Here is a 130,954-nt window from a genome sequence, read left to right as displayed (position 1 = left end):
ATCCTTATTTTTTTTTGAGTAAATTTAATAGAAGGACAAATGAAACTAATATATTTTCGGATAAACTACGCGTATTTTATTATTTTAAAACTACATAATCCCGACGTTTCGGTTGCTTTTCAGCAACCGAGATCACGGGCAGACGAGATGTGAATGTCTGTCAGTCGGTCCTAGTTATTTATCATCTACCGCCATCGATTTCTTAATTTTCTGGAGTACCGCTCTGGATTTTCGCGATAAAACTCGCGAAAGTCTTAGATCTCATTAATAGAAGTTTACAAAAATTCCAAAAAAAAAGTATTTCTTCGGATGATTTATGTTAAAATGTCTTTTCATTTTTATGACAGAAGATACTAGAAAAAAAATGTTGGTTATGCAAGCTGATAAAGACGTTGATGTACCTACTTATTGTTGATAATACATTTAACCATTTTTAACTAGCAAATTTATGTGTTATTTGTGGTGGATTTAAATACTGCTCGTTCTTTTAGTGATACAATTTTTTGATTTGAGCGGAGGACATATTCTACTCTCAAGTTACCCAAAACTAGTTGTTTGTCAAACTTAAAATAGCTATATTTCTTGCATAGACTGTTTGACTTAGAAAATAATTTATGAAAAAAATTTGTAATGCCTTTTTTTTTATCTTTATACTTATTAAAAAAACAGTTTAAAAAAATTCTGTCTCCGACGTTCGTGTGTCGTTAGGCAAAAGACCAAAAGACTATATTTATTAGTAGAATTAGATCTATTAGACCTGGTGGTAGGTATGCTTTGCAAGAAACCAAAATAAAAGAAATCCGGCCTCAAACATTTTAACATAGGTGCCAAAGAGTAAATTGACTTTTTTCAGAAAAGATAAATCTCAGAAAAAATGTGTGGATTAATTTATTCGACTGATTTGACCTAAAATTTTGACCTAAATTATTTTTATATTAAAACTAGCCAATTGGTGAAATTTTCTAAAAAATACATTATTGCGACTATCAAAAAAATAATAATCCGCTGTGAATCTATGAATAGATTAACTGCTATTTTGTACTAACTATGGAATCAATTTTATTCATAACAAGAATGTTTAACATCATAGATATAAACACTGAATTATATATATTAATTATAAATAAAGTTTTTCGACTACGCTATTCGTAAATTACATACATACATTTTAACGAATAATTTACCGATTGCGCTAATCGAATATTTTTAGATGTTATTCATTGGGTGTAAATACGCTTAAATTATATTGTAATGAGTAATGAAGCGCAGTTAACAGGATACATAAGTTGCTCCATATTTGAATTCCAGCAACAGATACGGCATAGATAATTTAAAAGCAATACACGGAACAGTTTATAATAAACAAGTATAAAAGTACAATCTATACTTTTGTACAGACTAAAAACACGTGAGAATTTTTAATAAATTAATTCTATGGGCATACTAAACATAATAATCCCTTTATGTCTCTTTATCCATAATTAAATTTAAATTCACATAGAAATTTTGGACGAGAAGTTTATTTACACGGCTTATGCACGATAGCTAGTTAGTAAAGCAACTAGAAATATATCAGACGTTCAAATCCTTCTCCAGTTATTTATGATTATATTTTTTCTATTTCAATATCAATTTAAGTGTTAATCTAATTTATTTTAATGTTAAAGAACATATTTATACGAATTGTTCGTATTTGTTTATTATAAAACCGATTAATAAGAAGTAGCATATTTTTTGATTGTACAAAAATAACTGTGTGTATCGAATTGAAAAACAAAGTAAGTACAGTTGAATTTAACAACTTTTGCGGGGGATTTTCTCAACTTCTAAACTGGAAGAGGCTTAGTGATAATGTTTCAGAGCGTTTTAAGGCTAAACCTTAATAGTGTATGTTGTAAGAATATATATTTTATTATTTCTAATTACTAATAATGGTTATATGTAAAGAAAAGAAATGTTATATATATATATACGGAATGGCTAGGTATAATTTAAAACAGGAGTCTCGCTCGAGCCGTTGCAGGGTACGGACGTCTGATATACATCGCTTTCGCTTGCTATTTCGCTGTGTTTTAGGTTGTTTTGAGGTGTGTTTTGGTTGTCTGAGGTGTGTGTGCTAGGATGAATGATAAGGAGGATGATGGTGGGGGGTTTGCCCGGGGGGGAAAGTCGGGCATTCTAACTGATGATTGTTTTGGTGTGGACGACTCGATGTCGTCTCGTCCTGAGTCGGAGTTGGGAGCCAAGCGCCTCTTTTCGGAGGTGTCTGGCTCCGATACCGAGACCGGGGGCGTGATGATTCGAGGGCTAGACCTGACGGGAAGACGAGGTCGAGGCAGAAACTTGACTAGAGCCCGTAAATTCTTGCGGCAGAGGGAGGAGGAGGAGTCGGAGGCTGCCTTCGACTCCTACCTGGAAAAGAGCCTTGGAAAGGTGAGGGACGGGGCAGGAAAGGCGAAGGGGAAGGGGAAGGAGGTCCCTGTGGAGTTGGGGGCGATGGGGGCGGAGGCTATCATGGCCGAGGCCGAAAAAAGCCTCAACCTCATTAGGGATCTCGTCGGGAAGAGTACCAACTTAAAAGGGGGGTACTCTTCCAAAATAATGAGGGCTTCGACCTTTTTGAGGGAGGCACTTGACACCCTTGTCTCACGCACCGAGGCAGAGGAGACCCACCGTCTCAGAGCCGATATAGGTCGGCTCCAAAGAGAGAACGCGGGCCTCAAGGAGGAGGTGCGCGCCCATCGCCTCCAGTTCGAGGAGATGAGGAAGGAAAGGACGGCGGCGGCCAAGGCGGCTTCAGACGGGCCGGTCTGTCAAGACCAGCTCCAGGTGCTCCAGGCCAACATCGCCAGGTTGGTTGGCAACCTGGTCGATGGGCGGCTTTCCGCACTGGAGTCCCGTCTCATGCGGGAAGAGGTCACCCGTCCCCCCCTGGCCGGTGACCATTCGGCCGTCGCCGTAGCGGCTAGGAGGGCGATTCGCCAGGCGGCCCTGCAGAGGGGGGCCAAGTCATCGGCCTCTTTACCGGCTCCGGTGGTAACTTCTGACGAGGAGTTCCCTTTCCTCCCTGCGCCTTCCAAAGGGAAAGGCAAGAGGTCGAAGGGAGGGAAGGAGGTGGCTTGGACCGCGTTCGGTCCATCCACGTCAGGCAGAGGGACCGGGGAAAAGGGACCCGGTAAAGTGGGGAATGGAGCCAATGCGGTGGAGTGGACGGAGGTGGTCCGCCGCAAGGCCCCCAAGAAAAAGGAGGCGGCGCCGGTACCCAAGAAACCGGCGTCGCAGCAAAAGAAGGCGGGCCCAAGAGAGGGCCCCAAGAAGGTGATGCTCCCGCGCTCCCAGGCCGTAATGATCAAGTTACGGCCTGAGGCAGCGGCCCGAGGGGCATCATATTTATCGGTCCTCCTCAAGGCTGAAAAAGAGGTGGACCGAAAGGAGCTGGGGATAGGGCCCCTGAAGATCCGTGCTACGGCAACGGGGGCCCGTATCATTGAGGTGCCCGGCTCCACCAGTGCGGAAAAGGCAGACGCTTTGGCCGCGAAGCTGAAGTCCGCACTGGCTCAGGAGGTGGAGGTTACGAGGCCCGTGAAGTACGCTGACCTGAGAGTCACGGGCCTCAACGACGCGACGACCGCGGACCGGCTAGTGGCCGCGGTCGCGCAGGAGGGGGGCTGCACCGAGGCCCAGGTCAGGGTGCGCAACGTGCGACCTGGGCCTCGCGGCACAGGCTCTGCTCTGCTGGAGGTACCGGCTGCGGCGGCCAAAAAGCTGCTGCAGTTGGGTAATATATCGGTGGGGTGGAGCCAGGTGCGGCTCTCATACATGGAGGCACGACCCAAGCACTGCTTCAAGTGCTTGGGAATGGGGCACGTTGCGGCCGCGTGCCCCAGCCCAAAAGACCGCAGCGGTCTGTGCTACCGCTGTGGCAAGGAGGGCCACAGGTCCGCCCAGTGCTCCGCGTCACCACGCTGCGCTGTGTGCGCGGACGCGAGCAAGCCGGCGGACCATGTGATGGGGGGTCATTCGTGCCGCCCCCCATCCACCCGTGGGAAACTTCCGGCCCAGCCAACAAGGGCTGGGGTTTCGAGGCAGGCGTCAGGAGCTGAGATGTCCGAGTAATGGCCGGACATCTCAGGTTCCTGCAGGCCAACGGCAACCACTCCGCCGGGGCTCAGGATCTCTTCCTGCAGTCCATGGTGGAGTGGGCCGTTGACGTGGCGGTCATGTCGGAGCCGTACTGTGTCCCTGCCCAACCTCATTGGGCGGGAGACATGGACGGTTCCGTCGTGATCGTCACGCGGCCGGGCGCGGTGCCCCCCCTCGCAGTCAAAGCGAGGGGCCACGGGTATGTGGCTGCGGTTCGCGGGGAGATTGCCATAGTCGGGGTATATTTCTCCCCGAACCGCGACCTGCCGGCCTTCGAGAGATTTCTCGACTCTCTCGGGCCGGTGGTAGGGCAGTTAGCGCCTCTCCAGGTGGTTGTTATGGGGGACCTCAACGCCAAGTCCACGGCGTGGGGAAACCCCCTCACAACACCCAGAGGGAGGGAACTGGAGGAATGGGCGCTAACTGCCGGGCTGTCCCTACTCAACACGGGGACAGTCCAGACGTGCGTGCGACGGTCGGGAGGTTCAGTGGTGGACGTCTCGTTCGCCACTCCGACCTTCGCACGCAGAGTGGAGGGATGGAGGGTTGAGGCAGGAGTGGAGACGCTTTCGGACCACCGCTACATACGGTTCGAAGTGTCTGCTTCTCCTGCCGGTCGCCGGAGTCCAGCGTCGAATTCCTCGTCGCCCCGGGAGAGAAGTCGGTTCCCGCGTTGGGCGCTGTCAAAACTCAACCGGGAACTGGCTGAAGAAGCGGCCGTTGTCGGCCGCTGGAGCCTCCCGGAGAGTGCGGAGTTGGGGGTGGATGAAGGGGCTAGTCGCTTTGAAGACGTTCTCCAAAACGTCTGCAGAGCGGCGATGCCCCCCGTAGGACGTCCCCCCCCGCGGGGAGCGGTGTACTGGTGGTCGGACAACATCTCCGACCTCCGGGTCGCCTGCAACGGGGCCAGGAGGGCATACACACGGAGCAGGCGACGCCGCCCCCAGGACGAGGAGCGAGATGGCCGGCTGTACAGGATCTACGTGGCGAAAAAGTTGATCCTGCAGCAGGCCATCTGCCGGGCCAAGGAGGCAGCCTGGCTGGAGCTGGTGAAGGGTCTCGACCGAGATCCTTGGGGCCGACCATACAAACGGGCGCGGAATAAAATCTGCGCCCAGTCGGCCCCCATCACGGAGGTGCTCCAGCCGGCTGCTCTGAGGGGGATCGTCGGGGAACTCTTCCCCGATGCTCCTGCGGGATTCACTCCCCCCAGAATGGCCCGGCCGACGCTGGAAGAGGGCGACCGCGTTCCGCCCACCGTCACGGAGTCTGAAATGGAGGCGATTCTGGCTCGCCTCCAGAGTAAGAAGAGCGCACCGGGTCCGGACGGGGTGCACGGGAGAGTTCTCGCTCTCTCCCTGGTGCACCTCGGGGGAGCCCTCAGGGAGCTGTTCGACCTCTGTCTGAGGTCCGGGCAGTTCCCGAGGGCCTGGAAGGAAGGCCGGCTTTGCCTACTCCCAAAAGGCAGCCGGCCTCCGGACTCGGCTTCGGCGGTGCGACCGGTGGTTGTGCTGAACGAGGCGGGGAAGGCCCTGGAGAAGATAATGGCCACCCGTCTCGTTCGGCACCTGGAGGAAGGCTCGGGCCCGGGACTGTCAGAGTCCCAGTTCGGGTTCCGAGCCCGCCGGTCGACCGTCGATGCCCTCAAACGCCTGAGGGTGGTGACGGAAGAGGCGGAACGCGGAGGAGAGGTAGTGTTGGCGGTGTCGTTGGACATCGCCAACGCCTTCAACAGCCTCCCACATAGCGCGATACAGGTGGCACTCGAGTACTTCGGAGTGCCCCTGTATCTGAGGAGGCTGATAGGCGACTACCTCTCCCAGAGGAGGGTGGCAATCGAGAACCGGAGTGGGTCCATAGAGTGGTGGACAGTCGAAAACGGCGTTCCACAGGGTTCGGTCTTGGGACCTGTCCTGTGGAATGTCGGATACGACTGGGTTCTGCGGAGTCGCCTCCTCCCCGGGATGGGTGTCATTTGCTATGCAGATGACACCCTCGTCTTATCCCGGGGACGGAGCTACAAGGAGGCGGCGCGGCTGGCCGAGGTCGGAACTGACCTCGTGATCAGCCGCATAGAGAGGTTGGGGCTTCGGGTCAGAATCAACAAAACCGAAGCCCTCCTCTTCCGCGGGACTGGGCGGAAAGGACCCCCGCCGGGTGCCACCCTCCTCATAGGAGGAGGGAGGGTCAGGGTGAGCCCGACCATGAAATACCTGGGGCTCACCCTTGACGGAGGGTGGACCTTCGTGCCCCATTTCAGGGAGTTGGGGCCGAAGGTCATGAGGACGGCAGGTGCGCTGGGGAAATTCCTCCCGAACCTCGGAGGACCCAGCGCAGCTTGCAGGCGGCTATACTCTGGGGTCTGTCGGAGTATAGCCACGTACGGTGCTCCCGTTTGGGCTGACCGCCCGATGAGCCGCGGGGTCAAGGCCCTACTGCGCTCGGCGCAAAGGGCACCCGCGGTGAGGGTGGTTAGGGGGTACCGTACGGTCTCCTGGGCCGCAGCGACGGCTCTTGCCGGCGATCCGCCTTGGGATCTTGTGGCGTCGGTTCTCGCCGAGGTGTTCTCCTACGTCTCGGGTAGGAGGGCTCTCGGAGAGAACCCTTCATCAGAGGAGATCCGGGCGGTTCGCCGGCAGGGGGAGTCACGTCTTATGCGGGAGTGGGGGGAGGACCTGGCGGGCCAGCCGTACGGTAAACGTACAACGGCAGCGCTCCGTCCGGTCCTAGAGCGTTGGATGAGGCGGAAACGCAAACCCCTCACTTTCCGTCTGACGCAGGTCTTCACCGGGCACGGGTGCTTTGGTGATTACTTGTGTCGGACGGCCAGGAGAGAGCCGGGGAGTGGCTGTCATGAGTGCGGAGCTGCGGTGGACTCGGCCCAGCACACCCTCGAGGTGTGCCCGAGATGGGCTGCGCAGCGCCAAGACCTTGTGGCGGCTCTCGGCGGAGTGGACTTGTCGCTTTCGAGTATCGCGGAGAAGATGCTTGAGAGTGACAGGTCCTGGCTGGCGGTGTCCTCCTTCTGTGAGACGGTCATGTCCACGAAGGAGGCATCTGAGCGGGAAAGGGAGGATGCGGCTGATGCACCCTCCCTCCGCAGACGACGGACGGGGGTGCGCCGGAGGCGATATTTGCAACGCCTCCAATAGCGCCCCTGCACTCCGGGCTGGGGTCGGGCTGGTAACCCGGCTCCTGTGAAAGCCCGGCGTCGTCGGGGCGATTCTAATTGCCGGGATCGCCCCCTTTCTCTGAGGGAGTAAGTCCGGTCTTTGCCAGGACCGGCCAGTCGCTGGTGTGCCCTGTTGCTGACAGATCCGGGGTGCACCAACATAGCGGCCGATGGCTTTCGCAGTGGTTTTAGTGAGTAGGGGCCTGCCCAGGCCGAGTCTCACACATCCTATCCGGCCCCACCAAGGCCGGTTAGACGGCTCGTAAAAAGAGTTTCCCTGCGTCATCAAAAAAAAAAAAAAAAAAAAAAAAGGTATAATTTAAAACAACCAGATTACCACTAAGAATGATTACATTGCTCTGAACTAAGACTTTGTCGTAATAATGTGCAAATGAATGAAACTTTCCTTTAGAATTGTTTGGTTAAATTGACGGGGAAAGTTAATTGATAGTTGAATTTACTTACGAGAATAAAGTATTTTTTTATATGGCGATATCACAAATGTTTTGTGTGGTTTAAAACAGGTGTTATATTTACGCAGTTATGCTTGAAAATTTAAATTTAGAATGTAGATTTAATTCATTAAAAAAAGTAAAAACTTCCAGTCAACCATATCAAATTATTAATTCCTTTTCTACCCAAATTAATCTGCCGACCAACCTTTATCATTATATAATAACCACATAGCGTATCCAAATGCAAGCATAATTTTTAGAAGATTTTGTATCTTTTTATTTAATTTTGAGTAAGCCCTTTCATTTAATACCAATATTGAAGAAGTGCGACAAAAACGAAGCCATGTTGGATTAGGGATAACGTCATAAGTTTGACCATGGATTGTCATTGAAATTCAGATTCCTTATAAAATTTCGTCCCGATCAATCAAGATATCTGTTTCAAAATTGAGTTACAAGACATTACACAAACAAATAACATACATACACACATTGGGAATTAAATAAAAACGTTGAGTATGAGACTATTAGGATTATTGATTAAAAAACTACAAAAAATAAGAAGTCGAATTTATAGTGTTTAAATAACGTTTTTCTGAATTTGTCAATAAAACTACCAACGTAATGTTCAGAGCGTACTAATGTTTGATGGTTTCAAACTTTCAACAATAGTTTAGTACACAGATACAATAAAGAAAAACAGTAAGTAACATAACTTAAACTAGATGGCATTACTAGTGCACGTGACGTTTGATCATTTTAATTATTATGAATTTTTAGTAAACAAATATTTTTAGACCGCTTCGACCTTTTTAGTCCACGGATAGTTCGATGGGATACATGATTAGGTTCAGTAGTATTTGATTACACTGTAATTACATCCATAGATAAAACCTAAGTACGTGTTCATGACTTAAAGTATCTAATTTTTAATATAAGTCTCAAAAGTTAGAAAATCTCTGAGTACATCAATGTATAATAATATAAATTTTATGTAAAACATAATTTTAATCACATCTGGTAACAAATACAAGACAAAATTGCGAATTCTAAATAAATTTTTGCTAATGGAATGAGAGAGATAAGTCAATAGTAGTATTTTAAATTACGGTTAGTGCATCACTCTACAAATGTAGCGCATTCAAGACTAGCTTCATCGGTATAAGAGAGAATATCTCTTATATATAGAGCTGTCTCTGACAGCTTTTAATTTAATTATTATTACATAATCTATTTTAAAATTAATATAAGTTATTCCTTTCAAAATTATCTACCTGCGAAACAAAAATTGTATCAAAATCGGTCCAGCCGTTCTAGTGTAATACTATCATATATGTGAATAAAGCTGTGAGTTTGAAATTACAAACAGACACTTAAATTTTCGCGATCATTATACATGTTTAATTATAGGTCTACATCCGACTAATAACATTGATACCAAAATATATTTTCATACTTAATATATTAGTATATATGATCCAGTATTACATTTCAGTAAAACTTATACACAGCATCTTATACTGGGATTATAGATATTAGCTTTTTCATAAACTGTATCCATCATAAGCCATAAATGTTTGATACAAAACCGAATCTTCTAAAAGCGGACTGTACATCCCAAATACTGCTTTTAGCTTCGTTTGATAGACGTTATCTAAGTACTGCGCTGTGTAATGTAGCGTGGTATTAGTAGGTCGGTATTGGTTAGTTTTGAAGAAAATTAATTATTTGCGAATTGAAAGTGTGATATACTAAAAATAAGCATTATATTTTGTTTTTTTTTTATGACTAAGGGGGCAAACCTGTAGACGGCCTATTTGATGGAGGTTTTGCCATCGTCCATGGACATCCTCAACATAGTTTTGCGGATGCCTTGTCACCATAATTTGCGGAAAAGTGAAAGGGTAATAAGGAAAAGAGTAACCGGCTCTCTCACTCATCGTACAAAACGCAGCCGCATAAAATTACTTCACGCCGATTTGCTGTGAGAAAGTTGTACTTCCATGGTCGAGCCAGCCCACGTTCGAGCTGCAGTAATTTGACTACAGCGATGAAGGCTTTACCATTTACCAAATTATTGCATAAACAAGATCACTTTAATATCAGACAGCAATTTCTTTTCATTTAATTCGACAAAACAGTGCCTAATCACAATACTACGTGATGTTATATGGCCATAATATAACGTATGAATGTACTATCTCCGTAAAAGCTTATTCGTTCTTTATTTTATCACATCCAAATAGCAAGTGGAATTAAATTCAAACGCAGGCAAACTATTCCTATACTTTGTTGTGAGTATGAGGACGAACGAAGCGTAATCCGATTGTTCGATGGTGAAAAGAGATGTAGGAATCCTATGCACAATTTTTAAAAAGTAGCATATATGTCGGATTTATTACCACTTCATCGTTTTAGAACCTTGACGTCAGCACTGAAGTCACGAATGCCTCGAATGCTTGTCTTCAGGCTCTCAAGCTATTGAAGGTGACCTTAGACGGTTTGATGAATTCTTTATATTGAAGAAGTGCGATCCCTGCAATGGCTCGAGTGAGAATGTTTTTAATCTAGTTTCGACTTGTTTGTACCTGTTAGCCCTATTGGCTTTTACAGCGTCACCGGGAGGGACATATATACTATCCCAAGGCCCCGGGGAGATTCGAACTCGCGATTTCCTGTTTAATAGACAGGCGCTTTAGCCAACTACGTCACAGCGCCGTTTATCGGAGGAAATATTTTTAATCTGTCCCCTTACCTCTATTTATACCTACCAACACTCCTTGTTGTGGCAGCGCTTGTTCAGGAGGATACGCAGGTGGTTATGCGGGTGACTCCTGATAATTTCAACTACCCTCAATTATTGATTATTCCAATAATAGGAATTGCGCTATATATAAAATTCCAATATCCAGTTTCTTCCAGTTTCAATTATATTCTTCTTTCGATCTCTTTTGTATATAATTATTTACAGGTAATTTGTTCTCCAGATGTAAAATGTATTTCGAATTTAAGGAATAAATATAAACTTCATATTGATAATGTAAGAACTAATTATGGTAAAAAAAACAATACTGAGGGAGTACAGCTGTTCAACAAACTACCAGAAGAAATAAAACTATGTGATAGTATAGGGATGTTTAAAGTCAAACTAAAAAATCATTTAATAACCTCGCTATAGTAAATAAAGAAAGCCTTTTATATCCAATGGCCCAGATGTTAAAATTATTTTTTTTGCAAATGTATAGAAATGTTCATTGTATCTCATTGTAAGTGAATGTAAATTCTTATGAGAAATAAAGTTCTTCTTTTATACCTAAAACGATTTCAAAAATCTGGTAATGGCATGCAACACAGATAGTCCAAATACAAATTTTTGGAACCTGTCTGTAATTTTTAAGCCAGATTATTAAAATCTTTAAGTGTTGCTTCTCAAATATAACAATTTATCGTGAGTTCGGTAGCACTTGAAGTTCAAACATTCCGCTTAACCAAATCTCCTTAGTTTTAAGGAATACATTTGTTTTTCTATGAGCTTAAAACCATTTTTCCAGATGTTTTAAAACATCAAAATCTTTATTTCACACTGCTTATATTATCAGGAATCTATTTATGAATAAATTGAGTATGAGGTACTCGAAACCCTTCTGCCGCATGCGTGTATACCTGAGAGAAAGGGAAACAAGACTGAGTGGCGTCGTTACGCGTTACGTTACGAATCGGTTTACCCTCCCATAGGAAGTTATCTGTAAAATGGAGATAAAGCACTTCAAGTACATTATAATAAAACAACTCTTACCTGATCTGTTCGAATCCATCTCAATCCTTGCGAAATATCAAGGAGACAATCCATAAATAATGGATATTTCATTTTGTTTACTGAGATCGTTAATCAGCACAAAGAATGTTTGCTAGGTAAAGGGGATAAACGCTAGCTACTAGTGGATGTCTCTATCTATTTTAGCCACTGTTGGTTGAGAAGCTTTTGTTTAAAAAAAAAATACTTATAGCCGGATAGTTTTAAATAATCGACGTACAAGTATGTGCAACGATCGATGTAATGGCCTCCAACCGGGAAAATGTAATATCAATGGTTACGTTAAATAATCATTACATTCTAGACCCAATTGCGCATTCTTGTTGAAATATATTTTAAAATTCTATATATATATATATATATATATATATATATATATATATACATATATGGTTACCTAAATAAAAGAAAATATATATTTTTTGTCTGGTTACTGAATGGGTATTAAACATTCACACATTTTTTTTAATTTGCTCTTATTATAGCATTGATACGTTTTATATGTTTAACCTTGCGTTATATATGACCCAGGAGTACACATGACACTATTTATTTGACAATACTTATTATAAGTTATGAATTTATTAAAATCTAACTAAAAGGTGTTTTTAATTTGTAAATATTTTTATACAACTCAAAATCCGATTTACGAGTATATTTGTGAAAATTTTATGTATAGATAATTCAAATTAAATAAAAATGTGGCTAGAAATACACTAATTCACTCCTAGGAAATGATAAATTTTATATTATATGAAGTTAGTTAGAAAATTATCAATTTTTATTTAATATTTTTGTCAACAGAATCAGATTTGATTCAGTTATTTTATTGAGACTTCAACATTATTCTTAAAAAAGTGTAATGAATTATCATAGAACATTAAGAAAATGAATTGATAACAGCCAGTCACACGTTTCAACTAAAATAATTAACAAAACTTAAGATGAAGCAATGAATTTCAAACTTCGTCTCGCTATCGGCCACACGCCAAATTCAAAGGAGGCGGTAGATTTATTTTATTTTGTGTAGAAATTTACGGTCCTTTGGTCATTCGCTGGAACAATCTAAGGGTTAACAACTGTTTGGAAAGTAACTATCAATTAATAATAATAATATATATTACGTAGCAATTGTAAATGTTATCAATTAATTGTTATTCTGTATGACAAAATATATAATATGATATATATAAAGATATAGTCATTTATTTGTAAATATTAAATATTATTGATATTTGTCAGAAAATATTAGTGTCCATAGTCTCATGTAAAATGGAAAATTTGTACGAAAATCTTAAAATTTTTCTTGAAATTATGATAATGTAAATCCGCTAGTTTTTCATTTTATTTTAAGAATATGTTTCATACACATAAAGTTATATTATGAATAAAACAATGAAATCAAAGCTACGACTTATTGTATACTAAATACGAGTTAATGTATCGTTGTATCGACAACTGTTTTGCAAATAAAATTTGAAGCTATTATTATGGATTCATTTTAATATCAACTTTGTTTAACAAAATTACATTTGTATCAAGAATAGTAAAAAACTGAAAACGAAGACGCCCTTACCAACAGTCATCTCAATGTGATGGCATTTCAATAAACACATTATACAGTGATTTGCATCAGACAGACAGACGAATTTACATTACAAAACCTCTTAACTTAGAGAACTGTACACCGGCGACGTCTGCTATGAGACTTGTCCCCTGTTTATATTAAACATTGGAATATTTAAAATTCTCTTTAATATCAAACGTATTAAACAACGAATAGAAGACTTGTTTTTCCGACGAAGGTTAAAACAATTAAAAAATAATTTCAAATTATAATTTCCTTCTCAAATAAAACGAGACATCAATACTGTGATAATTGAAAATATTGATATTATTTACTTTGAAAATATACTTTTTCTGTTTTAATGAACTACTTTTTTCAACAAAACTACGTATATAAAACAGACTTTGATATTGTACTATGCATCCAACGGCTTCCCAAACAATCTATTATTACATATCACAATATTTGTTTAAAAATTTATAATAAAATTATAATATATACAATTTTTATTCTCATAATAACATGTTTCTAACGTGTAAACATTAAGGAGGTTCAAGTAATTTGCTTGTTCCGTAATAGTATTAAATATGCAACACGCGTCGAATAAAGCACAGTTTTCAGAACTCTCAACTTTCAGTTAAATCTTCTTTCAATATAGAGGAAATTCTGTATTGTTATATATTTTAGAAAGTTCATTAATCCTATAATGGCTTCCTTCTTCCTAAAATGATCTTATTAAAAATACTGAGAAATAGTTTTTGCAAAAAACAAGGTGTTTTCAGATAATTACAGCACTTAAAATTTTTGTTGAGCAAAATCGGTCTTGGTCTTTTTCTTGAATTTTTGCAAGACCAAGACTGGATGTATAAGATTTATGAAAAGAACAAGACCAAGCCTGCGAGACTTGCGTCTTGCAGTTAGAACTGAGTGTCGTTTCAAGGAGTAAGTGTAGAGTTCGGGGTATACGCTTAGGGTCATTATGAGACGCCAAGAACAATTTTTTTTGTAAAATTTGACTTATGCGAATTACGAATACTAGGTACCATAAACAAACGTACATTGCAAATGAAAATATCCATTAAAAGAAAAAAGAGTGCATATGAGTACTGATATAATATAAATGGCTATCAGTGTGTTTTCGTTGAAGAAGGAATTGACGCAGTCAGAATAAGTAAATAAAAAATATTACATTAAATATAGTAAGTATGATACTTAATTAAAATATCTAAATAATAAAAACAAAAAATAAACTATATCGAATATACGTAATCAAATTATATGTAGTATGTTAATGAGAAAATGTATATCAAAAGTTATAGTTTCAAAGGTTTAATTGCTTCCAAATCGGTTTCGTAAGTGTTCTGTAATAAAAATTTAACATCTAAACTAACAAGTCTACTATTAGTATCACATATACACTATAAGTTGTGTTATTTATACCAAGTACAAATGAAATTGACGAGGTTTGCAAATAACTAACTTGATCCTCCCGCATGTCCAGCAAAGTTTGTCACAAAATAAACGAAAGTGTTCATTTGGACCTATTCGTTAAACCATAGCTCGGGCAGGAACTAACTTAATAGATCATTGACTAACTAACTTAATAGAACATTCAACTAATTAAACCATTTACAAAACATGATAAGAATACGTTCAAATACATGTATACACACCCTTTGTCTTTCGGGAAAATTATAATTTATTATAACTAAAGATATATTAATAACTTAGTCATGCTCGGCAGTGTTTTCATTAGATTTTTTTTGCGAATTAATAGACTGAAATTCAAAAACAATATGAAGCTACAATACCCAATATCGGTCCCAATAAATCCTTAATACAACTTTTACTCAAACGCTTGACAGACGTTATCGAAGCAGTCCACTGTGGGAAAACGTCGTGTCATTTTAAAACGAATTTACCCCTGCCACAGTTAGTAAATGTGTTTAGATGGATTGACTTATCATATAAGGCGGTAAATATGTTTGTTTATATACAAGTTGACTTGAACATTATGATTGATTAATATATATCGCAGCTCGTTTAAAGCAAGATCGAGAAACAAGCCGATGTTGGAAAATTTATTAAGAAAATTTACTTTTCATTTTTAAATTTTCACTTTTAAACGTATAAATGTATGAATATATATTTTTTTATAGCTAAACTTATCAAAATATATTGTTATATGTTACAAGATACTTTTGAAAAATGTGCAGAATTAAGTTTAGTTTCAAACACTATATATCTGATTTTAAAATTGTTTTTGTATTTAATTTAAAAAATAAAATCGCATGCAAAACGCTTCTTTCATTATTATGATTCTCTATACTACATTTTTTTATATAGCCATATCTAAAATGGGTGGCTGAATCCCGATGTAAATAGTTCTGTGTCCTCCAAATGGAAATAGACAAACCCCACTCATGTAAATGTTTGAATAATCCGTTCATTGTTATTCTGATTTAATTAGTATTCCGTTGGTGATATTCCCCTTCATATTTTTTACTGTTTTAATAAAACTATTATAGGTAACATATAAACATTGATTTAATGTCGTTTTACATACATAGTAGCAATCAAAATTTATGGATTTACTCAAATAATCAAGAAGGTTATATATGAACATAACAATATAAATTTAATTATAACCTCTTTAATATCTTACTTAGTCAAAAAAAAATTACGTGAAAATTTATTTGATCGGGGCTATTTTGATCAAATTGAAAATCACGCAGTTATCATACCTATAAGAACGTTAACTAGAATGAACAGCAATTTTTTTATGGAATAAAACATCACGTTATAATAATTTTTTTAACTTTCTTGTGAATTTTTTAAGATGAATAAATCTATTTTATTGAAAGACATTAAAACGAATTGATATATTATCAACGAATGAGTTCATAATGAAAATTATTATTGCTTAGTGAACAAGTTCTATTAGAAAATTATTTAAACATTCTTTAAAATAAAAACAAAAAGCGACGAGTTATATTTAAATATGATAACTATTAAGTAAATAATAGCAATAATAACGTAACCATTAAGAAATTATAAATAAAAGAAACTGTAAAAAAAATTAATCTTACTACAGTTAATAAGATCTTGTTATTAAGTTTTTTATATTTCAAATATAATAGTTTTAATTCAATTGCATTATTATATTTGTTTATTCCTATTTATTACTTCAAAAATTTCATTAATGCAAAAGTTTTTTTCTAACATTTCAAGTCTCATTTCAATGTTTCACAAAGTTTTCAATATATCTACTACGTAAAATACGCTTTTAAAAGTAGAATTGCGGTTGTCGATGCCGATACTAATAGTAATTAATTTTCGCTCAGAATTTCAAAACGCAAAAATGTTTTAAAGAAACAATGTCTCTTACTCGCAGCTGTAATTTATTTATTTTTATTAAATATCTTTCCACAAGATTTCAAAAATAGTTATCTATCCGAATAGTATCTTTAACATGTATGATATCAAAAACAATTTTAAATATTCCAATGTTTAGTATATTATCTATAGAACCATATATAGTACATAATTACATCTCGTTTTATTTGGGAAGGAAATTATAATTTGAAATTATTTTTTAATTGTTTTAACCTTCGTCGGAAAAACAAGTCTTCTATTCGTTCTTTAATACGTTTGATATTAAAGACAATTTTAAATATTCCAATGTTTAATATATACAGGGGACAAGTCTCATAGCAGACGTCGCCGGTGTACAGTTCTCTAAGTTAAGAGGTTTTGTAATGTAAATTCGTCTGTCCGTCTCATGCAAATCACTGTATAATGTGTTTATTGAAATGCCATCACAATGAGATGACTGTTGGCGAGGGCGTCTTCGTTTTCAGTTTTTATTTATGAATATAAACAGGATATTTGTTTAATAATTTTTGTTATAAGATATATAATGATTATGATATGATTTTTATAATAATTTACTACCCTTGATAAAACAAAGAATAGGTTTTTTGATTATTATTTAAACATACCCAACAATGCAAGATTCTTATTTAGGTAAATATTATATCGTTAATTTATTTACTTCACAGTATAAGGTTTGAATGCCGGACGCTGTAACGTGATTTTTGGTTATGTAGGAAGAAACGGTTATATTTTTTGCATGTCTTGAGAGTTTTTGTGAAATGGGATTAGTTAATAGTGGTTTGTGTTCAGCTTTGGAACGATTCAATATAAAAAGCTTTGGTTGCTGACTACGCTTTGTGAGTACGGTGTTTGATAATCGGAGGGAAGTATTATATTACGTTATATTATAAAATAGTAAATTATTATGAATTAAAATCAAATACAACTCTTCTTTCAAACTAGTTATTTCTAAAAAAATCTTGATTAAATATTATTTTAATAGTATAATGAAAGGGCAGTAAACATTATTTGTCTTTAAGAATATTACTTTTATTAAACCTAATCGTAAACCAATTGAAGTACTATAAAAAAATATTGATCAGATCTTAACCGTTAATTCAGTTTACTTTAAATGAGTAGAACATGATTCTCTTGGTAAGTAATTATGTATATAAGTAATTTTTTTTCTTTGCCATTTGATATTTCGTTCTGAGCTGTATCTATTTGATATATTTCAGTGCAATCTCTCACTACCAATAGTTCCGTACGTATGAACCATGATATCTCATTACCTTAACATAATAAGTAACGTAAAAAAGATTATATCTTTTTATTTCTGTACAATAGCAGTGTAGTTTTTATAGTTATAAAATTTTCATCGGGACATTTCAAATACGTCCTAAATAGTCCTTTACTTCCAGCTGTTTGACAAACATTATCAGAGTGTACCGCTGGGGAAAGTGTCATATTGGAGTCCACTATTACGTTGCAATCGAATTTTGATACTTACTACATAATTAACTATTACGTGTCGGTAAATTTATGACCGTAAAATCATTTTAGTTTAAAGATCTAATTTTAAAATTCTATAGAATTAGTTTTGTACTGAAATTCTTTATATTGTTTTTAAATAAAATGTATATCTTTTTATATATAATGTGTTTGTATATTTTTTCTTTATTATATTTATTTCTTATTACCTTTAAATGATCTTAAATGCTTGAGATGTTGAAACAAGAATAATTAACTGAGTTTCATTTATACTGGAAATGGTCCTAAAATCTGGCGTCTACCGTGTCGGTACAAGTTTAGAGGTTTTCAAGAGGCCAATAGTCTCGCCCCACTGATGTTAATGTCAATGTTTCCTCACTGTTAGACCGCCTCAATGAATTAAGTGTTTTTGATATCTGCTTCGTGTAGTTGTGATGCTGTTTGTAAGGGAAAGTTGATGTGACGATTTATACCGTTATTTCGTGTACTGACCTCTCGTAATCTTTTGGTACTTGAAAAAAGTTACTTTTATAGTCCAAACTATAACATGCGTAAATAGAAGGTTGGCGACATCTTTATCGATATAAATATTTTGTAAACGATTTTTGTAATGTGTAAGAAAAGTTCGTGGGTATTAGTTGTTATTTTAAATTTTCCGTGACTCTATCGCATTTTTTTGGCAGTAATTTAAATTAATAATTTCAGTAATTACAAGTAACATTAAATATCAATAAAAGAGAAACAGTTTTTCAAACAGATGTACATACATAAAAATCCAGTATTTAGTTTAAATGATAAAATTACTTTAAAATTTTATGGAGTCTTATTCGTTTAAGAACAACTACACAAAACCTTGTCACATGTAATTCTTAATAAAATAAAATTTTTGTGCAATGTGTAGTGTAACGGGCAGACCTTTACAATATGGAGTTATAAATTAAAAATGCACAGGTAATTAATTATTATTAATGTAATTTGTAAAATATTTATCGGATTAATTTTTTAATTATTAATTATATGGAATAAAGGAAAAAGGTAAGTTACGGTATTTTACCCAATGTAAATAGGTACCCAATTTTAACCATACTTTTTAATTGGTACTGAAAATAAAATGTGTATTACAAAGATAAAAAAAGTTAATTTTACTTTCAATATCAAGTAATAAATACATACATTTTTCCGTATTATATATATATTTGTATAACAAAGTCAGTGAGTATAAGCCTCTATCGTTTAACTTTGTGAAGCACGAATGAGCACTTTATAACTCCTCATTTAGTTAATAGGTTTAGTTAGATACTTGAAGTCGTAGCGAGTGACCCCCCATACTTTTATAGACTTGCAAAACGTCTCTAGAATTTCGATGAAAATTTTTGATTAACCAAAACACATGTTATGATACACAATGTTAATAGATATTGTTACGTAATATACCCTGATATAGAGTCCCAAATGGTTTGACTATTGTGCTAGGTACATGTATGTAGCGAAAATCACTCAGCATGACAAACAGAATTATAGTGACATGCTTTTAAGATACACTTGCGAGGAATGATAGAGCAATTTGGTGACATATATTGTAATTTACTTAGTTTAAACCGATTTTTTTCTTTCAGTCATTCAGATTTCACATCTCGTCTGCCCGTAACGGTTACTGCAAAGTAGCCGAAACGTCGGTAGTATGTAGTTTTTGAAAATAATAAAATATATTTAGTCATTTTAAAAATATTAATTTCTTAATTTTTAAAAAGAGATACATTTTTTTTCTTAATAGTCATAGTTTTTTGTCGGTATCTATGATATTTTTAAATGATATTTTATTAAATAATCTAAATATCCTTGTATTTTTTTTATATTTTGTAATACATCAATATTATACATAAATATTATATTACGAATAACTTATATTTAATGTTGAAAGATTTTAAAGTCGAAGCTTTTAAAATTCTTAAAGTTCTGTGGGAGATTTCCGTCTTTTATACTCGTCGAGGCTTAGCAGAACTTGGAAATTGTTCTAGGAAGTAACCTTAGTATTCAGAGAAACATTTTCTAAGGTAATATACAAATAATTTTTTGTTCAGTAACCAAATGTTTAATAAATAGTTAAGCTTGTAAAGTTACTTGGTAGAATTTGTAAGGCTAGAAATTTTTTAATCCTTTTACGTCTATAAAAATTAAAAAAATATTATTTTTGTTACATTAATAATTATGGCACATGTCAAATTTCGTTTTAATACATTAACACTTATCAATACACTATAAACGACTTTGGATAATTTAAGACAGTAATAATAGTTTTTGAGTTACAGTGCTCTTCTACAGGCGTCTGATATCTATAATTGTCTCTACATTTTTCAGATATTCTGTAGAAACTCTATGAGTGATTGACTCTTTTTATTATCCAGAGATAGTGAAGATATGTAAGTTACTAAGGATTTGGCAATGGCAGAATACATGCAGCAATGATAAGTTTTTTGGACAAGGAGGGAAGTATCAGTAATTTATAGAGTTTTTCTGATTCCTACCACGGAATTAAATGTTAAAGATTATTTTAACTCAAGCATTTTCATTCTAATACTAATGTGTATTACAAAATGTACTCTACTACTTTTTAAAACTATCTTTACAAATTATTTACCGCTAAATCACAACTTCTATTGAATCTATTTATGTCAAAATCACTGCATATTCTTATCTACGTATTCAATCATCCTTCCTACGCTATGTGCTGACAATTTGATGGTATTAAATAGGCTGCTATTGAAATACCACGGACATGGTGAACTACAAGATAAAGCACATCTTGACTATAGAGGGACAATAGTGTTTGTCGATGGGTGCAATTACAATAATTCAGGGTACAACGCCTGACCTGTCTCTGTGAATCCATTAGCTATTACTCCTTTAGGGTTTGCAATCAAACAGACAGAAATTGCCATTTTAAAATATTTAATTTGAAATTTTTCACACCATTCAATATTTTCAATTGCGGTCTTATTTTTTTTTTATAATTTTATATATATTATAATATAACCAGCTATATAAAAAGTTAAATATTAAGTGTGTATGATTACACAATGTTTATTTTAATTAAATGCATAACGTAATTTGTTAAATTTATTTTAGTGTAGCAACCCTATTTTCTATCCTACCGTCCTGTAGAGTGACGAATGTGAGTCGAATACAGTTTACTGATTGTTTATCAAACAGCGATACTCATTAATTACTAGCGACGAGGAATACGTGTTTTAAATTCGTTTAGGAACACGGTTAACGGAACCGTTAAATTCGACTTCGTTTATACGGAATTATGTTTATCTTTTTCATTTTATACATATTAAAAGATTAATTGATCTTAGATATTTATGTAAATTCTTAATTTAGTGTCCATTATTTTGTTATTTTTGTGTTATTGATACTAAAAAAATTTAAATTTAAAAATAAAAGGATGTTATATTTTTTCGATGGCCCATTTATTCTGTACTTAAGTGCCTTTCATTCAAATATCAATTGATTTATTGCTTTCGATGCATAGTTTACGGTGATGTATTTTTAAAATTCAGTGTTATTATTATTTAGTTTTATGTATTATAAGATAAAAAAATAAAAAGATGGTGGCAGGTTTGTAATTAAATAAAAAACATTGTTTATAATGAGCGATTGTATGAAAACAGAACATCTTAGAAACATGTCAAGAAAAACTCCAACAAATTTTCTGCCTCTCATATAGACCTTATATGAATAAAATGGAATGGAGCGTGATTTAAGAGACGTGTACTACAGAAATCACTTAGCATATGACAAATAGTGTGAGAGTGACGAGCCTTTAAGGTACACGACAGTACACTTGGGCGTATGGAAAGCAGAATAAATTTTGATTTATTTGATTGGCTCTATAAAAAAGATATAGCATATTTTGTATCTGTGGTAATAGAATTTTTGTTGAAGAAATGCTTTGTGGTATTTGTATTACCGATTTAATAAAGCATTAGGCTCAACTCTTAACAAGTTCTTTATCTGAGTGATAATAATAGTTATGTATTATACATATATTATTATTATTCCTTTTTTTATTATACTTTAATACTCATTTTATAGACTATAAATTTACATCAAATAAACGCCATTAACATTTTTAAGGTTAAGATGAAAAATAAGAATTTAAAACAACAAATTGAATAATTTTCAAAATATTTTTTTCTGTCCGAATAAAAGTTTAATAAAAATATACAACACTTTTCATTATTTTCTTTATATTATATACTTATATGTTACGAAAAACAAAATGCTCTTACGTATTGCATTTGTCCTATTTAAATAATAGGTAATTATATATAAAACTCAATAAATTTCACTTGTGATATTTTGGTTATTTTATGTGGATTTGATTTTATAAAACAAAGTAAGTAACTAATCATTGTAGTATAAAGATATTTTAAGGAGGATATTCAAATTAAATAGTCATATACGCGTGTGTCCTGGACATAACACAGGAAGGATCATTTTTTTACATATGCAACTAGCATTTTCTACGATGATGGGATTGCCGCGTAGCATGTCATTAAACATGTTCTTAGTTTGTCTATTTTTTGAAAATGGAATCATTTTGTTTTTTGCTTCTTTTTATTTATTCAAATAGGAAAGAAAATATATAACAAGATACAATACTTACTTCAGGTAGATAATACGCTGTAGATTTCCATCGAAATAAACGGTAATGTATTTATATCGGGAGTGTTAAATTTTATATAAGAAATTATAGGAATGTTATAACATTTCTATATCATTGTATAATACAGATTTACTATTAAAATAAGGTTTAATTTTCAACATTAATTTTAATTTGATAATAGTAGTTGGTTTTTATTCGGCCTTCCGAACGTGGTTATAGTAATTTACTCGTTAACGGATAAGCTTAAAGCAAATTTTTATATGGTGTATTAAATATTATATTTAGATTATAAAAGAATAAATAATTACCACTATGATAGAATAACAGTTAAATCTTTTTTTTGACGAAACGCAGTCAATCAGAGGCTACTCCACTCCGATCTTCTGTGAGAGGGTGTTACTTGTCCGGTCGAGCCAGCCCATGTTCGAGCTGTTGTAAAGCTACCTGCTAGGCTCTAACACCTAAGAATCTTCGTCGCAGTTCTCTCTACATAGGTTGTAAGATGAGGTATTAACCAACTCTTAAAAATTAGCATATAACAAACTGTCTAAAATAGTTAAATAAAATTTAAAAGGTGTTTTTAATTTTTTGTATGATACTATTAAGAAATTTTTCTATCGAAGAATGTGTTATTTATTACAAGTAACTTGATTATTAGGACTCAGTAACGAAATAATATAACGGGAACCTATAAGTACGATACCGCTCTATACCCTATTATCTGTCTGTTAACAGTCTTTAAATAATGGACTTAGGTAGTTAAACTGTCGAAATTATAAAAAATTTTCTATTATTATTCCCGATAAAACAGACTTAAATAAATATATAATAGTCTCTCATACAAGAGACGTAATATTTATGTTTTCATAGATAGTATTACTCTTACTGTGTGAATTCGATTCAAACCTCTTCAGGTTTTTAATACCTTATTGTGGTGTCAAAGCTATATAGAGCTTAAGGGTTGGATGCATAAGACATAGGCATGAGGTTTTGAGATGCTTGTTGAATAGTAATATCAAAAGCTTTGACTAACAATATGCTATGTATTTTTTTATCTATTAAAAAATTACCATATGACTGCTATAAAAATAAATTCTTAAGGATGAATCATAATAGAATATTGAATTTATATAATTTTGATAGATAAATCATTTATTTACTTTAACTAAGGCATTTTGTTCGTTAAACATCAGACACAAAGAGTTCTAAAATAAACATGAAACTAAGGCCAGTTCAAAAGTTAGTTGACTACCCTCATGACCTAAAGTGACAAAAAGTTTGTAACAAAAGAAAGCAAACGAATGTATTTACTTTAAATAAGTGTTTGTTAATGGATAAGAGGTTTCTAAATTAATTAAAAAAGATTTAGCAAGAACACTGTTAAAGAACAAGCTCACTTATGACACATATGTGTGTATGTGTGTATGTGTGTATGTGTATCACCAGGTTTCCTTCACTTATCAAACAAATATACATTTTATCTTAGGTTCGAAAAGAGTCCGTTGAATTATGTAACTTTGTAACCCCTTAGGTAGTTCTAAAGAAGATAACTAAAATATGTTTATAACATTAAAAGCTACGTATAAAATTTATTGTTCACGAAGAAATCTGCTCAATTTCCGAGAATTTAACAAATTATCCCAAATTATTAAAAAAAAAAAACTATTGTACACTATCATATCATGAATTGAATCTTCTTGTGTTGCTATGTCAAAAATAATTTAAATTCTTGTACAAACAGATAACAACACGAGCAGCGTTCATTATTATAATCTGTTTGATTATAACAGTCTCGTAGATTATTGCAGATTCGCATTGCAATTAGAAGTGCGAAGCTGCGCCAAACCAAGTTTTTGTATGCATTATGCTGAAATGAAGCAAGCCTTCTTAGAAAATCTCTTACAGAATTAATAAAATAATGTATTAGAAATTTTATTTTTATTATCCTTGTGGATATATTGAGTAAAAATTATGAACATGTCAGATTGATAAGTACTTTTTATTATGAAGTGGATTTGGAATTAATAATTCCATATGTGTAGTACATAAAAAAAATTATAATATATATTTTTTATAAGGTTATTTTATATATCGTTCCGATTTGTACATTCATAATAACGTTCATACGCAATTATCTCAACAAACTGAGATTATCCGGCGGCTCATAGGGCGGGAGATCTTCATTATACGCAGAATTTTAATTACAAAAGGTTGGGAGTTAGAATTTGCTTTGCTAATTAAGAACAATTATAAGTGAAACAGGAGCTATTATTATCCAAAATCGCGTTATTATCTTCTCCATAACTAATGATAAATTCAAATTATATAATGATTATATTAATTTGAATTTTTTTTTTAAAAGGTCATTGAGAATAGAATTAGTTGGTGTATTATTGAACCGTAAAAATTTACTCGACTTAAAAGCTACCATATCGCTAACGACCACAGGCAGGCAACAATTATAAATAATATTGTTTTATTTCGTCACTCTGTCGACGTGGTTCAGGCCAATATTTGCCAAATTTTTCTGTATAACGAAGTGTACAATAAAGCAAAGTAAAGTAAAGTAAAGCTCTAAAACATTTTTTAGTTTATTAATAACGTAATTGATTTACAAGCAAGATTGTTTTTGTTCTCCAAATACTTTTTCTAATCCACATTTCTGTCAATGTTCTTATATTCGAATAGTAAATTTTCTTTTTTATTCAACACATTAGTTTTCGTATGTTTTACTTTCCTGGTTTTTGTGGTACATGTATCATTGTCAACCAACACTAATTAATGATGAACGCTGAATCCAAGAAAATGAATGTACAAGATTCCATCGAAATAAAAAGAAAGATCATGTAAAGACATCTAAGATTTTTCTAAACTATGCATAATAATATAATAAACTAAGCATTCGGTTTCGGTTCCTTTACAGCAACCGTGATCACGGGCAGATGAGATGAGAAGATGAGATCACGGTCGCTGTAAGCGAACCTAAACGTAAGGATAATGTAGTTACAAAATAATAAAAACGAATCGTATAAAAATAGTGTCCGAAAAGTTAGTTTCATTTAAGATCATGAGAAAATTTCAGACAATATTCTTAATTGTGATCTAATGGATCAGTTGTTGTAAACTGTTTGGCGTGTGTATAATAGATTTTTTTTAACCATTGAAAGGCGATAGAGTATTAGGCGTTGTACTCGATAGGTAGCACGCTTTGTTTTGTATGGAAAAAGTATGCAGTATTTATGTGTCCAGTACTTTTAAGGTGCAAACTATATTATATATGATTTTGGTACTCCGCTCGAGTAAGCCTTGAAACACAGGTCAACTTTTATATCACGAAACTATAAATTTATTAGAACGTTTGTTGGTTGCTGCATAATACCATTCACAGTAGACTAAGCAAAGCATATTATGTTGCGTTAATGAGCCTCCTCGTAATATAATAGGTTTCAGTGAACATTGTCGTATGCAATGTGTTGTTAAAAACTGAAAAAGTATGTCTCTGTTTATAAATGTATAGTGAATGAGAACAATGCAATTTTTTTGTAGTGTTGAATTTTTGAACTAAATTTTTTAATCTTTTTATATATATATTTTTTTTAGATTTAATGTTGTCGAAAAATTTTTGTAAATGAAATATATAAAATGTTTAGTGAAATAGACGATACAAATTATTTAAGTATTATGTATGTCGTTATAAAAAAAAGGAAATAAAAGTTTTATTTATTATTTTTTTATTTGTGGATGGTATATTAATTTTTCTACAAATTGTCATATTTTTTTAACGTACTGTTTAGCCTGAGGATATATAAATATCTAAACCAGTAGATATTTTGTACAAAGAATAATGGTATATTTAATTTTTTATCACATTATATGTGTTTATCTTTCATGAAACAAAACATAGTTTTACAATAGTAATGTGTTCAAAGCATTAATTTCTAAATTATATACACCACAAGGATGAGACGTAGAATAATATTATTCATTAATTTTTATCTTTTTCCAAATATCTGGAACCTTGAACTGCCAGTTCCTTTGCCGGCCAAGTCCATGATGGTGTCAAACGCATTTTTTGTGTAAATAGCATTTTGGATGAATGGAGTTTTTTTCATCAGATCTAAACCAGGAATTCCATGACTGGCTGCTACAGCTGTTTTTCAAATAGAATTAAATTGTTTGCTAAATTATTTAGTTAAAAAAATATCGGTCAATTTGCATGTTGAGTTACACAATTAATATTCAGATTCAATGTGTGTTTATATTATTTTATACGAAGGTTTAACTACACATTACTTTAACGTTAAAAATCAATTTCATATATTCTATAATTATATTGAAAAGTTAAAAACCACTTTAAGAACGTTCTTTTGAAAACCCAATCGATGGCACCACCATCATCGCTTAGTCTTAATATGATAGTTAAATATATAGAGTGCTGAATAGAGTAAATCGAGCCAGGACACAGTGGCTTAGTGGTTAAAGTTACTGCAACTGCAATATTCCGGAGGTTGCACGTTTAAATCCTGCTCGCCTAAATGAATTATTATTCTTTATTTGAATTCAAGGTTATGAATAATTACTACTAGTCTTGCTCTTTTATTCTTATTTTTTAAAAATAGTTTTTTTTACTTACTTAATACTTTAAACGGCGTCAAACGTAATGCATTTGTAATGTGGTTTTCAAATCCATTTACTTTCCTTGTGTTTTCGAAAATCTTTGTATTTTCTTCGAAGGTACCTAATAAAGGTTATATACATATATATGTGTATTTTGTATAATAACTTTGAAACACTTTACAACTCAAAAAATACTATGATACGAAACCTCTTAGCAATCAATGGATTTATCGTGTGGGTGCCGGGTTCATCGCGTTGCAGGGAGAGGAGCTTCAATAGTGCCTGGTACTTGCGACCCAGGTGTAGGTTTAAGGAGCCCTATCTAACGCGGGTTTAAAGGCTCACCTCCACCGTCCAAGCTCCTCTCTCTACCTAACCAAATTTAAAAAGAACCTACTAGGGCTGCCTTCGAAGTACATTCCAAGAATGAACTGATATTAGTTCTGGACAGAACCAAGTCTTTTAGTAGGTTGTAGAGAGATTTTGCCGTTATACCTCTCGCTCCCACTTCTACCGCATACCAATCCACGACGAACCTATTTTAAGTGAGTTCGTTTGTGAGCTCGTAATATTTATTGACCTTGATGCCATAGTCTATGGGGATGTTGGTTTCCCAAGGAACCGCGAGCTCTAATATTACAACGCGCTTTAAAATTCGCAAATACATATATATATATATATATCTGGTCTGGAGGTTGACACAGAAATATACTCTGGGATTTTGTATTGTTTCTCATACGTATCCATCATTATAGTCTAATCCGAAGACGCTTTGAGGGTAGAGTAAGGCTTGAAGTTTGATTTTGTAGTCCTAGTGGCTTGTCTCACAAAACCTACTGATGGCTAGTTTGTGGTTAATCCCCTTTGCGCTCTGGCTACGAAAACACTAACCGCTTCACGTATGATTTTCAGAACCCTATCATGACGACGCGAGTATTGACCGCTATCCAGGAGTACCTTACATCACACCAGCAAAATCTTAACAGTTCCAACTGTCTTTCCACAGATATAGTAAGTTTTTTTGGTACCTTTACCCCATTTTACTAAATAACTCTGATCTGGTAGAGTCATTTGGAACGCAATGAGATAAAATTTTAGCAATGCTGGCGACCAATCACAAATTAAGGTGCGCCATTTTAGTGCTAATGAGATGCAAAAATCTTCTATGTCTAACCACACGTTTTGCATCTCTGAACTCATTGCATGGATCTTATATTTATCATTCTCATTTTGCCGAATAAAAGACTTCAATATATCCGTATCTTGGGCCTTCTTACTTGATCCTAACCCTACTCTTTTACTTCATGCTCCTATCATAAACTGCTTATGGAATTGAAGTCTTGACTTTAGCTCTCGGGCATCTTTGTCTTTTGGGAGCGATGTAACGATTTCATAATGGGATTTTCGCAGAATATATATCTTGGAAACTCTAAGGTGTTTATAGAGCTCCGATAGCCTTTTTAGACTTATCAGAAAACTATACTTATTGCGATCCCTGAATTAAGTTGATGAATCAGCCGTTAGCACGACCCCGAGCCACAACTTCAACATCTTTATGACGCCTGCATCTAATTTTGACAAAAGGATTTTATTAAAATCATAGACCAGGAAAGGCCAATTTAAACGTGAAGTTAGGTAATTATCGTAGATTCAAGTTTTTTTTTACGTTACTGCTCTGACCTCGTTAAAATCGCTCAAAAAGCTATCTACTATTCCTTCTAAAGATGGAGTACGACCTATATTATCAATCTTACGACTGAGAAATTTAAATGGTGCATTTTCCATGACCGTAGAAACGCATTGACGGCTTAACGGTAATCCCGGTTCGTATGAAGTTTATTTTGTATTCCGCCTACCGAGACACAGAAAAGTGACATTTATTTGGTTTTGTCCTCAATCAAACCGTCCACTCACAGAATTTATCCACTTCATCCAATAGCACCTGACAGTGTTTGGGGTTACGTGTCAGTATTGTAAGATCGTCAGCGAAGGCTAAAACGGATTCTGTGTATTTATTATTGAACTTGAACCGAAACCCCCTTTTTTTCTCATTTCTGATTATTTTATCTACTAATATATTAATTACAATATTAAATACTTTAGGAGATAAACAACAACCTTGAAACAGTCCTACATTGTTACTCAAAGTTTTTGAATGGCCTTCTTTAGTTATTATAGAAAACTTTAATTTTGAGTAATATGACGCGATCATATCACTAACTAGGGGTAGAGAGTTGTGCCATCTCAGCGCGAATAGTATTTATTCATATTCATTCATGTACACTATTACATCTTAATGTATGTAATGGCAAAAAAATGAAAAATCACTCGTCGGACCTAAAACTTTGCCTGTGACTGTAACCACTTAGGTAGAAAGTAATTTAAAGTAAGCACTTACCGTCTTTAGGATTCATCATTTCACCTCCATCAATATGTTCTGTTTCATTATTATTACTTCCCATTACATAGTGTACCTGTGAAATATATTATGATTACATAATTGTTTAGGTGAAAATGTCTTGCTGTTCGAATATATGGCAATTTTTTTTTCCATTATTTTAATATCGAGTGTTAGTTACAATTCAGCAAAAAGTATAAATAAAAGGGACAATATTATTTTTTATTTGGTTGGAAGACGCGTACACTTCTGTATACTCATTATTTATAATTCTTAGCTAAAATCTTACCAAAAGAAAACAAGTAAAAATTAGCATAGCAGCTAATGTATCGGCAAAATTTATAAACGATGTCGAAAAAGACTTTCCAGAAAGATTATAAACACAATACTAAAAATAATTTCATCCTTTATATAATGAAAATTTCGTGTTACAAAACGTTCCAGTCCATTAAACTTATTATATCAAGTAATATGAAATTATACACGGCAGAAAAATACCTAAAACAAATCTTATATTTTAAATCTCTCGGTCACATTCATGTTTCAGAAGGGTCAACATTTATTTTACTCAAAGACAGTTCGACAGCGGGATGTGACGTCGACTATTTTTCAACCAGGAAAACTTTTATATCAGAAGGTCGAATGAAAAATCTTGTTAATTCTTACTAAATTTCTATATACATTCAACAATTTAAATGTTTGTGCATCGAAAGTATAAAACACAATATGTAATTTATATAGCATGAATGGAGTTTTTTCCCTCGCGAAATGTAAATTAAATGATGAATAGATTTCCAGTCGAATGCGCTCGACGCGAAAACAAAATAAGCAACCGATAGCCCATTATTTTGTAATATATTTCGTTTTGGTTTTCTGTTGTTTTGTTATCTGTATTTCTTTTATTCTAGCCAAATGGTTGTTTTGACGGGATTTTTTACTCATATTTAACGTTCACTAACATTTACCTCTCATGTAGACATTTTTTAAAGATACTTTTTTATATTGTTTTTATTTAGACACCTCTGAGTAACGGTTAAGGAAAACATTTTGAGAGAACTAGGACTTGTAATTTAAAATTATAAGTTTGAAATCGCCAATCCGCCTTGAGCAAGCGTGGTGATTAATGCTCTAACACTCTCCATGTGAACAGAGGCCTTTGTTCAGCAGTGGGCTCCGACAGGCTTATAATGGTTATGACGATGTTTGTATGTTTCTATATCAGAATATATACTAGAAAATTCTCCAATGTACCCAATTGATTTATTTACTGACACCAAAAAAAAGCAATAACATATGATCTTGGAACTTTCAACTTCGCAACGAATGGAATTAATTATGCGAATCTTATTTCCCGATACAACATTATTATACAATGCCGTAAATATTATCGTAATATTAATATCAAAAACACGGTCGTTATTACAATAGCTGTTATAAGTTATATTTTATGGTATGCCCGGTAATAGGAATGCCGTCCGCACCCATATCAGTAGAAGTGTCAACGAAATATAATCCTTGAATAAGGTGTTTTTACTTTCGCACCTGGTACGGAGAATTATGTTAAATTTTACATCCTAATCTATTTAACTTTGTTCATGTTTTTCGATCTTAATCCAATGTATTTTGAACATTTACAATGAATTTATTTTGATTTCATTTGAAGTGAATCACCAAGATTTACTTCATTTATTATCATTAATTAAGGACTTACGTAGAGATATGAAAAAACATATATTCAATTATTAAATAAAAAATATAATTTAATCTCCTAATAGGAAAGTATATCAACGCTGTATAATAAAAACTCATATCATTTTAGAAACAATAAAACAGAGACAGTTGTACGTTTTATTACAGTGGGACATACTTAAAAGAGACAGGATATCTACTCGCAGAAAGAAAGACTGCCTGTTTGGAGACAACACGAAAGAGGCGTGCCGATGACTCGGTAAGTTTAGAGCAATTTATTTGTACTGAAAGCTAAAGAGAAGGTCTATAGTTTTGGTATGTGATAAAACGTTAAAAACGATCCACAAAAAAGGTATTTAACAATTCGATTTGTATGTATGTATGTATATATATACTTAAAGTTACAGCATAGTTGTCTGTTCTGGCTTATGAGAAGAATATAACTATTATTCAAGCTGTAAAATGTAAGATTTAAGAGAAGTAAAGAAACTTTAAACAGTTCATTGGTCTTGATATGAGAGTTTTATTTATGTCATATCATATTAATGGAAAATCAATTATTAGGATTGAAACCGTTGTATTAACTTATAAAAAATTGTCTGTGTAAACAGTATAATACATATATATGTATATATACATTGAATTTAATTCATCATCTTTACGAATACAAAAAATGTGGAAAAAAAAACCGACCTGCGGCTAACAAGCCCGGGGAAAATACAATGTTTTAGACTTAAATTAAATATTATATAAAGCTCTAGTTGGATGTAAAACTCTTAAACTGAATATAGTAAATTATTTAGTTATGAATATTGTCTGAACAAAATTGATATGACATTTTTATTATCTGATAATAATAACGCGTCTATTATATTTTTTTATATTGTTAATTAAAGACTGTAATATATGTTATATGCCTTATATATATTATATACCTCAAAAAATTAATTACATTTTTAGATATTCAGTTCATAAGTATGTTCAATTGTATCCAGAAATCGCAGTACGAGATAAACTATGTAGTGTAAGAGTTTCAGTGTACTGGGAAACTATTGTTCTTGAATATTGTTAATGCTTAATAGACTCCTAAGCTGTTTGGAAACTTGCTGCCAGCCGAGATAATCTGAGTGTGACTGTAGTTTTGTGCTATCATTACGTTTACATTTAGTAGACAGTAAATAAATCTATTAATAGAATATTGTCCATTTAGCTATATATGAGATGTATTAGATTATTTTAAATAAACATCACCATACATCCTACACTAATGCCAGATGTATTAGTGTTAATGGATTGTAATAAAAATCTCTGTGTAGTTTAATTATAGCTAGAAATGTTCACAACTGTTAATACTATAAGTTTCATGATATAGCTTCTTATCAGATTACTTGGAATGTTTGTACAGAGCACGGGCATTGGTAATGAATATTATTATGTATTATTAATATTTATATAATTACTACTGGTTTACATGTTAGTTATGTTATATCTGTACTTACATTATATGATTACTACAAAGTACATATACATTTATAAATATTATTATATTTTATATACAACACTTTTTTTATTCCAGAACATTATCGAAATGATGTTAGCAATTAGTATTTTCATTGATATATGTAAAAAACTTTTTGTTTTATATATTGTATATATATGAAAAATACAGAATTTTTTTTTTACAATTATAAGTCACTAATAAATTTATTATATTTGTGGATATTTAAAAAAGACAGTAAGTCTTCATACTGAGCGTACACTAGGAGAGGAAACGAAACTAATTAACAAGTTGGAACGGCCTGTAGAGAGATTTCGTTAGTCGAACAGCTATTTTTGCCAACTTTGTAGCAACTAGTTATTTATATAAGGGATCACGTGGCTACCATTAAGCTTATGGACTTCTGAAGAAGGAGTTTGGGCATCTCGAACTAATAGCTGTATGACGTCTGAACGTATGAATTAAATTTAAATACATAGTTATTGTTTTGAGATATGGCTTTAATAGATATATATAGTATAGATATTATCCATATCTATTCAAATTACTGTTCAAAACTTCTCAAAAACTTTTTTAACTCTATTACCAGACTATAGAACTGTATAAAACGAATACATATTTAATTATCATAAGACCTATCAAAAGGCTCAGTGATAATTAAAAATTAACGTTAACAACCAAAATATTGAATCTAAACATTAAATAGTAAATATATTTGTGTAAATCTATATTATTTTAAATGAATCATAATGTAAAATATGTCCTGACTACAAAGGTTTCATATATTTAAGGGATACGTTCATAAAAGACTAAGGCTATATGATAGAAATTTAAAAAAAACTAAGACCCGAAATAAGAAATCGTTTTACCCACAACATTGGTAACATATCGCTATGTATCTATCAATAAGAAAAATATTAGTTTTTACCTTAAACACTTTATGTAATAATAGTAAGCTAGCTTCTATTCGAAGATTTCTGCCATTACAAACGTTAAGCTAGACGGCAGACGGAAAATTTTCATAACACCTATATATAATATATAATACTTTGGAGTTCTGTCGGTCTCGTACGCGTACAAGCGTTAAATGAATCAACTTTTATAAGTTAAGGTTCCGTAGACGCGATTTAATAACGACTTTGAGGTTTGCGAGTGATGAACAACGTCCTTACTTTTAATGACTTTCCGCTAATATTCAGGTTTGCTTCAGAACCGAAAAAAGTTTCAAACTTAATTTTGAGCACTGATTAAGAATAAAGAAAACATATATTTTTAGTTAAAAATATGTTCATTAAGTACATTTTTAAGAGTGCACATAGAAAGGCTTTGTAAATGAAACTACCTAATTGAAAACATTTTTCGGACGTAAAACAATGCACACATAACAACAAGCACGTAAGAGGGCACCACTCATACTTTTAGTCATTTGCATATTACAAGAGTAACGAGTTAAAGGATGCCGGACAAAGAGATAATATATTTAATTTCACGTCTAGTATACGAGTACATGCATAGTTTGTTGTCGAACACGACAAAGCATATCAACATGCTGATTGTCATCCACGGTTGCATATCTCCAGTAATGTTTAAAAATGATTCAAGTCAATAAACAAAGTGATCAATTGTGTTTATAAACAAATGCTTAGCTATAACTTGGCGAGACGTTTACATTTATGTGTGGGCTATTGTATCATGTGTAGAACAGTCAAGGTCGTACTGGTAGGCATGTATTGCGCCTTATTTTTACACTGTTTAAATTATATTATACTTAATGAAAAACATGATATTGTAGACATACATTACATTGTAAGAACACCTGGTGCTTTGAAGAGGATGATGCGTGAAATTAAAAAACGCAAAAATAATACGACTATATTTTCCGTGAATTTTAAAAGACCTGTCAGATTTCCAACAGATTTGAAGTTCATACTTAAATGGAACGATGTGTTTTCTCATCCAAATGAAGAGTACAGTTACGGACAAAGGGCCTTCATTGATAACAACTGTTCGTACTACAATTGTTTTATCACTAATTCTCAACATTTTCTACTGGACATAAGACATTTCGATGCTATAATTTTTGACGTCGACAGTGAGTGGGATAAACATCCACATTTTAGATCACCGCATCAAACTTACATATTCACTGCTCTAGATCATGGGAATAATGGTGAAATTTGTCTATCACATAACTATGACAACTACTTTAACCTAACTTGGACATATAGGTTAAATTCAGACGTTATTAGAACGCCTTTCCAGATCATAGATAAATATGGTACCGTTATAGGCCCTAAGACAAATATGACTTGGATTGATCCAATGATGCCTACATCAGAAGATGTCAAAATGATAATTAAAAAAAAAAAGAAGGCAGTGGCCTGGTTTTTGACTGATTGTAACACAAAAAATTCTAAAACAATAGGAACGTTAGCTAGTTACGTAGAGACATTATTAAATAAACGGAATCTTACTTTGGACGTGTACGGCTGGTGCGGTAACTTGAGGTGTCCTAAGAACAGAATAGAGGAATGTCTTGTCCTGCTAAAAAAAGATTACTATTTTTACTTTGCGTTTGAGTTGGTATCGAAGGAGGATTATGTGACGGAAGAGATTCTGGAACCATTGCAGAATTACGCTGTTCCTATCGTGTACGGTGGTGCTAATTATTCCAGGTCTGAGATTATCAGTAGTATTATTGGCATCCTAGTAAAGTTTATTAAAGAAAAGACAAATTCCGCATATTGTTTCACAAATAAAAAAAAAATTAAATTAGGACTCAAATTACATTATTTTTTTGCATTATGATAATAAAATTACTAAATAAGTAAAACTCTAACTATTTGAGAATGTTATTAGATTGCATGTTTTCAGATTTTTGCCACCTGGATCCTATATCGATGCTGTTAAATTGTCTGGTGGTGAAGTTGTGTCATTAATAGAGCAAGCAATCAGATCACCAGAAATTTACCAAAATTATTTCAGGTAGTGTCCTATAGATAACAACAGTTCGTTTCGATTATTCCATAATTAAATATGGCAGAATATATATGGGCCTTCTTTTAATGTCACTTATTTTTCAGATGGCACAATCATTACACATATAGAAAAACACCGAAAGAAAATGGGATTTGTAGTGTGTGCGAAATATTGAATAATCCTTCTAGAAATCATTCTATGAAAAACTTTAGTCGGTGGTGGTATGCTGAGAATTATAAACTCTGCCAAAAGCCTCCCGCTCACACATAAGGCTAGATACAGTCTCGATTAATTTGAAATGGCCCGCTAAAGTTTAAAATAGGATGGATTACATATTAGAAAACCGTTGTTATAGATAAATATTTATTATAATTGTATTTTTTACTTTTAGACGAAACGAACTTAGTCGTTGGGGGAAATCACGTTACACTTTTTTTTTTTTAAATCATGATGTTTGTTCAAAGTAACGTATACAAAGTCACGAGTGCTACAAATAAAATCTGAAATATTCTAAGATATATTTACAGATAATTATTAATCAATTAAACCAACAAAATTTCTTAGAGAAATTAAATTTATTTCAAAATTTGTAAAGGATGTTAGAGAAGAAGTTATCGGCTGTGAATATTTGCAACTCACTTAAATTTCTCCAGCACTTTTGTTATATTATATACAAAATTTATTGAAATATAAATAAAATTATCTACCAATTAAAGAAAATGACTGAAACAATAAATGTTTTTCAATTTACAAATGTCATACCATGTGTATAAGTTTATCAAACCTCAATCGCCACCTACTTCAGAACCATTTGTATGCAGAGAATTCTAGTTAATTTCTTTTCATATTAAATGAAATAATGTGCAAGTCGACATTTAAACATCCAGAACTATGAAATGAATCATCAATTGATCAAGATACTATGTCCATGTTTTCTGTAGTGGTGTTCTGAAAGTCTTCGGAAACAGTAATAAAAATGTTGAAGCAAAGTATCAGTATTTGCGGTAAATGCACTAGGTTTATCCTGCGAATGACCTCGATCACGTCATCTGAAAGCATAACCGACGTAATTATTGTATGAAGGCCTACGTAAAATATGTACACACATACATGTATAAATCACAACATAATATTATAGAAATAATAATAACTATAATATTATAACGAAGGGTTAGAGTTGTGCCCTTCTTAATGACGTCGTTTTTCTATCTTGATTAAAATTTCAACTGACAAGTAAAATTTAAAACTTTGACGACTTGAGCGTAATCACGTTTTTGCTGACGTTTTATAAAAAGATATTTCTGTTCCTTTTTTCGTCTATGCATCGAAAAGATTTGTATTATTTTGTTCGTTATATAAGAGCTAGCTAGTGTTATTTTGTTTCAGTATTCTTCATACTGCGCTTAATGTATGCTTGAGTTTTGTTTATGAAGCATTCCTACATTGTAAGTACATTCTAAAAGTCAGTACTGTATTGATCCACTGTGTTTAAGTTGTCAAGTTTGCGAGCCTGGAAGTATAAAGTCGTCCGCTGCAACATACATCATTAGTTGTGAACACAGCAGACAGTTTATTTCGTTTTAATTTTGATTTTTTGCTACGAATGTTTTCAAATTTGTTAAAACATTCGTTATTGTATATTGTTTGAAACATTGCGTTAATAAATACTGAATGTCTTTCAAAATGACTCTCAATTAATAAAGAATAATAACTAAACTAATTGTTTTTTTTTCTTGTTTATTTTATATGAATATTTTTTTTAGAGTAATATTATTTATAATCAAAACGAGCTATTACTAGCATAATATGCTTTATAATTTCAGCTTTTGACTGTAAAGCTCTCATGCGGTGAATGTTATAATGAAATTTCTGGCACTTTTGAACTGGAATAGAACGGAGATGTATTTTAATATGCATTGTTTAATAAAACTTTTGTTTAATTAAATGATATGCTATTCATAGTGACGAGAATTATCTCAATATATATATATAAGTATATCAATACTATCTTATTACTAAGAATATTAGTTACGCTTTATATAAATGTATTGGTTTGTTAGCATTAAATAAAGTTAAAAGTAATTTAGGCTGAGAGTGTAGATTATTTTGTTCCAAAGAATCGTACATGAACACTGCTGCTTACTGGCTTCTTATGTATTAAACAGGTGATATCAGTCTTGTTTTTGGTTTTCGTGTGATAAAATTACGGTGAAAGTTTAATTTTATATCTATATCAATGAATCATTTTGAAACAGACACTGGTGCGCGTCTGATTTTAATACGCGGCTGATAAATGTGTGACTGAATCTTTTCGGAACAAAATAAAACGAATAAAATATGAATTCTTAATTTTTCTGAAGTTAAAACAGCACTTTGTAAGTCCAAAAAAATAACAATTATAATTTATAAGTTGGTATTAATCACAAAAGTCTCTAAAGGATTCTATTAAGCCGCCCTGTTACTGATCCGAAATCAATGAGCTATCGACCTAAGTTGAAATACAGTTGGGAGGGGCGAATTAAAATGTTTGAAAACTTAAAGGGTTACCATGATAATAACAGTGAAACCCCATTGAATACAAAATTTATCTGATTCAATTAAAATTTATACCGCAATACCAGAGGATTTATAATTCGGTTCGGCAAAAAATATTTCGGTAGTCACCTTTGTTTTTTTAATTTTTAAGGTACATAAATGATTTAAATATAAGTCTTGCCCTACAATGAAATAATATTTGTATTGAGATCACTGTTTGTGAATTGCAATTATGGGGAAAATCGTGGAGCATTGAAAAGGTTGTGTCATTACGTCTTCAATATAATTTCAAACGTTAATTAGTCTAGTCTTTATACCAATGTAAAAACATCTGACTGTTTTCTTCACGTTTTGCTTAGTGACAAACATATTTATAGCTCTAGACCTCTATCATTTTTAATTATTGTGTAACTAAGACGGTTACTTAATAATGGTGAATGTAAATATTCAAATATATAATATAAGTAAAATGACTAAAATAATATTTGATATTTATGTTAAATAAAACTATATATGACAATTATATAACACGCAGAGACGAAGACTTTGTGTGACATTGGAATTACTATTGTATATAAATTTCAAGATAATAAATATTAAGCAACCCCACCTGTATCTCTTGAAACGCTATTAGAGACTTAAGTCTGCTTTTTGTGACAGAAAACTCGTGATATTAGCAAAAAGTCGTTAAAACTAAGGAAGGTCTTCATCACACGGAGAAAACCTAAAAGTTGGTAAAAATCGGAGTGTTCTTAACTCATAAAAGTTGATTCATTTAACGCTTGCCTGAGTTTGTCCTAATTCACGTTGTTTTAAATTATAACTGCTCTAAAAATTCTTATATAATAGATTGTATTGTTGCATTGTTTGATTTTTTGATATTTTTATAATTGATTGTGTTTAATTTAGTCATATACTAATACACCACTATCATATACTACCTGATATATGTTTCTTATTTTATATATATGGAACAGCAAGTAGAAATTCATGTTGGCCTGGAGGGTAAAGGCCCGCCTCTCATACGCGAGGGCGCGGGTTCGAAACCTAGTCTTATAATTTCAAATTTTAAAACTGAAATCGCCAACCCGTCTTGAGCAAGCGTGGTGATTAATGCTCTAACCTTCTCCATGCGAGAAGAGGCTTATGCTCTGCAGTGGGCTCCGATAGGCTGTTGATGATGATGATGATGATGATGATGTAGAAATTGTTAGTAGCGAATAAAACTTGTCTCCAGTTAGAACAGCGTGTAAGAAGTCCGTTGCTATAATGCTTAGTTGTTTTAGATATTTGATCTTTAATTAATATAATTATAAAGTGATAAAAATAAAAAAAACTTGTATTTTCCTAAATAAAACTTACATACTTTATATTTTTGATTGTACACCTTAGACAGATACATCTTTCTATCTGATTTTATTTCGGACGATTCGATATTCCAGAATATATATATACAATTTTAATTGTTAAAAATCAAATACATTCTTCAAAGTGTTGAACCTTAACTAAATGTTTTTTTATAACAGTAAAATCGTTATAAATAAAAAAATTAAATAACAGCTTATGTTGCAGTGGAATGACCTAAATGTTTTACTCGTACTTTTTTCCTTAGTTTTAAATATTGTTAAAATTATATTTCAATGCTATCATGTAATGTGTTACATTATACATATTATATATAAATATTATGAGCAAAGTAGATAAAGGCATCTTTTATTTGACAAGAGATGACTTAATTGGCGCACAATTAACAAATTATTTTTGCCATAACCTCAGCGCCATTTCTCGATCTGTTGAAGAAAAAATGAATGACGTCAAAAAAAAAATAAGAAAAAAAAATCAGACGAAGTTAAAAATTTAATATTAAATATTTTTAACATTGAATGAGATAATTATGACATTCCTATCATATAAATATATAATATATTACTAATAACTTACCGGACATACTTTTATAATATATTTTGTCTTTTAAGATTTTCTTCCAACATGAATATATTTAACAGGATGTCAATAGATTATTTATATTCATAAATCTATCGACGTTTAAAAAAGTTCACTTTGATTATAAATGAAGATGTAACGTTTAATAAAACAGCCAAATATTCAAGCCGAAACTCAACTTGGAAGTCTTTAATTTGAACTTTTGTTTCCGTTGGTTTCCGAACCATCGGCTGGCTTTATCCTATTAGCGATAATTAAATCGAATGAATCAGTAATATCCAGTGCGAATTTCATTTTCGCGTTAAACCTTTAAGTTTTCAACATTTTAATCCGACCGTAATTCGGTTCGTAAATCCTACTTACGTCGATAACCTGTGATGTTGGATCGGCTATGATGAAGGCATTAAGTTAACTTTGTTTGATGATTTTTTTTGTTAATCGTAAGTATTGAGAGATGAATGTTGATAATGTTTAAGAAGCGCTACTTTATTCACGACCATTACGAGGCCCGTCGTTGAGCTCTCAATATAAAGTTATCACCTAGACGACGCGACGTCAGCGTTTTACTTAATTTTCATAAAAAAGAGAAATCACATTTTCAGTGTCTCGGATTGAGTATTCAGTCGATTTGAATTTTCCTGATTGCTTTTTTTGTTAAACATTCATTTTATTCCATGTGAATAGATTATAATTTTTATTTATTTTGTGTGATAGTTTTATTTAACAATGCATATCCAATTTTAACTCGGTGTTGTAGTTCAAAAGTGCCAGAAATTTCATTATTACATTCACTGGTCCGCTGAAAGCTAAAACATATGCTATACAAACTACGTATCAGCCGAACGTTTCCGAACATTCGATGGACGTAGTATTAAAATTATATTTTTGTTAAAATTAAAAATGTAACAAAGAGTAATATTAAATTCGGTAATTAATAACGAAATATAGTTGTTCAGTTTGGCTTTAATCCAATAAATTAATTGTAGATAGCGGCTCTAGAGTACGCGAGTAATTAGAGCAATCGGCTGGAAACACGTTTGGTTGTGTCGAGAGTTGAGAATAGTAGTGTCCTTGTCGAAAACGTTCATCTATATTTTTAGCGTACAATGTATTGACTTCCAAAGTTATAAAATGTTATAATATTGATGTTAGATATCGTTTTGTAGATCAAATGTATTTATATAAATAAAGTTTTTTAAGATACTTACATCAAAATGTAGACGGAATAAATATATTGAGATCGTTATGATATGTAAAATTTCAATGATTCTGCTCAAATAAAAAAATAATAATATTCAGGACAAACAGTAGAAGCGTGTGGCGATCGTAATTACTACAATCAGTAGGAAGCACGTACTATGACGTCACTTTTACCCAGTCACAACTTGGCTAGACTACAATTAGTCCTACAATTAGTAGTATGGGACATTTTCAATGGCAAATTCCTTTTCAATAGGCTGAGATGAAAGACGAACAATTTATACAACTAAAATAACTTTCTAAGAGTATTTAGACACCACTGAAAGACGGCAAAGGAATGCATCATGAGGAAACCTGAGCTTATATTTTCAAATTATAGGTTCAAAATCACCAATCCGCTTTGAGCAGGCATGGTGATTAATGCTATAAACTTCTCCATTGAGAAGAGGCCTTTTCACAGCAGTGGGCTCCAATAGGCTGCTGCTGATGATGATGATGATGATGATGATGATGATGAAAAAGCGGAGCATACGGATAATTGTAAAAGCCCAAAGACATGCTAAAATTTTTATCGTATTCGAGTCATATGGGAATCCTACACAACCACTTAGGTTATTTTCTAAACAGAGTTCAAAGTTATAAAAAATAATAACACATAATACGCTAACATTTATTTCGAAAAACAATTCTCTTTAAATATAAAAACGAATATATAACATAATAAAACAGTAATAACTGGAGATACAAAAACGTGTAACTTAACAATTCACTTAGGGCTGTGTTTAAATTTTATAGTAAAGTGATTACAATAATACAGCCGATTGCGTATAAAATTTCGTTGATAATCTTAGATCAGCTGATTACTACAACATATTACTGTATTACCAAAAAAAAAAAAAACTTAACAGAACGTCTTGCCAAATGCACAAATTAAAACCTCATACTTATTCTATTAAATCATTAATAAATAAAATATCACTTACGAAACGTATAAGAAAGGATGCGACGAATTGAATCGAATACATTTTTAAAGGATTTCACTCGTGTTGGAGGAAAGAGTACGTCCAACACACCCTTTTGCTTTTTCCATATTGGTATAACTTTGATTGGTTCTGGTTCTTCCGTTGAGATTGCTACGGTAACTTCGTCTTTCCTCTTCAAGTAAGAAGCGTTTAGGAGTAGTTTTGGGGAGGGTGTTATGCGAGAGATCTTCAGAACCTTCGGATGAAATTCCACGGTTTGAATGCCATTTAGGGTGAACTCGTCTTCACCTGGCGTTGATTCTTCATTTCTGTTGAATGTGTTCCTATATATGTCTTGGAAGTTTGTTGTTGAAGGAGCAAATGAATTGTATAGGTTACTATCGGAGTCATCCTCGGTCGATTCTAGGGCCAGAGTATTCATCTGAAATTAAATTAACAAGCTCATTATGTTAAATTTAATAAGATTAGTGATTCAATATTATATTAACACAACTACAAACTAAGGAATAAACTTATTTACGTATGTAACATCTCACTGAAAATTCAAATACGTTTAAGGTTATTTCAATCCACACTTCTGTAATTTAGGTTGGCGGGTTACGTATTTTAGAAATATTAACATGATGTTCACATTTGCTTTTGATCTTTACTCTCTAGATGCATATAAATATTCAAAATATTTATGCTCGTCTAGCTTTGAATGGAACCCGAAAACGTTTGATTTGATCACGTTAAAGCTATTTCAAATATGAGCAAACAGTAAATGATAAAATATTACAAAAGCCACTTTCAAACTATTAATAGAAATATAACATAAAAGTACACCAAAAGTATAGTTTTGAAAGATAAATATTACTTACAAAGATAACGGCTAGCGTAAAGATAACGAAGTACATTTTGAGTAGTTAATCTGGATGGTTCTAATCGAACACTGGGGCACAGATGCATTGTCCGTCCGTCAGTCACTAACTGTGAGAAATATTTAATTTGTATTGCAATACAATAGATAAACACTATTGTGTATATTGTTTTATTTAATAACTAATCGTATACAACAATGTTTTGTAAAGTGTTTTAAACATGTTCGATTTGTGGTTAGGAATTTCTCATTTTATATAACTAATATTATAACATACGAAATTTTATTAGTTTAATAACAAAAAATGATAAAATACCTTGTAAATTATTATAGTATTATTAATAATTAATCTATCGAGAAAGTAATTAAGTTTTTTTTTTCATTATAATAACCATAATCTATCGAGAAAGTTATAAAGTTTTTTTTCTTAATAATAACCAGGTTTTATTGACTGACGAAATTGAATGATGTAATAATTTAAAAAAGATACCATTTCTAGCGGAGGTTCCACACTCGGGACCCGAACCCACGTCCCACGAGTGCTGCACTTTAGTTCACAAAGCGAAGAATATACGACGGTGAAATCGTATTTGGTCTCAAATAAAAGGAAGCCGGGACAACCTAGAGGCTGCGTGTGCTATATGAGGTGAAAGTTTCCATTGTATCTGGACGACATTCCCATGGGATTGATGAAATATAAAAGTAGATTTCACTACACATATCCATTAGCGGATATTTTGAGAGAAATTTGTGATTTGATACTCCTTAGATGAGAGAGAGTATTTAAATATGAGTATGTATGTATATTATATATTATAAGGTTTAAGTATGGTTATGTACTACAATTGAATATTTATTTATCTTTAACTTTGTTAAGAAGTTAACCGAAAATTTTTTTTAATAATTCACAAAATTTTGCTACGATAATGATATTCATAATTTCAAAACTTAGGTGACGTTTTCAGGAAATCCTTGGATAGCGGAAACTGATAATTTTGTTTGAAGTTAAATATAGTAGTAATGGTAAATGTTATTAATTCTTCTTCATATAAACGTATAAAAATGTTCGTGTATTAATGGATCATGTCGCTGAACGGTACGGGAGTAAGGACGCTTATGATGTGGTGTTGCAGTTTATTTAATTTCCTCAAAGGCATTACGTGGAAAAAGCATGTTTTCAAGTGCCTTCCTACGAACCGGCGCCTTTTACTCGAAAAATATATTCAGCTTGGAGATATTTCATATTCTTAATGTATTTTTTACATTTGTGATGTTACATTACGTTACTGTTCTGTTGCGTTTATGTTAGAAAATATGTCTTATATTTAGCATGTATGTTTGTCTGTTACTATGCTATCTAATTATAAGTCAATAAATCTCGTTCTAAGTGTAGGTTTACGTGTAGACAAATCACTAGTTTTTAATGGAAGACAGTATTTTACTATAGTGAATTAATTTGTCATAAAGTCATTCATTTATCTGCAAACTTAAATAATAAAATTAAATGAATGTATACAACGAGGTATTGTTTGTTAGTTAGGTCATGAATCAAGGTATATCAGATCAACACAATCTTAAGACGTCTGTTGTAGAAATCTAGAACATTCGATTCTCCTAACAGTTGCAATGCATCAACTTGATAGCTCTCAGCTAATCCTAGATATATGCATGTGGTTGAGTTTGGTAGTCGACCTAATCAATCAGGAAGACAACACAGGGTTCGTTGCTAAAGGATTTTCAAATATAAGCCTAACTAAACATTTAATGGTTCCGAATTAATTAATTTTAATACTAATAAAGGACTATAATTAATTGATAAACTCATTATATTAAATATTTGCAAAAAAAAATGTTGCTCAGATGTTTAAATGAAATTAATTACTGTGAAAGTAATTAACGTTTCACGGCATTCGTTAAAAACTAAAGTCTTGCCGCGGCGGTTCAGGAATCGTGGAACGACTTCATTCGATATTTAAATTAGTGGAATAAAAAAATTCTTAAAAAAAAAATCCTGATGAATCAGTAGAACAATGTCACAAAAAAGGTTTTATTTAAATTTATGCCCAAAGGAAATTGAAAATAAAAGTAATATTTTTCCTTAGCAATTTCGTATTTCTAAAACTAACAGATAATAAATTATCACATCTTGGACCTAAGCATAAGTTGAATGTTTTAATATATAGTTCATAAAAAAACAAAGAATTATATCAGTACCGTGTGTTATATTTATTTCAGTATTGTTAATTATCTTTATTATAGTAATGCAGTTTTATTACATAAGGCTATCCGCGAAAGGCAACATCTTGTACTAATTGGTCTACTCGAGATCTTCAGACGATTTATAGCGTTCCACCTACACCTTCCATATTTGCTTTGTTATTTTATTATTTATATTAACTGTTTATAGTAAAAACTAGAAAGCAGTAGTTTAAACTATTAGATATAGTATTTGTAAATACGGTTTTTAAAAGTAAATTACACTTTTACTTTAGATGGCAACTTAGTTGATGGCTATTGACATAAATATGGGTGATAAAAAAAAATTCAAGCTGCAAAAGAAAAAAGATATGTGGGTTGGGAAATCAGTTTCTAAAACCCCAGGAGTTGAGGGGTTCCGACCCTCTAAATCATCGAGCCGAAACCCAGCTGTAATAACAATTTCACGCCAATACTTGAGAGCTTGGTCATGCTACCAAAAAGCCAAGTCCGTTTATTAAAGATAATAATAATTTAGAAATGGTATTGTGTAACTTTAAAGTCATTTCATTAAAAAAAAAAAACTAAAAACTATAAAAAAAAAAAATTTAGTTGCTAGGTTACAGAATTTTTATTCATCTGAAAATTTTCCGGAACTGAATATAATTATTATAATAAAATATTTCATATTATACACCTATCCTACAATCGTAATATTATACATGCTATTATTGCCTGCATGTGTTTATTAATCATGCAAAATTCGCCGAAGTAATGTCGTATGACCCACATATCTACAATGGAATTGGAATTACACAAAGGCTCTTTTTGTTCAATAAATCTCCGAAATTCGTGATAACAGAGCCATAGCTACAATTTATTCAGACCGGCTCTGTAGGACTTCAGTTTGAAAATAAAAAAAAACACAAAAATACAGCATCCAAATTACCCTACAAATTAGTTGTAAGTTAGAAGCTTGTTGGTTTAGTTAATAATTAATTGTTTGGCAAGTTTAAGTGAATTATTACATATAGAAAGTCCATATTTTAAGCAACTAAATGCAAATGCTATTTATTTTTCTTATAAACTTATGATTGGAGCAAAATCTCACTAGCGCGATCGCCAACTTTGCCTTATTATACCTCAGCACGATGTCGGGTTTTCCCTGTTCTGGTTGTCGACATAACGTGGAATAGATTAATAGAAATAATTCAATGAACTGAAATAATTTATTTTAATTTGTGCATCAACATATATCATCGTAATGTATAAATATATAACAAGTACATGGCTTGGTTGGAGTGGATTTTTTAAAATTAATCGTCACTAAGTGTTTAAACAAAACGAATGTTATTTGAATTTATTTAGCGATTGCATTTATATTATTATGAAGGTATGTCCACAATAATATTTACAAAGCAAGTTTCTCGTTGCCTCCTACTCGAGTCGCGTATGGAGGAAAATTAGACTTTTTAAACTTGTGGTAACTTCGATTTTACCTCATTTTGCCCGTTATTTCGTGGCCTCAGGTGGGATGCGTGCTTATTAGGTTTTAGTATCATAGACATATATCCAAATAATTACATTATAAAAAATCTTTTCATACTTCAATAAAATTAGGGTATTATGTACATATAAATTTTCACAAATTTCTTTAAACTGAATGTTATCAAACTGTTATCCGAGGCTTTAATTGACATTGTTATGTTCATAGCTTTATATTCCAAAAATATTTTATAGCTAATATATATTTAGTGTCATTACTGCATTTGTAAAGAATAGAAAATTTAATTTATTATTTCATTTGACATAGAGGTGTGTAAATATTGAATTCGTAGTAAAATATGATTATATTATATATTCTGATTCTCAATAATTACTTCCATATCAATAGATATTTTCGACTTGATAGTAATATATGACAAAGTTCCTATTTATCTATTGTAAAATCTTGCTACATTATATTCTTATAACTGATAATATCACGCATTAATTTTGATTACTCATCTTAATAGTTATTACAAACTGAATGTCATTTAAATGAAACTAGTATTATTCGGATATACTACGCGGGCACACCTCGTCTGCCCGTGATCACGGTTGCTGCAAAGTAACCGAAACGTCGGGATTATGTAGTTTTTAAATAATAAAATCCGCTAGTTTCATTTAAATGAATAAAACTCGCGAAAGTCTTAGATCTCATTAAACTGAATGTCTATACACTAGTAAAAAGTATTGTTAATGATCGCCAAGTTTTTCGTCCCATCAAAAATAGTACACTTAATAAACTTGTTACAAATACTGAAGTTGAAGTAATTAATTACGTCATCGCTTAAAAACTTAATCACATACAACTTTAAATTAATGTCGAGACCAATGAAGAATTAATAAAAACAATAAACAGTCCTTTGGTTTAAGTAGTGCTGTGAGTAGTAAGAAACCCTTGAAGTCTAGTAGTGTGATTGTGTCTATCAGATCGCCTTTACATATTAAGCAGACTCAGTTAAAATTAATTCGTCACTTATTTTATGAGGTTTTACTACAATAGTCACATTAATAAGTATATTAACATAAATTTAGACAAAAAATAGGAAATGTATTACTTAAAGGTAAACAGCAAAATTAAAGATAACAAAACCTTAAACAATTACAAAAAAAACGAGAATTATTTTTTATTAATATATGTATATACATATGTTATACTGAAAAATAATTTTTGGATTTGTAGTTGATTAAAAAATAGTTTTTGGATTAAAAGAAGTGCTAAGTCAGTAGCAAAATAAGTAGTGTAAATATTATTTCTGTTTTCCTTTAATTAAATTGCACGCCCCATAATCGCAGCGTTGCGGTCTACTTTAACTTCAAAATAAGTAATTTTATTTAAATAACGATATCGTTATCACCTACAAAGTAAAACGGCTATATTTTGGATATAACTTATCTACCAAAACATATAACATTTTAGAAAGATATAAAAAAATGTATTAAAGTTACGTCATACTTAAATAATAAATGCGAGAGTTTATGGGGATGTATGTAAGTATGTTTGTTATTCTTTAACTCAAAAACTACTGAATGGATTTCGATGAAACTTCTCAATAATATAGTTTATATATCATAATATGAGCTAGGCAGTAATTTATCCCAGAATTTTATGTAGTTACCGCGGGATCAAGGCCTAGCAGTTGTACTATGAATGGTGTCACCTGATACTGGGTTATAGGTGGCGCTGACAGTTGTTTATAATATGGTTGGTTATAATATAATTATAGTACAGTTGATGCAAAATTCAAAGAAATATAATTTTGACTATTAAAAATATGCTTTAGCAAAAATAGATAAATTTTTAAAGAGTTGATATTTTAATCTAGCGAATACTCGCAAAAGTCTTAGTTCTCATTGGTTAATATTGTAGGTTCCTTCCTAGAATATAATATTTTAAACGCTCATCTCCACTGTCCAAGCTCCTAGCTGTACCTAACCAGATGTGAAACGAACCTACAAGGGCTGCCTTCGACGCACGTTCCAAGAATGAACTAATGTTAGTTCTTGGCAGGACCTAGTCTTTTAGTAGGTTGGAGAGAGATTTGGCTGTTATACCTCTCGCTCCTACTTCTACCGCGTACAAATTTATAACGAAGATATTTTTAGTGATTTCGTTAGTGAGCTCGTAATACTTGTTGATCCTGCTGGCACGGTCTTTAGGGATGTTGGTTTCCCAAGGAAACGTGAGCTCTATTATAACCACGTGCTTTATAATTAGCGAATATAAAAATATGTCTGGTCTGGGCGCCGTCGCACAGATGTCCTCTGGGATTTTATATTGCCTCTCATACGTATCCATCATTATAGTCCAATCCGAAGCCCCTTTAATGATAGAGTAAGGCTTGACGTTTGATTTTGTAGCCCTACTACCTTCTCTCAAAAAACATATTGATCGCTGGTTTGTGGATATTTCTTTTTGCGCTCTTACTACCGAAAGAATAACTGCTTCACGTATGATTTCTTCAACCCTATCGTTACGACGCAAGTATTGACCGCTTTCCAGGAGTACTCTACATCCCACCAGCAAGTGCTTAGCAGTTCCAACTACCTCCCCGCGGATTTAGCAATTTTTACGGTACCTTTACCTCATCTTACTAAATTACTTTAATGTAGGAGAGTGATCGGAAACGCATTGACATAAAATTTTAGCAGTGCTGGCGACCAATCAGGAATTAAAGTGCGCCATTTTAGTACCAATCTAAAAATCTCCTATGTGCTCATTCTGCATTTTTAAGCTCTTTGCATGGGTCCTAACCCTACTCTGTTACTTTGTGCCCCTATCATAAACTGTTTATGGAATCGAAGTCTTTTTTCTATCTCTGGGGCATCTTTGTCTTTTGGGAGCGATGTACCGTCGTCATCATGGGATATTCTCAGGATATGTCTCTTGGAAACTCTTAGGTGTTTATAGAGCTCCGATTGCCTTTTTAGATTGATCTCAAAATTATTGCGATCTCTGAATAACGTTGACGAATCAGCAGATAACGCAAGCACAAGCCACAACTTCAACATCTTTATGACGCCTGCATCTAACTTTGACAAAAGGGTTTTATTAAAATCATAGACGAGGAAAGGCCAATTCAAACGTGATATTAGATAATTATCGTAGATCCATGCTTTATTAAAAATACTTATCGGTGCGTTATCGACCCTGTTAAGATCGTTCAAAAAGCTATCTTCTAAAGGAAGGAATATACGACCGATATTATCTATCTTAGGACCGAGAAATTTAAAAGCAGCATTTTCGGTAACCATAGAAACGCATATTAACGCATTTAATATATTATGTATATCTCATATTATTTCGTAATTATAATTTGGATATTGTTTTAGATTTATTGGAAATGCTTAAAATACAACATTAGTACGGGTACCTATTATATCAATTTTGAGAATTTCTAGGTACATTTATTAATATTTAGGTATAGATTAATAGACAATCCAATAATTCATGATATAACGGCTTATTTGAACATTGAACCATGGAATGTAGGAATGGCTGAATACCCTAAATATCTGTCGTCGGATGCCGAACTCTGCGGCCGGTTCAGAAATCCCGGTAATGTTATCTAGGTGCCTATTTAATTTGTTACGAGACTATACTATGTGTTACTTTATATCTACAACTATTTTTAAGAAAATATACATTTAGTATACCTATATTCCATTTTACAAGATATTTGAATTGCTTTATCAACGGATTAAATAAAGTGGAAAATTTGTGTCCCTCTGATTGGAAATTAAATACTATTATTAGGGTCAAAGAGAATTAGTGTTATATCATTTGCCGATAGAAATGGTTAGCATATCCTTATCGCTTTTATTATCTAAACGGTATTTACACTACTTTGCTAACGTAAAAGTGATAGGCACAATGAATTGTCATGACTCATACACAGAAAAAAAATTGTGCCTGGGGCATTACAAAGATTTGATTATCGTATCCAATTAATATATATATTTCATAGAAGTTGTGCGACCGGCGCCGATAATTTTATATATCGTTAAAAAATTAAAGTTAAAGTAAATAATCCTATAACGTAAATACAGTCAAATAGACCTCGTAGGTACAAGATATGACATTAACGTAAGAAATATATTATGAGAGGTAACATAACTTTTTAATTCTAAATTCTAGTAGTTTCTATTCAGCCTGTAATTCAGTTATAACTTATAATTGTTTTGACATCTGTTATCTTAAGTTAGGAACATATCCACCTGGATACTCCCAGGGCAGGTGTTCAAGCTAATTTTCTCATGAGTAATGAATTTCTCCATACAACTCGTCATATATCTATGGTTATGCAACATTACTATTAGAGGTAAGCCAATAATTTAAATTAGATGTAAAAGATTAATTTTAATAACCTCGTATATGAAAACTGGTTGGTACAAACAGTTATTTAACATATATAAATATTTTTTAATAAGCAACGCATAAAATATCAAATAAACTTATCTCACAATGCACTCGCCGGTTTTCAATTTTCGATGTTAAAGTGGGCATCATTTCAATTAAACGTCCAACACGCACTGTTGAATCGCTGAGGTGTTGTAGATATGCATTTGAATATACAAATTAATTCTATATTCAAGTATATTGTGTTTAAATAAAACCTTGTATTTGGCAGGTCGATTTGTTTTCCATTTATATAAAGCGCATTTTCTATTTGATAATTACGTTGGTATTCATTATATCTGATAATCGAATTTAGGTTTAATGTATGTTTTATTTTCACGTGTGAAATGTTTATATATATATATATATGTATTTTATTCTAAAGGATTCATTCCATTAGCATAAATCATATGTTGTAACAAATAACAACATAAGAAACTCCTCGTCACGTGCACCAAAGGGGTACATTTTTATGAAATACGTAATTCTGTTTGACTTCATACGCGTTGTCCATATTTGCCGAAGACTCTACGTCCTACATGCAAAGAGCGCGATTTGTTTCCATTACACATGTATATGTTTATTTTATAAGAAATTATACTTCAGTACAAGGAAAAGAAATTATTGCAATTATTTATGTGTCTCTCTTATTTATCGTTCAATTAATTTGTGGTTTCACAAATACATGTCATATATATTTTTGTGTTTGTCCTATAAAAAATTATCAATTTTAACAAAAAGTGTATAGCAAATTGTTAATCATAGATTTAGTATTATGAAAGATATTTTGTTTGGACACAATATGTAAAGAATGATATGTCAGATAAATTTAAAAAATGGAAACATTCACGTCTATAACGAAACAGTTCTTAGTAAATAGAGGGCGACATCGAGTGATAGAAAAATTTTCTCGAAAGCATTTCGTGAATGCGTGTAAAAGGACTGCTCTTTTGAGGTTTCACTTCATATATTTAATGTTCAAAGTCTGTTGCCATTTCATTTATACTGTAAATATTTTATCTATAATCAAATCATTGGTTAGTATCATTAATAATGGGTTGGTCCTAATGGTTAAATGGGAATAACAAATTATGGAGTGCTTTGCTCTATTGTCTTACGTTTTATAAATTTATTTATAAGTTCCAACGGAAATATTTGTTTATTTTGCATTCCTCGTGCACTCTCGTCATCTGCGACGCTTAACTTAATTGAAATTCAACCTTTTAATTAGTGCTCTTCTGTCAGTTCTAAAGATACTATCATGCATTTTGTTCTCAGATCAGAATCGGTAGCAAAGTTGTTCTTCCTAGTAAGTTGTAGTGGGCTTCTCATGTATGCTGTTCTAGCGTTTTATACTTTTCACACAGCTTATACGAATGTGAATAAATTGCAAAAACATCAAGAGAGCAATGGCCTACCGAACCCATACGAATATAAGTTCGGAAAATATAAGGGTCTTATGAAATATATTTTAATTTGGACAATGTTTAATGATACAGAAAATAAAATTGGTGAAGGACAAAAACCTTTTATCGATCGTGATTGCAGATACGTGAACTGTTATTTAACGACTAAGAAGGATTTCCTTAACAATGACGTCACCAATTTTAATGCAATAGTATTTGACATAAACAAGATCAAGATGTGGAAAAAGATGTTCTTTCCAAAGCTGAGGTCTTATGAGCAGAAATATATTTTCTACAGTGACGTTTCCTCTGACGATGTGCCTATATGTAATATCAATATGGATAATTATTTTAATTGGACTTGGACGTACAAAATTAATTCGGATATTGTAAGCCCTTTTATTGAAGTTAAAGACTTAAAAGGTAATGTTGTTGCTCCCAGACCAGTGGTGAATTGGAATTCTAATATGACAGTACTAGATGAAGATGAAATAAAGCATTTGAAGCAAAAGAAAAAGGCAATGGCTTGGGTAGTTACAAAATGTCACACCAGAAACAATAGATTATTGCTGGCTAGAAGATTGAGACGGGGTTTTGAACAGAACGATTTAATATTTGATATATATGGATGTGGTCATAAGAATTGTCCTAAAGGAGGATGTATGAAAGCAATTGAAAGAGAGTATTACTTCTACTTTGTCGCTGAAGCCAGCTTTGATGAAGATTATGTAACTGACGAGGTCCTGGCAGCCTACCATCATTATGCCGTTCCTGTTGTTTTGGGTGGAGCTAATTATCGCAGGTAAGGCTCAATTTTTATCCAAAAACTGTTAGTGTTATTAGAATAATGCACAAATTTGGTCTAAAACCTATTTAGAATCAGATTATTTTTAGTATTATATTTAGACATTCATAATATTAGTAAGTTTTACTGCTAAACTGTTATTTCAGATTCCTTCCCGAGGGCTCTTATATCAACGCAGAGTCCACATCCAGCGATAAGCTAATAGCACTTATTGAGTATATCATAAAAAATCCAAAGATCTACTACAGTTTCCATCGCTGGAGAAAGAATTATGTCATAAATTTAGTTGAAAAGTTCAGAGGAATCTGCCAAGTTTGCGAGTTTCTGAACAATAAATATAGGTTTGAGGTTTCGACCGTTTACAAAGATTTTAGAAGGTGGTGGTATTCGAGACCTCTGTACGAAAGGTGCTTTCCCAAAAGTCTTGAGAGTATGTCCGAGGTTTTGTCGTTTGTGAATATAACAAAACCTACCCATGAATTCACATAATTCAGTTTGGTTTAATAAATTAAAAAAAATAGTTAAAAAATTATATTACAAAATAGACTTGTAACAGAGTTAATCCTTATTAATTTTCATTTGGTTTTGATATTTTCCTGAAATATGTATATTTATTAACACTTTCAAAATTTATTTAATATTTACATATTAAACTTTCCTTTTTTATTACATTGGTGATATATGATGATGTAAAATTGTTTTAATACAATTTTTACATTTTCATATCTTAATTGTTAGTTCAATTTTACAAAACTATATAGCATATTTTTGCAATACATCCTTTGCTGAAGCTTTGTACTAAAAAAAACAAGGTCAAACAAACTTTTTGAAAGATTGGTTATTATTATTAATTTTAACGTGTATCTTAAATGTCACGACATTTAGCTAAGGTTCTTTTATAAATTTAACAAAAGAGAATGTAACGTTGACACCTTCTATATAATCTATTTTTTAAAAGGTTATCTAAGAGGCGACTTCAAGGCAGGTCTATTAACATAATGTTCATTATCTGGATGTGTATTTACTTATACATTTTTTTATAGTCTCCTTAAATGATGTCAAAATGGAATATTTAATCATCAATCTATCTAAAGCAATTAAAATTCCTAAGGCTCTATTACACTTAACTTTTACTTCCAAACTTGACCCAACTATCAATTCAAGAACGCTCCCGACTTCAACGCAATCGCCAATACAGAACTGCTTTGCATAGTGAAGGAGTCTGAAGTGGGGGCATGGACAAAGACTGCTGAATATGCGAGCAGACGTTATGCTAACTAGTTACTTGAAACCCCTGCCCCTGCCCTACTGTATTCTGATTTGTTATGCCCCACATTTCGCTGATACATAGAGATCGTAAAATTTTAATGACTGCATTTTAATTTCTAGTTCTATGTAGAAAAGAATTTGTAAACTTAGTAAATATGAAAGTCTTTTAAATAAAATAATAATTTTCGTATTTACTTCACGTATTTAATTAATTATTATACATTTAAACCTACTTCCTGACTACTTCACAGTGGTTAACCGCAATTAAGGGAAGGCACACAGACACTTTCATCTCCTTAAATTGTTTATATAAATTCGAAATTTAAATTTTCATTAAAATATATAGGTATTCGCGAAAGACTAAGTGTTCATAATGATATTTTTAAGATGTAGTCCAAACAAAATTAATATCTGTACGAAGGGTTCATAAATTATTTATTATTATTAAAAATAATAGGATTATTAAATAAAACTTAATAAAAATATGATTCTTCAAATGACAGTGTTCTGATTGAAGTTTGATAAATTTTTTAAATATTAGTCTATATAAAGCGTTAGTGGGTTCAGTTATTAAATTAAACTATGGAAGGAATCACAAGGAAGCAAAGGAGAGTAGACCATCGCTTTGTAATTTCAATTGGTGGGTATTATTTTAAACTAATTTTACCATATGTATTTAACGGGTTTTCTATGGTGTTTAACTTCCCCGGTTCTCCCGGTTCACATTAATTCTATTTACATCATTAGCATGTAATGAAGGCAGTTGATGAATATTCTTACTGGAGGGTAGTGGTAATTTGAATTATGCTTGGTCAGGCCACATGGCTCACCACTTAACTTCATGACACCAATCTAAGTATGGAATATTTCTCATCAAATTATGTATAAAACTGAACAATGAATATAAAATATATAATTCATGTTTAAATCTAGCTTCCGTTGAAAGTTTAAATCTCATATCGACGTAAATTAATGTAACACGGATTGCGTATCCAATAAACTACAATCAGGCCACAATTGGATTGGACTGTATGACGATATGTTAACGAACGCACACCTGCAATTGTATGAGACCCGTACTAAGATAATTGTATTTCATCCCACTGATATATTTAAAACGCATGTTTGGGATGCAACGCGTACAAATATTTTCTTATTAGCAATCGAATCACACAACAACTACTGAATTAATTCGAATAAAAGTTATTACATCTCCGTAGCTGCAGCAATAATATATTTCGAAGTTTTTGATTATTTAACTTCAAATAACATATTATTTTAAATAAATATTTCCTTTTTAATGATCACTTTGAAGCGAGCGTATATATTTTTTAAGTAACAAATGGTAGGGGCTATCATATACAGCTCCTACAAACCGATACGCACCTGGGACCTGTGTTTTGGTCCGACTTACTATTTGCATAATAGACGCTTTAATCTTCCTTAATGGACCATTTTATTTCAGTTTACAACGGTAATCTTGTATGTTTACTTGAAACTGCTTAAATTTTGCCTCACCAATACAAAATCGAATCCGATCGCACGTTTCGAACTACCCTCACTGTCCAGAGTCAATATCATAAAATATATGATGTAAAAATTACATTGAAATAAATATATTAATTTTTTTTATATAATAATAATAATGATAAATAATTTGTTAAGTAAATAGTAAACATAGCAATAAACGTAAGCCATGGCTGTATAAAATACAATTTAAAGTGAACACAATCCCATATTCGGGACGCCATCCATTATTTAAAGCCGTCAACGACGCCTCTCTGAAATATTTGTATTTTTAGCTAAATTTTATATATGTCATTTCTCAGATACTGATGAATGCGTTCAAAATATAACTATAAATAACGAAATGCTTTACAGGGCGAAACATACAATGCTTCAGCCGCGGATTTACTCGTTTTGAATTTACCCTCTTCGTAAGCAAATCTGTTTTTTTTTTATGGATATTCAGTATACTAATTTAATATAATTCTAGATCATGAACCAAAGTAATGCTTTTAAAGCTAGCATAAAAATTAATAACCAAATTTTTTTTGTAATAAATAATAACAAGATTAATTTTTAATTAAAGAATAAAAAAAAATTAATTTAAAATATAAATATGGAAGTATTTTAGGTAATTTAATAGAAAGTTTCGATTGTAATTCGAATTGTTGACTAGGGTAAATAATTGATAGCTCCCCAACGTGTGATATCGTCTGATAAAATCTAAAGGGACACCGTCACGGATGTTGATTGTATTATAAATTAATTACTGTTACTTACAATCAAATTTTATCTAAAATATACTTTTACAGTTAATTAATAGAAATACTACTGATTTCTGTTCGTAAATCGCTGTTTATTGATCAAAGAAAATAAAATTATCAGTAGCTAAGTACCCAAACATTCTCTTTATCTCGTTTTCGATGTCTATAATCGTAAAAATATTACGAACTTCAAACTTTAATCTAAATGTCAGATTTTGATTATAAGTGTAATTTGATAACTTTTGTGCTTATTAGCAAAAATAGCTACAATTTATTCCGCAATTAAGAAGGGTTATATTTGCTATACTTAATTCATAGTTTATCAAGACATTTCGCTAGTCAAGAATAAAGTTTGCTGTAATGTGTAGAGAACATTATCAATATATTTACCAAAAATTGTTTTAATATGTTTAATTTTAAATTCTAGTTTTCATTTTTTTTTATTAAACACTCATTCAGTACTTACATATTTATTTGAACTGAAATTGTCATGATTTTTGTAACCTGGTGAAATAAATATAAAAGTATAATATAAAATAGCGTAGAGAATAAAAACAGTAGGCTAGTAAGTTTGATGCGGATCAATAGAATTATAACGAATTTATAATAAATGTGAAAAATATTGTTCTATAGTTTGCATCACAGCGAGACCATGTCTATTTACAATCGGATTTTATCACTTCGATGTTGTATATTTTAATTTAGCACATTTTTTTTGTACGCAGTAATTAATTTTTTTTTTCTTTTTGGAAAGCGGGAGTTTTTTCTCTGTTTGCTTTTGAATAAATATTATTATCATTCGTATATTACCGATAGCATGAATATTAAGCCATAAAAAGTCAATATATACAACATACAAAAACAAATATAGCTCATATAAAATAATTTTGATAAAAGTTTCTAAAGAAGTAAAAGTTTTTTTTTCTCTTTTGAAGAAGATTGATATCATGTCAATGCATTGTCAGGTACGATATGAAAAAGTATTCAATAATAAATCTAAGGCAAACGTCTCTCACAGATGTTCCCGAAATAATATCAGTCTTAATACTCAGCTTTATAAAGAAAGTTTCGTATAAAGTGAAACAGCGTATTGTCATGGTTGTACGATAATAATATGTTTGTATTTATGTTCATTGTTTTATTTTCCTATTAAATTTTTATAAGTAATTCGTATTATGTGAAGGTGTTGCGGTATTTCAGCTGCTGACAAGTATCCCTGAAGTCCGGGTTCCACCATTTCCTAAACTCTGTATATACATTTGTGCCGTTCGCTCGGTTTAACTTCTCACAGACGTCGCAAAATCTCAGCCGTGGTCGAACCGTATAATAATAGTGATTCTTCCAATCAAAAAAATAGCTATATGTTGTTGGATATCGGATGAGGTAGTCGATGATGGCTCCCATTTTCTTCATATCATAGGACTGAGCGTTTATGTAGGAGCCTGGAGGTAAAAAGCTGAAAATACTTGCATTCCAGTTATAGTGTGATAGATTTTATGTAAGTTATTCTGCTTGCACTTTGTATTGACATTATGTAGAAGTTAGTTTAGGCTATTTTGAAAATTTTGTAATGTAATTGTTTTATTACGTTTCGTACTAAGTAAAATACTTGGATCGTAACATTCGTAATTAATATTTGAACTATTAGGTATCTTTTAAATAATTCTAAGAATATTTTTGTTTCAAATCTGTATTTTACTTCATGTATAATTATTTTAAATACTTTGAAGGATAACAATTATAATTTTATACGTAAGTAATTTCATTTTCTTATTCCTATGGTTAGTAAACCATGCTACTAACTAAATATCCTTACCTATTGTAATTTGAAGATCCTAAAATAATGGGAATAGTGACATGTGTCATCGCTTTAACCAATTTGGCTGTCACGTAATCCTCAGCATAGGAATCTTCTAGAATAAGTATAAAAAAATAATTCCTCTCTATCGTTGTGTAACAGTTTGTTTTTCTGGATTCCGGACATTTTTTGTTTCCGCAAGCACCAAAAATATCCAATGTGTGATTATAACCTTTTAACTCTTTTGCGAATTCTCTAAGGAAATCTTCATATTTGACTTTCGTTTTACATTTCGTCGACATCCATGCAACAGCATTCTTCTTTTCTTTAACTTTTCTCAACACTCTTTCGTTGTGGGTCATATTTATAATCCAATTCATGTTCCTCTTAGGGCCTACCAATGTGTTGTTTGCATCAAATATATTTAATAAAGGGTCTGGTATATCCGAATTCAATTTGTAGGTCCACGTATAATTGAAGAAGTTGTCATAAAATGAATTACATATAGGAAAGTTCTCAGAAGAATCCATGGAATGGAATATATATATTTGGTTCTGTGACCGGGTTAAATTTAGTTCGGGATATGTAATAACATCCCGCGCATTGAATATGACAGCATCTAAATATCTATGGTCTTCACTTAGAAAATGCTTGTCATATGTAATGTAACAATTGATATATTGGCACTTCTGTTTTATAAAAACGCTCTGACCTTGCGGCCATTTTGTTTTGTAAGGTTTATTCTGATGCTGTGGTGTCCAGAACAGCATGTACTTTAAATCCGATGGGAATCTCACAGGTCGGTGTTCTAATAAACTGCGGTTGATCAATAATTGCGGAATAAGACAAAATAAAATGGCTAGCAAAAAAATTGACGTATACATAGTCAGCTTAATCGTGATTTTCCTGCATGGACTAACAAACACCATTTCTTTCACATAGTACATTATAAAACTGTTACTTAAGATTGTTCTTATTTTCATAACAGCGTCCTAACACAGCTCCTATATCTTTCGATAGTTGAAAAGCATTGAACACTATGGTTATTTCTTGTAGGCTGTGAAAATATTTTCGGAATGTGTTTGTTTGAATTTAACTTCCCGTCAATTGTTTTCTTTGTTAAATGTCAAGCAGATATTGAACGAAAATCACCTATAAATTTCATCAGATATTGTGATATTTATGCAACTTCCGTTTGTAGCGTAAATTATTGAAGTTACTAACTTTTCATACATTTACATGGAATGCTAAATAAGGATTTGTTTATGAATTACAAACGTAGTTTCATAGCCGTGTCGCGTTTGTTATTTATGCGTTTCATTACGCAATTTAAAGTGGCGAATTTAACCAACTGTCCTATGAAAAACTCGTTATGTATCCAAAATTTAATTTATAGCTAAAATTTACTTGTTTTGCACTAAATACACTACGTATGCAATAATCTCCAGCCAAAATTATGGTGCATGTTAAACGATGGTATCTGTTACTGTGTTTATATTACAACGGTGTCGTTTTAACAAGGTATCTTTACAAAAAAAAACAGTCTTTGTAGAGTAAGATTACAGTCGTTAGTAATGTGGATTAAACATAGGGCCTTGCTTATTTTCATTGTTATGCCTGAAATTGTCGACACTTGAGTACGGATTACCTTCGTTACCCAGTCGCGGAGCAAACTTGGTAGTGATGGGAAATGTTTGTCATTTTCGTATATTAAAAACATCGATATCAAATTTTTTTTTTTTTTTAATGTTAAGTAATAATATTTTTTTTAATATTCCTATACTGTTTAATTATTATATTTTTTCATATAATTAATAGAAAATGTACAACGACATACTGGAAGTGTGAGTAAGATTACGATTAAATATGTATATTTTATGTAGCACTAGCTATAAATCATTTGCGTATTTAATCGAAACTAATGAGTGACAGCCCTATGTTTCCAAGTGGTCGCGCAAGGAGGCACGCGGAATAATGATTTCTTTGAATCCCCAGGTTTCAAGAGTTCGCCATTACTGGCTCTCAGATACGTTTGTTCAGTACTTAATACTACATCTCAATGTCGCTTCTAATTGTTCTCTTTACCTTTGTGAGGTGGATGTTGTCGTGTTTTCAAAAACAATTTAATAATATAGCCGTAATGACAATATTTGTACCAATAAGATTTGTAATCGCTTGTTATCATATTTATGGAATTTTGACTTTTAGAAATGAGGTAAGTAAGACTGTTTGAAAGTTTACTAAGTATGTATTTATTATTTATATCATTTTACAGAACAATTAAGATTCAAATTTATTGAAATATTTAATCAACTTAATGGGTTATTTAAAGAAAAATGTAACGTAAATTCTTTTTTAATATTTGTTATTTACGAAGTCTGTTTTTTTATGGTTGTATTTTTTTCTATCTATAGTTAATAGTTTCAAACCAACACAAAGGTCAACACAACTCAATCAATCTTCAAAGAATATAGTCAGAGATTTGATTACATTTTCGGGACAGTTGACGAAGCGTTTTAATAAAGAAGCGTTCGTGTTACAACCTTAAATTATTATATTTTAACTTTTTTATACTTTCAGAATAAAATAATAACAATAATGAGTATCGTCGTACACATTCAAAGGAATGTATATAAACATATGATTTATGTACTGAGCCATATGAAGGTTTTATATATACAAGCAAATATTTTGGGATTATTAGTTTCATTTACTAAATAACTAATACTCGCGAAAGCCTTAGATCTCATTTTAAACGCAATAGTTCATCAAAACAATTAAAACATTTTTTTTAATGTCCCATTGTGTGTCAAATAAAAGTATCCCACTGTTTAAATCTAAATATGTTTATACTCCAGGTGAACGAAGTGGAGATAAGGGCTAACGTCCGATTCAAGTACCGACCACCTGTAAATGAAAATAAAATGTTAGAGTGTTCTGATTAGCAGATCTGATTTATAGATAATTTTGTTATATGTAAAAAAATAAAAGTGTTACATTTCATTTAAATGTTATTTATATGATTTTTTTTTATATTCTCCAAAATAATATAATTCATATACTCGTTTATTGATATGACAATCGCTTAATACTTACAATTTTTATTTAAATATGAATTTCAAATTTCGTTTTTTTTTAATTTAAAATAAGGTCTTCTTAAAATAATCTTCGAAGGCACCCCTAGTAGGTTCTTTTCATATTTGGTTAGGTAGGGAGTGGAGCTTGGACAGTGGAGGTGAGCGTTTAACGCGCGTTAAATAGGGGCCCCTTAAATCTACACCTGGGTCGCAAGTCCCAGGCACTGTTGAAGGTCCTCACCCTGTAACGCGATGGACCCGGCACCCGCACGGTGAATCCATTGAATGCTAAAGGTTTCGCCTCTTACCTTTCTATTGTTACATAGGCAACTTTTATATCCGAAAAATCTTAATCATGTTCTGTCTGTTAAGATTTAAGTGTGACAAAAATACATTAACCAGAAAATCAGTCTTATAATCGTTTTCAATCGTATATTAGAAAATTTAGGATACTTACAAAACATCATGACTATTTTCATTCGATAAGTGCATAAGTGACCTTACTCCATAAGTGACACATAATTTGTGTTTTATAAAAGCGACGTGTTTGATTATTAACTTAAATTATTTGTTAATAAATCTGTCTCACCTACCTGTCATGCCTGAATCCACCAGTGGCGTGCACACTATAGACGCAAAGAAGCACTGCTTACCCTACCCATACAACAACTAAACCTACATTTTTTTATTCTTATTTACATACTTTAATCCTACATTACACAATTCTAATGTTTACAGACATTTAATATATCATTTGATTGATGATATGGTAAAATTGTTTAAAGTGCCATCTATCAATGTAAAAACTAATATTTTCGATCGGTCGCTGCTAGCGGCTAGCGCCGCTTCCCAGACACAGCGGCCGTAAGCACAACTAATCGTTGCATTCCATACAAATAATATCAAGGACGATCAAGAAATCTCTTGTTTTATGCACAAAATGTTTACCTGTGTGTGTAAAAAAACTATGCATGTGTTTGAGAGGCGGTGCTTCCTACCTACTCGTTTATAAAATCTTAGGAACTGAGGTGATTGTGAAATGAAATTTTATAAGGGACTTTTTAATTTTACCGTTCAAATATTTTTTTCGCCATTTTACTATTATTGTCTTACTAAGGGCAAGTGAATAAGTTTTAATTACCTTATTAGTGAATTTAGTAACAAATTATGGAAAATAATAGCTGATCTTTGTACTTTTGGTACGCGTTTAACGAAATTAATTACGAGTACATTTCCAATATCGTGTTTTGATAATAAAATTAAAATAATTAAGAATTAATAATAAAATTTAAATAATTACGGGAAGGTGTGTGACCAGTTTAGATTTAACTAAAAAAAAAGTAATGTTAGTTATTTTAATCAAAAGTATTATGATAGTAACAATAAGCTAGCAGCTTGTGTACACAAATAAGTTATTTTGTTTGAATTGTTTGTTGTTTTCAAATAATAATGATAAGATTGTTTGGATCTTCACTAGATATTCCGATTTAAATAACCATCATAAAGCGGTGATGAACAGATCTTAATTGTTTTAAGGTACTTTCATGGCTTAGAGGTAGTTGATAGATTTATAAAATATATAGATGTTAGTTCTGATCGGACTGCTGTGACTTTATGCGCGAATATTATCAATGTTTTAGAGGAGGAAATTATGATGAAATTATTTCTTTTTTCATACATATTCTGCCTACTCAATCCCAAATCTTTTTCCACACCCCTGTGATCCCCAGTATATTTTTTTTTATAATATATTTGATCACAGTATAAATAATACGTTGGACTTATCCACAGTATAAGAAAATTATAAAATTTAAAAACTAGATAGTACTGGAATAAAATAAATCATTTCAAATAGTGTAGTTACATTTAGGAGTGAGTGTTTGTAGTGATTTAAGGGGTGATTAGTGGTCTTCCGATGTGTTGTTGTGAAGATGCGATGCGGTGCTAAATAGGTTATAGAAATCGTTTATAGCCTTATCTTTAATTAAACTATCTAACACTGTACAATTAGGTATATATATAACAATTATTTTTAAATATTGACTTTGTTTTTATATTTGATAGCATTCAAATAGTAATAATGTGTAATAAATTTATCAAATTATAAAATAAATAAATATGCATATGTGAGGTGAGATAGTTAATTTTGTAAGCCAAAGAAATCACTTTTAGCTGTTGATTTTTTAAATAAAAAATACTGTTAATAATAACACAAATGTTTTTATTTAATACCAAAAAATTGCTCACTGACTACTAACCGACTGTGATACCTTCGTCTATGATTGGTTTTCCGAAAGCCAAGGCCATGAAGGTGTACCTTAACCAATAGCACTGACCGCAAAATAGGTATATATTTTTCAAATTTTGCTAGTAAAAGCTGTAAGAACATTAATAATTCAATTGAAAATAATTAAATCCTTTCACAATAGGTTTAAATTAAATATATATGTGAGAGTGCGGGGATCCTCGTGGAACCTTGGCCAAGACTCTAGTCCTTTAAAAGGCTTTCGAGTCTGGGCGGTAAGTACCGATGACGATGGACAGGCTTCCATTTTGAAGCAAAGATAGTCTTTACTCAAAATGATACTTGTTTATTGCTAACAAATTCTTACAATGAATGTCAAGAATTGTATAGCGGAGATTCTACCACTGTGGCTCCTAAGAGCGACCAATGTAGAATGAATTCAGTACGATTATGCTTTGACTTTTATATGGTAAATTCTATATTACAATTGTGGGTACTTGGAAAAAACTAATCACCTGATGTATTAATAAAGTTATTAACATCGGTGAAGTGGGCAATTTGAAAACAATTATAATGAACGAATACACGAAAAGGAATATTTTCGATACGAGAAGGCTGTCGGCGCGACATATATATAATGTTGTATTTGTTAAAAAATATTTAATGTCACCGTTTATTAAGAATTATCAAGAATTAAGTAACTTTCTCTTAAGTTACTATAAGTTAAGTTCGCTTCAACCAGTTCTTGCCCAATGCTACCGACTGTATATTAATTCTAGAGATGTCCACCAGATAACTAATAACATAAAATGTTAAGTGCTTTTTTAATTGTGAACACCATCAGTCAGTTTTATTTTATTCTCATAAATATAGACATATGCGTTAGTTGATTGAACAATTGCTATCAAATGTAATGATAATGTTTAAAAATCTCTCAAAATGATTCAGAGTAAACGTCTGGTATTCTTTATATAATCGAATAGTAAATTTAATTAAAAATAATCTTTATTATATTAAAGTTACTAAAATGGTACAATGAGAGAGAATAAAAGAAAAAAAGCTTAATTACGTTATTGTAATTTACGAAACTATTGAGTGTGGCTATGTCAAAGATCTTTCTGAGTGTTTCTGTGATGTTAAAATCAATAACTCCTTATAATAGAATATTTAATAGTGTTTTGAATATAACGTGAAATCTTTTAAATCATTATAAACAATGTATGCTAAAGCAATTAAATATTTATATAATACTATTCAGTAACGCATATTTAATGTTTGATCATTTCGATAAAGTAATTTTATATGTATTTATTACAGAAAAAATGACTTGAAACAAAAAGTCTTATACTATTTATTCAATACATATTAAAAAATATATATATTTTTTGTTTTATATACAATATCAATATTATTAAATATGATTGAGTTACCTCACTAAGTTGTGTGTCAGTGAGTGCTCTGTGCATTACGCTGTCAATAAATGATAACAAAGTTGGTCTATGTTGTGTACGGTGTGCAGAAAAAATATTTTTTTTTATTAAATTTTTGTTAAAATATACTTTGTGACATCGTTATCAAAAGTTTAGTAAATATAAAGGATACTTCATCATTACATTATTGTAATTCTGTCTGAATTATATGAGAAATAATATGATTTTATCTTTAAAAAATAAAATTTTAATTATCTCCTTATAAAATTCCTTTGAAGATTTTTATAGAATATGAAAAACTTAAAAAAACTCATAATTACACGTATTTTTACTTCAGTACAATTTTTTATTGTTTTGTTGTGACGCTACGTCAGGTTAAAAGCTTTTGTGAAAGACAAATTAATACGATTAGGACTATTTGTATTTTGTATTATTGATTTATAAGTTTTTGCGATGTTCGTGTGATTTGTACGTTTGTTTGTAATATCCTGAAATATTCCTCTTCAATATGCACATTGCATATGCTTTGCATGCTTGGTAATAAAATATTAAAACGTGTTACAGAGAAGCAGTTGAATCGTTTCATTTATTTATAATTTTAGTGATATATGTATGTCGGCTCGCGATTGGAGTATGGGCGAGCTATGTGGCTCTGAAGTCTCACGGTTGAGAGAATTATCCTCCATTTTATAGTACTTATTAAAATAAGTAGATGATTCAGGCGGATCCCTTGACCACAATTATGAGTTGTGAACAGGACGGCTGCCGAACCACCACTGGCTCATCGACGATTAGCCCTGCTTATATAGGAGCCGTCCCCTCCCTTCACAACTCACCTGATTCACTGATTGGTGGATGAAGTCTGAGTCGTTTTACTTCTAAATAAAACTCAAATTATTATTTACAATCAAAAGTTATTTAACGAAACCAACAAATCAATTGAGTAATAATTAGTATTATTTTAATTATTACATATTTATCATTAACGCCGACACGGCCATTCTGCACAAAGGTCGCCCTCGACCTATTAAAAATCTATTCAACAAAATTTGGAGGTTCTTCTGCTCAGCTGCTCAACTTTGCTTCTAAAATCTTGAAACCGGCTTTCCTCAGTAAAATTTATTTAAGTCATATTGTTGGAGGTCCCTGTCCTCAAAAAATCTATTTAACCCATAATTTTGGAGGCCCCTGTCCTCAACGAAATTTATACAACCCATGATTTTGGAGGCCCCTGTCCTCAACAAAATTTATACAACCCATGATTTAAATTTATACAACCCATGATTTTGGAGGCCCCTGTCCTCAACAAAATCTATACAAAACATTATTTTGGAGGCCCCTGTCCTCAACAAAATCTATACAAAACATTATTTTGGAGGCCCCTGTCCTCAACAAAATCTATACAACCCATTATTTTGGAGGCCCCTGTCCTCAACAAAATCTATACAACCCATTATTTTGGAGGCCCCTGTCCTCAACAAAATCTATACAACTCATGATTTTGGAGGACCCTGTCCTCAACAAAATTTAAAAGCGTAAAACTGCAAACTTTTAATCTTTTGATGAATTGATAGAATTAGTATTTTGTGAGAAACTTTGATCACCAACTTCTACGCAACTTCTACTCGAGTTAAGCTTGATCCAACAACTGACAAACCTTCCAACGCGGACACGGAAACCTGTAATTATCGCATTTTCATCTGGTATTGGAACCGCAGTTGTTCGTGAGAAACCCCTTTTCTATTCCAATTATCTCAATTTGATATCGATCGTGAGGCAATATATTTTTTTTTTTGATTTCATATGCATCAGGGTATTTAAGATTTAATCCAATTTCACCCTTTTCCAATCTTATAACTTTAACCTTTCCTTTACTTTAGCCTTTCCTTTGTCCAATCTTAATTTATCTTGAGTTCTCCTAACGTTAATTTTCTTCTTAATGTAATCATCGAGTTGACTTCAATTTGCTATCCTTTCATCTTCGTTTATTAACGTAAGTAGTTCTACAGGTACTGCGCACTGTCTTCCAGTTAAAGCTTTTATTGGACATACATTCGTAGTTTTGTGCTTAGTGCAATTAATTGCCAATTCGAGAGAATTCAAACCTTTCTTCCAATCCTTAGTTCCGTAGTTTCAATCCTTAGTTCCGTAGTTCCGTATAATCGTTAACCCATTTTTGATTACTCCCATTACACGTTCAATTTGTCCATTAGTGCGACTTACGCCAGGAGCTATGTAATGTTGATAAATACCATGAAATTTACAAAATTCAAATTCGACTTTGAAAGCTGTATCTTGATCACTAATTATTTGTCTAGGTGTCCTAAATAACGAAAGCACGTATTCCAGTGCACGAAGCGCCATGGTTGCTGTCTTATTAGTTGCGTAAGTCAAGGTTACATATTTTGTATAAGCATCGATTATTACGATTACATATTCATTTTTATCATGTTTCTTAGTAAGGCGCCCCGTCGCATCTATGTGAATCATATCAAATGGGATAGATTTCTTCTCAATAGGATACATTTGTATCTGTTTGGCTCCTGATCATCTTTTGCTCGTTTTGCAAATGGCACAATTATCAATAAATCGCCTTACAGTTGTGGACATTTCAAGAAACCAATAAATTTCACGAATTTTTGGCAAGTGTTTTCTCCTACCCGAAGTATTCCAGAGCAGTATGATAGCAATTAATAATGCTCCACTGATAGTATTTGGGAACTACTTGCTTCCATTTTTTGGATCCTGGTTCTTCATTCTGGTATTTACGCTCCAATTCTGGTATTTACGCTCCAAAACAAGGTCATGAAGACGGTAAGCGGTCATCATGTCGCCACTTCCAAATTTTTTAATTAACACACAAGATCAGCATCACGTCGCTGTTCGTCCTTAAGTCGTGGATCTATGTTTTGAATTAAGTTAATACACATAATACGATTTCTGCTGAAAAAATCTTGTCGATATTCAATTTTGAAATTGTAATGTTTTAAAAAAACCACCACCTGTGAATTCTTGGTAAAAGTTCATTGAGATGAAGATTTTATGTCATTACAGTCAGTAACTATACTAAAATATCTTCCATAAAGGTACTGTCTGAAGTGTTTTTACGGAGTGTACCATTGCAAGAGCTTCTAATTCATAAGCATGGTAGTGACTTTCTGGAATCGTTATTCTCATACTCATACATGCTATTTGATATTGCTTACCCTCGTTTATTTGGATAAGGATAGCGCCAAGACCTGTACTGCTTGCATCTGCATATAGTTCGTTTAGTCAATCTTCCTTAAAAATGGTTAGTATTGGTGCTGAGGTTAGACGCCAAACTACATCAAGTCTGGTATTTCCACATTCAGCTGTCATTTCGAATTTATCATCCTTCTTGGTCAAATTATAAAGTGGTAATACACTTTCGGAAAACGATGGTATAAAACGTATAAAGTAACCTGTTAATCCACAAAATTGACGTACTTACCTAACACGGGCTGGCACAGGAGACCTCTAGAGCGCTTCGACCCCTCTCGGACCCGTGCGCACAACACCATTTGATATCAGGTCACCGAGACAATTAATTGCTGCTCTAAAGAAGGAACACCTTCCAACAAAACAGCCAAAACCCCGTCGAGAGCTTGCAAACCCTCTGACATTTTATCAAGACATCATCCATATAGACCAAAATATTATCCAGTAACAACCGTGGAGCAGTCATGACGGCCCGTTGGAACAGTGGCGAAGCGCCAGTTAACCCAAAAGGCATTCCCGTATATTCGTAGAGTCTATCCAGGGCAATGAAAGCTTGATAGAAATAGTGTTTTCATTAAGTTCACGGTTACCCGTGCACATCCTATCCTCGCCACTCCCTTTCCTGACGAGAACCACAGGACTTTCGAAATTAAAAGCACTTTCTCGGATCACACCACTGGCAATTAAATCTTCAATAATAGTTTCAACCCTCCTTCGCTCATAGTTTCAACCCTCCTTCGCTCCATTGGTGCCATCCTATAAGGTCGTCTTGATACCACTCCAAGTGGGTCCCTGAGTTGTATGTGTAAACCTCCTGACCCCACTTTGGCTTTTGGTATTCCGGTAGCAAATGTAGCACAGTATTTGGCCAAAAGACCCTACAACTTCCTAATCTCCGCCTCGTTGGCCAAATCGGTGTCAATATCTGGAAAGGGTATTTCAAAAGTTAACACTGTATCAATAGTAGAACGTCTTACCACAGCAGCACCCTCCTCCGTAATGAGCACAGTCAGTCCTGTTCCTCCAACCAAATCTGCACCAACAAAACGTCACAAAGAGTTTCATGATCTTAAACAATTGCACAAAGTCTTGACCCGTTGACACGACAATATTGGAACGCTCCCCCTGCCCACCCCTTGAACATCAATAGACATTACTCTCGTTTTCATGGAAAGGAAGAGCCCAGCGACCGTCTTACCAAAAACCGGGAAGCACCGCTGTCGTAGAATGTCACGCAGTTAAAGTTGCCCACGCTTATATTCATTGGAGTCAACATTCCGCTATGTTCCCTTAATAAGTCGACCTTGTTTGAAACTTCACTAACCTTTTCCGAAACATGTAGATTCTACATACCCAATTTTGCCACGGTAACTGCACGTGGTTTTGGATCCTTCTGATCTGTCGAAACTAGAACTTGAACTCAACAATGGTTGAGAGTCACTCACAATATCGGTTATTTTGTTACAGTTTGTCTGAATATGCCCAGCTTTTTCACACTTGACAAAAGACGAAGCCGCAAGTATTCATTATCTACACAGCCAATTACCGCTTCAACAGCATCCTTCTCCTTATCGCTGTTTATTACACGTTTCCAGATCTGCCACGCCTTTGTTATGGGTTTAACTGGATGCTGGATGCGCTGTGTCCAACCTGAAATTCTAAGTTTTAATATGTCATTAGAGTATCTCGCTTCAGGTTCAAATGTTTGTATTAAAGCTTTTCGTGTGTCCTTCGACACTGATGACTTGACAGGCCATGTATCCCCAATGGTTTTAGCTCAGCCTTCTAACAATCCAGCTATTTTGGTACAAATTTCAGAGTCACTTATATTCCAGTGATTTTTTGCAACATGGAGCACCAGTCCCTTATAGGCACGTTCCCGTCTGGTTTAAACGATGCGATATAGATGTCACTTAACCTTGGCCTTTCTTGAAATCAAATTGAAAAGTAAACCTGAAAGGAAATCGTCATTTGTTTGCATACTGGCCTGTTGTTGTTTAGATAATGTTTCCAGAAAGCTGATCAGTGCCCGAAGGGTATCCGAGTTCTTTGGCACATTTCCTCCTTTTGCGTGAGAGGATGGACCTGCTGGATCCATCCCACTTCTGATGTCGGCTCGCGATTGGAGTATGGGCGAGCTATGTGGCTCTGAAGTCTCACGGTTGAGAGAATTATCCTCCATTTTATAGTACTTATTAAAATAAGTAGATGATTCAGGCGGATCCCTTGACCACAATTATGAGTTGTGAACAGGACGGCTGCCGAACCACCACTGGCTCATCGCTGATTAGCCCTGCTTATATAGGAGCCGTCCCCTCCCTTCACAACTCACCTGATTCACTGATTGGTGGATGAAGTCTGAGTCGTTTTACTTCTAAATAAAACTCAAATTATTATTTACAATCAAAAGTTATTTAACGAAACCAAAAAATCAATTGAGTAATAATTAGTATTATTTTAATTATTACATATTTATCATTAACGCCGACATGTATATATTTTTAATTGTTTTTAAGAGTGAATAAATCTAAGGGTTAGTTTAAAATACCAGTCATATGTCATGAAGAAATTCTTAGCTTTCGTTCATAGGAACATAATATACTTTTTTAATATAGTAAATTTATTTATAGTAAATGAGGAGAAACAAGATGTTTCTTATACGTTAAGGTATACGATAAGGGTATTTTGTCGCTTAATTACCATCTTTGCCGAGATCCTTTTTTTTAACGGGATAAAAAAAATATTAATTGAAATACATGTAACCGTCAAATAAGATACTGTAATTTTTTTTTGTTTACTAGGATTTTGCGCACATATTTATTCGTTTTGCAAAAGTGTTACTCTTATAAATTTAAATCCTAAGTGTTACTCTTATAAAATTAAAAAAAATTGTACTTTAGGATGAAAGTTGTGTCTATTTTGTTTTTATTTCTTTCACTCTTTTTTTATCTAGAAGAGTCATAACCAAGTAAAGAATACAACAACCGCATACTGCTTAGTTTACTTGACTGCTATAAGCGGTTCCTCTATGCACGAGGGCTGTATTACTTATAACACGTATTTAGAACTTTGTGTAGCCTTGATGTGAAAAATTATCCCTGACGATAATCAAGCTATAGTACTTAAAATATGTACACCAAACTTGTCTTCTGTTCATAGATACTTATACCTTCGATGACTAGGACAGCGCCTAAATCTTGGATGTCTGCCAAAGTGGTACGTGTACTTTAGAAAGGCAACCATGAAGACCCTGCTAATTGGCATTCGATTTCAATTACCTCAATACTCTGCATGATTATTAAATATTTATAGAACATGACATACATTAAAGGTAATGATGTTTTTACTTCTTTGTGACTTACGAAACAGATTTCTCCGAAACCTATTGACAGATAAAGTAATGGTAAGCTTTTTAGTTATGGTGTGTCCTGTGGTATTATTAACTGGTTTTCTAACAATCTGATATTATCTGAGGTACCTTGCCCTGGAAGTAGTTGAGAAAGATTCATCTGAGGGGTGCCTCAGGAGTCGATCCTCTCTGCAACTCTACTTTTGATGCAAACTAAGCAGATTTATATACTGCTTTTTCGATTACGAATGAAGATATCCGATATTCCTTTTCCATTCGTACAACAAACGATTGGAACAGTTTGCTTTTTTTTGGGTTCTTCTCTTACGATCCACGACTAAAATAGTGATGGTAGGCATGTACTATCGAGTTTAAAAAAAAAACTTGCTGAAAAATATTAAATTAGCGACAATTAAATTCATTTATTTTTTTTTCTTTTGGAAAACTTAAATAGTTGATTATTTGTTCAAGAAATAGGGCTTAGACTATATTTAACCATACCATAATGATTTTCATTTACATTTTTTTTTATAATTTATAAATAAGAGTTATGCTATTATTATTTTTTATATATTCAAAAAAGGACACCAAAATATTCAATTTAATAACCATCGCAACATTTGTATGTATCAATCTATTCGGTTTGGATTGAATACAAACTAAGCAAAAAATAAATATATTTTTATATTATTCTAAACCTAGCAAGAGCCATCAGGGTCATGTTAAAAGTTCCGCACAACATGGCCGCCCGCGACTTCCGTTCACTTCCTGTTTCAACTTAAAAAGGCAAACTAAATATAGTCTGGTCGGATAAAGTGATATATGTTTGTTGTATAAAATTTGTTTTATGTAAGGTGTTTTCAGATTTCGTGCTAATTTATATTTATATGGAAAAACTTATATAAAATTAATACGACTTTGTATTGGACAAGATTCAGGAGTTAAATTCAGTAGGAAATCAAATTATAATATTCGCGAAACTTACTCCTAAAATATTTATTTTAAATGTCTAGGAGTAAGTAAACTTTTTTTTTTTATATGCTATTTTTTATTTTGTCTATCCTGTTGAGTCATTTAAAAAGATAAAAAAATCTGTGTTCTCCAAAACAAAACAAATGAGGTTATATTTTGGTTTCTCTTAAAATATATTTTTTTTAAGTATTTAAATTTGATAACCACGACTTGAACAATCAAAGTAATAATCCTCATTTAAGTTTATCTAGGTATAAGTCTAGTTCTCATAATTTTTTATGATTTCCGTCAAAGCCTATTAATAAATAATTATTGTAAAACTGTTCTCCGTTAAAATATCAAAGTTAGAACGGAGTCACTGAGCAAAATTTACGCGCATTTTAGACCTCAAACTGCTAAACTAACGTAATGCTAACATATTGTAGCCACTAATAGATGTTTATGATAAAGAGGAAGGTTTGTTATTATGTGTAAATGTATGAAAATATATATTTATATATTTCTATATACAAAATATTATGTAATAGAGATGTATAATATGTTATAGAATATGTTCATGAAAGTGTTTCGTAGATGTGCTACGGCGTAGCGGTTGTAGCCAAAGGAAGCGGTGGGTCGTAGACAACATGCCGAGTATATCCTGCTTTGTTTTCACGAACGTTTGTCTCTGTACAAGGATTCATTCATAGAGAATTATTACTCTATAAGTATGTATGTTATAAACAAATCTATTTTCCTTACCAAAAAAACATGATGGGACTAAAATTTATTTCATTTTTATTTGACGGAAATATATTCTTATCTTAGTGATATTGAAGTTTTCCAAAAGTATACATTTGAAAAAAAGGTAAATATTTAGGATTGATTGACGTTTTTATAATTCTTAAAACGAAAAATAAAGGAAAAATGTCGAGTGAAAACTTAATTAATAAAATAAATTTTATTTTGTAGTATATTTTTGTATTTAAAGTTTTTTGAAGTGACGTATACAGCCTTAGAATTAGGTCCAAGTGTATCGAGCAGCCGTAGTTCCTGCGGAAGGCGCGCCGGACAGCGTGGCCGGTTCCTGTTGTAGCTTAAGAAGCTATCTCCTATGTAGTTAAATAGTGATCAGGTTCATGTTACTTGCTGGATAAATAGAGAGCGTTGTTGTGGTATTTTCTTTATTTAAATTAATTCAATACTATATTAGAAATTTCATTGAAGAGAATCAAATGTATATATTTATATCAGTATAACAATCATATTTCCCATCAAAACTGATGACTCCAGATGAAATTATCACTGCAATAACATTTCATTCGTTCATAAATAAAATAAAACAATAAAACGGTCCGTTAATGCTAAACTCAATTTACTTTATGTCTTATTTAACACACTAAACGTTCCATCGAGAGGATTTCGCTGTATTCATTGATAATGAGACTATTGACTCTGATATTCACTTTTTAAGAACGATCAAGAAAATTTATAATGATTACGGACGTTTTATTTTCAATATATGAATCATTAACTTGACTTGCAACTTTTTATTCCGTGACGGGATTATATTTGATTATTTTTTTAATTCAATTCAAAAAGGTTGAAATAAACGATAGATAATTATCATAAACATTTTATATATATTATTTAGCATCTAAAACTACAATATCTATACATATGCATCAACGTCGAAGCAACGCTTAATATATTACCGGAGTTTTGTCTATGAAGCCTGGATACATGTATAATTAATAATTTGACAGTATATATAAGTATAATTTGTTGTTAATATGAATGTTGTGGTTAAATACAATTCTTTCATTTGTATAAGCTGTCGTATAATTTTATTTAGCTAAAAATACATTCCGAAGTGGACGAATCACGTTAATACACTATAATATACACTTATTTACATTTCATAAATATTATTTTTTTTTTTAGCGAAGATTCTTTTAGACGACTATTATTATCATATCATATGATTATAGTACTGAATTACTTTATACAATCGATACATATTGTTTATACAATGACTATTACCATCTAATAGAAAGCTTGTCTATTTACGATCAGCTTTAAAACACGTTTGAATAGACTCTATATCGTATTTATTTTTATATGTTATATTTACTATAAAGCCTACAATATAAGCTATATTTAACATTTGTTCTGTTCCATTTACAATTTAAGACATCAAGAAAATTTTCATTATAATATAGGGGACGTTAAAATCATTAACATCATTAAGTCAACAATTATTATCATTATTTTATCTTATGCTAATTTAATGACAGCATCGCCAGGTCCTCAGTGCTCCTGTATCTCATGCTGTGCTCTCTTGGCCACTGAGTAGCTAGAAATATAATAAATTAATCCAATAGCCATGGGCAAGGTATTATCAATAGTTGTGAGTGGATACCAAGTTACATAGAAGCAAACCAATATTATATATTTCTACAAAAGCATAACATAAAAGCTGATTTCCATTGACAATCCGAAAGTATACATTTTGTAATCATAGCAGGAAAATAAAAATAATGTACGATCTCATTCCTATATTATAATATAAAAAGTATCAAATAAATCATTTTTGCGACAATTTATTTGTTTCATGTATCAAAGTCGTGAAAATAAGCTATTCAACGCTAATCAACATAATGGCAAGTTAGCAACATCTAAAAATTTTAATTGTGTTTTAGGACAAACTTGCGAAACTATTCGCGTTTGATAAAAGGTTGTATTTAGTTTATAAAGTTACATGGAAAAGCGTTTCTGAAATGATTACAATTGGAGGGTTAAAGATTGTTAAACTGTTTGGGTGGATGGATTGGAGATATTGTAATTATTTGGTTAAGAAGTGTTGCAAGTGTGATAGATTTAAAATGAATTAAAGATCTTGAAACTGTTTTCTAGATGGTTTGAAGGCATTGATTTTTGTTTATTTGGATGGATTAATATTTTTAATTTGTAGTTTGTGAATTAAAGATTTAAAGACTGGCAAATTTTAATAAATCGAATATTTTGAAATTGTTTCGATTGCTTGACAACAGATTTTAACTCTGTTGACTTGGATGAGTTAAAACTGAGTGCAAGTTCGGTGTATACCTATTATTGTGACATGCTTTCTTGTGTGTGTTTTTTCGTTTGCATGCAAGACGTTTTGAACGTGATTTTCGGGAATATCGTGCTGAAATTTAAAAATACAGTTAAAACAAAAAGAAATTAACGATTTCAATTAAATATAGCACATAATGAAATCGATCAAGCTATTAAAGTACACTTTAAATAGTAAGGTCAAAAATTATTTATTTTTATGAAATATTAATAGCATAACTTGTATGTATGTCTTAATTGTGCATTCCATGCGATTAGTGTCTAACACATTCTCATTCCGAATCCATGCAAATGTAGACATAATTAAAAAATATATATATATATGTTTATTTTGATTCAAATTACCTGTGTAATGCATATTTCTATACATATCAGGACAGTTACTCGATACCTGTAAATATATAATGTGATATATATGTTTGAATTAATCGTACAAAAAATTTCGATATAAAACTATTTATTTAGAAAATAAGTATTAGAAATAACCACAGCTTCTCAGTGTCACCTTTGAACAATTATTAATACTGCAATCCAATATTAAGTGAAAGCCACTTCTAGTTAAATTAATTACCGTCTCCACTTAATTATATTTCGCACCAACAAGGCTTGAAGGCTGAAGCTTCTACAATTTATGGGCACGAGCGCATTTTACTAAAGTCAAGTGTCGCATTTGCAATGAAGCTAAACATACTTCAGTTTCCTGTGTTTACGTAAAATCTCAATTTTATAATGCTTGTATAAGCCCCTTTAGTGATTTAAATTTATTTATATATATATATATATAGTAATCTTTTTATTTATAACGCTACTATGGACACAAATTTTTTTAAACATTATTGGATTATATAGGTTGTATTTGTCTTTATATCCAGTTTCAGACTAAAAATGAATTGATTCATATAGATTATTAAGTAATAAAATAAACTAGTTAAACGTATTCGAAACAAGTCAAAGCCCAAGGAAAATTGTTAGGTCAAGCTTGGTACGTTGCACAGCCCTGATAAGATTCTTGGTTACAACCCTTTAAGTATACCCTAGCTATTATAAATACACTAGATTTAGCACCCGCGATAACTTTAACGTATACATCGCGTAATTTCTCAAAACCGGAGCTTATCTTCATTGGGAACCACACAAATAAACACAAAGGTAAACTTATATTAAACTGCCTGATAACGCAGACTTTTATGGGCTATTAGTTTACCTTTTAATACTAAGAAAACTACTTTGGTATTTTTAAAAGTTACGTCATGTTTTTAATAAATACAATGTCGAGATGCTTGTCAAGTAAAAAAAATAATAATTGGGAAGGTTTCAGCCAGGATAAAAAAAAAAAACTTCTAATATATGTTGGTGTCCACGGAAAAATACACGTGAACTTTGACCGTAGACATACGAAATAACGTGGAAACGATAAAAAGAGTATTTGGAAAAGTTTGCATAAATCCTTAATAAATCTCAAGTCTTTCAAAGATGCCCACTAATATTTATAAATTTTGTATATAAATATATGACAGTATTATGTATTCAAACCCACCGGCATCCCTTGCTTGTTGAAGTTGATATTTGTCCTGACAGTGCGATGGTGCAGAGGCTGAACCGGGCGAGCATTATTTCCCAATGGGGCCTTTGGGGTCAGTTGAGACCCTTGCATCAGACGACGAATTGCGTACATCTACAAAATAAACGAATACCAGCAATGGACACTTTGGTTATAGCCTATACTCATATTATACATGTAATATTAAAGATATACTGACCTCTTGCTTTGATATATAGATCGGTTTGTTGAAGATGATCCAAACAGCGGTCTCCCAGCATCCTGGGTGAGTGGTGGAACCTTCATACGTGAGATATTGCTGCGTATTGGGTAGCAACGAACTAAGCGGTAGGTGTTTTATGGCGAAGGAACTGCCTATTGAAATAAAGTTATTAGCATAATAGTAGAATAATAAAAGTATCGGTGTTTAACTTTAAGAAAACTGCTATTTACCTCTGTAAGTAACTTTGTTGAAGGCGCTGGTTATTAGACGCAGTTCCTTATTAGTAGGTTCTCCTATCTGAAATGATCACACATAATCTTTATCGCTCCCGTCAATTATACTAGTATTAGCTGATAGTATTTTGTTTTGTCTTACTTGAACCATTAGTGATATTCCTACCACCCCCTGGGACTTGTGTTGCGCTTCTGACATGTTATGATATAATTCCTTGTTGAAGCCGTATAACTGTATCTGGGAGAAAAAAAATTGGTGTGAATAATGTGAATGAACTACTTATCTAAAAAAGAAATATACCCAAACAGAAGTCGAGACTTAAGATAAAATATATCTTTATTTTAAGAATTCTTGTAAAAATTTAATATAATCAGCAAAATTTAATTAAAAACAATAAGGCTTCAAAATTTTCACGGCTGTCGAATAACGTCGATGTTATATTACTATAAAGTGCAAATAAAATAAATAACATCTTAGTTTTATGTTATTTTTTCACGAGTTGGTAAAACGTCTCCACCAATGAATATTTTATATAAAATTTTGATTAAGTTGATAGAATTATTTGATTTGTTTCAAAAATTATTGTAATAATATGTATGTCCTAGCCATGTGTATTAAAAAAGAAAACGACCAGTTTTATATCCAAAAGCACAGGTATTATATATTAACTAGATGTTTCAGGCACCTCTCTCCAAATTTTCTTATAATTTTTTGATGAAATTTATATAAGTGAGATCTAAGATTTTCGCGAGTTTTATTCATTTAAATGAAACTAATATTTTTCGGATAAACTACGCGTGATTTACCGTGATCACGGTTGCTGAAAAGTAACCGAAACGTCGGGAGTATGTAGTTTTTTACAAAAATAAATCACGCGTAGGTTATCCGAAAAATATTAGATTCATTTAAATTTATATAAGTCCTCCACTTTTTATTAAAAGACTTAATACAACTTCCGAAAGAAAGTCAGAGTCAAGCAAAATTGTACAGAGAAAGACAAAAAACTATAAAAAATGCAGACGGCAGTACTTTATATCTTCAAATTAATTACTATACAACAGAAAAATCTCATTTTATAACTTACGCTAATACTTATGTGCGAAGAATTAAATTTGATATTTTGGAAACGCTTGATACCTTTGTAAAATCTGTAGTAAGGTAAATATAATTTAAAGTATTACCTCTCCAGGAAAGGTATGATGATCAATTTGGTGTTCAGAGCCCCGGTTGTCTTCCAAACCATAATGGAAATATATCTCCTCGAACTGGTATCTGTAAGACAGTGGCCCACCGCTAATGTTGACCTGGTGTTTGCTGTCCTTTTCGACTCGGAAGACCAGTGATTGGCCAGTGTTTTGAAGGACACCGCTGACCTGTTTACAATAATATCAGGCTATTTTTTAATGTACTTTAGAATGGTTCTAAGCGGAAAAATACAACGCGCCAAGAATTTGTTAATTAAGACCTGTCAACTACTTATTAGATTAATGATATATGTATATAATAATGGTTAAATATTACTAAAATTTATAACCGCCATAATCTATTCAAATGAAATATCAAGGGCGTGGTGCTATGAATCAGGTTGCCAACTATCCGGGGGCAGATCATATCAATCAATGGGCGCACCTTGATTAAAACCTGGCAAGTTTTGCGCTTTCAACTAAGATGACATATTGCCAACTGACACGCGAGGATTATTATGACGTTTGGCTTCTGGAAGCGACATTGAGTTTCGAAAGGTAATTTCTATTTGAATTATTTATTTAGTAATGTAAGTATAGTCGTTTTTTAATATTATATTCATTATTTTATATTAGTTTTATATAATACAATTACATTCGATTTAACTCTCCCCTTCTTGTCGTGTGTTGGCTGTTGAGTGACTTCAAAATAATTAGCAAAATTTTCATAATATTTTTGTAACTGGTTTGGCATGTGTTAGTAATTACCTGAATACATATATATATATATATATATATATATATATATATATATGCACATTATAATATACTTTGCATGCATATTCAACTTTTAAATCTTCACTATTCATGGCCGGGTTTTTAAAAAGTTGTAAATTGATAATTTTATGTTCATTGCGGGTATGAAACTTCAAATGAGATTACGTGTTAAGAATAGTAGTGGGTGAGTTCAAGAGAAAAGTAGCCAACAATCAAGTACCGCTCTGGTATTTATAGTAAGGCAATAATAATGTTTATAAAGAATATGTTTAAAGCGCTTAAATACCTATCTGTCCCCTTCAGGAGATACAACTCAATATAAATTTATTAGACATATTGTCTATTTATATTTAAATTATATTATTTTAGACGACTTTGCCACAAGCAGTTTAACGTAGTAATAAAAGTGGCATTTTTTTATCGATGTCAGCTTTTCTGTAGCCTATGTATGTATATATTGTAGCGGTTTATTTCAAAATACGGCTGTTCTGTTAGAAAGTGTCACAAAAATATGGATATCTCCATAATTTTTCTTATAATTATATAGTTTGTTACAAGTAGGTTATTCTGTAAACGCATCTATTATTTTTATATTCATGTGAACACTATAGGCGTGGAGTGCCCTTGTGTAACTCTCGTGCTATTTATGTAAAAGATACACCAAGTTTACTGATTAATCGTTAGATAATGTTGTAGTTCAAACCAAAGATAACAAGTGTGATAACGGACTGTTGGGAATACTAACCAGTATTCCGGAAATATTAAAAACTGGCATATTTTTATTTTCGACTGGTGCGTTGTGTATTTACTTATTAAATCTTTTTTATTACCTTGTGTAACTAATATACATAATCAAGTTTTAATTAACCTTAATTTAACAAACTTTTTATATAATTTGAAACGTATCATCTTTCTTCAGTGCATGTAAAGTTAAAAAGTAAAGAAAAATGTAGATAATAAAATATTATTACGATTCAAAACTTAATAGTCAAACATGTTTTTAAGATGCTTTCACGTAAAATCGTGCACAAAAATCTAATAAATAAATTTATAAGGTCGGGATAGTAATAATATTAATATACATATATTAAACATCTCATTAAATAAGTGTATTTATTAGTTATATGTTCTGTAATATTATAAACGTATACAAAATCCAAACTGGATGGTAATAGTTGGTAATGGATGGTAATATATGCGAGGTGATATGTTATCTAAATCCGGTTTTTGCTAAGTCTATGTTGTTCTGAATGTATTGCGATTCTAGCTTTGGAGTTTTATGTTTGTTTATGGTGACTTAAAATATTGTTTGTACTTAAAAGTTAAGCGTAATGCTTTGGTCTATTACGTAGGTATACATATATTGAAATAGTTTCAGTAATATTGTAAATTTATTTGATTTAGACTTATTGCTGTGTGAATAATAATAATTTTAGATGTAGTATTCATGTTGGATATTTCACTTATTAACATTTAAACATGATATATTATATGAAAAATATTCTACTTAAATATTAATATATAATAACCTTAATTAATAACTTCTCAAGTGAAAGTAGTTGGAAAATCTAGTTATGTAAAGAATATATGAAAAAATTTGTTATAATTAATGAGAACTATTTTTAAGAATTAAGTGTTAACGTAGAAGTAGTATTCCTATGTCTGAATCGTCGCATGTCATGTTCACTTGTGTTAGTGTGTATTTTAGAGGGATTACTGCCGCAGTGACTCTATCAGAATAACGACTGACCAACAAAAACGTTACACTGGCCATAACAACTGGCTTGGTCAATGGGTTTAGCATAATGGATAGAACTAGTGATTACAATCTACTTTTATTACCCTTGTCTGTTTAGTATTGTCAGACATGTTGATGAAATTGCATCGCATGTGTTCGGGAATACTTCTTCTTCTTAAATTGGCCTCATCTATGATTTTAGTAAGACCCTTCTGTCAAAATTAGATGCAAGCGTAGTAAAGGTTTTGAAGTTGTGGCTCGGAAATCCCAGGATGACGTTATTATATCACTCCCAAAAGACAAAGATGACCTAGAGCTAGAATCGATACTTCAATTCCACAAACATTTTATGATAGGACACAAAGTAATAGAGTAGGGTTAGGATCAAGTAGGAAGGCCAAAGATACGTATATATTAAAGACCTTTATTCGGCAAGACGAGAATTCTAAATATAAGATCCGTGCAATGAGCTTAGAAACGCAGAATGAGTGGCTACATATGGGAGTTTTTTGCATCCCATTAGCTCTAAAGTAGTGCAATTTAATTTATGATTGGTGCCCAAAACTGCTAAAATTTTATCTCAATGCGTTTCAGGTGACTCTCCCAGATCAGAGTAATTTAGTAAGATGGGGCAAAGGTACCGAAAAAACTTGCTACATCTGCGGGGAGGCAGTTGGAACTGCTAAGCATTTGCTGGTGAAATGTAGGGTACTCCTAGATATATCCTAGATGTCAGTACTCGCGTCATCACGATAGGGTTTTAGAAATCATACGTGAAGCGGTTAGTCTATCGGTACCAAGAGTGCAAAAAGAAATAATCACAAACCAACGACCAAAAGGTTTTATGAGAGAAGGCACTAGGGCTACAAAATCAAACGTCCAGCCTTACTCTATTATTAAAGCGGCCTTGGATTGGACTATAATGATCGATACGTATTAAAAGCAGTATAAAATCCCAGACGATATGTGTGCATCGGCCTCCAGACCGGACATATTTTTATATTCGCGAATTTTAACGCGCGTTGTACTGATAGAGCTCACGGTTCCTTGGGAAACCAACATCCCCAAAGATCATGCCAACAAGGTCAATAAGTATTACAAGCTCACTAACGAACTCACTAAAAATATGTTCGTTGTAAATTTGTTCACGGTAAAAGTAGGAGCGAGAGGTATAACAGCCAAATTTCTCTACAACCTGCTAAAAACTTAGGCCTGCCAAGAACTAACATCAGTTCATTCTTGGAATGTGCGTCGAAGGCAGCCCTAGCAGGTCCGTTTCAAATTTGGTTAGGTAGAGAGCGGAGCTTGGACAGTGGAGGTGAGCGTTTAAAGCGTGTTAGATACCCTTATACCTACACCTTAAACCTACACCTGGGTAGCAAGGCCCAGGCACTGTTAAAGCTCCTCTTCCTGCAACGCGATGGACCCGGCACCCGCACGGTGAATCCATGGAATGCTGAGAGGTTTCGTCTCAGTTTATTGTATCATCATCATCAGCCTATCGGTGCTCACTACTGAACAATGGCCTTTTCTCACATGGAGAAAGTTAGAGTATTAATCACCGCGCTTGCTCAAGGCGAATTGGCGATTTCAAATTTATTATTTGAAATTATAAGTCCAGGTTTCCTCAGGATGTTTTCCTTCACTATCTGACAGTGGTGTCTAAATACTCTTAAAGAGTACATATGACTCGGAAAAAGTCACATTGGTCACTAGTCAGGTTTCAAACCCGTGTACACTCATGCCTGACAGGCGGGTTTTTAACCTTCATGCCACCACGTCTCGTCATATATAATTTCTGACCAAAATTATTAAAGTATGTGACCGTAATTTAAATCCAATGCTGACATACAGGTTGCTTAGCAACGAAAAATTAAACAACCAACAGATTTGTATAATATGAACATAACTTTGAGTACATATCTAGTCAAAGACTTCGAATAGAGTAGATTATTGTTGTAATTTAAAAATTATATTGGAATATATGTTTATAACTGTAAGTATGGAGAAAAAACACATTAAAAATACTTTAACATTACGTAATTATTTGATTTGTATCATTCTATTAATTTATGAGTTTATTATTAAGACTTATTTTATATAAAAATGAAAATTAAGCTCACCTTATGTTTATCAAACTGTATGTCTCTCAGCCAGGGGTCAAAGAGTAATTTATCGGGTTCTATGTTGACGGGACTCTGCCGCCGGCCCTTGTTACACATGTTCCATTGCGGATTGATTAGACCCCAGAAACCCGGACCTGTGATAGGGAACGTTATCGCTAGCATTAATATCATACTTAACAAAATAGAGGCATTGAGACACATTAAGAATTTCAACATTTTCTTTTAGTTTTAGGAAGTTCACTTCAGTCTCAGAATACATAAGAATTCCTAAATAACGAAGAATACATATGATAGATTAAAAAAAAACAACACACCATTTAAAATAAAATACTCAATCATTGTCAATACTAATCATAAGAGTCAACTTATATCAAACAAGTCGTTTATTCAAAAGACAGTGTATTTAATTAAACAAATTCTGATACCAATTCCGTAATAGTATAACGAAAGTAATTATTTGGAAGCCTTTAAAGAATCTAATGATATTTTAATGACGTAGCCTCTATTCCATAATGATGTGTATGTGTGAAGCGTCCCGTCATTAGACTAACAATTGGTATAATCTTAGTGATGTAATCTATACAGTACTGATCATTAACGTGGCATCAATAAAGATACATTTTATGAATGGGAGTTATGTTGAAAAGTTTAAGTTAGGAAATATAGAATGATAATTTGACCGAACGAGAGGGATGTAGAAGTCTTTTTGAAGATGTATTTTTTATTATAAAGTCTAATTTGAATTTAAATTTAAGTACTAACTCAGATTGGTTTCAATGATAAAAATGTGCTTGAATGTAATAGAATCTGAATATTATTAGAAATATACAGTTATTTTAGACCATTATTAAACATTGACTTAATTACGTAAAATAAGAATACTTTTTATAATCATAATCATGATAATATAATAAATTAAATAATAATATGACATAAAATTTCATAGCTGAATAATTTTATGTCAATGAAATAGTTTAAAATGATGATGAGTCGAAATAGTCGTTACTCAAATATAAAAGCCTATTGAATAGTGTTACAGTGATATCGCATCCAATGGAAATTCGGGCTACCGCAAAATTCCCCCATCACAGTGCACTGAGTCGTGTGTACTATAATGCTATTGAGTGTGTCCAATGTCCGACACGATACGATAATATTAACGTTATTTATTACCACAGTTTAAACAGTTCCCGTATAAAAATGAGATCATAAATTGAATGCTACAACTAAGGCATATGAATTTCGTGTATTTTATATCAATTCGACTGTTCAATAACCAAGAAATGGTACTGCTCGAAATATCAGGAATGTGTTTTGTTTAATTTTGGTATGTCAACCTTAAAATTAATTTCGTTAGGCCCAGTGAAGCTGACTCGTTTAAACGTAATTTTATGTCGCCGCGGTGTAATGGAAACGAATGCGTGATGTAATGTTAGGGTACCATCGGACACTATCGGATATACCCGGACGGCCGTTATCGTTACATTAGCCGAATTTTTTCCAGTGCCCGGTAATGAGGATTGGGGCTACATAAAAGTAAATTATACATTGGTTATGTATATGTCCGTTGGATTGTAAAGTTTGATTTCCATATGAAATTTTAACGTGTACTATTATCATTACATTTTACTTTATAGAATTTTATAATACATATATATTCATACGTAACGAAATCTATTTTTATATTTTATTTCATAAAACCGAGTCATAAATATTATATCGTTCCATACCCACTAAAAATTTACGAACTGGCCGAAACATTACGTTCCTGTATCACGTAATGACACAGCGCATGAACTATCATTAAGATCTTATCAATGTCATTTGGATGTCACTACGATGTAATGTGTTTCAGATTTTAGACTGGTATTTTATAATGACCAAGTTGGATAGGTCCATTTTGAAAATATTCACACTCAGTTGCGGATGTAAGGCTATTTCTTTGTTATTTATCTGTCGTCATTTCAATTTTAGTTTACGTTCTACATATTTTTTTTTAATATAATTATATCTAGTATATATAAATGAAAAAAATAATGAAACAATATTATCATTTTAATAATTATTACTATTACTTTTTTTTATTTCAACAATACCTGATATTCCGTCGTATGTCCACCATTCTTCCCAACTGCCGCATATGTCTGAAAAAAAATATCATAAACAATTTTTTCTGTTATTTTACACATATAATTTTATATACGAAGTTCTGTCTCATCTAGATTAATCAGAAAACATTGATGTGTTAATAGGTTTTGACTGAAAAAAGGCTGTTCGTTCCTTACTGGATTAAATACGTAAAAAAAAATCGGAAAGGTTTGAAAAATATAGGAAATATTTTTAAAAGACCTTTAAGGCGTCTATGCAATTTATGAGACTTGACGAGTGCCTCTTAATTATCTCTTTCATTTATTATAACAATATAAGAATTTTTATCGATCGCTAAACTAAAGACTATCAAATTCATGAATATTGTTGTCGTATTAGAAACGAGCTTTGATTCGTTTAAACCCAAATAAAACTTTAGTTACACGACCCCAAAATGTAGCAAAAATTTTTATAATATTGTTTAGTACTAAAAACAAAGCGGAGCTGCGGTCAAATCTAGCTAATTGGCTGTGTAAGTTAGATCGTCGGAGATACAAATTGGTTTTAAACAATCCGTATTCAGTAACATGAAAGTAATAATTGGTTATGGGATAGCGGTTTTTGCATTAAAAAACAAAAAGACTGAGTTGTATAATTTATCATAGTTTGTAAATATCTGTTAATAATCTTTAAATTATGTGTTAGTTATCACGTATTTGCAGTACTATTTTTGTAATTAATATAGGACGTTAAACATTTTGATGAACGGAAACATATTGCGGAAATCTTCATCCGACAAGCGAATAGTTATTTATTAGCTGTTGGATAATATATAATAGATGTACTTATTGGCAATCACGAAAATATATACTGATTTTCATTACAAAGACATTGATGAACATTTAACAAAAATAAATCACGCGTAGTTTATCTGAAAAATACTAGTTTCATTTAAATGAATAAAACTCACGAAAATCTTAGATCTCATTAAGACATTGATGAGATTTAAATATGAAAGGATATCATTAGAAAATTGGGGTAAAAATAAGAAAAAAACTTCTTCATCCAAAACTCCAGACATTCTCATCTCGTCTGCCCGTGATCACGGTTGCTGCAAAGTAACCGTGATCACGTGAGTATGTAGTTTTTGAAAATAATAAAATAAAGGGCTTAGATCTAATTATAGGAAATGATACCTTTCACGAAATAGCACAAGAGGAGTGCGAGGAACCAACATGTCTGCATCGTGATGATGCGTCACACTTCTCAAAGCATCGGGACCTGTACCTGCAACAAATATAATCATATAAATAACTAATAACGCGACTTGATCTGTTTTATTAACATTTGTCACAAATTTTTTTACTTATTACAAATAGCAAATTAATAATACGTTCTTATAATAACACCTTTCCAAATTACTGATGCAGACATGACATGTCTTGAAGATCAAATATTTCTGCATATTTTTACGAAGTTAAAGGTTTGTTATGGCATCATTAAATAAGTATACCAATGGCTTTTAAACGAATGTCGAGTAGATTTTGCTTCATATCATAAAAGCATCGAGTACATATGACTAGGAAAAGATCACATTGGCACTTGCCAGGTTTCGAAAAGATAAAAATATATAAAGGACATGTGTTCTTTATATATTTTTATCTTATGTATTTTGTTTATGTAAACATAAATATAAAAATTAAATTAAATTAACACACCATAAATATCATTATTGTATAAAAAATTTAATATATATATATATATACCATATGTATGATATGTGATAATATTTTTAATTGATATGCTTTATTATTAAACAGGTCCTTTAAATAGAAATCATCAAAGAAACAGTAATTATCCAGCATTACTGTTATCAGTGAGATAAGGTTGATATCCTGTTTTTGCTTTCCTGCTTTATGACTGTTCTTGGGACGGCATAGTTAGCTTATCTCCAAATTCAGAGCTTTGTGGTTCTCAACTCCGTGATAAATTGCAATTGTACCGTTCGTATTGTTTTTTTTTTTTTTATTTAATATAAGAGAGCAAGGATAAAAGTGAAAGCCGATGTCGAATTTATTATAATCCTTAAGATAACATAGCCATATAATAATAATGATTCTAATTTCGGATTATTGTCAATTATTTTATCTATGTTTCTCATAGTATAATTAATTATATATTGTTTATAATTCTTAAAGGTATATATTTGTCTTTTACACGTACAATTGAAAAATTCTTAATGCTTATCATTTATTCTTAATTCACTTTATTCATGTCAAATGGTAGGTTTAGTAATTTATTATTCAATAACTTTATATAATAGGAAAAAAATTGTCCGAACATTTATTTTAAACACGAAAAATTCAAGCTTTGTTCGATTATTGGATTATTATGAAAAGTATTAACTTATTGCGACTATTGTTTCATAATTATTTTTTTTTTTGGAAATACTAAGTACTAACTTTATCAGAGATTATTTAAAATCTATATTTTAAAACTTATATTGAGCTTGGTATTATTTTTGACAGATAAATAAGTATTTTATCAAATTATTCAAGATTTTCGATTTAACACAGACATTTAAATGTAACTAAAACTACGAATGGATCTAATCTAAAAAAAAAATAATCTAAAACTAGAAAACTACGCTTTCAACCCTCCCACCCGTGATCACGGTTACCGTAAACTGTTAAGGAATCGAAACGTCAGGATTATTTAGTTATAAAATAATAGAAAATGCGTTTAAAGGCATTTAAATAGGTATTGTTTTAAACATATTAATAAATTAATTCTTTTTATATAAATATTTGCATCTAAAGGGATATTTTTTTTGGCTTCATACTCCTTTAAGCTATGTGTATTTTATTAAGCAACCAATGAATTGATGTAAGGTAGCTGCATGCTAATATATATAAATTCTAGACAATATAATAAACATATTTCATTATTAGGTTACGAAACGTAAATCGGTACGAACCGATAGCTGTTCAAATACAATAAATCGGTCACAGAAACCTCAATTGGATCATTGAAATGTAATACTCAATACTTCAATAATTCATAAAATAAGCTTAAAATATCAGTATCATAAAGGGAACAGAAATATTAATAAAATAGTATATTGTAATAACTATCACAGCTTCTCAAAAAAAAGTATAACCGCTATACGGATTTATATTAAAGTAACAAAATATTTAAACATATCTAAATTTTTTAAATAAATGACTTTTTCCCTACCAGAAAACAGTTTTCTTATCTGAGTATAAGACCTTTTTAGAACTCTAAAGTTGCTAAAGGGAAATAACATAATATTAAGGGTGTCCACAGCGAATGAATTCTGCAGGCATTTGATAAGATTAAGCATGTGCATGCATGCTGTATTTCACATATACAATAAATAATCTACCATATAATATAATAAAATAGAATATCTCACCCAGAGTAAAAAATCGTAATAAAAATATGATTTAATTTCGTTTCTAAGCTGTCTTTAAGTTTGTCTATAATTTCCCACGGCGAAAGAATAACTCGCTTCACTCTATTCTTGTATATTTTTTTCCATATTTGTTTCATATAAATATTTTTAATAAAACGAATTCTACGTGATTACGTTTATACGTATAATGATTTTTTTAACTTAAAAGAACCATTTTAATATATTCTTTAATTCCTACATTCGTGGGCCTCTATAAGTTGATGTTAAATAAATTAAAATCGTGATATCATTTCGTAAAGCTATAATTTAAGAAGTCAGACATTTCAGTGAAGACCAATTCTTCGGAGCCCTCGAAGTAGAGACGCCCGTCAGTCTGTCGCTCGAATTCACGTAACTGTAAATACTTACTCAAAGAGACACAAATAACAGTTAAATAAATTTCAGTTTCCGTCAAACTGAAATATTAAAAGTTTTTAATTAATGTAAATAAAAAAAAAATAACATTAAGAAAAAGTTTGTGTTAGCTATGACCGCACAATGTCTATGTATTAAAAAGTGTTTTATTCTTATTTTAAATAAGCTCATTATTTTACGATAAATATTATTTTATGTATAAGACACATTGCATATAAAATATACACTTTTAGTTTAATATCAGACATAAAAGGCAGCACGATAAAGCTACAATGGCAAATAATTCTCCGGGAGCAGACTTCTTGGCGCCGGGGGAGGCTATGTCAATTGATTTTAGGGGCGCAAAGTTAATACTGTTTGTGATGTTACGGAATGTTCAAGAATGTTCGAGAATGTTCTTTTTATGTGTCTAAGACTATTTGAAGTGGCTAATTGTTTCACTCTTGTCCTCTTTCGCTTGTTAATAGTTAATAGAAAACTTTTTGAGAATTAAATATATTGCATCCTGTTCGCTGTTAGTATGTCAATGTAAAAAATAAATAGAATTAAGAATTAATATCTCATTGTATGAACATTATTTTGTTGTATTTTTAAAATATGAAAATGTAAATTTATCGTCGACTTAAAAGAAAAAAATTAATAATCAATTTAGATGTTCTTCCTAAATATATAAACAACTGTAAGTAATTATGATAAATAGACTCTATATAAAATGTGGGTTGATAATTTTGATATAATTCTGAATGTTAATGTATAATTATAACCAACGGATTTACAGTTATCAATTCCTATAACTTGTTTTCAAGTTATCCCGATGTGTGATGAAGGATGGATTTAATCTTTACCTAAAGTGCGATATTCGGGGTTCCGTAACCGGCGCCGAGTCGTCGCGACGCTGTGTCTGCGTCTTAAAAGTATACTGTGGGGAGAAGTTGTTTCATGTAACAGTTGGCTTGCAATCAAACTTTATGGCTTGTCAATGGGGTTGATTTAAAATAAACACAGCATCGTTTAAATGTACAACCTTGGTGCTTTATATATATATATATATATATATATATATATATATATATATATATATATATATGTCTTACCAACACCAATGTAAAGATTGTTACTTCTTTTTTTTATTGATATATTATAATCGGTTAAATAAATTCGTGCTTAAAAATATTGTTTTAAAAATAAAAATGAATAGACTAGATGCTAAATAGAATATTCCTAATTTAAATGAAGGTACGCTGAAAATTAATTAGAAATATTTTGGTATGTTTTCATTTACAAAACAATGCTTTAATCCAATAGTCTGTTCTCTAATGAAAATATAAATTAACGAAATAGCTCCGTCACTATTTATAGCGCATTATCGGAATGTCTTTATGTTTACGTCGTCTCATAGATCTAATATTTAGATATTGTTAAGATCGTGAATGTTTTGATAGTCTACCAAAAAGTATTCGCTCTATTTTGTTATATAATTTTGTTTTTGAATCTAAAAGAAATGTAATATCCATTGTGTGAGCTTTAGACTTGTTCTATACATGTCGGCTTCTAGCTATGTACATATCAGACCAATCCAATATATTTGTCGGTTCGCACTAGAGTATCCGATTCCCATACGAAATACAAATAAAACATTCGGGCGTCAGTTACACCGTTCGACTGGAATAGTCGATATAGTTGTACCGGGCATTTTTTCTTATTGAATATTGATTTATTCAAGATTCTATGTCGTTAATATAGGTATTTATAAGAAATATTAGTGAAGATGGCATTCAGAATTAGAACATAGGAATATATTAGTTAAGATATTATTGCTGAAATTAAGAATTTAGATTTTTATCATAATTTTAATAAAAATAATTGACACAAAGTTTTATTAATAAATCTTAACACTTATGATATTTATCAAATATATTTTATAAGACAAGACATACTTTAACATATATTGGACCACAGAATAACAATAACATGTCGGTGTGACACGCGGCCGAACCAAGTACGTTGAGTTAATTTAGCAGAGTGGATTTGCCCGTGCATTGTCATCGCTTGTTTATCGTCAACTTAATGGTATTAAGCTTTTATTCTATTCAAATTTTTACAATCTCTATAAATATTAAAGTTAGTTTTGATCGGAACTTTTATAGGTCATTGATTTTTTACTTAAATTGTATAAAAAAAAAAAATAAGAATAATTTAAAAAAAGAATTCAAAAACCTAATCCAATTACCGCTAAACCCCTTTTAATTTGCGACCGCCGTATTTGTATAATGGTGCTAATGCGGCGTACGTTTGAATACAATTAAAAAAAAAAATACAACCGGTTCCTATTTGAATATAACATTTTTAATCACGTTAATACATTCTAAATGAGAACATGTATAAGAATTGATACGAACATAAAAGCTATTTGTTGTTTAATTCAAAAACTATATTATTAAATTTGCAATCATTATACGCTTATCACCACATACATATGCAAACCCGCGGTCGCATCCATTGCGGAGAGAACTGAATAATAAACTAGCATGGCAGTGTTAATATTGCATGCCTTAATTATACAGGATTAGTAGCGTCTTGAGGTGGGAATAGAGATATTTCACATTTAATGAGAATGTGCTATTTTTGTATGAAAACATCTCATAAATCTTAAACACATACGTTGTTCATGGCAAGGTGACTTAAATTATGCAAGTTTATATAATATGACATTTTTTGTTTTATTTAATTTGATACTAAACAATGCTGGTATATAATGAGATCTAAGATTTTTGCGAGTTTTATACATTTAAATGAAATTAATATATTTCGGATATACTACGCGAATTTTATTACTTTAAAACTACATAATCCCGACGTTTCGGTTACTTTTCAGCAACCGTGATCATCTCGTCTGCCCGTGATATATGTTTGACTAAGAAATTATGTTACGGTTTAATGTATACAGGATCAAATAATCTATTAAGACATTCGTTTTCATTGATTGAAATTACTTAAGTCACTTCAGTTATGTCGGAGTTAGAATAAATAAAAGAATAGTTTGAAAAACTCTCTCTATTTATTCATTTGTTCTTAAATAAATATGTACCTCTTCTAACATGATATTTAAAACATAACAGCTTAAATTATGAACAATTCAAATCATTACAAAAAGATTTAAACTAGATATAAAACGCTTACGTCAACTCCAACTAACCCTCAAAGCTAACCAGTATAAAACGAGTTAAAAGTTTTAAAACACACACGAAAACCACAATAACACCAAAATATAATCAAAATAATTCCATTTCCACATCAAAAGTTAACAGAGAAACTCAAATTTAACCGCAGAGCAAGCCTGTAAATAAGCAACGAAACAATTCAGCTTTGCTACGAATGTTTCAATAATAAATACTATTGCAACCCGTCATATGGCTGGCGATTCATAGAATTAAATATCAAATGTGACCGTTGTCTAACAATGTAGTTCCGGGGATAAAATTTTATCGTTATACCTACGAAACACTGCGATGTATTCCGAATAAAAAAATATTAATCAGGTATTTTTAGTAATGGCTATTCTGTTAATGAACCTCAAACGAAAAAGTGGTTCATTTAAGATATACATTTTGTGATGATCATTACTGATGTAATTAATTTGTAAGCTAAATGATTGGGTATATTGATTTAGATTAAAAATAATGTGTAAATAATATTTCTTACAATTAATAATGCAAAATTAAAAAGCACATAAATGGTGTTTTTATACGATTTAAAAATTTCGTTTTTTTTTCAAAGTTCAAAATGTAGGATTTCTTTTAACTTTCAATTTCTTGTTCGTTTAAACGAATGATATTTTTTAATGTATTGAAGTTTAATCAGATCTAATGTGACATTTTCATCTCGTCTGCCCGTGATCACAGTTGCCGCCAAGCAACCGAAACGTCGGCAGTATTTAGTTAAACTAATTAAAAACGTGTAGTAAATCTGAAAATATCAGTTTTGTTTCATTGTATTGAAGCCTGTCTAGTAATGATCAGGCTTGATACTTTGTGTACTTTAAAGCTAACTTTGTTGAGCATCCAGACAAAATTTTACATATTTATACTATATGCGAAAGTTTGAGAGTATATAAGTAGAAATATCGTCTAGTTCTGTTAAAGCAATCCCGTGGTAAAATGATAGTACTTGCATTAAAGATTAAGTTACGAATAATTGAGTCAATTTAAAAATTGACCTTTAACTTTAATGTGTCAAGAAATCAAAAAGTGAAAATGTTTTGAAGTAAATTATCTTAACACACGTTTTATTTATTAAAATTCATTTTAGCGTTTAAAACGTACACCAATCCGTTTTATAATATCGAAATCAACAAACAAACATACAAGTCATGCCGCCTCGTTAACTGTTTTGTCAGAGTTAATAAGAATTAATTACTTTGTCTAATTAATGCCTTAAACCGAGTTGCTGTTTCATTTAGCTGTCATTAATTTGCCTAACCTTTTTTTTTTAACCAACCGACAAACATACATAAGATTATGCTTTTAAAAATAAAACCATAATGCTATTTTGATTTTTCGTTACTTTAATATATATATATTTTGAATAGCGAAGTGAGTTTTTTTGAATATTTTTAATAGAAAGTTGAGTTGCTTACTATGTACTTTTCACATAATGCCTTATAGAAGAAAATATATAAAAAGCAGTTATTATTAGGATAAAAAAATATATAGATAAGCGTTTATATTTTTCTGTCTTCAATATTGTCTTGTAAAGTATTTAAAGCCAGTAAAACGTTGCAACAAATCTTATGCAGAGTTGAGAAAATAAAAATAATAAAATTTTAAACACTTGTAATAATACAAAACGTGTGATAAAATCATGAACCACCTACAGGAGATGCTTAAAAAATTTCCGTACCGACTTCTTTTCAAAGAAAATTTACACAATTTAACTATATTCATAAAACTTTAATGTTAAATAAAACGCTCTAAACGTCTACAACTGTTAATTTAAACGTATGTCGGAAGGGTTGGTCACATTAATTTTTATTGTTTTTTTAAGACTCAATAAACCTCCGGTCGTAAACAAAACGACGGTTTTTAATTTTTCCGTAACATAATGTTTTCCAGTAAATAATTTTCTTTGGACATTAAACCTCTGCAGCTTCGCGAATGTTACTTTTTATTTAATGTATATTAAATAAAATTTAATATGAACCCCGCCCTTCAGATAAAACTCGCTTTACCTTTCAGTTAATCATAACTTATTATTATATTTGTTTAATAATTTAAATTTCGTTACAGAAAAACATGTCGCAAACATCAAATAACCGAAGTAAGTTTGAATAAAGTTTGAATGAAGTGGTGTTATAAAAGAGAATTTAATCCAGAAGCTATAACTTTTGTAAAAAGAGCAATTTTATACAAAGAGCCTCTTTACCATGGCTGCGTCAAAAAGTTTCTCCTGTCTTAACACCGAGCTACTTTTTATGGATGTGGTATACTGATTTGAGTATATTTGGCTTGTAATTCTTAATTTTATAGGACTTATAGCTTGTTATAACGTATTAAAAATAAATATTTGTTAAACAAATAGAATTACGTATTAATTGAAAAGTTTTATTATATGTAGTAGGTTTTATTTATATAAAGAAAGTTTTTTTTTTTTCAAATGTGTAATTATTTCGTGGAACACTATTAAAATTACGTTTTTTTCCTATTTAAAAAAAAGTTGCATCTTCATACATGAGAGTTGATAATAAAATTTTATTTTAAAGTCTCTCTAAGCAGTACATAGTGCTTCGATTTAAGAATAAAATACTTAAAATGCTAAACTTTGTACATAAATATGAAATATACTCAGTAATATCCGATATATAATTACGCAATTTATTTTGTTAGACCTATTACGAAATCATGAGCCAATTAATCGAAAATGTAATAAAATAACTCAGAATATTATTAATACACAAAAAAAAATAATGATACCACATCCATTCTTTTTTGAAACACAGTTATGAGTTTTTTCACGAAATTGAGTGCGGGCTACCCGCGGTTTAATATAACGACTCATCTATTGAAACATTATCTCGAACTTTCACACGTCAACTTTTTGCATTACGGTATACATCATTTTTTATTACACACCTCTTGTTGGTTATGGTGTACTCAAACTTTGCTTATTATCAATAACCTCGCCGAACCTTACCATTATATAAGCTTACATCAATACCGTATGTAGTATCTGGATATATTATAAGACTAAAATTTGCTTCTATAATTATACATTAGTCAAATAGATAATCCGATTAAAGTGATTATGATATTATCAAACAAAAATCCCAAACTTATAACCCGATTCGGTAATCCGGTTTAATTAAATATCACTCAGGTAATCAGAATGCCGAAACTCTGAAATTAACACCTCCCGGGAAATCCCAAGTTTCAGCAGGTGGTTTCAAATATGCTAATCCACTACCCCCTTGCAAAGGTTGTTTGCTATTCTTGTTTTCAACTTTACGATTCTGGTTGAAAACATTTATATTTACGATTTAATCAAAATGTGATTATATATATATATATATATATATATATATATATATGTTGTTATGTAACTTGTATGGTACAAATCTATTTACGTATCATATATTTCTTCCTTATTGTGCAGGTTAGTTAAAATAACATTGGCTTGAAAAAATTATTATAAATTTTTATTGCTCTCTTAATCCTCATTGCGAATTTGACTCGCCAAAGTAAACAGACAGGTTTAAAATTTTCAATTACTTTGTTGTCAGCAATATAAATATATTATTTGGTATAAGTATAAAAAAAATATTATTTGTATGATTTTAAAATCGTAAAAAGTCCTCCAGGGAATTTATAGTTAATATTTATACATAATACAATACTATAACAGTTTTGAAATTCGATGCCAAATTTATAGAAAATTTCGTTGTCAATTATGAAAAATTTAATATCTGAAAATTAAAATTTTGTGTGGAACCTCTTTCACATATTTAAAACTCGTCTTTGATTTTCATACGAATACTACGAATACTTTACAAACGTCTTAAACAAAGCATTCAACAATTTGAATTAAAGTATACGTTATTCTTATAATACAATTATTAATTAAGTATATGCAATTACTAAGTTATTCTATTTAATCGCTTCAACACGATATACACAACCCTAACTCGTCTGAGACATGAAACATAAGTTATTCTCTTGTCAAATTGAGTTCGAACGCTTACATTATTCAGCGTTTGTTATACAGGGTGTTCCAGTTATTAGCTTATTGTTCATTATAATACATCCAAAGTTTTGACTATCACAACTTGAACAGTACTTTCAATTATTGATACAACGTTATAAGGACGAAAGTATAGAAGGTTACTGATGAGATAAGGTTACCAATTCAAATAGGTGTAATAGTATTTAAAGTATGTCAATGTCAATGTCGTATATTGTTTGTCGGGTTACATAATATATGATATCTCAGAAAATGTGGTGGTTTTCGGGGTCGTTTCTCTCTTAACAAATTCAAAGAAAATATATTTATAAAAAATATATATTTACATATATACATATATGTCTACTCATTTGTAAACCGTATCCTTGAATCATCTACATAGAAATTTTGTTACCAAAAGATAACTGTAGATAAAATATGCTTGTTGGAAATACATAATAATTATACTTATTAATCATTAAACGCATTTTTATTAGTCTAAATAATTAAAAAAATACACACATAGTTTCACATATTATTGTTTATTTAACAACAGTCCACGTTGCGGTGCACAGGTAAGATAAAAGGTCACTAAAAAATTTTATTAATTTTTTTTTCATTTAATATAAAAATTATTAAAATATTTCTTTTAAGTTTTGCAAAAACAAAAATATAAGCCTACCTTTTTTATATCAATAATAAATTTTTTCAAGGGCTACAATCTCGATTCTGTTATTCAGGTTGAAATCTATCATGACAGTAAAATTTTATACAGCAGGACAGTATAGACTGGTTAATCAATAAGGCCACAAGTAAAACAATTGGTGTAATAACTTTTCTTTCATTACATTTCGTTGATTTTGGACGTAACGAGATAGTAAAAAGCCTATAAATATCTATTGTGCTATCAAATACTAAGCGATTTCACCAAAACGGCTCCGCAGTTTTCTAAATTACTCAGATATATGTTTGATACGAAACAACACTGTATACTATTAAAGGTTAATAATAACCGGAAAAACGATGTACTTTGATCTAAAAACTGATCACGCTATGAATAGAATAAATCTTATATGTATACTGTTTTAATGTGATCATAGTTATAAAAAATTTCATTACTACCGTTTATCTGACGCGTTTATAACTGGTTAGTTGGGTAAATTAATACAAATTAATTTTCGTTTACTAAATAAGATTTTATCTGTAACAGGTGAACAAAACTGTGATAATAATATTTTTTCTTCACCATCACCTTCATCATCATTATCAGCCATGGTCTCTCAGACGTTAATTACAAAGAGGCTTGAATTTTGGAAACCTCGACTCAATGTTGGCAACTTTCACGGAGTCGTCCAATATGCTTGTAAATTCGGCCCACCATTACTTATTATAAACATTTCTTTTTCATTTTAAATATTATTTTCAAATACACCAAGAACTGTTTCGAAAACATCCAGTAAAGTTTCGTGCTTTACTAATAAAATCATAAAAAAAAAGTTGACATCAAATATGGAAATAAATTTTAAGAGAAAATTGTTAAAAAAATATTGCAAAACCATTTCAAATAGCACCGCTTTCATTGTTTTTAAATAAATACTGTTTAAGTCTTAGAGGAACAAGCAGGGCTTAAAAATCCAACACAAGCAACTATGAAGCTCATGAATTACAAATGTTAAACTAACACTTCAATTAATAACTAATTACAAACTATAACTTTAATGTATTTTTATGAACTGGACATAAATATTCTTAAAAATTATATAGATATTATGAGATCTAAGATTTTCGCGAGTTTTATTCATTTAAATGAAACTAGTATTATTCGGATTTACTACGCGGATTTTATTATTTAAAAACTACATAATCCGGACGTTTCGGTTACTTTGCAGCAACCGTGATCACGGGCAGACGAGGTGTTTGATATAGATATTTTTTTTTTTTAATAAAATAGATTTTTTTCCCATATTTACAACGATTTATGTTCCTTCAGATACTATAATGGATCAGTTAGGAACACAGCTCAAAACTGGACGTTGAAATTTTGAAAATATAAGACATATAAAGTTGGCTACGAAATAATGACATAATAATAAAAGCCAGTATGTTCAGAAATCTAACTAGGTTTATGACTTGTTATTTGAAACCAAATTAAGCAAAGTTTTCGATGGCCAAAAATATGTACGCTAGAAATATATTTGCAACATAAATTAAAGGCAATGAATATTAATATTTATGTTAATGACAGTTTACGTGTTAATTCCAATTGTTTTTTGTATGTTTTTGATAAACCTGTGGTACGCGCATGTAAATTATTTACGTTGGCGAATTCGAAAGACAAATTTGAATTTGAGACTAGGCAAAATAAAACTTAATATATCTCGTTATTAAATTAATCTAGATTTAAATGGATCTCTCTCTCTTAGTGGAAAGGGGTCTATTGTCTGAAAATCGTTAAGTTTCTTTCATAAACTCACTGAGTGAACTCACTAAATTACGAATATGGCATTCTCCAAAAATACATTATAAAAAACAAATATTATTGTCTTGAAATTTCTAAGCAGAAAAAACTTGTTTATTTTATAGACTACCCGCTTTTTCCATATTTTACTGTTAATGTTGTTTTAATTTTATTGTATTCGTTTTTAAGCTACACCGATGCCAAAAACCAAAGCAGAGCTTTTGCTCCGATCATCACCATTAGCACAGGCATAGTTCATTAAGGACATCCTCCGTTGCCACATGAATGATAAAATTGTGAGTTATGCATTGATTAATGTCTAATGGTGTCTAGTTACCTGTGATAACACATTATCATTTCTATTAAATTATAACACTGAAAGGGAAATAGGAAAATAAATAATTTTTGACCATATACAAGAAAAAAAAATTAATTAATAAAAAAACGAAGTTACGGAAATAAAGAATTTTAAAATAACTTTTGAATTTTTTTTTTTAAACTTTGCACTAAGTAGTTTTATTAATAAACTAAGTTTAATATTTCTTTATAAAAATTCTCTTAAGGCTGAAATATTTTGTGTTGCGATGATATTAATCATCGTAGTGCAAACCAGGTGTTGACTGACTTGACCAGGTGTTGACTTGCAAGCAGTGATAATAAAACTCTGAATAATAAAAAAAAATATTTAAATTCCTATAAAATTTGCAATAACGTATGTAACTATTTCCAATTCTCACTAACAGCATACAATATTGATAATTATTTATCAACTGTTACTAAGCCAACAGCGCTGTGATTTTACAAAAAAAGTGTTATTTAGCTGTTTGAGATTTTTTTTTTTATGGTAGTGTTCAATGCAATGTGAACCAACGTCAAAGTCTTTTCAAACTATATTGAAATATTAAATTCAATCTCTATATCGTACATTTGATCCTATATAATGCTATACTTAAGATTGTTATAGCATATATCTATATATTGTTATGAGACAATTTAACTCATTGAAGTTGATTATTACGAAGAAACATATAATACGTATGAAAAAACAATACAAAATCCTCGAGGATATTTGTGCGTCGGCCTCCAGACCAGACATATTTATGTATTCGCGAATTTTAAAGCGCGTTGTAATGACAGAGCTTACGGTTCCTTGGGAAACCAACATCCCTAAAGACCATACCATCAAGGTCAACAAATGTTACGAGCTCACAAACGAATTCAGTCGAAATAGGTTCGTCGGGGATTTATACGCGATAGAAGTGGGAGCGAGAGGTATAACGGCTAAATCTCTCTACAACCTACTAAAAGACTTGGGCCTGTCCAGAACTTACATCAATTCATTCTTGGAACCTACTTCGAAGGCAGCCCTAGTAGATTCTTTTCAAATATGGTTAGGTAGGGGGAGGAGCTTGGACAGTGGAAGTGAGCGTTTAACGCGCATTAGTTAGGGGCCCCTTAAACCTACACCTGGGTCGCAAGTCCCAGGCACTGTTGAAGCTCCTCTCCCTGCAACGCGATGAACCCGGCACCCGCACGGTGAATCCATTGAATTCTAAGAGGTTTCGTCTCGTCTAATACAAACTAATATGTATAATTTGTAGAAGTACCTACACTTAAATAATAAAAGAATGACTAATAAAACCATAGCATTAGGATTCTGTTCCAAAAATTTATATTCAACGAATTCTAAATTTAATATATTTCACAATACATACAATGTAATGTATGTCTTCTTTATTCTTTTGATATGATTGTCCTGTTGTTAGTTTATGTGTTTTTAACATCTGAAGTCGAGAGCATAACAAATCAATTACAACTAGGCAATCATTATTCTACGACTAACGTAATATATATAAAATTATATATGTAACAATAAAGTGATATTATATTTTTTTCAGCTTCGGATATAAACTTTCTGCTACGATAACTATGCCATAAAATTTTCTGTAAGTGTACAAGATTTTCAACTTATAATATTAGGCCATTAGATTAAAGTTTTAAAATCGAGAGGAGGCTTTGGAGTGACCAGACGTACATAAGTATATACTATCTTGCTTTAATTTTACTAGAAGTCTAATGAGAAAGCCTTATAAGATATGGTCTCTCAATAGAATTAAGTTCCAGGACATTGAGACAAACGATGATTGTAAAGAATTATAACGCTATTGATTGTAAGAAGTTTCTGAATTTTTCGTCTAAATTTATATTTAAATACAAAAAGGAACGGTTTTAATTTTCAGACGACGAGAACTACATCGAAAGACCTTGTAGGATTTACGACGTAAATTGTATAAGAAATTTTTTTTGCGGAACACTCCCTTCGTAACATAACTTACGGGACAGTCCCGGACCCTTTGTACAGGCCTGATTTTTCTTTACATCCGCCTAGAATTAATGTGACAGTGACAGCACTTAAAGTCGAATACAATGGTCTAAGCGGAAAGATCTTTGAATTTTAGTGAGTAATTTTTAAAACTTATCTTTTTAGCTAAAAAATCACTTATTTTGTTATTTCTAATAAGATCAGTGCCTCTCTTATTTTCGCGTAAATACCAAAACTGATAGGTTAGTGCCGGCAGTTGACTTTGAAGGGTTACGTTTTAATGGAAATGACAATTATTTTAAATTCCAAAGGCAAATAACCTCTCGTTACCAATGGCTCATTCAACGTAACTAATAACCTAAGCAATTTATAATCTGAATTAAAAACTATACGAAAATATATAAGTCTTTGAAATAAAATAAAGTTTTGAGTGTCTTGAGGTTCTTGTACAATTATTAAAGGGAAATTGTAAGTGTAGTGTGTAGTGATGTTTCGTATTCCTTCTCGGTAATGTTAAAATTAATTTATTATTACTATTGGGTTATTTATTTACAGAAACTAGGTTATTGGAATACATTTTCTCTTTTTATAGAATCTGTTGGCTCAACTATCACAATACCCAATTCGAAGAATCTTCAACAAAAAGACAGTGAAGTCTTCGCCCACTCCAACACACATCTTGTAAAGTGTTCGGTGGTAAATTAATATCACAAATGAATTAGTAGTTGTAATTTAAATTATTATTTTTCTTTATATATAAGGTTTCCTGCCAGTTAATCATTCAACATATATGTAAAATAATATCAAAGTTATAAAAATAATTACGCACATTGCACGTGTTAAAAGCGGAGATTTTTTTTTCTTACATGGAATGTAATTGACGGTTGATATTTAATACCCTTTTTTTTAAATTATATTTGTTTTATAATTTCTTTTTCAGACCCTCGGTTGTTTCCAGCAGCTGTACAATTTTTAAGAGATCCTCAATCAAATATTCTAGAAGAATTCCTTTTTGAATCAATATTCTTGATATCGAGCGTCACTCGATACAGTACTTGTGATTTTGGCTCAGACGTATTTTAATATTTATAAAAATAAATAACAAAAATTTTATTCGATTATGTTTAATTTTCATACCAACTATCTTGATACAAGAAGGACATGAACTCTTTATACAAGATTTTCTTCTTTATAGAATTGTTATTAAAGTTAATAATAATAAATGTTTACTATTATTTATAATTAAATAAATATATATATATACAGTAATCCCCCCTATTACACGGTATATTTGTTCCGCGTTATAGGAAAACGCGTTGTACGAAAATTCTCGTAAAACGCGCACGTATGACCTCGTATAACGCGTTATATACAAATGATTCACATTTAACTTTTCTTGTTAAAGAGGGTTTAAATCGAATATTAAGGAAAAACTATGTTATGAACGAAATATATGCGTTTTATTAAAATCAAACCAAGAACATTTTCAATAAAAAACTTATACATATGTAACTAAAAAACAGGTAATTTCAAATAAATCAAATAGTTCCAAAAACAGTTTTATTACATATTTATTCGCTGTCGGAGCTATCTGAAATAACGTTCCACCGACATCTTTTTTTAACGGAATCTTCAAAGGTTTCACCTTTCGAATTTTTATTATATTCTTTACTTAAGAGCATATTTTCTTGTTCGTCTTGGAATCCCCGAGTTAAATGAGGAAAATCACGTGGGGAATCCCCGTGTTATATGGGGGAAAACACGTGTTATACGAGGGACATGAAATCGCGTTATATGAAAACGCGTTATTAGAGTACCGTGTTATAGGGGGGATTACTGTACATATCACCAGGACTTCTCAATGATGAGTGTTGTGCAGCAGTTTAACCTTATCGCTTAAGCAGTGTAGTGACCCTTTTCTATAACATATATAGAGTATTTTAAATTTAGAACAATATATTCCTTTTTCATATTTCCTTTCTCTTTTTAATAAATAATCCTTATATGGCTATTTATCATGATTTATAAAGTTATTACTTAAAGAATATTACTCAAATTAGATTTTGTTCATAATTGTCCTCGATGTAACTGTTAAACGTTTAATTAAAATTTAATTAACAATTTCATATTAGTAATAAGAATATAAACAAAAGCGTTAAATAAAAAGAATTGTATATAACTGTCTTACATCAAATCATTACATTAGCAATGCGAGTAATTTTGAAGATTAAAATTAATTAAAAATCAATATTGTATTACCATAAACGAGCTAATGATCACTAATGAAGGTGTGATTTCGAAAGGAAAATTAATGGGATGGATGCACGGAGATCGGAGTGGATTGGAGTGGAAAAAAGAGAGTTTACTTCTGATAGTTTTTATAGGACCAAGTTATTTAAATTCAAAGATACGGTTTCGTAATTATTGTATTTTTGGAAATTCCGAATAAAAACCTTATTTTGGCCTCGGGCCTCCAATTCGTCACTGTTAAAGGTTTTGGACTGTACCTACGATTCCAATGAAAAGTAAGCTAGTGGGCAACAAAAATAAGAATATTTGTTGTGTTTTTCCCATCTGACATGCACTAGGCGAATAAAGATTTTTAAAACATATGATAAATGATAATGTCTACATCACATTATTAAGACTAACATTTTTGTCGCCTGATGTGACGCAGACAACAGGATAATTATTTTTGCTCCTTATATGGTAGCTATAAAAACAAGGTGCTAAAATAAAATCAACATATTAGTTTGAAGAAAAATATGTTCAAATTTAAACTTAAATTAATTTAAAGTTACATGAATCCTACTAATATTACAAATATGAAAGTTTTATGATAATTTTTATTCCTTCACAATAAAACTGCTGCATTGATTTTGATAAAATTTTTCAGTTATTTAGCTTATAGATCAGAACAACATATGGAATTTAATAGACTCCGTTTAGGTCCCTAGGGAAAAGGTCACTAAAAAAATATTATTAATTAATCACAGATATATATATAATATTATACATGACTCTTTTGTATATATTTTATTTAAGTCAACAATATTAATTTCTGTATGAACCAAATTTTTAAGGCCAGAAGTAATAAATCGTGGGTGTGAACTTAAACAAAAATAACACCCAGCAAATTGAAATATACAGATATAATGACGTATTTGTCTTCAAATTTTCAAAATAAAACAACACTCTGTATAAACAATTATAATGAATAATTACCGGTAAACGGTACAACACTGGTCTAAAAACCGATCACGCGACGAAGAGTATAAATCTTACATGAATACAGTTTTATTGTAATCATTACTGTTAAGTGTAAAAATGTACTCAATAGTACTGTTATCCTTTGTGACTCAACTTGTAAAATGCGCTGATAATTTCGAAATACCTAATGGTAATTAAATATATATAAATATACTTTATTACTTTGGTAATTTCTTTGTATTTTACATAATTTTTTTTTCTTCAAATTAGTTTCCGATCTCCCCAATTCTACCGGGGCACTTAATAACATAGGAAACTTAGGTCAAAATAGTAAGTAATTTTCACAATTTATTAAGAAAACACACACACAAATGAACAATTACTCGCTTAAATATAATTAATTAAAAACGAACTAGTTTTTTATAAAGATAATTCTGTTTGATGTTACATGTCATGAAATAAAATATTTTCAAAATACAATAGCCATTTAAATTATATATTTGTTTTGTTCCTTGGCCAAATTAAATAGACTATTTCTCTTGATAGGTGGACCAGCTGGTGCTTTAGGAATTGAACCGATAACAAGTAAGTGAATGAAAGACATGTTATACCAAAGAATGAACTGATTGATGTTATCTTATAACTGCGTTCAAGATCAATAACTTTTAATTTCGTTTGCACCTTAACTAACGGCTGCAGTTGTTTTACTGACAAAATACATGATAAAATAAGTTAACAATCACATATTTAGTAAATTAAATCATAATAATTAATTATAATTAATAAACTCATATTTTCTCGTATATATCAATGTAAAAGGTTTTCTGGTCCTTCCTCGTTATTTTTTTTCATTTGGTTAATATTATTAATATAAGTAATGTTAATATTAAAATAAATAATTCTCTTTCTATATAAATTTGTTCGAGCAGACATCGGACCTGGACCAACCGGGAATCTTGATAACAGTAAGTTTAAAATACCTATTTTTATATTATAAAAAGATCTGTTAAACAACCTAAGGAAATGGTGTTAAGTAATTATTTTTGGACAATATTTTTATGAGAAATTATTCAGTCACGATTAACCCTCTCATTATACAAAAGACATAATTTTCAAATGCAGATAGTAGGTAGGGCGGTGAAGGAAATACACCAAACTCAATACCACAACGTAAATTTACGTTTTTTTGAAAAATAAAAACTTCATAAAATAAAATATATTTTATACATTGCTAATAAAATCTATTTCTGTTTTTAGTTCCCCTTGCGGGACAGGGCGGAATTGGTAATTTGGCCAATACTGGCTCACAGCGTATGTATATGCAATTAGTAAACAAGTATAAAATATGTCTTAATACGAATACATTGAAAATGAAATTCATGTTGTCTTGTTTAGTTCCCGGCGGAGGACAGGGCGGAATTGATAATTTGGCCAATACCGGCTCACAGCGTAAGTATATGCAATTAGTAAACAAGTATAAAATATGTATTAATACGAATACATTGAAAATGAAATTCATGTTGTCTTGTTTAGTTCCCGGCGGAGGACAGGGCGGAATTGGTAATTTGGCCAATACCTGCTCACAGCGTAAGTATATGCAATTAGTAAACAAGTATAAAATTTGTATTAATACGAATACATTGAAAATAAAATTCATGTTGTCTTGTTTAGTTCCCGGCGTAGGACAGGGAGGAATTGGTAATTTGCAGAATACTGTCTCACAGCGTAAGTATATGCAATTAGTAAACAAGTATAAAATTTGTATTAATACGAATACATTGAAAATAAAATTCATGTTGTCTTGTCTGTCTGTCTGTCTTGTTTAGTTCCCGGCGGAGGACAGGGCGGAATTGGTAATTTGGCCAATACCGGCTCACAGCGTAAGTATATGCAATTAGTTAACAAGTATAAAATTTGTATTAATACGAATACATTGAAAAAGAAATTCATGTTGTCTTATTTAGTTCCCGGCGTAGGACAGGGCGGAATTGGTAATTTGGCCAATACCGGCTCACAGCGTAAGTATATGCAATTAGTAAACAAGTATAAAATTTGTATTAATACGAATACATTGAAAATAAAATTCATGTTGTCTTGTTTAGTTCCCGGCGTAGGACAGGGCGGAATTGGTAATTTGCGGAATACTGTCTCACAGCGTAAGTTTATGGAATTAGTTAACAAGTATAAAATATGTCTTAATACGAATACATTGAAAATGAAATTCATGTTGTCTTGTTTAGTTCCCGGCGGAGGACAGGGCGGAATTGGTAATTTGGCCAATACCGGCTCACAGCGTAAGTATATGCAATTAGTAAACAAGTATAAAATTTGTATTAATACGAATACATTGAAAATAAAATTCATGTTGTCTTGTTTAGTTCCCGGCGTAGGACAGGGCGGAATTGGTAATTTGCGGAATACTGTCTCACAGCGTAAGTTTATGGAATTAGTTAACAAGTATAAAATTTGTATTAATACGAATACATTGAAAATAAAAATCATGTTGTCTTGTTTAGTTCCCGGCGTAGGACAGGGCGGAATTGGTAATTTGCGGAATACTGTCTCACAGCGTAAGTTTATGGAATTAGTTAACAAGTATAAAATTTGTATTAATAGGAATACATTGAAAATGAAATTCATGTTGTTTTGTTTAGTTCCCGGCGTAGGACAGGGCGGAATTGGTAATTTGGCCAATACTGGCTCACAGCGTAAGTATATGCAATTAGTAAACAATTATAAAATTTGTATTAATACGAATACATTGAAAATGAAATTCATGTTGTGTTGTTTAGTTCCCGGCGTAGGACAGGGCGGAATTGGTAATTTGGCCAATACTGGCTCACAGCGTAAGTATATGCAATTAGTTAACAATTATAAAATTTGTATTAATACGAATACATTGAAAATGAAATTCATGTTGTGTTGTTTAGTTCCCGGCGTAGGACAGGGCGGAATTGGTAATTTGCGGAATACTGTCTCACAGCGTAAGTTTATGGAATTAGTTAACAAGTATAAAATTTGTATTAATAGGAATACATTGAAAATGAAATTCATGTTGTTTTGTTTAGTTCCCGGCGTAGGACAGGGCGGAATTGGTAATTTGGCCAATACTGGCTCACAGCGTAAGTATATGCAATTAGTAAACAATTATAAAATTTGTATTAATACGAATACATTGAAAATGAAATTCATGTTGTGTTGTTTAGTTCCCGGCGTAGGACAGGGCGGAATTGGTAATTTGGCCAATACTGGCTCACAGCGTAAGTATATGCAATTAGTTAACAATTATAAAATTTGTATTAATACGAATACATTGAAAATGAAATTCATGTTGTGTTGTTTAGTTCCCGGCGTAGGACAGGGCGGAATTGGTAATTTGCCCAATACTGGCTCACAGCGTAAGTTTAGAAACCTTTAGAAAACAAAAATGAAATAAAATTAATACCAGAATATTGGAAATAAAAAGTACACTATTTTGTTTAGTTTTAGGCGGACCACAGAACTCACTTGGAAGTTTAACAAATATAGTCCCTCTCAGTAAGTTATTAACAATTATATTATTTTTTGTGCTAAGTTCAGTTTATGAAGAATAAAAAGTAGTCCTATTTAAATAGCTTACTCAAATTTATTTCAAATTTGAACACAAACTTTTAAAGTATGACTATTAAAATTTCAGTTAATTAATAAAAATATGTTTTTAATACTATGAAATAAGAAAAAGACCAAATCATAATTTGGGACAAGAAACTACTAATATTGTTTTGTTAATATTGAAACATAAATTTTATTTTCAGATCTCACCCAAGGACCATTACCGATATCGAGTGTAATATTAGGTATGGTTTTAACAATAAAATTATAATTTTAACTAAAATGTACTTATTCAAACTCTTCTTCTTTAGTATGCATAGCTTTTTTATTATGAAACAATTTTATATATATTCAATGTTATATAAAAAAAATATTCCTAAATTGCTTGAGTTTCAATAATATTCAGTTGATTTAAAAATCATATTTTTTTAAAGTTTTCAGATACGAAGACTGCTTTATACTTAATTTCGTACATATTTTTATTATTACCATTACTCCTTAGGTGATGAAACTAACATAGAGAGGCCGTGTCAATCATTCGATATTTACTGTATCAGACGTTACTTCAAAAAGAACAGCAAATGTCAAGAAGTTTTAGGACCCGTTCCAGATCCGTACTATAGAGCCCAGAGTACACTGCAATTTCCAGTTATTAATGCCACATTCTCAGCCTTTGACGTCCTCTACTCAGGCCTCAACGGAAGGATAGTTGAATTCTAGTAAGTACAGCAAAAACTTCATATTTTCGTTCGTTACTTTTACGGAAACAACTGTTACGATAATGAATGTTTTTTTGAAATTAATAATGATAGTGGGTAACATTATTTGATGTTTTTTTAGCATCAATAGAGACACAGATAGATTGGTGATAGCTGTTGAGTTCCGGAATGTGACCTTTTATTCGAAAGATGTCTTCTTTAGGTTTTTCCGACGCGCCAAAGAACCGATTACTACATTCGACTACCTTTACCAAAACTACCGTAAGTTATATTGACTCGTATAAATTATTTTTGAAATACAACTGCTACTGATCTCTTTTGCTTATAATTTAAAGTTTAATTAGTAAGCATTACAATAAATTGAAATGTCACCTAAACAATTGATTTCAGAATCCTTCATCACTACCACTATAATACCAAAAATACGAAACCTCCAATTTGCAAGAAGTAAAACCAACACTTTTACTAACGACGCCGCGCCTTCTTTCAGTATAGGACCAAATGCTTTCAATTATCCAGGTATGGTATAACAAATTACGTTTATAGAATTAAACGTTAATAATTAAATTTTAAAAGTAATTCTCTATTGTATTATAACTTATGGGAAATTCAAAGTTATTGCCTATAAATTTTCGCTGATGAATAAGTTACAAAAAGGTTGTTTTAATTGTAGGTTTTATATCATATTTTTTTTATATTAAATTAAAACATTATACTATATTATCATCAACTATCATTTTATTTAATTCTCGAATTTTGAATTTAAGAAGAAAGTAATTAATATCCTAGGTTTAGTTAAGTTTGGTGAAGTAAAAAATTTTTTTTTTTTTTTTATAATAGCTGGTTTAACATAGTTACATGGTTTTTATAAAGTTTTGTTAACAAAGCTATATTATAGTCAAATTAGAGTAAATAACATTATATTTAGTTTGCTATTCGACTATTTCTAAATATTTCAGCCGGGTCCGATTTATTCATGTAACAAATTAATGTTTTATTATTTTTTTCATTTAAAAATCGATTTTATTTCTTTTTATCCATATAATCAACAGAGAAGTAACAATTCATTGTAATTATTGAATTATCAATTTCAGATCCAGCGGTACAGGGAGCCAGAGCGTCGATAATTCTCAAAGCATCTCAGTTAACACGGGAGGCACAGTTGACTGAGGGACCGTTTACTGCTGCAATCTTTATCCAAAATAACATATGTAATTTCCACCTAAAGGTTCTATAAACGAGTTGTAAAGAAAATATATTTACAATACAGACACTGTTTTATTTAACTTTGAACAGTGAACATATGTAGTTCTAGTGAATTCCAACAACATACTGTTATTTGTACAAACCTATTATAAATAAAAAAAACAAATGTACAATGATGATGTTTTCAGATGAAGAAATCTTCAAACTAAATAATTCCTGATTGATAATATAAATGGATTGGTTAAGGAAACAGGTTTATTATTTGCAGTTATAAATGTCATTTCCAATTACAAAAAACAGTAAATAAATATGACTAAATAGTTTTTGTCTTAAATTGGATTTTTTTTATTATTATTTAACGTAAATAAAAATATGTGAATTTGTATTTTATAAGTTCGTTGAAATAAAATTCTAAATTATTACAATGTTATGAACGTTAATATTGAAATTTTACACGAGGGTATGAAGCATGAAATTTTTTTTTTCACTAGAAAATACTTAAATCTTGAAAATGTTAAAAGAAATCTATTGGGCACAAATGAAAATAGGAAATTTTTTTAAACCAGCCTTTTTAATTTATTTTGTAAATGCTTACAATCTATTCATTATATTTAACACTAATTTAAATCACTTAAAATCATTTAATTATAATACTACCTCAATAATTTTTCATCCACTGTAATTTTTTTAATGTTTTTTTTTTAAATTCAAAACTCTACATTTAACGGGATTATTTTAAACATTATATTATTATATATTATCATCTTCGTAATAGCACAATATTTCCTTATGCCACCATTGTAGCAGTGCAATTTATTTAGAGAAAGATATGGCAACTAAAATATTTTAAAATGTCTGCTGTATAAAATCTACCGATTATAAAGAAAAAAGTGTATTAAATATTTTTTAAGAGTATTACATTCTTGGTTGAGACACAAAACACATACTGATTAATATTTTTAAAACACGATTCATAATTTTTTACTTATTATAAATTATTAATAGAGTTAATTTTTTTATTTTTTTTTATAACACTGGCTAAACTAAAACTTTTCTGAGTCTTTGTCTATGTATTTATCAATTGTTAGTTAGATTACTTTAAAAATTGTCCATAGTAAAATTTGTGAGCAATTTATTTTAAGAAATTTATACTTCAAGTAATTCTAAGTAAAATTTAACGAACATAGAAAATAAAGAATTGTTCGCTAAAGTCCAAATTAATGTTTATATATTTAGACTTTTTCTCTATATTATTCAATAGAATTAAATAAACTTTGAACATATGACATTACTAGGTACCAGCCCCGGCTTCTCACGGGCTCTTTACAAAAAATATAAAACAACCTGATTAAATTTGAGAATTCTTAAACTCATATTATGATAACTTTTAAATGGTACGGCCGATTTAAATGAATTTAAAATAAAATTACAGATACTAATGTAGACTTGAAATTTATGGAAATAGCTTTCCAGTAAACGCTTTAGGAATGCCAATTTTTAAAAGTTGTAAAATGGATATAGTATGTTATCTTTAAGATATAGACATATGCCACCGCGGACTCTTCTGTAGAGGTCTTTTATAAGATATACAATTTTACAATATATTATTTTGTTTTATCTCAAAGACTTGAGCGTTTTCGTTAAAAGCTTTCAGACGGCTCATATTCTCCCGACAACTTCAACAAATATCGATAATGTAGATACAAGTAAATACAAAAACTTAACAAATTATATACTAAAATCTTCCTCAAGATTCACGCTATCGAGTGGTGATAACTGCTTGATAATCGCTGCAGTGGTTTTTCCGTTAATCGCAAACAGACAGACTTTGTTTTATAATATGTATTGAGGCGAGGGACTTCGTTTTATAATATGTATTGATGATTGATTGATGATATAACTCGGCGTCTAACTAATGACATAAATCACAAGTTAGTTCGCAAATAGTATTAAAAAAAAAATTTATGCAAAACATTTCAAAGTGTAAATCGAGTCTGTTCTTATTCTGATTATGACAACATAAAAAGTAATTTAATGTCACAGTAGAAAAATATATCATGACGGTACGTTAAGTTGATGTATACTCTATGATTACTAAACAAAACAAATAGCTGTTAAAAACGGTATCAAATCTTAAAAAGGATGCTACGATAATAAAAAAATAATAATAGATCGCAATAATTATCGCAATTATAATGTCACGCAAAGTATAGTTAATATAAAATACTTGCACGCACAATAATTACTGTATTGTACAAAAATGTTTCTTGCCTGTACGGTTTTTTTGTTTCTTTCCTCCGGAGTGGAGAGCAATAAAGATCAGGTACCATTAGGTAAGGATTGATTTAACTATAGCATAGTTAATGTGTTCATAAGTACTGTTACTTACAATTGTTGTATTTCAGCGTCAGATATATTAGGTAAACCAGAAAATGTATATCATACCAGTAGCTGGCCATGTAAGTTACCAATATTATAAATTTAATTCAAATAAGATTTTTTTTTTAATTATAATAACTTAATTAATTACAGATCTCAAAAGAAGAGACTTCTTCACCGTGTCCACACCTGGTGTGTTTGCTCTACTATTGTATTTTAAGCTTCTAGTGAATCTTATTTTAAAAGGAATCTATGAGGAAACTTTTACAGACATAGTTTAGAATACAACAGTGTTTCCGAACAATTTCGAGTAAAAATGATATTCTAAGTTTGAGATAAAATGACGGATATAGAAATTTTATTTTTATATACGTACATTACAAACTTATGACTTTTGCTTATAATATTTATTTCATATTTCATATATTTTTATAGAAAAAAAAAAAAAAAACAAATTTAATTTTCAGACGATGAGGGCTACATCGAAAAACCTTGTAGGATTTACGACGTAAATTGTATAAGGCAATTTTTTGCGGAACACTCCCGTTGTAATATAACTTACGGGCCTGTCCCAGACCCGTTGTACGATCCCACATACACTCTCTATTTGCCAAGAATTAATGTAACCCTAACTTCATTAAAAGTGGAATACAGAGGGCTTAATGGAAAAATCGTAGAGTTTTAGTAAGTAATATCATAACTATATATTAATATATATCTATTACGTTCCTATCATTGTCTTCTACATAATATATTGCTTTCTTTTAGCATAAACCCCAAGACTGATAAATTGGTGCTTTCAGTCAATTTTGAGGGTCTCAGTTTTGGCTCAAACGACAATTACTTCCAATTTGCAAGAGTCGGAAGAGAACCTCTCGTTACGAATACATTCCTTAACGTATCTTACAGTACGTAATTATTGCATACCGATAATATTATACCGAAAATTATGTCGTCGGTTTTAGGAAGAAACAATTAAAATTAAATTTATAGTAGTAACAAATTAATTAATTCCATTACTAAATTTAGAATAAACTAAGTTAATATTCTACGTTATTTAAATAAAACCGAACATACGTATTCCAAGTTGTATCGCCTGTAGTTGTGACTTTTTTCGAAGCTGTTACATTACTAGAAAAGTACTGATTAGAATTGTAAATTGTTTTTATCGTAGCAATCGTGAGTTCAACAATCACCATACCTAATTTGAAAGATTTGCAACTTCAAAACAGTGAAGTTTTTTCCTTCTCGGACACACCGGATGTACCTATTTTCGATGTTGGACCCAAAGCTTTCGGTGGTGCGTATGACAGCTTAATAAATATTGAATTAAATTATTATTTTCAGTCAGTTCCGGATATAATATCATTGTAGGTTTTGAAAAGTTTTTAATACATAACAAATTTTTGTCTGTTTTTAATAGTAAATAATTTTATAAACTTTACTAACACATGATTCATTGAAACTCATAGACAGATTTTTTTATTTCTTTATTAACTAGCATAAATTTTTACCAACACCTGTCAACAATGAGGGGTTAATATAAAAATTATATATAAAAGAAATATTTCGTCACTTTTAAGGTAAACATCTTGCCTATTTACATGTTTTTAAAACCGTTATGTCGTAATATATCCACAATTTTTTTTTATTATAGTGTTGTTAATTTTTTATATTTCATATAGATTTTTACTAAAGCAGCTTTTTAATTTTCTAGATGTTCGACTTCTTCCAACAGCTGTTGAGTTCCTGGCAGACCTTCCATCTAATAGTATGGAAAAATTCCTCTTCATATCTCCTTTCTTCATAACGAGCTTTATACAATACAGTATTTGTAATTTCGGCGTAAAATCCAATGTATAAAAAAAAACTATTACAACATTCGAGTATATATTTTTTAAAAATTCTTTTATTCGTTACTTTATTATCCATGAAGAATAATACGCCTTTGGAAATTTCCGGCAAGAAATTTTCAGGTTCACATTTCCCTCTTGTAATTTTATTTATAATGTGATTATTAATATAAGTATAACACATTAACATATTTAATTAAATTGTATAGAATATTATTGTCATAAAAGTAAGTCTCTGTTGGTTTATAGATGACTACAATCCCGTGTTGGAATATCCTTTAAGTTAAACGAAACAGATTTTTATACAAATTCAATTCTCGAAGTCCACGTTTTGACTGAGTTAATTAATAAAATAATCCCTGTACTAAGGTAATTAGTTTACAAATATCTTTTGTGACAAATTAACTTAAACCGGAAATATGTAAATATAACCGGAAATATGTATCATCGAGGAAAGTATGTTGTTTTTCTCATTCATAATTAATGTGCTCTCAGCACGCAATAATTAATAAACAATTAAAGAAGCAAAATAAATTATAACCGTATTTTATTACAGGGTTGATTGCTATCAATTATTTTTATTATATTATCATCTTAAAATGAAATTTAACAGTAATTTAAATTTTTACCAAAATGGCATAGCACCTTTCTGTTAAAAATACTTTTCAAACTAAAAGCAAAAACGAGCTGTGAGAGAGAGTTAAAACAAATTAATCCTAATTTTATTAAAAGTATAACGAATCAAATAAGTTAAATTCATTACGATTCAACAAAAAAATGTCAATGAAATAAGTAACTGGTAAGTAATAATGAGATATTTGTTACTTCGATGAATTCAAACATAATTAGTAGGTGTTTTAGTCTCAGATATGTTTCTTATAATCACAAACAGGTTACGGGCAATTACCAGAACAATAAACTCCGTTAAAATAGCTAAACATTATTATTTCAATTACATAAACACGAAACAATAACATATTATACGAATTATTTTCACTAGCCACAGGTTCAAGAAAAACTATGAAACCTACTTTCATGTCATCATCATCATCATCATCAGCCTATAGGAGCACACTGCTGAGCAAAGGCCTCTTCTCACATAGAGAAGGTGAGAGCATTAATCACCACGCTTGCTCAAGACGGGTTGGCGATTTCAATCTTATAATTTCAAATTATAAGACCAGGTTTCCTCGCGATGTTTTCCTTCACCGTCCGTCAGTGGTGTCTAAATACTCTTAAAAAGTACATATGATTCGGAAAAGATCACATTGGTACTTGCCAGGTTTCGAATTAAAACTTATAACCTCTACCTAATACTACATGATTGCCCCGGTGTTAGGATAGCAATGCCGTTCTATTTCTTGTGTGGTATCGGGAATCTTTTAGTTCATTCACTATGAGTTTATTTCGCGGAACCAGCAATCACTCTAGATGGTATTGAGACCATACAGCGTTGTTGCCTCGACGATGTTCGTTTAATTTGACTGAAAGGTTTATGCAAAAAAAAATGTTATCGTTTTTTTATAGTCAACGTGTAAATAAACATTTAAAATCTGTATCAAGTGAAAATTGTTAATAAAAACTCTTCGTCGATTAATCTTCTTGTTTCGTCCGGTAGCTTGTTTACCGTTTTTAATTTACCGTATAATTACTCGGCTTATTAACAACGACTTTAAAAAAATATTTCTTGTTTCTTTACACAAACATATTATATTTTTACGTTATCAATTTTCGCAATTACAAAAAATATATAACTAACAGAGTATGAGACGTTAACCTCTGCCTTTCATGGATTCATCGTGCGGGTGCCGGGTCCATCACGTAGCAGGGAGAGGAGCTTCAACAGTTCCTGGGACTTGCGACCCAGGTGTAATTTTAAGGGGCCTCTATCTAACACGCGTTAAACGCTAACCTAGACTGCCTAAGCTCCTCTCTCTACCTAACCAAATTTGAAACGAACCTGCTAGGGCTGCCTTCGACGCGCGTTCCAAGAATGAACTGATGTAATTTCTTGACAGGCCTAAGTCTTGTAGCAGGTTGTAGAGAGATTTAGCTGTTATACTTCTCGCTACTACTTCTACCACGTATAAATTTACAACGAACCTATTGTTAGTGAGTTCGTTAGAGAACTCGTAATACTTGTTGACCTTGATGGCATGGTCTGTGGGGATATTAGTTCCCAAGGAACCGTGAGTTCTATTATCACAATGCGCTTTAAAATTCGCGAACATAAAAATATGTATGTTATTTCTAATATGATTTATAAAACCAGAAAGATAACTCTTTATTTCCTATTTTTTATTAAAAATATTTAATAATTTCCAGAATGGAATTTAAATTGTTTCATATAAATAATTTTTTTCTCATTTTATTTCTCAAAGTCTTCGCTAACTTACTTTTTGTCTGAATATTTTTTAAATATTATAGTCTCTTAAAGATTTCTTTATTGACCGTAAGCTTTAAACGACATTTTTATTTATAACTTGATTAAAAATTATTTACCAATTTCATCCCCAAATATATATAATCTGTGCAAGAACGTGTGTTATTTCCGTCGATGTTATTCAAATTTTATTGCTCATATTTTTTCAGTATTTTTTTTTAATCAATTACTTAAATTGCATTTATATTATTAGAACCGCGTTTATCAACTATCAGATTTCTATGGTATTTTAAAACGAAATAACTTGTAGAAAATATATAATTTTTTATTTCTTATTATTTTTATACTTTAGAATAATCCATTAGTTTTATTTTTTGAGTTCGAAATAGAAACATAAGTCCGATTTAAAATAGGAAAAACCACCCATTTGATTCAATTCTAAATTTTAAATGTTTTCCAAAAAATTGGTTTTATTTTATTTGTGGTATCGTATATTACATGAGCTGACGATACACAATAATGTAAGCAGCACCGTCGCTGAAGGTGTAACGTGTGCCTTAGTGGTTACTGGGGTTCAGAAAGGAAAGGAAAAAGGAAAAATAAATAATATTTTTAATTAAGCAAATCGCTCTTCAAAATTTTTTTTATGTGTTCAAGTAAAGAGATTACAGATACGCAGTAATATTTTAAATTAGTCATTAACATTAATGGATATATCTTTAGGTGAACTACAAAATTTTATTTTTGTTAATTCTTGGCAAAAATCCGGCTTTCTGGTCGTTTCCGTTAATATACGCAAAAAGTGTTTATCCAGAGCTAATCTTAGTTGAGTGAATCAAGTGTGGCAAAAAACTTATTTCTCGAGATACGTGAAGATTGTTGGCTTAGACCTTCTATAGTAGTTGTTATAGATTGCAGTAGTATAAAAAATTTACTAACAACAATATATTATCATAATGAAGTAATTGATTTTTGTCACGAACATATTTTTTTTGTTACCGCAAGAATAAAGCGACTTTCTAATTTACTGAAATAGTAAGATAATGTTAACATCAAACAATATGTAAAGAGATATTTTAAGTTTATGAAAGTGAGATAACAGAACAGATCTTATATATAATTGGGTATTAATAATAATAATTAAGTTCGTATTAATATTGTTCTTTGCTTTAGTCTTTATGTTTCCGACTCCGAACAGTTGTCCGTGAACACTAATACATCAGGCAAATTTTTATTGAGCAAACAAACTATAATTGTTTAATTTTAACCTAATTTAAAATATTTATAAAAAAATATATATTATTATTTTCAATTAGAACAGTAAAAAAGTAAAAGTAATTAATTGATTCTTTACTTTAAAGGGAATCGAACACCAAAGTACTTATAGGTATATACATACATAACCTATTTATACATACATTATGTGCGTCAACTGTCATAACTTTAAAACTAAACTTATTCGTTTCTGCATATTATTTAGTATTACATTGAAGTATCTAAATAAAGTGTCAAATATTTCGTTATACTCGCTCGCTTTCACCTAGTTCAGGATCGTTTTTCAACGTAAATAAAATGCAATATTTCTTCGTAAATTTATTTTAACATTGACGTCACTAAAGCGAAATTACTCGGACTCAATAAATTATTATTTTTAACGTTATTACAATTAAGGTTATATTGAAAATGAAATTTTGCTAAAAAAATTTATTCTACAGACATTTTTGTTATCTATTCCAAAATATTATTGTACTTTTATCAATGATATTAATTACATAAAAAGTGACATGCATAGAGAAACATTTTTCTCAAAAAAAAAATCATTTTAATATGATATACAGATTTTTATACGATTAATATTTATATTAAATACAATAAAATAATTCAATAAAAACATTGTAAAGTAATAGTTTTCTATTTAACAAATAATTTTAAGTATAACATAGAATTTAATCACTCAATATACACGTACGTAATTGTTTGTAAATTTTAAGATATTAAAAACTACATGGAAGCTGCAATGATTATATCATTTTGTACTAATTGTCTTCACGCAACATCACTATTGTTAAATGATCATAAAAGCTTTATCTGGCCTGGATTTTTATTTCATAATCGTACTAAATTATCATATATTATTTCAAAGGTTATCATCAGTTCATTTACGATCTCGCGCCCGCACTGTTTATCTTGTTTACATGTTTAAAATAACTCGATCAACTAAATTTATGTAATATGAATTAATTACTTACTTGATGATTTTTAAATATTAGTAAGAAATTTTACGAGACTAGAAATTTTAATAAAATTTCGATTAATATTATCCAAACTTAAAATTTAAGTATATAATAGCATTATAAATATATTTAATTTCTTATTAATCAACTTACCCTTAAAAACCTCTTTACGCGTCTCTGTCTAACACATGATAATTGATTCACCGAATAATTAAATATCACTTTGCTTAAATATATTTTATACGAAAAACTTTTCGATATACTTTCGGAGGGACAGAAATCTCTCCCAAGACACGTCCTCTCTCGCGAGAACTCGCGGTCAACTGAATGAATTTCACGAAAGCCTGTCTCTGCTTTTACGAAATGAACTGGCTATTATTATAATTGAAAGACCTAAGTCACAATACTTATAGAACAGCAACAATAAACTTTCTAAAAGGCTCTATAAGATCGATTTCAGCTTGAATGGAAAGTTGTTTTCGAAGTCCTCAACTGTTTGTTTGGGAGGGACGCAGAGGCGGGAATGAATGTGTCGAAAAAAAATAAGCCAACCACGTCTCACTGAGTTAGGGCTCCATGGGCGGGTTTACTGTGAGTATCTTTAATTAAAATAGAAACTTTGGCTGCAGCATCAAAAACTAACCAGGATGTTGAAAGAAATACAAAAAAAAAATGCTTCGAGTATGGAGTTTGATGGAGGAGACTTTGTTCTAGTAAACATATTACACAAATTCAGGCGCAGTTCTGATACTAAAAAGGCTGCGGAACTTTAATTAATTATAGAGTTTAAAAAAGCCTTGCAATAACTTCTTTCTTTCTTTATTACACAGCAACCTCATAACTGAGATTTTCTTTAATTCTATATACCTCAAATGAAAGTAATATTAATAATAATAAGTAAGCAATTTTCTCGTTTATTTTTTTGAGTCGTATTTTGAAATAATGCATTACGAAACATTGTTTTTTTTTTTTGTTTAAAAGTGTTATTAATTTTTTTTTACCGTTGGTTATTCACCAATGCAAGGTTACTGAGATTTATATAAGAACCTAAAAAAAAAAATATTTACTAAAATTTTCTTATATGTATTTAATTCTTAACTATGAATTGAATATTAAAAAAATGGATGTCAAATATATACAAAATTATAGTTAAATTTTAGAATACGAGATTTCAAGTGTTATCTCTTTCAAACTAAGGCGTGGCTTGCAGCACGCATGCGTCACAGAATCTTAAGAATAAGATTCCAGCATCTCGCAAGAATATTAACTATTCAATATTCCATTATATATTTTAAAACCTTAATTATATCTTACATTCAACTTATATTTTGAAAGGTCAGACGCGTTTTAAAAAGGTAAAGATTTCGTTCAGATAGTATAGAGAATATTTTTTATGAAGAAAACATACTAATCTTATGTTATTATTATAAGTCACTATTTACTAAACAGAGGTTTTTTTTAAATTGTCTACATAAAGAGGTGAATATCATCAGGAAAATTTTTAATTATTAAATTTGAGAAAATGTATCTCAAAGATTGTTACTATGAAGATTGTTGTTACTTTAGCTTTTGCGTTTAATTCTGATACATTTTATTAAAATATATTTTTGTTATACCGCATATTGAAAAAACAATGCTTAGTAACTTTCCAAATGTAGTAAAAATAATTAAATTAATTTAAGGAAATCTCTCTAAAGTACTAAAGTTCTTATTCCTCCTTAAAATTACTAATTGATGTAAACAAACTATAAATGCAATAGTGTACTCGACATTACAGAACAATGTCCAAATAAAATGATCGTATCAAAATTCTCATTGCAGTTCCAGTACAGCGGCACGTCTGTTCATCACGAAGTACAGTCACGGACTGTCGCCTCATTGAACGAGTCGCCTTGCGAGGTGGCGCTGTCAATTACGCTCAGATATTTTGGCGCCCAACGTGGGACCAACTGCAAGTTTATAGAAATGCACGGAAATTTTCTTTTATAACTTACATTTAATATAGCGATTTTTATAGTATTATAATAGTTCTGCACTAGAATACTTTGTATTAAAATTCAAGTATCAGTCACTGGTAATGATATATATAACAAATGGAATATCAAATGTATAGCTCTCTAGGGATTGGCGGTTTCAGTGCGATTAAAGCTGCGAGCCGTTTGATGTATTCATCCTCGAGGAAGCTGTGGAAAGAGATAAAAGTATCGTAAAGCTGGTCCGGGATTTGGAACCATTAAGTGAAAAGTTAAGTTATACTTGGCTAACGTGATTTTTCAAACCAATAAGAATCGTGCTCACTAATTGTTCAGTATTTCACACATATGAAACTAGTAACATTAGATGATTTTCCTCGTACTAATTTATTAGTGGTACTATATGTCACTTTATGTCAATGGCTCTCGATGTAATTATTGTAAAACTCTGATACATTTTAATGAATCTTTCCAAGCACTGATTTTTTTTATCATGCACGCTGCCTGTATAAACAAATAACATGTAAAAATATCAACAAGTCGTAAATAACAGTTAAATTTAATATAAATCACAAATACAGATAATTTTTATAAATGGTAAATAACAACTGAAGGTAGTTTTAAATAAAATGAGGTAATTCCAGCGGTGGGTCCAAGTTTGTAGCTAATTGAATAGAAGAAACTTGTTGGAAGGTGGATCGCGTCGTCCGGGAACTTTGAAAAATTCCTTACTAGTTTTGTTTCACTGTAACTTAATAAAAACTGGGAAAGAACTGGAAGTTTAGGAAATAAGTTTGCAGACGTCGCAGTTTAATCAGATAGAAAGCTTATTACATTTTGCACAATAAAAATATTATTTAATTGTAATTATTTAAGTGTAATTTATGGGACTCCATCTAGATCTTACATTGATAACATTTTTTTTATTTTTTCACGAGATTATAGAATAAGCAGTGAACTAAACAATAATCAAACGAACATATGATAGTCTCAAATGACAATATTGAAAAATTTTCAAAACCACTTCGTATCACTCATCAATATATCATTTCTTATTTCTTCTCTGTAACTGAAACAACACAATAAAAATATTACACGTTCTGAATTAACTTCATTAAACTATCAATTAAAAACAAGAAAACATAACTTATAATAAAAATCTTTATTTGCATATGATTTTAATTTTAACACGCCTTAATCAAAATAAGCGTGCAAAAATCTTAAACACACAGCAAACAGACTTCCAAATATTCACCAAATAACAAGGGAATGGATCATTAAGTCTAGGTTTATGTGTCAAGTGTTGCAAAAACTAACTTTAAAAACATCACGTCAAGGCTGAAAATGCTTTATTTCGTAAAGGCAAATACTTTTTTTATTCAATTTGATAAAGTCGCCGCATTAGCGTCGCTTTGGTTTAATCCGCTTAAATGCAAACAAACAAGTCTGAACTTTTACAAACAGATAAACACTTTTATGTACATATTTTTTGAAACATTTTCCTTTTTATTTGATTTTCTTAGAATGGAAAATGTTATATTTTGTGTTTTAGAATTATTAAAAATTTTAATTAGAATTCAAAGCTCATATATTTATTAAGATATAATTGCTGTCAGTTTACAAAAAAAAAAAATACCAATCGACTTACAAATTCTTAATTTAAATCAGTTAGTGGATTGAGCGTGAAGCCGGCGGACGTGCCGCGACAACCATTTATTCCGTTACCACTTTGTTCTAAATGCTAAATATATATATGAAAACGAGATATGCTGTTTGCATAATTCCTATCTGTGCCGAATGTTGAGTAGCTCTGATTTTCATTTAATTATCATGTAAATTGTAATTTATATGACAAATTATTCAAAACAAACTTTATAATTGAAATATGATGTTAATAGCAGATACATTTTGAAAACTAAATAGTATTAATAAGAACGTTAATATATTATAATAGTATTAATAAAATTACTACTGAATAAGTATCTGAAAATCTTAAATAAAATAAAACAATATACAAAAAAAAAAAACAATTCCCAAACACAAAGAACATTTTAAAACAACGAATAACAAAACATTATCCATATAACGAAGCATAAAATGTTTGAAGCGCTCGTTAACGAGATATGTTTATACAATTTGCATTGAAGATATACAGCGCTATTCTTAACAGATGCACCATTATAATTTGGCCTCCGACTCTTCCGTGTGTTCCAATAAATCCTTACAACCCAGCAACATCAGGAGAGTGTATAGGTCTTGTATGAATGGTAACATTATAAATAATGATACCTAAAGCCACAACCATCCGTCATGTCGCTAAACGTTCTCTCATTGCGTTACGGTCAATGTATTACGAAAATTTTACTTCTTGAAATATTCCTATTGCTTATCGACTTGAAACCAACGATAGAATTATAAATTACATTAAATTTGCATGAAAAAAGTCATTATTATAATAATAATATTGTAAGTTTCTGGTAGGTCATAGACCAAGCTTATCTTTAACTATTTTTACATACTCTTAGTCTATTCCTAGGAATATTTGTACCTTAAATTTTAATACAAATGTACCATTAATCTCTTTGTTCTGAAAGTTCATTCAATCGCATCCAATTGTCGAGGTCGGAACTATAAATAACATTTCTAGACGTCGTATCCCAACACTTGATCTGTCTGTGTTTATTTTATCCAACATATCATTGGATACAAATGAGTTAGGTATCATTGTCGATCTCAACAAAAGTGGTAATGCATTTTAAGCTAACGTGTTTTGGACTATCTGCTGGGAATTGAATTGGTTTTTTTTATTTATTTAAATTAAATAAATATGCAGAAACAATACAAATACATACAAATAAATTGAGATTACTAAAAGTTCAAGCTATAGAAATGTATAGACTCAAATAACTAATTAATTCGTCGTAAGCAAAAAAAATTGTACTAACGAATGTGATTTATGAATTCAAATGAAATAAGATACAGCCAGGATTTCTATGGAAAAACAGATAACATGAGGAATGGATAAGTTAAATAGATACGACATACATACACACACACATATAACTTCCTTACACACACCTGTATAGGAACATATATTATGTTATGTCAGTCTGAGAAGATAAATGGTCTGTCAATTAATCCTAAATGTCTGACAATAAAATTTATAACCAATTTTAAACTTTGTATTAACTATGAATTATGGTCTAATATTGTCTGTTCGGTTATACATGATATAAATTGATTTAAATCATGATTCATAATGATCTCATGTAGAACATAGTATCCGGTCCGATTGTAATCCGAACTCTATTTGATCAAGTCCGGCGCCCTCTGAACTTCTGTCACATGTCACGCGAGTTCTGGCGATTTGTATTAAACCGAATCCAACTCATAAACCTTGAAATATATAGACAGGACGTTTATATCATAAAATATTTCTTACTTTCATACATTTTTCTAATTATTTAAGAACTCCTGAGAATTTAAAAATACAAATAATATGTGCAAATATAAGCAGGACTCGAAATTAAACACTCTCTATATTAAATCTCAGTTAGTTTTTATAATAAATCGTCTCAATTTCAAGCGCGGCGTAATTAAATATCACAGATATAAAATACATGGCAATCACTAATAATTTATTTCTCAAATAAATGTCTTTCTTAGTTGATTTGAGTTTGTCTGTGTAAGTCTTTCAGACCTGTCTTAATAAACCATGTGCCACTTACCTTTGAATGCTTGCCTCGACTATCTTTGCGGACCAAAGATAAGATAAATATAACGCCACCTTCCCTATCGGGGGTGTTAACTCCAAAACGTGTCTGTTGACGAATGAGTACGATAACTTATTTTTTTAACTTGGTTAGTGTGTTTAAAATTATTAAGTATGAGAAATTATTTTATTATAAAGAAAAAACAGAAAACCAATATTACAACAGCAATTTTTAATATGATTAGAAATTATATTTGCTGTTATAACAAAATCCTCCTCCTTTTTAGTAATATGTACCATTGGTTCTTTTTCCATTACTCTATAAATTTACATGATTATTGATTATTAATATCCTTCAATTGAATTCGGTCACCTCTATTACATAAACGCTCTGTATTAAAGTAACACGTTTTGGCAAACATTTCGATGAGTTCTACAGAACTTTGTATAGAGCACTACAAGATGATATATATTGAGAACTAGAAGACAGTCAGTCGGGGGATAGACGTTAAACACGCTTTATTGTATATAGATATCATTTAAGCTCCTTAACACACTGGGAGCGAACGCCCAACTGAACCGCAGCGTTTGGTATGAAAGAAGAAATGTACTAAAGAAAAAAAAATTGTTTATAATGTTTTAATTTAAATATTTGAAAAGAGAATAAGTAGGTGTTATCGAGACTGACTTTTTAATTAAAAAAAAATTATAGCCAAAAAAAAAGCTATCATTTTATTCGTTTCGATGTTCATCGCTGCGTTTTTGTAATTATATCTCAAAAAAAAAAATCCATCAGACATTTTTTTTTGGGTTTAATAAATCTAATACGTACATAACATTCAAATATGGAATCTGTAAACCAAAACTATTCTGACACTAGCTGTCATAACTAAAACAATTATGTGAACAGCGAGACAGGTATCGGTACACTTGAAATGCATAATAGCTACAATTTAATATTCAAATCTCCTTTGAGACAAAGGTATGCAGTTCGAGTGGTTCTGAAGGGGTTAAACTGAGTGTATCTAACGGTAAACATTATTGTGCAGAGCGAATTTTTTTTTATTTCAATATTTCGTTTACAATAGAAATATAACTCCCACTAAATGTGACATGAGATTTTTTAAGAATAACCCATTTCAATTACATGCTATGAAATACATAAATTTAATTTTAATACGTTAAAAGTTAAGTCTATAGTACGTAGAGAAAATAGAATAGAAAAAAAATCACCTAAAATTACTCAAAATCTTAAAATTTCTCGACCAGATTAAGGACATTATAGCTTGATTAACGAATTTGCTGGGATGCAATACGGGATCTAACCTAATCAAAAGGATAAGCAACTATTTTGTAATTTCAGATTATTTCTGTTTTATAAATTTTCTCCTCAAATACAAATATTATAAGGCAAAATTTTTCTTTTCTTTAGAAGCGTATGTCATTTTAATTGATGTAACAAATAACAAAAACAATAATTCCACTTTTAAATATAATTTGTTATTCAGAGTAATTAATGAATGTTAAAATTACCAACGTAAATAATTCCCGCCAATAATTATGTTGTTGGAAATTAACCGCAAATATAATTTGTTGTCTAACAAACATCGATTGTCTTTCAAGTATTATTAATTATTTGTACCAATCACTGATAATTTTCCATCTAATGAAACAATTTTATTGAGGTTTACTTTGATTGACTGTTAGGAAGCATCGACAAGATTTTTGGGATTTCTTCATCACCAAAGAATAAACAGCAGACGGGGCTGAAACAAACAATAGTATTTGTAGTGCAAAGAATATCAAGTAAACATAGGCGAAGATTAAATTATTGAGATATATTTTATACATTAAGAAAATAAGTCTTTTAATAGATTGAATCATAGCTATGGTATGTTAATCAGAATTGTATTTTTTGAACAAAATATAATAAACTGTAAGCGATAAAACAACTTCTCTTTATTACTCCAATAGTCTAGATATTTTTAAGAATTTAAATTAGTAAATATTCTCCAAAAAACACAAAAACTCTTATAGTATTGCATATTTCATTTCATTTTTGTATGAACATATTTTCTTTGTTATCTGTTAAAAAAAAATAATTAGGAATTATTATATAGTCCAATACTAAATTATTTTCAAAATCATTTATATACATAAAGAAAGGAAAATAAATAAAGATAAAGAAAAACACAGCCTTTTCGTAACATTCTTTTTATAAACATGTATGTTTAATTTTAATAAATTAGTTGTCAAGTAGTAATGTGAGTTGTAAGAGTTTCGTTTTAAATTACAAACGCATAATATTTTGATGACTTGATTATATTAAGCAATACTAAGTCCTCTAGATCAGCTCTTAAATCGATAACTATTTACTCCGTTACCCCTCTTTATAATAATCTTTGTAAGAAAGCCCTGGAGCCAAGCAATTACAGAGCATCGGAAGAGTAAGCCGTACTTATATATGTTTTTTGCTTATTTCAACTCCTTTTGTTCTACGGAACCCGAGTAGGGGCATCTCAATTACTAATTGGTCCTTCAAACCAGAAAGTGTTTTATCTAAAACAGACTCGAGATAACGATATAAATATAACTAAGTTTTTGTTAACTACATTTAAAGTTTGTGATATTTTTACTCTATGACTTTTGATTGAATTCGAATTTTATACTCTGTACGAATCTTGAATAACTAATATTGTTGTAATAAATATTATAAAGGTATTAAAATAGTAAATGTATACTGAAAAATACGTCGACACTTACAGTAATCAAATCTGACAGCTCTGAAATATTTGTTTAAAGTATAATAAATAAGGTTTTCAATATATGAAGGCTTACGTTGTACTCAAATAAACGCATTTATTAATTGATTACCAATATCAAATTTTATTTTACCAATACTGTTAGAGATACCTAAGTATCGATCCAGAACTGGTGGATAAATGCAGGGGAGGCTTTTAGACTACATCCTGTGGGGAGTGCATCCCGTGACGTAACTTCCGGGATGCGGAAGGTTTCGCCTCTTACCCCGACATCATTTCATTTATAGCGATATCACTCCTTTGTTTCTACGATAATTTTATTTTATTATTTATTAGGATTTTTTTTTCAAATTTTTTTATATGGAATTACATTTGTCCTAAAGTTAAACTAGTGAATCAATTAGTTTTATCATAATTGGCTTTGTCAAAAAGAAAAAAGAAAAGTAGGAAAAATAGATTAATACACTTAAAACTATGTAAAAGTACCCCTTATTTTATATTCTTTTAAAACATTATATGATGGCCTTAAGCACAAATAAAGGCTATACATTGAACCCCAAAGGCGTGTTATCTGTTACCAAATGATAATGATCTTGTAAACGAGGTGTTTCGCACGCGAACACTGCATTTAACGCAATCCTGCATTTATGTGCAATTTACAGTATACATTGCTATTTACATAAATATCTATGTAGATGAAACTATAATAATTCACAACAAAGAATTGAAAACTAAAACTTGTAATTTATTTCAATTAAATTAGATTTGATTTAATCTATTTAGTCACACATACTTTTGTAAGTAATAGAATTTTCTAGAAAAATATAGAAGTTAAGCCAAGTTAAGTAAAGAAAGAGCAAGAATATTACAGTTTTATCTATATATTATATAATTAGAGATATTATTAGTATAAACCATTGTTATTTCATTCCATATCAGACGTCATGCATGCTTCTCGGTTTCTTGATGTCGTTGTATTTTGTTTTATATAAAAAATTCAGCGATGACGAATAGTTGCGTCCGTCGGGCACGAGGGCGGCATCAATCCTGAGACCTCGAGAATTTGTAAGAGTTTCGTATGAAAGTCACGTTATTTAGACAACCAAGTAGATCTCAGACAAGACTGTCTTAATACGTTGGTATAAAATAATATAATTTGATACTGATACTTAATGACTTTGTGTAATAGACTTATCACACAAATAGGGTTACAAATTAATTTAGTTAGGGTTGTAAATTTCTGTCAAGTATGTTATCATCATCATCGGAGTCCACTGAGCAAAGCCTCTTCTCACATGGAGAAGGTTGGAGCATTAATCACCTCGCTTCCTCAAGGCGGACTGGCGAATTATGTGATAAATAGAATAATTTACAGGAGAACCCTATTTCCAAATGGCGGAGCCTCTTAACTTATGAATAGGTACAAGAAAATAGTAATACACACATGCCTTTCTATAATTGTATGTGATAATACTGAAGTTTTTGTGTGACAACTATACCTTCCATGTTATTTGGAGTAATTTTATATTTTAAATGTAATCAGACGATAAATAAAAATATAATTAAACAAGTTACAAAATAATACATTGTCTTAAAGGTCCCTGTGTCGTCAAATCAAATAAATTACGTCAGTCTGATGTCTGCGCTTTATCACGGTAATACTTTTTCATTTTGCGAATGTTTTTCACTGGGCGAGGACATTTTTTTCTCGGAATACCAGAATATATTGCCCCGTTTAAGATTTATTTACAAAGGTAAATTTAAAAACCTGTTATTTCATGGAGTGAGGTAATTTTTGACATCTGCTTTACGAGTGTTCACAAAAAGTAGATTTTCTTTTGGACAACAAAAAAATTTATAGAAATATCAGTTATTACAAAAATATGTATGTCTAAACTGTTAATAAACTTAAACAGTACCTTAACAATAGCAGTTATTACTTTAATATTTCTTCTTAAGAATAATCCTCATGACATATATCTACTAGTAAATTCAGTGGTTAAGTTACATGAGTCACCACAATTAAACCGAATTAATAATATAAAATTTTTCAATACATATATATTAAATAGAAAATTTAATTTGACGACTCAAAATCGTTAATTATTTTCGATATCGTAAACACTAATCGTGTGACAAGTACTAGTAATTTTCATTCATAAATCATTGGTCCGAACACACCTGAATGATTGACGTGTACTCTGGATATCACATAGAAAATGATAGCACGTAATTATTCACATCGCTTTTAAAAAAGAACAAAGTCACCAACAGTGACTATAAATATAAATAAAATGATTAATTTGGTATTAACATATATGAATATCATTACCATAACAACAGAACGATGTAATGAAAGCTATGCTCGTCCGTGCAACGCTCGCGGTTTGATTGATTTGCTAAATTTGTATAAATCTCACGCGTCGTTGGCTAGCGCAACACATACTTGGGTTTCAGATGGCATTGGAATATATTACATTAATATTAAAATATATAATATCAATCTGTAATATTAATACAGTGTACAATACCGAAAATGATATTTATACGATGATTGCAAAACCTCTGATACATCCATATATGAATCCAGCTTACAGAATGATAATTTCAAAAAAATTGTACTTAAGTACCATAAAAGTATAAACAAGAGTAGCCACTGTAAGCATTTAACTCTATATAAACTCGATCAAC

The 130,954-nt window shown here is 31.3% G+C and overlaps 6 protein-coding genes across 7 annotated transcripts; 2 read left to right on the top strand and 4 right to left on the bottom strand.

Moving 5' to 3' along the window:
* Positions 1–26,541: 26,541 nt before the first annotated feature.
* Positions 26,542–30,101, bottom strand: LOC116774409 (uncharacterized). Its single transcript, XM_032667136.2, has 4 exons — positions 29,994–30,101; positions 29,705–29,780; positions 27,323–27,427; positions 26,542–26,839 (listed from the first exon to the last, which is right to left on the bottom strand). Exons 1-4 carry the CDS (start codon positions 30,018–30,020, stop codon positions 26,682–26,684), a joined length of 366 nt encoding a protein of 121 aa, XP_032523027.2. The 5' UTR covers positions 30,021–30,101; the 3' UTR covers positions 26,542–26,681.
* Positions 30,102–42,205: 12,104 nt separating this feature from the next.
* Positions 42,206–43,492, bottom strand: LOC133319678 (uncharacterized). Its single transcript, XM_061524905.1, has 2 exons — positions 43,393–43,492; positions 42,206–42,953 (listed from the first exon to the last, which is right to left on the bottom strand). Exons 1-2 carry the CDS (start codon positions 43,426–43,428, stop codon positions 42,525–42,527), a joined length of 465 nt encoding a protein of 154 aa, XP_061380889.1. The 5' UTR covers positions 43,429–43,492; the 3' UTR covers positions 42,206–42,524.
* A 14,928-nt stretch (positions 43,493–58,420) lies between these two features.
* On the bottom strand, positions 58,421–59,849 carry LOC116774523 (alpha-(1,3)-fucosyltransferase C-like). Its single transcript, XM_032667269.2, has 2 exons — positions 59,098–59,849; positions 58,421–58,737 (listed from the first exon to the last, which is right to left on the bottom strand). Exons 1-2 carry the CDS (start codon positions 59,847–59,849, stop codon positions 58,455–58,457), a joined length of 1,035 nt encoding a protein of 344 aa, XP_032523160.2. The 3' UTR covers positions 58,421–58,454.
* A 14,692-nt stretch (positions 59,850–74,541) lies between these two features.
* Positions 74,542–120,128, bottom strand: LOC116774340 (carbonic anhydrase-related protein 10). 2 transcript variants are annotated; one of them, XM_032667047.2, is made up of 11 exons: positions 119,970–120,128; positions 87,595–87,685; positions 86,407–86,454; positions 84,308–84,444; positions 79,667–79,858; positions 78,627–78,722; positions 78,482–78,548; positions 78,249–78,403; positions 78,026–78,163; positions 76,834–76,879; positions 74,542–75,727 (listed from the first exon to the last, which is right to left on the bottom strand). In XM_032667047.2, exons 2-11 carry the CDS (start codon positions 87,641–87,643, stop codon positions 75,654–75,656), a joined length of 1,002 nt encoding a protein of 333 aa, XP_032522938.1. In that variant the 5' UTR covers positions 87,644–87,685; positions 119,970–120,128; the 3' UTR covers positions 74,542–75,653. The 2 variants fall into 2 exon arrangements, with proteins under 2 accessions (XP_032522938.1, XP_032522937.2); XM_032667046.2 differs by lacking the exon at positions 74,542–75,727 and adding an exon at positions 76,346–76,561.
* Positions 107,667–110,998, top strand: LOC133319709 (uncharacterized). Its single transcript, XM_061524962.1, has 10 exons — positions 107,667–107,745; positions 108,106–108,159; positions 108,244–108,297; positions 108,520–108,573; positions 108,658–108,711; positions 108,796–108,849; positions 109,545–109,761; positions 109,883–110,022; positions 110,152–110,280; positions 110,856–110,998. Exons 1-10 carry the CDS (start codon positions 107,667–107,669, stop codon positions 110,996–110,998), a joined length of 978 nt encoding a protein of 325 aa, XP_061380946.1.
* Positions 113,228–115,486, top strand: LOC133319708 (fibrohexamerin-like). The gene is made up of 5 exons (XM_061524961.1): positions 113,228–113,300; positions 113,814–114,030; positions 114,115–114,254; positions 114,521–114,646; positions 115,449–115,486. The coding sequence occupies exons 1-5, from the start codon at positions 113,228–113,230 to the stop codon at positions 115,484–115,486; spliced, it is 594 nt and encodes a 197-aa protein (XP_061380945.1).
* Positions 120,129–130,954: the final 10,826 nt, after the last annotated feature.

This window comes from Danaus plexippus, chromosome 26 (assembly GCF_018135715.1).
Source record: "Danaus plexippus chromosome 26, MEX_DaPlex, whole genome shotgun sequence".
Classification (NCBI taxonomy): Eukaryota; Metazoa; Arthropoda; class Insecta; order Lepidoptera; family Nymphalidae; genus Danaus; species Danaus plexippus.
Note: the sequence above shows the minus strand (reverse complement) of the source record. Positions and strands in the feature narration are given on the sequence as shown.

Excerpts from the sequence above, each read along its gene's own strand:
- LOC133319678 (XM_061524905.1), bottom strand. The coding sequence starts at position 43,428 with ATGTACTTCGTTATCTTTACGCTAGCCGTTATCTTT. Across the intron at positions 42,954-43,392 it reads TTACGCTAGCCGTTATCTTT|ATGAATACTCTGGCCCTAGA; the intron begins GTAAGTAATATT and ends ATTTAATTTCAG.
- LOC133319708 (XM_061524961.1), top strand. The coding sequence starts at position 113,228 with ATGTTTCTTGCCTGTACGGTTTTTTTGTTTCTTTCCTCCGGAGTGGAG. Across the intron at positions 114,031-114,114 it reads GGAAAAATCGTAGAGTTTTA|CATAAACCCCAAGACTGATA; the intron begins GTAAGTAATATC and ends GCTTTCTTTTAG. Across the intron at positions 114,255-114,520 it reads ATTCCTTAACGTATCTTACA|CAATCGTGAGTTCAACAATC; the intron begins GTACGTAATTAT and ends TTTTTATCGTAG.
- LOC116774523 (XM_032667269.2), bottom strand. The coding sequence starts at position 59,849 with ATGCTGTTCTGGACACCACAGCATCAGAATAAACCTTACAAAACAAAA. Across the intron at positions 58,738-59,097 it reads GGATCTTCAAATTACAATAG|CTTTTTACCTCCAGGCTCCT; the intron begins GTAAGGATATTT and ends AAGTATTTTCAG.
- LOC116774409 (XM_032667136.2), bottom strand. The coding sequence starts at position 30,020 with ATGCTAATTTTTACTTGTTTTCTTTTG. Across the intron at positions 29,781-29,993 it reads TTTTTACTTGTTTTCTTTTG|GTACACTATGTAATGGGAAG; the intron begins GTAAGATTTTAG and ends TATATTTCACAG. Across the intron at positions 27,428-29,704 it reads AATGATGAATCCTAAAGACG|GTACCTTCGAAGAAAATACA; the intron begins GTAAGTGCTTAC and ends AACCTTTATTAG.
- LOC116774340 (XM_032667046.2), bottom strand. The coding sequence starts at position 87,643 with ATGCAGACATGTTGGTTCCTCGCACTCCTCTTGTGCTATTTCGTGAAA. Across the intron at positions 78,549-78,626 it reads GAATATCACTAATGGTTCAA|ATAGGAGAACCTACTAATAA; the intron begins GTAAGACAAAAC and ends TGATCATTTCAG. Across the intron at positions 76,880-78,025 it reads TCAACAAGCAAGGGATGCCG|GTATCGAGTAACTGTCCTGA; the intron begins GTGGGTTTGAAT and ends ATATATTTACAG.
- LOC133319709 (XM_061524962.1), top strand. The coding sequence starts at position 107,667 with ATGAAATTCATGTTGTCTTGTTTAGTTCCCGGCGGAGGACAGGGCGGA. Across the intron at positions 108,712-108,795 it reads GGCCAATACTGGCTCACAGC|TTCCCGGCGTAGGACAGGGC; the intron begins GTAAGTATATGC and ends TGTGTTGTTTAG. Across the intron at positions 108,850-109,544 it reads GCCCAATACTGGCTCACAGC|GTGATGAAACTAACATAGAG; the intron begins GTAAGTTTAGAA and ends ATTACTCCTTAG.